Source organism: Drosophila novamexicana, unplaced genomic scaffold (assembly GCF_003285875.2).
Source record: "Drosophila novamexicana strain 15010-1031.04,08,12 unplaced genomic scaffold, DnovRS2.1 tig00000485-arrow-pilon, whole genome shotgun sequence".
In the NCBI taxonomy this organism is placed as follows: Eukaryota; Metazoa; Arthropoda; class Insecta; order Diptera; family Drosophilidae; genus Drosophila; species Drosophila novamexicana.
Genome location: NW_020824808.1, coordinates 870,271 through 1,011,814, shown reverse-complemented (window position 1 = coordinate 1,011,814; position 141,544 = coordinate 870,271). Strand labels below are relative to the sequence as shown.

Here is a 141,544-nt window from a genome sequence, read left to right as displayed (position 1 = left end):
GTAGATTTAAGAACAGTATTATCTTAACTTGATATAATTCATAAAAAAAGTGAAACCCGTAAAAGATAATTTATTTTATAGACAGAATTTGGAGAAGTACGTGATTTCCTCTTCCAAATGCCCAATTTTCCCAAAGGCAAGTAAATAGACATGGCTATAAATATGGATTATAAATTTGATATGTATGTGAAAGCAGAAAGTGAAAGTGTGCGAGAGAGAAAGCGCATAAGAGCTGAAATTTCATTTGTCCTTTGTGGCTACATGTACAGAGCGAGAGCGAGAGAGACCGGGTGAGTGTGAGAGAGGGAGAGAGGGAAAGAGAGAGAGCGCATTAGCAGGGACAAACACCAGAACAAGGATTGCGAGGCGCACGCACTTTTCGGCTCACTTGTTTCGGGGGTATTTTTTACGCATATGCGAGGTATATATGTACATAAATACTTGGACACACACACATACATACATGCATAAAGTGTCATAAAAATACAGGGTAGCATAGTAGGGCACCTTAACGTGTTTTCGTACATATTAGCCCAGGTAAATATATTTTCCAGTTCTGAACTCCGCCCACACAAGTGTGGCAAATACCACGAACATGGCTCGGAGCTCAGGTAAGCCGCCAAAAAAGTCAACGAGGGTATGTGGAAACTGTGCACATTGAAAGGAAAATGACGAGGAAAATGTTGGCTAAAAGACAGTCCAAAATAAAGGTAGGCACATAGGAAGTCAAGGACAGCTTCCAGTTAAAATAATAGAAAGAATTTTCAATATGGAAATTGATTAAATAAGATGTTGAGATGTTATATATATAAATATAAACAAGCTTTTAAATTGATTTAGAGTGTTTTTTTGTGGAAATAATTTTTTAAATTAATTAATTAAATATTAAGATTCATTTCAGATTTTTTTCCATATAACAGCTGCTCCAATTTCTTGTCTTTTCAATATTAATTTCATTTTGTTATCCAGATCTTAGATAATCCATTTCAGTTCACGAACGATTGAATTATAAATAAATACTCTGTACGAATCGCAATGGGGTATAATGGGATTGCAAATGTATGTAGGACGCAAAATGAGATTTGTTCGACTCCGTAAGGCATATATATATTTCTTTCCGATGCTCGATAAAACACCCTATTTCCAAGCAATCTATAATGAGCGATATCGAAATACTATTTTTTGTGTCAATCTCTAAACTTTTAAGAGCTAGAGTCAGCAAATTTGGCTTGTATATATAAAACTTTCATTTTATCAGGGTATCACGTAGTCGGGAACTCCCGAGTAGAGCCTCTGATATATATATTCCCGCAAGATACATTATAATTTTTCCGCATATCTCCGGCATTTCAAAATGTCTTATACCATGCCATCCCATAAAGCCTGAAATCTAAAGCCTCGATTCGATAGGTTTACAGAGTATTTATTATTCGGCGCAATAGAGAGAATCATATAGAAAGTTCGGGCTAGCTTTCGATTTGTCCAAGTCATTGATGGAATATTAAATAAATGTATGTGAAAATATTTCTCCATTATTTTTACTGAAGCCAGAGTCTAGACTGAACTCCATGAACGTTGTAATGAAACAAAAACTTGGAAGAATACCTTTCGGTATTCCTTTCTAAGTAAACCTTTGATATCCATAATATGTATTGGAATTAAAGTTTATTATTACTACTATTTAATTTGTTGCTTCTTTTTATACACTTGCAGAGGATATTATAATTTTGTTGTGAAATATGTAAACATCTCCGACGCCATAAAGTATATATATTCTTGATCAGTATCAACAGCATAGTCTATATAGCCATGTCCGTCTGTCTGTTTCTATGCGAACTGATCTCTCAGTTTTAAAGCTATCGTCGTACATACATATGTCGGAACCACTATATCATATATGTATGTAGCTGTCATAGGAACGATCGGTTGAAAAGTAGGTTCCTATATGAAAAACTCTTTTGTTTATCAAGATATCTTGAACAATATCAGCATATTTTAGTTTTATAACAATCCTCATATATATGCAAAATCCTAACAACATCGGACTACTATATCATATACATAGCTGCCATAGGAACGATCGGTCTAAAATAAAGTTGTATGAAAAACATTTGGCTTTTTAGGATATCTTAACTATATTCGGCATAACCAATTTAAACTGTGCTTCTTTGATACAAGCAAGGCACTACGAGCATTATGAAAAGGTTGGGTCTGTAAGGGTATTATATCTTCGGCGAGAGATCCAAGATCTTTAAAAACTAACCTTAAATATGCCTTATATAAAACATATTCAAAGAGAAACAATGCATAGATACACAGAGGATAAATGTTATCAATTTTAAGCTATTCAAAACTAAGTTTCATCTAGAAAATTAAAGCTTTTTTCCTTTCTTTTAGCTTCAAACAAGTTTTTCTTACTCCTTACTGTTACGTAACGGGCAACTGTTTGTGTGCTAAGCTGTTATAACTGTTATACAGCCTATGTAAATACATATACATACATACATATATATTTTGTCAATGATGCTCAGCCATTACAGTGGAAACAAGTGAAGCAAATGGATGTTGGTGGGTTACACACGCACACAAATACACACATACATATGCATGCATACACACACATTTGTGTAAATATTTAAAAACTGAATTTACACTAACACGCTGACCTTCAACATTATTTTGGCGGCGGCGGTAGACAGATGTAGGCAAAAAAGTGGCAAACGCCGAAAAGGAAGTGTGGCAAAAGCCAAAAAATGCATATGTACAAGGCACGAATACATAGAAACATGTGCATTATGCATGTACATGCACATACACACAGACACATGCACATGCATAATCATGTGCCTGTGCATTTGTGCGTGTGTGCGATTTTATAACATGAAATTGAAATTTGCCGCATGAAAACGAAATTTGCTGCAAAATGAACGAAACGTTTGGTTTGATGGGGGCAGCGACAGCGCTGCAACTGCGACGGCAACTGCTTCTGCTGCTGCTGCTGCTGTCGCAGTTGGGTTTGAGGCCTGCGCGCGCATTACTAATGTTAGGACTTAGCCAGCCGCATGCAACACAATTCCAACTCCAACACAGCGCGCAGACGTTGACGTTGGCAGCGCCGTTGCTGCTGTCAGTTGTTTTCAAGTGCAAGTCCAAGGGCAACTTCGTGCAATTGCAGCGGGAATGGAATGCGACGGCGGACTCTGCGTTGGCGTCGCTGCTTTCCAGAACCTGCTGTCTGCGCTCCAGACCTTGAAAGCGACTTCGTGTTGCGTTCGTTTAACGTTGTGCTTGTATGTACTCTCACTACCAGCAGCGTGCTCGCTCGCACTCGCACTCGCACACACACACACACACATACGCATACACACACTTGCATACTTGCACTCTCTATTGCCTTTTGCATTCGTGTTGGTTTTTGAACATTTTCTGTTTTATCGCCATTTCTATGGCTCTTTTTCGCAATTCCAAGGACTGCACGAACTGCTGGCGGCGGCTGCGACAACGTAGGCGAGGGGGGTCGAGGTGCGCGACGCATAATGCTGGTTTTTTTTGCGAGTGGGCAGCGTCGTAGAACAGGCTGCCTCTGCCTCTGCCTGCTGCTGCTGCGACGGATGGTTCTTCTTCTTACTTGCGCTTCGCTCTCCTGTCCACTTTTTGACATTTCGCCCACTTTTTCCTGTTCTTCCGGTTTTTGTTTTGTCTGCTTTCCTGTTTTCGACCCATAATCCTGTCCCATGCCGTCGCCGTCGCCGCTGACGTCGCCAGCGCTGCCTGCTTATGTAATGCCAAAAACGTGTTCTCATCTCCGGGCTTTATCACAACGTTTCTATGTACGAATCGAAATTTCATCAATTTTATCACTTGCTTTAGAAGTGGGATTTTTTTAGCAATTGTATATGATGAATGAAAGAATTAAAAGCATAATATTGCATGTCTGTATATGATATACATACATACATTCATACATATATATTTCTGAATTAAGAAAAGATTTTTTTAAAGGAATTAAGCTGCCAATTTCTTTAAAAATGATATTTTAGAAAATATTCTACAATAAGAATATTTTAACCTTATTTAAATATGATTAATTTTTTTGTAATAAGGATTTATTTAACAAATGTAAGAAAATTGTAATTGTTATAATAAGTATATATAGAAAATATACCACAGTAAATATTTATATATATATATGTATATCTATATTTCTTGTCATTCTAAAAAGAATTAAGCTGACAATTTCTTGACAAATTTTTTTACTCAGAGCTTTTTTATTTTTCCTTAAGTTTTTCAACAAATTAAAGAAAATTGTTATTATAGTTATATATAAGAAATATTCAACAATAAATATTTAAAATTTGTATAAGAAAATTATGAGAAAATTATAAGCATATACTTATTGTAAATATTGCAAATATTGCACAAAAACTTTTTCTCTATACTTCTAAAAAGGTATATAGTATATTTTTGTTGTTATTAAAAGTAAAAGGTTTTCTAAAAATAATAAAAAAGACAATTACTACTAAAAAAAATTATGTTATTTAAATTAGAGAACTTTTTTTACTTAAAGTTTCTCAAAAATATTGGAAAATTGTAAGCATTGATATATAGAAAACTTTCTTAATTTTGTTGTGATAAATAGTTGAAAATTTTTCTAAAAATGAAATAATTATAATTTGTGTAAATTATTTTATTTAATGATTCGCAATTTTTTACTTAAATTTAAAGAATTCTGATTGCCAAAATCTTTTTATATCGACTTTGAAATCATTAAATTTCTATACTTTTTTAAAATTAGGGTGATTTTTTAAATTTTTTAGGTAGAACTAATTGGAAATGTCTAAAATTTAGAAAAATGTTTGAGTGTATGTGCATATCGTTAAGTTCTGCCAGATTTGTGTCTGGAATTTTGCATATTCAAAGTTCTCGAGAGTTCCGCCAGAGCTATTGCTCATGGATTGGAGCTGGATTCCCGCCCGATACAATTGTTTGGCCATTATCTATGCCAATGCTTGCCGCTTGGCCCAAACTCCGGCTGAGTAAAAAGCGTTGCCAACAAAACACGTGGTAGGAAAATGTTGCCCAAAAGCCGTGGGCCATAAATAAACCTCAATCGCAAGCGGTCGCAGTCCGGGGGCAACACCCATCCGCTCCCAAACACGACGCAGACACTGGCAGATCCCAAAAGCCGAAACGAGCCCGGGCCCAAGCCTTAGTCAAGCCAATGTGCCGCGCGCACATAAAACATGCTTGCAACATAAGGGCAGGCAGCATAGCGCCTGCTGCCGCCCCCTCTGGCGGCCCCTTCCACGCCCACGGCGCTCTCGCGGCGCAGACGCAGTTGCACGTTCTGTGTCTGTGTGGCAGCCACCACCGAAAGCGACTGACACAACTCCGCCTCGACCATGCCTTCTGCTCCTCCCGCCCAGACATACGCAATACGCGTGTCGCTCTCTCGGCCAAGCGGCAGCTTGCGGGGAGTTTGCCACATGCAACAGCAGCAACAGCAACTTTCCACGTTCTTGATCGTGAATTTTCTATGCTACTGGGCCTTGAAACCTGGGCAAAAAAAATATACAAAATTGTTGTGCACAGCAGCAGCGTGTATGGGGGTGGGGCTGGGGGCTCTGCATGCTCTTGGAGCGCGAGCGCGGGGGGTTTCCTCTGAAGTTGGAGTTTGGCGCAGCAGTTGCCGCATTACGTCAGTGCCACAAAACTGGCAAGTAAAAGGGAAACTCGTCTCCATCAATGCGGAGTTTTAATGTCACTTTGCACAACTACAGATGCAGCTACACGGACACAGCTACAGATACACGGGCACAGATACAGATACAGATACATAGATATAGATACTTGAGCGTATGTATATATACATATTTTGCTGTCGTTTTTCTTAGGCAGTTCTTTTTGCCTATGCCTCTTGTTATTTTCCGTCGCTTTGTATTTCTTGCAAACCTTCCCCCGCGGCAAGCCTCCGCCACAAACACCTCCCCTCCCTCACTCTGTGCAGTTGTTTGGCTTCGACGAGGAGTTTGGCCAAGACTTTGACTCTGGCTTGGCCGAGGTCGCGTTTGTGTCTGTGTGTGTATCCGTGTGTGTGTGTGTGTGTGTGTGTGTGTGTGTGTGTGTGTGTGTGTGTGTGTGGTACAAGGTGTTTCATGTTGTTAATGGCCCTATGCGGTTTCGCTGCCCGCCCTTTTTCCTGCGCATTTTCCATGCCCATCTGCAAGCAGGTTTTCTTTCATTTTGCCTTGTTTTGCATTTTCAGCAGCTTTGCCAATTTGCGTTTCATTTTCCTGGGCCACAAAAAGGGAAAACGAAATTATGGCCAAGCTGTTTTGTTCTGTTTGTTTTTACTGCAGCTACCCAATAGATTCGGCTGTCAGATTTTTGTTGTTTTATGCGCTTTGTGGTCGCCTTAGTGAGTCATCACTGTGGTCAGAGTTGGCCGTTTTGATTGGCCAATAGACATGAAATTGCTTTCCCTGTGGTCGCGCTCTAAGACAGCTTAATCTAGTTACGGGCGAGGGATTTGTCAGAGACTATAACAAAAAATCAATACCATCTATAGTAGGAGGAGGAGGAGGATGATTGGGAGAGCGGCGGAGGCTGCGGATAGATCATTATAGTGCGGATATTGGAGTATAGAAAAGCATTCAAAATGTTATTTGAGAAATCCAAGATTGTAGGGAAATATGAAATTATGATTCAGGCATTGCTTAAAATTAAAACTTTCGGATATCCTGTTTTCAGTGGAAAAAGCGGTCCACTGGGTTTAAGATCTTGAAGTGGGTTTTACAAAATTACTTTTAATTTCAAGGTATATCCATAGTAAAATTAAACATATAATTAATTATTTAATAATTTAAGTATTTAAACACAAAGTCAACAGGTTGTAGAAATCAAATTTTCATACTCTGTTCAGAAGAGCAAACGAGTGGATTGGTTTAGTATTACACGACGGATATATCCGTCTTACCCTAATGAATCATAAGATAATAATTTTTCGATATATGCATATTTTCTTTTTATATCCTTGAAATCCGATCTTTATATTAATATTTATTAGTTGCACAATGATCCTCTTATACATAAGTTCAAAATCTTATTAAGATTTGATCAATCTCATAATTTTTAATATTCTCACATATCTGCAAACCAGTAAGGCAAGGGTATTAAATTTTCGGCGTGCCAAAGATATCCTTAGTTTCTCGTTGTTCATTAACTCGGTTTGTTTTATTATGTGCTGGAATCTATCGCTGCCTTCTGATCTTTACCAACCGAAAGATTAGGAATACCGAGTATAGTAGAGATATAGAGGGATACTTTCGTAAATACGTACTCCAGAGGTATAACACACCTCTCAGGTTGAAAGTCGCTGCCTTTGGACAACAGTTTAGAGACTCTATTCATAATTAAGTAGTATCCTTTGCTCCGCTTATCAACTGTTACTGGACTATTGGACTGGATACTGCGCATTCGGGATATATTGATGTATAAATATATCTAGTGGAATATTGTACAAAATCCAAATACAATCTTACCTTTGAGGAGAGAGTACAAAAATATTCACCTTACCTATAATGCATTCTATATAATGCCATCAAGTTATCTGTCGATTCGGATTATTCATGTGCAAACTCAAGGAATTATCTGCACCATTTTATATAACTTGAAATCAGACAAACCCAATCGAATTGATAGAAGAGTTTAAAGTATTCCTAGAATAAATAGCAAATGTTTTTCTTGTGAATAGGCATTTAGTGTATGTATGATATATATGTGGGATTGTGAGTGGACCAAGTCAGGCATTGGCTTTAAGCTTTTACGGCACATTGAAGGCATCTCCTATGCACCAGGTATATACATAGATATATAGAATAACTTTGCAAAAACACGGTTTTAAGCTCGTTTTGTACACACGATTTTATCTAATCTGCTTTGTGCCACGTTCAGTCGCTTGACTGCTTTTCCTTTGTTTTTCTGCATTTCCTTTTTTTCCTTTTTTTTTGCGGCATACGAAAAGGAAAGTGCAAACACACATACGTTCATTTACTTGTGCTTGTATTGGCCAACCCCATGGAGGAATACACAAGCAAACTTTTTGTGGGCTCCACCCATCCGGAGGCAGCCAACACGCCCACATTGTGGCTCTCGCACTTTTGGCCAATTTTCATTTCAATTGAAAGTTCTCCATGGCTATGATTATATAAATATGCATATAAATAAATTATATACATATATATATATATAAGCTATATGGTATACGGCTGGCGTCACAGCGGCTTAACAGATTAATTGCACGACTCTTAACCGCAATTTCCAACTCCCTGGCTCTCTCCTCACCTTTCCTCACGCCCCCCTGTCACTCTCTCTCTCTCTCTCTGCTTGAGCTTGGCTGATTTATATTTGCGCTGCTCCCAATTTGTGTTTGCAATTCCTGAACTCCCTATTGGCATGCAAACAAATTTTTACTCATTGTCATGCAGCTTGTTCTTTCATATACCCTGTAACCATTGAATATGACTGGGGTATATGGATTCTGGCTAAATTTATGGCCAGTTAATATCGACATTCAGCATAAATGTTTATATGAAATTTTTAGGGAGAGAGAGAGGTAGAGAGATCTGAGAGCCTGTACATTATGGAATGTATATTCTTCTATGAAACGTCTGCCCAAGATGTTTGTGCGCCGAATAGAAGTGTTATTTTATTGTATTTATCAAATTATTGTTCTTATATTCCCCAATTTTCCTGAGATTGCCAAATATTGAGTTTGAAGTTTATTTAGAAACAACTATAATTGGATTTCTTTCTCGATATGCCGCCTAATAACCAACCCATAAAAGCTGAAGAAGAGGCGAGCAGCCTTTATTTTTGGTATACACACATAATTAAATACCAACTTCAAGTACTGAAAATATCAGTACAATTGCAGAGCTCTTTTCTGAACTAAATGTATCCTAAATGTGTATCCTAAATTCGTATGTGTATGCCCAAATAGTATAAGTGAATACAAGTTTATGCAGGGTATCTTTTAGGCTATGCACTTACTTCAGCTGCACTTTGGGTATTTCTTTTTCGGCTGCTTGCCACACGGAACACAACAACATGCAACATTGCAATTGTTTGTCAACCATGGACCGTTACATCCGCTGGAATTGGATTAATGCTGACTGGCTGACTGGTTGGCTAACCATTTGCCCAGCAGCGCCCACCCCTACCCCACTGTCCCGAAGACGAGGCTGTTTAAAATTTTGCATGTCCATTTTGAACCCCTGTTGCATGTGCCGCTGCACAAATGCAATTAGACCATGACCGCAGCGACTGCTGGTCACTGTAACTAGGTGCCACTGTAAAAGTGAAACCTGTTCGATTCAGCTTTCCCACAGGATTTAGTTGAACCCCTTTTTCATTATTTGCTTTTTTTTGGCTTGCCAGCCAATTAGATTAATTTCGCTTAATTGTAAGACTGTGGATTCTTTTTAACAATAGCACATGGCGGTTCTTACGCAATGACATGTCTCCATACAAAAAGATACAACAACAACAGCAACAACAACCAGAAGAACATGCATAAATCAACACATCCGCTCAACAATTCCAGGAACCGCCCAGTAGCAACAACAACAACAACAAAGCGCTGTCTATTTTTTTGAATAGTCAAGTCGAAACCAAAATTGTTATTCATTAAAAATATATATAGAGAAAAAAAAGCTGTTGTCGTTGGGGCTCGCTGAGTGGCCCCCAGCCAATGGGAGCGCGTTCTACGATTTGAATCTTTGCATTGACAGGCGCTGTATCTATGTGTGTGCGTGTGTGTGTGCCCGTGTGTGTGTGTGTGTGTGTGTGGATCATCGCTCAATATGCGTAACTACGCATTTGGCATTCATATTGGAGAGTTCGAGCAACAAAATAAACCGAAACGAATTTTGGGCATAAATCATTCACATGCTAAATGGCACATGAGTCGCTCAGCAAGCTGCATCCAATTTGCTAACATCAGAACGAAGTTTGTATACCCTTTAAGCAGTTAATTGTTTGGTTTTTAGAGATTTTCGCAAATCAGCTTTTACAAATCACAACCAAGCTCAATAGGTGGTAGGTGAAACAGAGGAAAAATATCCGGATGTTAAAAAATGAAAATTAACTTATTTACATTTTAATTTAATTTAATTTTCATTTATATTCTTGAAAAAATTATAATATTTTAAATATTTCTCGTAGCTTAAATCAGATAAATCTATCGCTCGCCTAAGCTAATGTACTCACACTGTGAGAGTATAAGTGTGCTTTGAAACAACAATGAAAGGCCACAATCCAAATCAAAATCCGCTGAAGAAAGCGTCGCAAGCTTTTTGTAAACAATTGGCTTAGGGAACCGAGCATGAGAAAATTCTTTTATTGCAGCCCTCTGGCCCCGTCCACCTCTATCAGCTGCCTATTAAAAACTAGGCGAACCGCCGGACAAACATTGTGGTAAATTAACAAATTAAAATTGACCGCTTTAAGAGCCTCGCCTCCGACTGTGACTCAGTTCGGGCTCAGGCCGTTTCCTCGGTCACTTCACATTACGCATATCGGAAATCTTATGAGCTGAGCCTATTTTGTGGGCATTTTATGTGAATTTATTAATTTTTTATAGTCGTAGATTTTGTGTAGCTTAACGCAATCAAAGTGCCGCCTCCATGAAGGCATTCACAAAATAAATTTGTGCGTAGCGGGTTCTGTTTTTTGCGTGTCCCAAAAATGTGACCTTTTTTCGGCGGGACTGTGTGTTGTGTTCTTTTGTTTCTTAAGCTTAACTTAACTATTGAAAAAAAACTACCTATAAAATATTATGTAATAATGTCCAAATATGTGTGTTGAATCTTCTGCTAAATCTGCTTCAAAGAAATATCATCTCATGGGCGGCCAATCGTTAATTGCAACTTATTGTTTTTCAGTCCAATTGATCTTTCCAAGGGATTGCAAAAATGCTTAAAATTTTAAGTTCACTTCACTTTCTTTCATTGCTTCTCCAGCTGCAGTGTAAATAAGGTAAATTAATTTTTTGACATCGCCTTACTATGCGATTCTCATGCATTCAAGTAAGCTAGAAATCTAATAGATCGTACCGTATACACTTAAGAATCCTCAATTTGTTTTTCATTAAAATTTTTAAGACTATACGGCTATTCAATGAATTTCCCTGTAAATCATATGCGTTAACTATTCCCCAGAAAAATCGTTTGGCAATGCGACCTCCTAAAATGCTGCTACAAATTTGTTTATAGCATTACAACAAAACAAAAAAGCAAGTTGAATGGCCCATAATCTGCAGCTGAATGGCCAAAGTAGAGGCAAACAATGCGAACGAGCAACTTCATTAGCACGAATCCGCTTATCAGCAGAGAACAGGCCTACACACGGGCGGCGGGTACATTGGCATTAGCCTGGCCAACAAAAGCCGACTGCAATGCAATGCAACAGCAATTTATCTTGACGTGGCCCAGTTGACAAATTGTGCGTTCGGGCAGCATCGTTGGGCCGGGCACCTGGCTGGCAAATCAGTCAGTTGTGGCCTAGCCCCATCCGGCTTTTTAGCTAATAACAAGACGACATTTGGACGGACGGACGGACGTCCATTTCATTAGCCATTAAGGTGTTTCAGCTTTTTCATGGTCAAACGTGCAGCCAAAGCGCAGAGCATTGGCCAAAGCAGAGCATAAGAAATGGCAATTTCAACGTTGCCAATTGAGTTGCTTGCCACATCAACAACAATCGACTGCCACACCCACTAAACCAAACCAGCCCCCCATCCCACACCCCACACCATCTTTACTAGGCACTAGGCTCGTCGCCTTGGACTTGGCAGTCGTCTAGGTTTCAATGCCCCCGCGCCGTCAAAGTTTGTATATGCAAATGCCACACAGCTGCAGCAGACTGAAACAACACCAACACACACGCTCGCCTGCATGTGTCAGTGTATGTGTTTGCGTGTGTGTGTGTGCGGATTCTAAAGTTAACCGCATGACGAATCACTTCGCATAAATTGAAACGCTACGTTGCATGCGCTGCGTCTGCTCAAGAGGCCAAGCGTTTGCCACTCTACCACATAGGTGTAGGTCGAGGGGGTGCAAGGGGGGTCACTGAGGTGCCGGCAGCCCGGCTCCTTCAGCCAAATGTGCGTTGCCAACGCCTCATAATTCTTCAAATGCGTGTGTGGGGTTTGCTCGGCTGCTGGCCGCATGGGGGCGCGCTGCGTTGAAAGCCTTTGAAGGCAGTCGCCGTCGACGTCGCCGTTGCAGTCGCAGTCGCAGCTCGTTAAATCGTGCAGCGGGCCCCACAGTCCACCCAATCTGCATTTCTGTGCCGTTCCTGCTAATTACGCATACACGCGCAAATTTGTCGGCTACGATGTGCGCGTTCATGCGGACACTTATCGTGATTTTTCTGTGGAAGTTACGAAATATCGAACAAAATGTACTTTTTACAAAAAACGTCAAGTATAATATATCTGATCTGCAGTTAATGGTGGTAAGGTTGTCTGAATGGGCCAGGTATAAGAGATGATGCTGGTTCGAATCTCAGGGAACTAGGGAACTAATTTGTGTAATATAAAAAATTGTATTCATACTAGAATGGAATTTAATATAAAAAATTGTATTCATACTAGAATGAAATTAAACCATTAAGAAAAAAAACAATATTAGCAGCTTTTACTTATATATACACATGCAATTTTTATGCCACGATAATTTATGAAAAAAAAAATGTTCTGACTATTTGTCATTTGTCAAAATACTTCGCGGAAATATAATTAATAATTTCAATTAAATTAATAAATTTAAGCGCTTGGTCTTCAGATAAAAACTTCCAATAAAAAATTTGTAATTCTGTTAGTTATATTTCTTAATACAACAATTAATAATTAACAAATCATTTTTGAGTATTTTATGTTAAATTTAGTTAAATAAGGGATAATATTAGTAAGTATTTGAAAACTGAAAAAAGTTTAAAAAATAACAAAATAAATTTATTGCAAAGCTACATAGTATTAAGTTCAAAATAAGTTATTTGTAAATAGAAAACAATTGAAAAAAATAGTTAAAAATAGAGAACGTGGAAATAAATTTTAGATTTTTAGCAATTAGAAATTGAACAAATTCAGATCTGGGCAATATCTTGAAATTCTGTAACGCATGAACCTATTCGACTGGGCACATATGCATATATATAAATATATATATATACGTGTATCTGTATTCATCGCCTCTTGCTGCGCCTATTTGTGTGCATGTATGTGGCTGCATGTACTTTAAGTACACGTTTGTATATTGTACATACTTTATATGTAATAACTTATGTCGTTTGCGGTTTATCTTTATTTTTATTCATTTTTACCTTCACGACATTTGTCATCAAGTGAAGTGCACTTGAAATGCGCTTTGCTGCAGTTGCAGTTGCAGCTGCAGTTGGCAAAGCTGCCAGCTTAATGCTGTTGATTATTTGCAGAACGTTTGCTGCCATTAACGAACAGAGCAGATAACTTGGCCAAGAACAGGGCTATATGGCAGTCAATGCACGCATCGGCTATAAAATGGGCTTACAACAAGGCACGGCTAACTCTCGGCTGGAGTCGGTAGGAGTAGTACATAAATCCATAGTTTAATTGGATTAAAGTATGCCTGGCTGGGCTGGTTTCCAAAGCGAAACGAGTTATCCAGAAGATGTGCCGCCCGGCTCGTTATTGTTGTCACAGAGGCCAGACAATGGGAATAGGAATGGGAATGGGGCAGAGGCTGCGGCTGCGGCCTCGGCTGCGACTCCGGCCCAATTGATATGTAAGACAAGCCCATCAATTGCGCAGGCTGTGCAGCCACTGGGCTGACGACAACTTTATTATCTAATTTCTGAGACATGTCAATACAGATTAAGGTCACACGTATCAGCGAGCAGTCCAAAGCCGACAATGAAGATTACAAAAACTGGCTGAGCCGCCCGAGCTAGGCACCAAATTCGGGGCTGGGCACGACTTCGCCCACGTTTCATGAATGCCGCCTATTTCAGTTCTACACGAATGTAAATCATATGTAGCCACCAGCTAACTCGTGGGACACAGCCAGCTCCAAGTGCTTAGCTTTGAGTCGAAGTCGAGCCTTTGTCAGTAATTGCAGCTTTTATACTTTTATGGAGGGTATTATAAATTTGTCATGAAATATGCAACACATAGAAGGAAACGTCATCAGCAACAGTTGAGTTGATATAGGAGGAGCAAGGAGCAAAATATCGAAAAAGTATATTGTGTAACAATCAGTTTTTGTACGAAATATGTTTTAGGTTTAAAGATCTTCTTACACCCTGATTTCATTGTACTTAAAATTTCGTACACTTACATACTTCACATTCAGCGATTCAATTATCAAGTGTCCGCTGTCAACATAAGATAGGATGCTGGATCGAATCTCAGGAACATGTTTGGATACCAGAGCTATTTCAGTATGCTTGTATTTTCTTTAAAGTAGGAAATGCTTGCTGTGCCAATACTTATGCAGACACACACATGTATGTTTTTTCTTATGGGAAAAACCTACAAGCCACATGCTTCACATACATTACATTTTTAACATTCCTCAAGATAAATTCCTCAGACATGTTCATAGCCTATTGCACAATCTCTATGGCGAGCTTCAGTTTTATATTAGGGAATCCCATCAATAGCGGATAACTATATACTAAGGAAAAAGAAAAATCTTAGCTTTTCTTTGAATAACGCATATTTGTCTTATGCTTGTCAAAGGGTATTTAAGTTTCGGCATTTCGAAATTAGTGTTCTTTTTTTTTGGTTTTTAATGAACCCTTGAACTTGACACGGCAACAAGGCCCAACTGATGTTGCACGCTCTTAGCTGTCTGGCATAAACAATAATAAATGTCCGCCAATGTCAGCCGACTGGCCAAAGGCCATGACCAAAAGAAATACTGTTGGCACCCATTGGACAAGGGACTTGGGTTAGCTGCAGTCGCTTTGGCCACAATGTCATCAATGGCGAACTGCTGACTCCTGACTCCTTGCACTGAACTGCACACTTCAAATTTATGCTCCTCAACTTGTTTCGGGCACGGACAAAGAGACAAAGGCTTTTGGCGGAAGACAGGCAAACGTTTCTTCTTTTTCAAATTATGGCTAAAATGAAGTGAAGACCAAGGCGCTGCCGAAAAAAATTAAAAGAACTCTCCATTTTGCTGTTAATGTGCAACGCTTTCCCATAGAATAGCCGAGGCAGCGCCGTTTTTGAGGGAGTTTTTTTCAAGGCCAGGCCAAGTGCAACATCTAGTGCTGCAGGTCTCACGGCGCAGACGAAATGCTTCTTATTTTTATACTTTAATGCCCCGGCGTATCTGTCGACACCAAGCAGCAGCAGCAGCAGCCGCAGCAGCAGCAACAACAACCAAAGCCACGGCCACATTCAAGTTGCAGCTTCGTGCACGACGTGTAAATATTGTTTCAGGCTTTGCTGGCTACGGCTGCGGATTGGAGAAGGGGTGATGGTGGGGCGGTTGCCGGAGCGTTGGGTCCGCCACAGAAAACGAAAACGTTGTTGAGGCGCATTTAGCACTAACAATGTTTGTTCTGGCTAGCAACAGCCCAGCAACAGCTCCAGCCAACACCAGTCAACGATGCAGGCAACGGGCAAACATGACTGCACAATACGCTGTTCGCAGTGCATGAACTCAGCTATTGATGCTGTCAAAAAATGTATATAATTTATGGGCAAAGGGAAGGCTCCTTCCGCTTGCACAGATATTTTTTTTAACCACTCGGCCTTGGGCACTCTAAAACTGTAACTTAACGGCGCTGGCTTTCAAACTGTGTAATGTCGAGTATATATTGGAGAATATTATCCAAGCGTCTAGTTTTTATAGTCGACGAAAATGGCATGAGGATAGGTGTAAAGACAAAAGGACGGACAATTCACCTGTCAGATCATATATATGATGGATATATGGAGTAAGATATTGATATGATATAGTATCAATATTCTCGTTTGCACTTACTGAACAGATGACGGCTATATATACCCCTTATATATGATTTATGTATGGAAAAGCGATTGATATGATAAAGCATCAATATACTCGTTTGCCCTTGCTGAACAGCGTATTCAAACAGCTCGTTCTGCTGTTTACTTTTGCACGCCGCTTTTATGTTGATCCCGCGGACCGGGACAGGCGCTGCCCGCCGGCAGCCCCCTTGCCCATCATTGTCAGTTCCAAGGTTTTGTTGAGGGTCGGGGATGCCATCATCTCCCCCCTCCACCCCGACGCCACGTTGCCGGCATGCCAATTGCACATTTCAATGTCACTGAGGATCGCAAAACAGTTTTTTGCAGCGATTGACGGGGGCTGGCTCCAAGTGTTGAATGCTTCATGGCATAATGTGTTAATTGTGGCGGCCTGGACAGATGTTTCCTACTAACTAACTGGGCATTTGCCAGGGCATTGAAAGAGTCCAAAACGAAACAAAAAATTGTACAAAAAATATGCTTATTAAATGTGATAATAATAAATCATCTTTATGGCAATTGAAAAGCGCGTTAAATGCGCCGCCTGCTCGGACTGCTGTTTCTTCTTCTTCTTCTACATTTTTATTGTAATAAATTCTAAAACTAATTTCCGTAACTTCAAAGGGTTGCCAGGCAGCCAGCCACCCTCGGGTCCAAACAAATTAGTCTACTTTTGTTGTACGATTTTTTGTTTTGTTTTTTTATTTATTTATTTTTTTTTTTGCTATTTTTCGTGGCATTTTAAATTGAATTTTAATTTTGTGCCTGGGCTCCGGTTCGCGCAGCTAATTTAAATTGAGACACATGCAGGCGCCAATAATTAAAAGCGCCCCTTTATCCTTTATCCTTTATCCTTTTTTTTTCTGTTTTTTTTTTCCTTCTTGGCTGCAACTGTTGGCAACGCGCCCTTTGGCCATGATGCAGTACATTTTCCACATGAAATAACCACAAAAAGTCAAGTTTTTCTCCTCTTTTTTTGTTGTATTGAAAATGGGTTAAATTTAATTGCTTTTGTCATTTTGATTTGCATTTTTGTGCTGTAAGCAATTTGTTCCGCGATTGGGGCACAAAACGTTCCCCAGGGCGTCGTACATCACGCCGCATGTGCATTCAGTTCGCTTTCGTTGGGCTTCTTTCTTGTTATACCCTTGTAGAGGGTATTATAGTTTCGCCATGAAATGTGTAACGCATAGAATGAATATTCTCCGATTTCAGAAAGTATATATATTCTTGATGAGCAGCAACAACCGTCTTCATAACACCATGTCCTTCTATCTGTTTCTATGTAAACTTGTCTTTTAATTTTCTAATTGTCTTCAAATCTTGTATAGGTCCGTCTTTCTATTGCAGGCAGTGTATATGTCGGAACCGGATGGATCCGATAACTTTATCATATAGCTGCCATAGAAACGAGCGGTCGAAAAGTGGTTTCTTTTATGGAAAAATGTTTGTTTTTCAAGATATCTTTACCGAACTCGGCACTTCCTAGTTTTACTATACTCTTCCACTTAGGTACAATATTTGATCAAACTCAGCATTTAAGAGCTTCACTATTCTCACACATCTGCAATCCCGTTTGATGGATGTCTGCAAGCGTATTAAATCTTCGGCGTGCCAAAAATATCAAAAGTTTCTCGTGTTTATACTTAGATACCCGCTTACAAGGTAAAAAGAGTATATTGGCTTTTGTGTAATGTACAGCTTGCTGTTTGTAGGAAGAAACTTAAACCTTAGAATATCAATGAAATATCACAACACATAAATTGCTAAAAATTAGAGCCACGCCTCCTAATGGGCTAACTATTTGTATCTCTCACACTCTTAAATCTAGAGCCATAATAATTTGCAGCTAAGCCTCTGACGACCTTCTCTGGTAGTGGACTCTCTTCTCCCCTACCTCCCTCACAGCTCTTGAAACCTTTTGAAACCAGAGCGAGATATGTAATGCAGACTAGCATATAGCTTGTTGCCTGAGGTCATGACAAATCACCAAAAATTGATTTCACTTATTAAGTTTAAAGTTGTGTGCGAGTATTACGCAGTCGATTATACCCGTTGGCTGAGCTGTTTCTTTTTTTTTTCTTTCTATTCTTATCAAAAAAGTAATTTATCAAAATATAAAAAAATGAATATATTTTCTGTATTTTACCAGTGCACTTTTCTTTTGTCGCGTAATTAGAAAAGTCAACCAGAAGAGTCGGGAGTGTCGTCGCAAAGGGTTAAAAGGTCGACGCTGTCAGCATGGCATGGTCATAATTTTGGATTTATATTAATATGCCTGATTTATGGAACTTGAGAATATGAGGTCCGTTTCTGTTGCCGACTGAGGCTCAATTAGCATAAGGAATTTTCCCTTTTATGGTCATGTGTTCATATGCATGATTCTGCTGCTGCCTAAACAAATACATCTTTTCATTCGGCCAAACTGTGTTTTGTTTATTTGCTTAAAGTTACGCCATTAAATATGTGTATTTTCTTTTTTGTCGAAATCATTTTGTAATTTATAGCGCTTGCCAAATGAACCGCAACTGCTGGCAGCAGAAATAACATGACATTTGGTTATGTACAAGAAGAATCGGAAATTGGACTCCATCTCGACGCCCTCAACCCCATGGGCCTGGCATGTTGTTGAAATAAAAAACACATGCGCTGTTTGCTTAGAATATATATTGGAGCCACATCACACAACATTGTCGAGGGTGTCGGTCTTGGGATTGGGGCTTGATAAGCACAAGTGTGTCTCTTGTATAAATCATGATACTGCAACTAGTTCCAGTAAAAGCAATTGAAATATGTATATATATATCACAAGATCATGATATCTTACATATATCAAATGTACGATAATTTATTATTGAATTTTAATTTTCAATAAGTTCGACAAGCTTTTCCATTTATTTTTAAACTATGGAGCGGGAATGTGAATCAATTTATGTTGACACGCTTCGTTGAGAAGTCTATATACATCGATTCTAATCTATAAGTCCATATTCTTAATCGTAATATACGTTTAAATTATTGATTTTATTCTAATCGATTATTTAATCGATATACGCATGTGCGTAGTCGACGGTTTGATAACTAATCTATATAAATAAATTAAAATCGACAAATCAACATTTTTAAACGTTCTTTACGTTCAATTAATTTATTTTGTTGCAATCGATTAAATTATCTATATACGAATGTGCTTAGTTAAATGAATCTATATGCTTAGCTTGGATCAATTAATATGCTTAGTCGACATGCTTAGTAAATAAGACTATTTAAATCGATTTTAGCCAGTTAATCGTTCGTAATTTGAAAATTCTATTATATTAATAATTGAATTTACCGATCGATATTTTCAAGAAATTTGTTTTACAAAAGTCTATAAAAATCGAGAACTTCAATAGTATTTACACAATAGATTCTGTCCTGTTTGCGGCGTAAGCTAAGCGAGATACTTCAGTGATGAAATTGACGAATCCCCAGCGCCTGAGGATTGTAACTCATATCTGCGTCTGTTTATCTGAGACACTGTCGACGAGCGTGCCGACTATTTTTAAAGACTCCAAAGTAGATGGTGCTGTGGCTGCTGCTGCTGCTGGCCGGAGTCCAGTGCTGACGAGGGAAACGTGATCGCTGAACGATTGTGTGCGCACGATTTGCGATTAATCAAGCGAGTGCTGCGATACATCCTTGCTGGGCAATCAGTTTTTAATCTGCGTGTTTTGGCTCGTTCCCCTCACCGCATGCCACCGCGTGGTACTGTGCAATAAAGCTGCAATACCAGGTGAGATGATTGGACGTGGGCCCAGTGCAAATAATTAAATGGCCATTGTGTGCGCTGATAAAAAGCAGAAGTATCTAGCAGATACATGCGATACGCTAAACATATGGTTGGCACAAGAAACCTCCTGCCTTACTTTAATTTCAGCTCCTTGTGCTGACACACATAGATACAAATGAGTCTAACTACCCACTGACACCGACTGGGCACTGGGGCGCACAACGCCCGCTCTCCACCTCTTGACGTGCCGAGATACAATTGTATCTCAACATTTGCAATTCTCCTGCTGCAGCGTACGCCTCAGCGCCCTTTTATGGTGCTCTCGCTGTTTGCGTTTGCGCAGCAGCGCCGATCGTTGTGCAATCAGTGGAGCATTAAGTGCGACGATGAGCCGGGGCCAGGGCCCTGGGCCCGGGTCTGGACCCGTGTCTGTGTCTGTGTCTGCGTCTGTTGCAGGGACTGGGCCCATGTTCATGTACATAAGTTGTTCCATTTTAATGCTGCGGCACGTAACGATGGCACGTTGTATATAGCTTATGTATATATATGTGTGTATATATATGCTACACACACACACACACACACACAAACTCAGAGGCGCATTTGTATGTGGAATCTGCAACTTGGCGCTGCTCGAGGCACTAAATAAAAGCGAAACTTGTTTGCAATTTTGCCTCTCGTTTTGTGTGTGCTGTTTTTTTTATTGTTTTTGGGGCCTTGAATGGGATCCTGTATGTCAAACTTGAACTTGTGTGTGTGCGTGTGAGTGTGTGTGTGTGTGTGCGGTATTTCTGCATTTCATGCTTCAAATTATCAACATTTGCAGTGGAAAGAGTGAAATACAAAAATAATGCCTGCGCCACGCCAGTTGAAATACTTAAGTATCTGCGGTTGGCTCTGCGTCGCAGAGAGTGTGTGCATGTGTATGTATGTGTGTGTGTGTGTTTGGTGATGATATCATTGGCATTGCCTTATATAGCATGTACGGGCTGACTGCGCAGCTAGTCAGTCAGCCAGTCAGTCGCACAGACAATTGGACAGACGCAGTCTGTTATTTCTTATTTTTTGCTGCCACTTTACTCTTTCTTTTAATTTATATATATGTATGTATATATTTTTTAAATATATATTTTTTTTTGCAGCATTATCTCTTTATCAGTTGACAGCGGGACCTTCATAGGGGCTGCCAAGCAGCCCCATTAAGTGGCTGCTTGTCCCACGCCCGTTTGTCCCGGTTTCCCATGCTCGAATCTCGTGTAGCCTGTAAATGGAGCAAATCAACGCGCAACTTGTTTCACTTATATTTCACTTATGAACTTGAAATTTTGGTAACCCGTTTTGCAGACTGGCTGCAGCGTATGAAACCAAAAACAGTTGCAACTGCGCACAACTGGGCACAGGCTGACTTCTTGTTGCATTTGTTGTTGTTGTTCTTGTTGGGCAAAAGGACACACACAAAGAGCAAAGGAGCTGCCAGGAAAATTATAATAATCAGCAGTCAGTGTTGTCTCTTTTTTGTTTTCTTTTTTTTTATTAAGGTTGGCGGCAGGCTCTGTTGCACATGCGAAACAGGTTGCAGATACATAAACACAAATATATATATATGCATAGCACCATTTGCACACACTTTAAGTTTATTTTTATTTTGTTGTTCATTTTTATGACAACGAAAATTTGACAGGCAAAAAAAAAAAATAATAAAAAACAGCCGAATTATAATAATTATCGAAACTCTTGCTTATGACAGGCAACATCAGTGGCATGTGCTGCATTCGTGTGTTGTCTCATATATGTACATATGTTTGCATTCCAATTCAAGTTCAACTTCAAGGGCAAATTTATAATATAAAAGGGTAAACTTTATTTAATTTGAGCCAGACTGACCAGAGGGTCAGCTGGTGCAGAGGCTCTAGTATGCCTTGTCGGAGCTAAATATGGAGTGTATAAAATATTACTTATTTTATAAACAAAATAATATACTGTATGCCATACACATTGAAAAACTTAGCGAATACTTGTAGTACTGTTAGAATTTCTTTCTAGATATATATTTTTAAATATTTAGCTAGAACAAAATTTTTTTTTTTTTATAAAGATGCACATATATAGACGATAAAAATTTAATTACCTACATTAAGAGTTGTATTCAGAGTCGGATCTTAACTAATTTTATGATTGGCAAAGAAGATCATTTCCCAAAAAAAAAATAATAACAATTAACCAAGAATGAGTTTCCAACAAATTTCACGCACGAACAATTTACCAAACAAAGGGAGCTTCTTTATACAATAAAAAAACAAAAAAAAAGGCCTAACTAATAAGTGTTTATGTGATTTAAGTTAAGAACTCTTGAGAACAGGCTATGAATTCATACATTTTAAATAGCTGTAATATATTGACATGTCATTTTCCAGTACTACATTTTTAGAACTCTGAGAAAACGCTGTATTTTTTATTTTGGTATTTTTTTGGTCGTATTTATTTGGATGTACAATGTAAATGGATTTTATTTTCCATTTATTCTGTGTCATGCTCTATCATCATTAAAACGTCCAAATCGCTTCCTTTGTAGCAACATTTTTCGGCAACAATTTGCTTATCTTGATTTTACATCAACAGCCGCAACAACAACAAGTTGACAGGCGGCTTGGTATGAAAATCACTTGAGCGTATTTCCTTTGCGCCCTGCGCTCCCCCCTTGTGTTCGGGTGTTTAATGTTTGGCTCTGTGCGGCTTTTCAGTTGTTTCTTTGCCCACACCCAACATTTTCACACTCACTTCATTTAATTTAATTTGTGCATATTTTTTCGGTTGTTCCAAAAAAAAAACTAAATAAAATAAAAGAGAAAAACCCGAAAAACTGATATGCGCCTAATGATGGCGACCCCTTCCTTGACACCTATTGTCGCGGTTGGCTCCCTGGTCCTTGGCGTGTGTATGTGTGTGTGTGTGTGACCAGGCATTAATTAATTTTAATGAAGCTGTTGTTGTTGTTGTGCGTGTTAAGTGTGGCTGCATACAGCAAGTTTTATTACGGGCCCGTTTTAAACTGACAGTTGACAGCTGAAATTTTGTGACGATTAATACTGCAGTTTCTCAGCGATGTGAATAGACGATTCGCGCCACAATTTGACAGACTCGGTTCGAGTCCAAGTGCTGGTCAAGTGCCCAAGTTCCAGGCAGTTGGACAAGTCGTGGTCTCTCGATAAGATAAGGCAACCTTTGACTTCTTTTTGAGCGCACGGGTGGGTGATGGAGGGGAGTTGCATTGAAGTGAGACGTAATCAATAAAAACCGGTTTTTAGTTCAACATGCGAAAAGCCGTCGTATTTCTTATGTATTCTCATTGCTTAAATTTCATTATAGGGATTTTCGCTGCTCGCTTTTATTTTTATTTATTTCCATTTTGTACATAAGGCAAGTGGTTTGGCAACCCTTTTGGCACACAAACACACTCGCAATTGCCCCTCAAACACAGTTACACATACGTGCACACTATTTATTGCATGCAACTTTTTGCTGCACTGCAATCACGTTGCTGTTGCATGATGCATGCTGCCATAAGGGTTAGTCAATTTATTAAAAAATATTTTTTTTAAATAACTTTTAGGCGTAGAAAAAAATGTTTATCAAGACTGATCGAGCCTTTCCCATTTTTTATATGAACAAATTTAAATCAAATGAAATGATTCCAAGTCCATCCGTTTTTTAGGTATCTATTAATGAAGTTTTAACAAATAAAAAAGATGTACTATAATATAAATTTTCACAAGATTGTAATCCAGTGACACATAAAGTATTTACATGTTTTGATATATATATTTTTTTGGAAAAACTTGAAAGTCATAAACATGATGATATAGATTCCAGGTCATGTCCAAAACTATATTTATCAGGAAAATCCGGTTAGGTTTGGCCAAGCTATGACAGATCAAAGATATAGAAGTCACATTTTTTTGGGGATTTAGAAAAGTTCAAAATTAAGGTAATTTTTAGTAGGGTTCTTAAAACAAAATTAGTTAATAAGAATGCCCTTTTTTTAATTATTATGATTTAAACCTTAAATGGTTGATTCTAAAATTTAAAAATATATATTAATAATCTCAAAAAAAATGGACAGTTTTAAAATAAAGAATTTAAAATTTTAGATGCAGAAAACATTTAAACGTAGAAACCATAAACGACTGCCAAAAACTGAAACAATAAATATATATACTATATATATTATTGCTTTCGCAAATAACTCAAATTTCTTTGATTAAATAAAATTGAAAATTTGTTTATGCAGAAAGCTAGACTCAAAATACTTACAGAATGAAAATAGGTTTAGTTTTTACACGGTTCGGCATTTTTTATGTTTAATAAAATAATTTTTTTCGGTAACTGAGTCACCCTAATAATTTTCCAACTCTATATTTAGCTGATCCCGCACACAGATGCAAATGGCAAGTAGATACGTATATGTACATACACGCATGCATACACACACACATATATAAATATGTAGTGATGTACATAGATATAACATCAATATTTATGCAATTCTCGATGTTCTCTTTGTCTCTACTTTTTCGCATTTATTTCTGAATTGGTTCTGCTGTTCTGTATAATGTTATTGTTTATTCCGCTTTGACTGCATTCTGTTGTCTGTTGTTGTTCTTCTTTTTTTTGCCTTGTTGTCCGCTGTCCGATTGTCTGCTGCTCCTTAGACCTTGACCACTAACATAGAAACGTCTGCTAACCGGTTTCCAACACTGTTTGCCACTTTTTATTTTGTCTGCCCTCCTGTGCGTTTGCTAGGCGAATAGTTGACCGACTCAATCTCGAAATGTACTTAATTTGTTCATTTAATAACACCCACAAAACGGGTTTCTCGTACTCGTAAAGTTAATGCCATATTAACAGGTCTACGGCTGTCAAGCCGACCAATAAATGGGCCTTAATCACGCCGACGCATGAACTTGTTGCTGCCCCAATGTCACACTTAATTATTTTATTTTTTCTGTAATGATCTATTATTTGAAATGCGTATGTATAAAAAACTCGTCATAATTTCTTGGTCACACGCACTGTCAAGTCGTGCCTAGTAGCTGCGTTGGGTTGTGCATTTTAATTGTTATCAAATTATATATATGTAAATAGTCCATAAATATCAGACTCTGACTTGTGTGAGGGCGTGCACACAAAAGGGTTTGCTTGGGCTGCCGAAATTAATTAACAAAATGTTTGTTAAAATTGTACATAATTATAGTTTTGTGACGTGCACGACTTTTGGAACATCGTGCATTTGGTGGACGTAAATGCCCATTTTTCCTGTTGCCAAAACAAATGAAATTTGCCGCTCAATAAAGCGATTTAATAACAGCAACAGCCACCGACAAAAGGCAGTCGCACACTTATGCACAAAAGTATGTGTATTCATGCAGCGTGTATGTATGTCTTCCGCTTGTCGTCTTTAGTCTCTATAGACGACTCACCCCTTCAAATGACCCAATTTCCGAAGCAGGAGCATCCGAAAGCACCGACAGCTGAGCAACTGTCAAAAGCAAAGCCCTGCAAACTGCTTCGTAGTAATAAAATTATTAAAAAAAAGACATGTGTATAGCGAAGATCGGGCAAAGATCATGGCGCTGCTTTTAATACTCTTGCAAACGGCATAACTAATTTATCGTCTGCCTAGAAGTAGCTATCTTCAAACTTATAAAGTTTATATACACCCGATAATAAAGACAAGCTAAGTGTGTTCTCTAAAGTTGTACCGAATATGATCATATATAATTCTTACATAGCGTTTTCTTTCTTAACCACTTTTAACTATATTAGGAAGAATTTGTTTTTATCGAATGCGTTCCCCAAATATTGAGAAAAATTGGCATAATGTTTGCCTCTTACAATATCCTATATGCAGCTGCCAGTCTAAAATTATATTCTCTACAAAATGAACTACTATGTCATATATGCAGCTGCTTTAATAAAAGGTCCTGCTCTACATATATGTATACACTATATACTGTATATTCTGCTGTTATACTGTATATACTAAGTTTGATCAAATCAAAAACCAATTCGATTAATATCTTATATATCTTAGAAAATGTGTTTAAAACTGTTTTTTCAGACCATATTCGGTATTAATTGGATGCTTGCCATACTGGGGCTAACCGTCAGCATACTTAGCACGAAGCTTAAGTGAATATTTTATAACTCTGGCATTAAAACTTCGACATTTTTGCTTGGTAGTGTAGTTATGTGTCGGCTTGGTTTTACCTTTAGGATGCTTATATGGTGCTGGCGCTGGCGATGCTGGTGGTGCTGGTGGTTTTCGGGTAATTTGATCCCCTAATGTTGCAGGGAATCACGTGTTTCAATTTTGATTCACGTATCATTTGACCCCTTTCCATGCTACAAGTAGATCAAGCAACAACAACAACACGAACTGGCAACAACATCTGGAACTCGAACGTATATTTATTGACCTTGTTTACAGTTCTTAGATTTCAAAACAACAGGCACAACATGCTTTTCACTAATTGATGTTAAAGTTGCTGATAAACTCGCTTAATTCAAATTAAAAACTGATTGAATATGTACATATATCCGTAAATATAGATTTATTAAAAGTGCATTTATAGATTGGTGAGGGCATTCTGTAATGGTTCGAATTAGTAAAATTTCGATTGAAATTCGAGTCAAACCTACGGCCAGATCTCCCAAAGCAGCATTCAATTTCTTTACATATGGAGCAGCTGCCTGGGCAGCAGATGCGATAGTCTTGGCGCTGACACCCTAAAAATTAGCAAGAAATTAGAAAAGTATAATATGAAGAAGCAAAAGGTACTCTTGTCGAGAGTGCCCGACTAGGGGATACCCTGAATCTTCTTGGTGGCGGTAGCTATAAAATGAAAGATACTTGACCTGTATATTCTATTTTGGGAAGCAAAAAAACATCATTTTAATATCGATTCTTTTTGATTGCGTAAAAACCGGAAAAGTTATCGATTATCGGAAGAAGAAGGAGCTAAGGTCGACTAAGGTCTGTAGCTCTAGTAGGCTCTGAGATTAGCGGACGGACGAACGGACAAACAGACGAGCATTGCTTGATCGACTCGGCTATTAATTCTAACCAAGAATATAAATACTTAGCATACATTTACATACATTTGCACAAAACCATTAAATCCTTTTTATCAATATTTAATGGGTTCAGGATAGAATAACATGCTTTTAGTTGAAAACAAGGCAAATACTTACGCCCATCTCACCAATAACTGTAGCACCAGAGGACTTTGGAATAGTTAAAAATGTATTTCAAATGTTATTTTAAGATAAAGGTTTAGTTTAATTCAAGTTACTTACTGAAACACTGCGAGACTTGGGCGCTGCCTGAATTTCCACGCTGAGCCTGGTAATGGTGTTCTATTGATTGAGAAAGGTTTAGTGGACCTCTTGTAAGTCTTAACTATTTGCGACTTACTGCCAAATGCCCGAGAGTATCGCCCATATCACCCATAAGACTGCCAATAAGATTTTTCGGCTGTGGCTGAACATAATCTCTCTGAACTCTGAAACTGGCCAGGGCATTCTAGCAAAAATTGTTATTAGAATAAAGAAATAAAAGTTACTTTCGGGCAAACATAAAAAAATTTTTCAATGAGTTGTAACCGATTCATCCTCTATAGGAATAATCCATAAGATTAGTATTCTTATCCGGTGCTCAAAAAGACTTTACTCATACGTGACCCAAATAGTAATTCTCTTAATTATTGGGTTTAATGAAGCTGTCTTAAAAAAAATAAAAATAGATATATATTAAGACTCTCCTTTTAAGTGATGCTGCCTATGGCTGCTATATGATATAGTAGCTCGATCTGTTCGATTCCGAAATCAAGATAGCTTTAAGCTGAGAGACTGGCTTGCATATAAAAAACAAAGAAAAGGACTCAACTCTTGATCAGTTAAGAGAAATATATAGTTTACGGTATTGGAAATATCTTTCTCTATGTATCCCTCTGCAAGGGGCCTATACTTACGGCTAGATCACCCAAGCCATTAGCCATATCACTTAGCAGGTTTTGAGTAGCGGCCTCCGCATACTCTGCATCTGGCTGGGCAGCATCTAGCTGATTCTCCAGATGATGGATTGTTTTCTCGCCGGCGACTGACACCTGGGAGACGTCGCTCATGAGGTCACCAAAGGTCATGGTGCCAGCTTGGACTTGTTGAGCCACCAAAAGGCTGGCCAAGAGTGCAACAATTATGACTTGCATTCTGATTGTTGGTTTTCACTTGTTTACTATTTGACTTTTAGCGCGAACCACTTTATTTATATAGCAACAGGCAATGGATCTTATCTATATGAAGCCAAAATCAAAGACGCAGTAAAAATTACTGTAACTCCCCTGGTTACGCTCAAGTGGCCAATAACTCATGTCGGAATCGGCGGTATGCACTGATTGATGTCCAAAATTGTTATCAGACGGCGCTAAATTGCATTTGGTCTATGGTTTTTGTTTTCAATATTGAATAATAATTTAATATTTTTATGTAACTAGAACTTCGCAGGCAGGTGCATTCGACTGCGCAATACTCTGTTAATCGTGTAAAAACAGCTCAGGACAACTGGAGAAGAGTCTTTGTTATGGCATAAGGGGCTCTAAAATTATAATCCCGTCAGGTCATATTGGGAGTGACTCTATCTTTAGGTAAGGCCTTCAGTTAATTAGTTCATATATTTAGTGTCTCTTAATCAACAACTGTGGAAGATATAGACTTTGGACTGGAGGATATAGAAGATATACCCCTAATATTTTACCCGCAACATTTATACACTAGTCTACATATTGATCAGTATATGTATTTAAAGTCCCAAGTCTTAATAGAAGGACAGAAAGACAAACCTTGCACAAAATGAATATAATCTTTTTTAACGTGTGAACAGAGTATAGGAACCAATCGGGCTTTCTTTTGTTTCCAGTAATTTCGCGTGCCCGAAATTCTAATCGACCCACAAAATGAACATTGTCCCTATTACAAATCGGTTGCATTTGGTGCCCAGTTAAATAATAAAAAATTAATCAATTAAGTGCTCGCAATAATAGTTTTATTTTCAATTATGAGGATACGCGTTAATATGTGTGTAGTACAGTGTTTACAATTGATATAGAAGTCCACTAAAATAAGTGGGCAATTCCATTGACCACACTGTTGGCAACATTTAGAGCGCCATCAGCCACGCCCTCAGCCACATGTGTGGCATCGCCTACAATGCTAACAGCAGCACCCGCGGCATCTGAGGCGATGTTGGTAACAGCGTTGGCAGCATCGGAAGCAACATTATTTCCTACATTGGAAGCTGAATTTGCTCCATTATTAGCGGTATTGGAAGCATCGGATGCTACGTTATGAGCTGCACTGGCAGCATCAGATGCTACGTTATGAGCAGCATTGGTAGCAGAGCTTGCCACGCTGTTGGCAGCATTGGAAGCCGCACTTGCCACATTGTGAGCAGCATTGGAAGCGGAGCTTGCAACGTTGTTAGCTGCACTGGAAGCAGAATTTGCAACGCTGTTAGCAGCATTGGATGCAGAACTTGCAACGTTATGAGCAGCATTGGAAGCAGAATTGGCAACGTTTTGAGCTGCACCGGTAGCATCGGATGCTACGTTATGTGCTGCACTGGAAGCATCAGATGCCACGTTATGAGCAGCATTAGTAGCAGAGCTTGCCACGCTGTTAGCAGCATTGGAAGCGGCACTTGCCACGTTGTCAGCACCATTGGAAGCAGAGCTTGCAACGCTATTAGCTGCACTGGAAGCAGAATTTGCCACGTTGTTAGCAGCATTGGATGCAGAACTTGCCACGTTATGTGCTGCACTGGAAGCATCAGATGCCACGTTATGAGCAGCATTGGTAGCAGAGTTTGCCACGCTGTTAGCGGCATTGGAAGCAGAATTGGCAACGCTCTGAGCCGCACTGGAAGCATCGGATGCTACATCGTGTGCAGCATTAGAAGCTGAACTTGCAATCTTAGAGGCCGAATTCGCCACGCTGTGAGCCACATTGGAAGCATCAGAGGTTACATTATGCGCCAGATTGGAGGCATCAGAGGCTACATTATGTGCCACATTGGATGCATCGGAACCAATTGTGCCACCTACATTGCCAACTGAGTTGCCGAGATTGTTGGCGGACTGGCCAACATCATTGCCAAACTGCGAGGCTGCCTGGCCCAATGCGTTTCCGAAATTGGAGGCGTCTTGTCCAACCGCAGTGCTGTTCAGATTGCTTGCAGCTTGGCCCACATCATTGCCGAACTGTGAGGCCGCCTGGCCCACGGCATTGCCAAAGTTTGAGGCTTCCTGTCCAATCTGATTGCCAAAATTGCCCTAGAAATGAGATCACATGGCACTTTACACTCCGTTTAGTTAGTATATATGGCATACGTCACATACAAAGGCTTGGCCGAGTTCGCCCAGCACAGACCTGGCGCTCACATCCTGCAGACCCAACAGAGCCAGCGCCAGCGTAAGGGCTACGATAAATTTCATTCCAAGACTGTCAGTATGATTTTTATAATTTTTTGTACACAATTTATAATTGCAATTAATGATATTTGCGAGTTGCCAGTCACATTTATAGGCAACTGAAACTCGATAAATTGCGATATGCTTATCGCTTAACACTGTCTGCCAACTTATCTACGAAATTTTTGTATACCACCATATTTAAATGTTGCCTGGTGTTTATCTAGAGCAAGACGTATGGTCGACCCATTGAATAAAAATTTTCTAATCATAATTTGCTTGCATGTTCCCATTAATTACCAAAAATGTCATATAATCAAATATATATATATTTATGGTTATTTGAAAGATGTACATAATATAAAAAATTCCCCATTAGCCGTGTATTAACCAAGAAATGCAAATAGTCGGGGAAAATTTTTATCGAGCTTACCTTAAAATAGACTAAGTAGAATATATATGTATATACTGGTATTTTGTGTGTCATCAATTTTGGGACATATTTGGATTCATAGACTCTTTGATGACGATTGTTATTGTAAAAATGAATATCTCATAAACGGAATAGAATACTGGAGGTTGACTAAAAAATACCCAATACGCAGTAGCGAGCATATCAACTTTGGCGTCTACTTTAACAACTAAGAGTAGCAGCACTATTAACTGTATGTTACAGATTGTGGCTTAGCTTTTGATTAACTCTATTATGTCAAATGGCACCTATTTTTTATTAAACTTCAAATCGAGTGCCAAGTGACAGTTTCTGCTTACATATGTTTGCCAAATTCTTAAATTGTCTGAGGCATGATGAATGAACAATCCATTTCTGAATCAAATTAAAGTTAATGTTTGTTTCCTGCACATTGATCACTCGAAAATAGGGGTATTGTATTCGTAATATGTATGCAAGACACCATGTTTGGAGTGGTTTTATACTATGCTAAATGTCATAATATAAGACAATATGTTGGGGTTGGCTATAGTATTGGTTATAGTATTCAAGTGCAGTCAAGGGGGTTTTAACTAGCCTATCCTCAAGCTTTTGTTTCAGTTTATGTTTATAGATATACATTTAATCCTTATGAATGAAATTATACTTTCATACAGTTACCCCATAGATATAAGTATCCAAAAAACTGTGTCTTTTATGATCATATTGAAAACAGAAAAAAATTATGATCATATTATTATAAAGCTCTTAAGTCTCAAATATTTATAAAGAAAATATACATATTCTATGTTCTTAAGCAATATTTTAAGTTATATTGACCTGAATCATAGACGCAAGTCAAAGGCAAATAAACACAAACTGACTTTAATATGCGCGCTGGGCAAAGTCCGCTTCAAGTGCATGGCACATATTATTTATTTGGCAGACTTATTTAGATAATTTTTTTGATTTATCTATATATATATTTTTTATATTTTATTTTCATTATGTTTATGCAATATCCGGCAGTAGCTCGAAGTGTTTTGTCTTTAACTTAAGTTCAGTTTACATACGGATTCGATCATTTATTATGCCAGCCATATCGCGATTTATACCAATATCAATTTCCATATAAATACGAGTGAACATTTTCGAGTTTCCATCAGTCGATAAAGTCGCATAAAGTAAAAGTATCATGAAGTTCCTAGTGCTCCTGTTCTTAGTGGTGGCCATGGCCGGCCAACAAGTGTCCGCCGCCGGCTCCGTTGTCTCAGCTATTGACAATGATGCCAATAGCATTGCCCAGGCCGCTGCCAGTGCGGGTGAGAGTATTCTCTCGGACGGTGCCACCTTTGGCAAGGACGTGGCCAGTGTGGGTGAGGGCATTTTCTCGGACGGTGCCACCTTTGGCAAGAACGTGGCCAAATCCGCGTCCAAATTGGGCAAGGGCATTCTCTCGGACGGTGCTACCTTTGGCAAGGACGTGGCCGGCGCTGCTGTCAAGGCTGCCGATTCTTCTGCCGCTCAGAGTATTCTCTCGGACGGTGCCACCTTTGGAAAAAATGTGGCCAGTGCAGCTGTCCAAGCCGCCGATAATATTGCCAACTTGTTCTAAAGTACTAAAGTAGTGCTGTCTAAAGGACAAGAACGAGTTCAGGAAACTTCTTAAAGTTTTTAAATAAAACAAAATTATTTTGCATAATTCATTAAATTTTATTTTATATTCCTCCATAAATGATGCATTTTATTTTTAAATATTTTTAATTGCATTTTAAATTTCTTATTTTTTTTTAATATTCTTGTTATTTGATACTTAATTAGTTTTTGCTTGTGTGATAATTAATTTATTTTATTTTTAGCACTTAGTGCTTAAATATTTTCGCCCTTAAGTGGAAAATGCTTGTAAGGATTTCCATTTCTTCTGGCCAAATGTTTTGGCTGCTGCCGCTCCTTTGGCTTGTGATGGTTTTGAATGTCGAGGTTTATGAAGTATTGGGGATTCTTTCGTTTCTTGATATGGTTAACATAGTGCTTGGCGTTGGGCTGAGGCTTTGAGTAGGCTATGCGCATGATAACATTGTCGGCTGGTTGAATCTTAAATGCATTCTTTGGGCGGTTGTTGGTCACAAAATTCTCAAAGTTGGTCTGTATACAAATTGAAATAAAATAATATTTCCGAAAATATTTTTGCTTATATTAATACTATTTTTGCCTTACAAATTTGTTTCGCATATTTTCCTCCATTGACTTTGGGGCATGTGCTTCTGTTAAGTCTTTAAGCCCCATTAATAGAACCAAATAAATAGCTTGAAGCATTGTTTGGCTATTGAGAAGTTGCTTTTTACAATTTTCTAAAATGTTTTCTATTTTCGTCTAACCAGAAAATCCATTTCTTTCGGTTAATATTAATTGGTTTCGCTTTAATTATGGTTAATTTATTATTATATCGATTTGTTTTTTTATTTCAATAGTTTATGAGTTTCCACTGTGAATGTTTCTTGGATGCGATGCATACCTCACCCTACTTTACTTTAGTTAAGTTATGTTGTTTCTTTTTCATCATTTTACTGCTTTTTTGGAGCTTTCACATTATTGAATTGAAACTTGTACTTCTTGTTTTTATTTTTCCGTGTGAAATCAAAGTACATGGAATAGGTCTGTCCATTAGCTACATGTATCTCCCGGTTGTTATCGTTGGCCTCTTTGCTTACAGCTGCACCAAAATTTGACTGAAATACAAAAATTGTATCATTTAAAAATGACAAAGTGCTGGGCGGAGCGTACAAATTCTTTTAATATTAGCTCGCTTTCCGCCACGCTGATGTTATGCCGCGGGCTTTCCAAATCTCTTGCCATATGCTCCATTACGAACTCTAGGCGACCCATCTTATAAGCCTGAGCTGCTGGCTGATCGATAAGAATGAGATATATTACCAATATAATTTGAACCGATTTTGCAGATGACATTTTCTCAGCTGGCAGATCGCAAGCTGTCTGGGTCCAAAAAAGTCTTGATGTGAAATGTTAGTTTAACGCTTTTCACGGACCATTTGCAACGCTTGCGTCAACTTCAAACTCAATTTGAGGCACAGAAATGTGTCAAATGTGTTGAATGTGAATGAGCGTGGTGGGTATGACTGTGTGGCAAAGTCAAGACGAGAGGCCCTAACCCCCGTGGTGACCGGGTTATGGACCGTTTAAGTCGCAAACGTTGTGCATTTATTGTGATTTTTATGCAGCTCGCCAGCGTTTTAATAGATTTTTGCATAAAACGCTTCCCAGGGTTACCGTTACTCACTTGCCTAATGTAAACAAGTTATAAAACGCTCGTAAATCGCGACAAAAAAATGTACGAAACTATAACGTCATAAAAATGCTATAAAATATGCTACCGTCTAAAGAAAGGGCAACCTTTTTTTAATGCCATTTGCGAATTTGCGAAATGCACAAATCGTAAAACAACAACAAAAACAACGGGGTGTGCGGCCAGAACTTGTCGAACCCAAAGGGCGTAGAGCTGTTGAAGGTGTAAGCGTTTGCATCTGTATCTTAGCCTAACATGGCCCCTGCCCTGACCCCTGCCCCTGTGCCCTGTGCCCTGCTCATTATCTCAAAATCAAAATGCGTTTGTCAATGAATTAGAATAGCACTGATGTTGATGTTGTGTCGTAAAACGTTTTGGCATTATTATTGTTTGGGCTTATAGTTTTTTTTTTACCAAGATATTCTCAGGATTGCTTAACTAACTGTGCTTATCGTGAAGATACTAGCTTTAGATAGAATGGACATAGTAGTAAATAATTTGGTCCTTACCTTAACAGTAATACAATATTACAACAACAACAACAACAATTACAACAACCTTTAACCTTAAATATTTAATAAGCTGGCTTGAGGTCCGGGGCTTAATTTACTAAAGCCAAAAACGAAAACAATTTTGTTTTAATATATTTCTTATCCGATTTATTTAATTGATTAAGGTATCAATGCTTTTATTTTTTAATTAAATCATAAGTATTAATATTATATTTTAATTTTTTATTTGTTTATATTATTATTTTAATATTTAATTGCCGCTGCTAGCGTATTATGTACAAACGTATTGTCGGTATTAACAAAATCAAATGCCATATGCTACTACTTTTCAATGTTGTCTACTACTTTTTTCACATGTACTTCAGCAACACTCGTGAAAATCATCCCCAAAACTAGACCAGTATTTTTATACTGTACGACGGTACTGTGCTGTGCCTTCAAGTAGCACATTTGACATTTGGTGGAACAAGGCAGCGTGGCCGAGCGGTCTAAGGCGCTGGTTTTAGGCACCAGTCCGAAAGGGCGTGGGTTCGAATCCCACCGCTGTCAAGAGGCTTTTTTTTAAATTTGCATACTTTTTTCATGCACAAATATTTGTTTCTAATATTTATATGTATATTATATGTTAATTGGAATCAACTTTATATGAACACTCGTGTGTTTAAAGTTATAATAAATCACACATTGTTCACAACGAATTTAAAAAAATTTTCGTTTTAAATTTAAATTTCTAGATTCTATTGGAAATTATAATCTATATAAAAAAATATTTACGTTCAACATAACAAAATACAAATTGGCTAGCTTTAGGAATTATTTAAATGTAGGTAAGCGTACGTAAGGGTTAATATAATACCGCGATAATAATATAAGCAATTATAAATAGATTAGGGTTTTATACTACTTAGAACATTCTATTAGCGAAAAAAAGGTCGTGTAAAAGTTGTATGTCTGAAATTGGGGAGGCGTCATATGGCAGCGTGGCCGAGCGGTCTAAGGCGCTGGTTTTAGGCACCAGTCCGAAAGGGCGTGGGTTCGAATCCCACCGCTGTCAGGTTGAGATTTCTTTTCCTTTTTTTCTTGGTGGTGGCAAGCACTACGATTATTGCGCGCTTAATTAGGTCTTCCCCTGCACATTTTCCGGCACAGCCGTTTATCTGGCGTTGACATTTCCCGCGTGCGCTTACTTAACTCTATTTTAACCCTTTCTGCCGTAACATGTTGATCTTGTTAGTAACCCGCCGTGGTCGGTCCAATTTGAAAACGAAATAAAAGGGAAAACGACAGGAAATTAAAGGGTTTTGCGGTTCCATGCAACTGTCCTCGCTGCGGGGCGAATAAATGAATCAAATGTTAAGCAATACAACTTATCTTATGTTTTATTGCTTTGTTTCTAAGCTAATTGGCAGCGCGGACGGCGCTGATTTTCTTTAGACCCATATCTTACAGTTTGAGTTGTAAGCCCTCAAAACTTATTTCGGTTTGCTTGAGAAAGAACATTTAAGTCCAATTTTAAGAAGAAAAAAAAACGTTTCCCTTTCTTTAATCGCAGAGTTCTTAGGAATTACATCCAAAGTTACACTTGCATTTGCTAAGATAGCTCTACGTAATTGGCTAACGATGTTTTCCAAATAATTTCGAAGTCGGCTAAACAGCAATGAAGCCTAAAATTTTTATTGACATATATATAGCTTTATTAGTCACTAACATTTTCTACTCACCTCCAAGTGCAATTTTATTTATAGTCGTCGAGACCTCGTATATGAGTCAAACTTTGATATAGTTGCATTTCAGACTAAAATATGATTAAGAAATATTAGAACGTCAATCCGGATTGGAATGATGATCCGGATGACTGTAACATGTTTGATTTAATCAATGTATTAATGAAATCTGGAAAAGTTATTTTATATATCTCTATACATAAAACTGTTTGTCCTGATCGACTGACTGATTAGTGATCAACGCGTAGCCCAAACCGTAAGAGCTAGGAAGCTGAAATTTTCACTGTAGTTACCTTATGGGATGAAGATGCACGTTAAGACGGCGTTTTGAGAAATTCCACCCGCAAGTGTGAAAAAATCGCAAAAAGTTTTGTATTAAACTTTTTGTTTACCATCCGATTGTCTGCAAAAACATTTTCAAAGATCGTTGTCATAATTCATCGGTTGGGTATTTCGCACATTTTGGAAAATCCATCCCTCCTTGGTGGAAATGGAAGTCAAAGATTTGATGGGTGACGTTTCGCGCTGAAATTCATATCCCAGGATCTATATGAAAAATCATTAGATACATGTTCACAATTTTCGCAAAATCAAAGCTCCCTCGGTGGAAAGTGCGATTCAAAGATTTTTATGATGAAGTTATAAGTTTTGTCCGATAAGCTTCAAACTTAGTTTCTAAGATCTACATATGAACTTAATGAGTACGTACGATTGGGGAAATTCCACCCGCAACCGTGGTACAGTGGCGGAAAGTTTGTATGAAAGTTTGCATGTTTACCGTTCGATCAGCGTCAAAATAATTTTTAAAGCTTTTTGAGAAAATTTATTTTATTCGTGCTACGGAAAGACTGGAAATATTATATATAATGCAATGTTTGAAAAATACCATTTTTTTATAGCAAAATACTTTAGGAATTATATTAGGCCGGCTTGTCTTAAAAAATGCACAAAATAATAACATATTTCAATTGATTCGACAAGTTACTTTGCTTTTAGCCACAAAAGAAAAGGAATTCCCCTAAAATAATGGCTGGCCTGCCACACGAATTTTATATTTATTTTGTTTATTATTAACTTATTTATTATTTTAGATCATTTTATAGTTCCTAAACTTGAGACTTTTAATCTTCTTTTATTGTAACCTTTTATATATTGTAAACATTATATTCATGATTAAATGAATAACTAGTGAATTAAACAAAGCTATGAAGTCAAGAAATTCGGTAAATTTCATTTATTTAAATATGTAAATGAAAAATTTCCTTTTTACACGGGTTTTTCATATTATGTGTATGTATATGTACATTTGTGATTTATGATATGGGAATAATATATGGGGACGGTATGTATTTATTTGCATGTTAAGATGAGCTTAAGCGTGCTTGATTTTTGTTATTCGTATTTCCCTGCAATTGCCTTTGGATGTTGACTCAGTTGATAGGTTGTAATGGAATTTTTTTCCGTGCCATGTCAAATACGCATTAGGAACTTGTTACAAGCTCGAGATGTGTTAGGATATTCCACCTGTTAAAAAAACGTAAGCAGCCGTGTGAATCCCCATTGCAAAAAGTCAAATCGAAGCCCTGATTACAGATAACTTTTAACATTTGAACTTTTCGTAGCTTAAATTGTATTCGCATGACAAAAATGGCAAATCTGTAAAAAATGATTTGTTTGAGAACTTCCTAAATTGCAACCAGATGAGTAAACGAAACGGGGCAATTTAGAATCAATTGACCGGAAATTTGTCAGTCATAATTATGACGTCGCTTGCGGATTTCATTGACACGAGCTGCGCTCTCATCAGGTTCATTGTACTCGCTGTCAAATTGAAAGATATTTTTCCCCGAGCATAGACGCATTTTGGTATTTTCGGTGTCACCCAGTGACATGTATTTGCATGCGTATTATGTGTGGTATATATGTATTTTTCTTCAGCAAATTTTGTTGATATTTCCAGGGCCAATTAACTAATAGTAAAGCGTTTTGACCACAAGTCCAGCGCACTTTGGCCAACAAACGCGGCTCATTTGATTCCAGCTGCTGATTAAGCCGTAAACGATGCTCCGCATGTTTTCGATTTTCTGAACACCGGTTCTCAGACTCAGCCTCAGACTCGGACAGTTACTCGGCTTGTTCTTGTTTTAACTCTCAGCTAACCCGATCGCTTCGAACTGCGGCTATAAAAGCTTTGCCTTGCCAGCCAGCAGCGCACAGTTTAATTTCGTATGCTAAACGCGTCTAGTTCCGGCAGCTAATATATAAAATACAGATATATATTATAGTCAAATTTTAATAATTTTATCTAGTGCGTAAACTATTTAATGAAAAAATGAATTTTATTTTCTTATTGCTGTGCATTTTGGCTGTGGAATATACAAACGCGCGTTGTAAGTGAGAAATTCAAGCCAAAAATTCCCTGGCACTAATTAAAAAGTGTTTTGTTAAAGAAAAAACCCCAAGAATTGGGCGCATTTTTAAAATGCCGAATAAAATATTAATTAAAAACTAATAAACAAAAAACCAGCACGTGCCAAGTTCAATGCAACTTTCACTAATTAATCGTTCCGCGTTGCTGTGAATATTAAGGATTAATCATAACGATTAAGAAAATAAAAAAAATATCTGTAAAGAATCACTCGCCAAATATTCAATACTCTTGTACACAAATGGCTGACGTTTTTTTTACACAAATTGATGCAATAAGTGAAGCTCGAAATTCATCAGTTTGATAAAGACATCTTAAAAAAAATTCAACAAGGTTTTCCTATAGAGCTATGTGATATAGTTATCCAAAGTTCTTAAGATTTTGTGCATATCTCAGAAACATTGTGACACAAGCTCAAAAGTTTCTTAACAAGAACTTAAATTTTGGGACATCGATTACAGATATATGAGATACTAGTACGATGTTGAGAAGCTTTGGTTGAAGATATATTATATACTAGTTCGTTGTCAATAAGATTTGGCTCATGTGTAAAAAGCATGGTAAAACTGATAAATGTCAAAATATTTGGCAAAAAAAAGATTTTCATGCATTGATAAATATTGACCTATTGTTCCTATGTCAGCTTAATAATATAGTGATCCGAATACGGCAATTCTCATAGTTTATGAGATCATTTCCATCTGTGCGTCACACAATTCATGAGCAAATAACAATAACCACTGCTAGGGTATGCACAAATTGTAGGGCAAACGCTGGAATGTCGCTGGCTTGGTGGCCTGACCGCGTGTGTTCTGGCCGGTACTTCCCCCAAAACCAGATTTCTGATTGTCGCTCTTTTCCCTTTGCAGATGCGCGTTGCATTAATCCCAACCAGCGTGCCGGCCTGTGTGTGCAGATAAATGAGTGCCAGACATTGTATTCGGTGCTGCAGCAAGCGAACCTGTCGCCGACAGAGAAGCAGTTCATCAAGGCCTCCAGTTGTGGTGTGGGCCAAGACAATCGTCCTTTTGTCTGCTGCACCCGGGACACGGGCTATACGCGCAGTCGTCGTGTGACTCCCAACTTTGGGGATTATGCGGACTTCAGTGACCTCAGCGAGGGCTACGATTTTGACTGGAATCGTGCACCCAATACGCCGAGCACTGTGCTCTTTCCCAGCGCAGATCGCCGACCCTGGAGCTTTGGCTTTGATGAGCAGACAGCAGACAGCAGCCGGCTGCAGGGTCAGGGCCAGCCCCAACAGGTAGACGGTGCCAGCCCGCTGCCACAGCCGCCCACCTGCGGCGGCGTGACCATAGACAATAAAATATATGGCGGCGAGGATGCTGACCTAAACGAATTCCCCTGGATGGTGCTGCTGGAGTACAGACGCCTGGCCGGCACCGGACTCTCGACTAGTTGTGCAGGCACGCTTATCAACCAGCGCTATGTTCTAACAGCTGCCCATTGCCTGGTCGGGCGCATTGTGCGCGAAATTGGACCACTGTGAGTAGAGCAGCCCAGAGAACTGGTTCACTAATTCCTAGTAGTAGTATAACGAAAGTCCGGACGCTTAATCACGCTAACAATTTCACGCATTTCTGCGAATTGAGCAACGCTTTCCAGCAACTAATTATGGGCGAGGAGTCCCCGCAGCTCAGCTAAACACCTTGTATATGTATTTTTTTTTTACTTTGCGAGTGGGTCTCCTATTGTTGTTTTTGCTTGACTTTGCGTTTGTTATTGTATTTTTTTTCTAACTTAAAGAATATTAATTAAGTTGGCCAAACCAGATTCAAAGCGTTTAGCTGCTGCTTGTTAACGTGATTCATTCAATGTTGCGCCGGGTGGGCTGCCTGTTTGGGTTGGGGGTCTGGGGTTCTGGGGCATGGGACGGGTTCAAAGTGGATAACAATTCGTTGTGCTCTTAATTTACTCGACCGGTTGCTTTTTGGGTGTTTAGCGGCTGGCACGTTCGCACTTTTAAAATTCAATTAGCTATATCTGATTTCCTGCTAAGCAAGCGCCCCATGCTTTAACTCAATTTTCATATTGTTTTATTATTATATTTGTTTAGTGCCTCCGCGCGTTTGGGCGAACACGATACGCGCAGTGCAGTGGACTGTCCCGCCGGCGGCGGGGGACCCTGTGCGCAGGCAGCGCAGCGCTTGGGCATTGAGGAGATGCGCGTACACGAGCTCTACAAGGAGAAGACGCCCAATCAGGCACATGACATAGGCCTGGTCCGTCTGGAGCGCAATGTGCGCTACTCGAACAGTATTCAGCCCGTCTGTCTGCCCTCGGTGGTGGCGCCAGAAGCAAAACGTGCTGGACAACAGTATACGGTGGTCGGCTTTGGCCGTACACTGCAGACCGCGCGCAGTCCCGTCAAACAGAAGCTATCGGTGGGCTTCGTGGAGCCGGCGCAGTGCAAGCGCAAGTTCGCCGAGCGCAAGATCAGCATAATGCCGACTCAGATGTGTGCGGGCGGCAAATATGCGCAGGATAGCTGCGACGGTGACTCCGGCGGACCGCTGATGCGTTTCCGCGACAATGCCTGGGTGCTGGAGGGGATTGTGTCCTTTGGCTACAAGTGCGGCCTCAAGGACTGGCCTGGTGTTTACACAAGCGTCGCCGCCTACGACATTTGGATAAAGCAGAATGTGAGAGCCTAAGCGCAGCTCTTTAGCCTAGCTTTAAACTGAAGCTCGAATTGTGATCTTGCCTACATACTCGTTTATATGAATATCAATAACATATTAATTTAACAACTAGACATAGGTGTTAGCCAATAAATATATAAATAATATATGTATTTTAGAGACAATGCACACAAAGTGAATGAACTGCCTTTTGAAAAACCTTTGGATTTTCCAAAACAATCGCCAGCCATTGACATTGCCACCGCGCTTTAATTGGCCACCGCATAAACATAAGCCACAAGAAAACTTCCGGTAACAACTGGCCACGACAACAGCAGCCGCTGCCTGTCCCACCTGGTCTGTAGGTCTGTTGTTCTTGGACTTTGGCCAAAGCTTTGCGGTTGCGTCTCGTTTCCATGCTAAATATTGCCTATGAATATGTCGCTTGGTAGTTAAATCATGACAGTTGTCACTTTATTTCATCACACACATATTGCAATTCTTTCCATTGTTGTAATACGAGTAATCTTATCCTATCTGTAGTCTGTAATTCAAGCAAGACAACTCCTGTTAACTTAGATTTCACAGCTTGACAGTTTACTCCAGGCGAGGATGCCGCATTCCAATCTCAGGCTAGTTATTATTGGAGCGATTTCTCAAAAGGGAGTCTTAGGAGTAGTCTAGGGCAATTACATAGTAGGGTTAATCGGTTATTCTACTCAAAAATTAATAGAAATAAAAATGATAGCTTTTTAGGTTTTTGTTATAAATGTTTATATCCTGCACAAAACTTAATTATAATCGAAAATAATTACTTTTTATATCTTATTATAATGAATTTGTTTAATAGTAATTATAATGAACAATAATAATAATACCTAATACCTAAATTAATAATAATTATTATTATTATAATCATAATTTATAATATTAATATTTTTATTATAATGGTAATCATATCTTTTAAGCTTGAAAGAAAATAACTTTTGATATGCAAACTATAAACATAATTTTTCATACGATTTTTAAAACTCAAATTCATCAAACAACCTCTTGATGGTCAAAACTGAATTCATTATGAAATATTATTTTTATTATATTTTATAAAATTGATTAAACAAAGAATAATTTATCGCATAAAAGACGACAATCAATAAAAAAACCTTGACACTTACTCAGATAGAGTTTTCACACGCGCCGTATCTCATCGGCAGCAGGGACACTTTAATTATCAGCTTAAGTCAAATGTGTTGGATTTTCCGATCCAATCTTTGCACTCGTAATCTATGATACAAGCTGAAATTGAATTAATTGATTAAAGTAAACCATCATAACATCCGTACCCTAAGGTTTGAGCACGGATACCGCTTATGAGTCATTGTCTGTGAGACCGAGGTGTGTGAGATTTTATATTACAAATTTAAATTTAATTTCTTCTAAATTTTTTATTTGCATTACTATTTATTTACTTTTAAATTGATTCAATTTTTTCTTCTATGGATAGCTGCACTCTTTTAATTCTCATCGATATTTTCGATAGACATATCAAACGCTCAAACCGTTCGCTACGCTTTTGTTCGAATAGGACTTACATGAGCTAGAGGAATCGATATTTATAGGTTCTTTTTATACCCTGAACCCATTAAAAATGGGTACAAGGGTATATTGTATTTTTGCGAAAGCCAAATGTATGTAACAGGCAGAAGGAAGCATCTCCGACCCCATAAAGTATATATATTCTTGATCAGCATCAATAGCCAAGTCGATCTAGCCAGACGTTCTAGTCGGGAGCTCCCGACTAGGGGATACCCTGAACCCTCTCATTCCAACATCAAATATATATATATATATATATATTCTATTTTAGAAGCTATATGTCAAGTTTGGTGTCTCTAGCTCTTATTATTTACCAAAATTGCCCAATAAACAGGAAGTCGATATCGATTTTTATCGATTGCTTGGAAACGGACTAAGTTATCGATTATCGGAAGCAAAGTCGATCTGCGCGGGAACTTGGAGCATCTACATCTAAAATTTCAAGTCTCTAGCTCTTATAGGTTCTGAGATCCTTTGCTCATACATATGGACGGACGGACAGACAGACGGACATGGCTAGATCGACTCGGCTATTGATGCTGATCAAGAATATATGTACTTTATGGGGTCGGAGAAGCTTCCTTCCTGTTACATACATTTGGATTTTGCACAAATACAATATACCCTTATTCCTATTTGTAATGGGTTCAGGGTATAAAAAAGCTCCTCCTAAAAGTAGGCAATGCAAAGGCACAGTTCAAGCCACGAATGAAAGTGAAACCAGAAAAAAACACGTACTGGCTGCACAGCTGAGAGCTGATTGCATAACCGGACCCGGGTACCAGTTAGCGAGCGGGCAGCAGCAAAAACAAAAACAACAACGCCTGACCGTTGCCCCCGTTTCGTTGACGGCGATTGCAGTTTTGGGCTCGTTTTGGTGTCACAAGCTGCGGGGGCGGTGACGGCGGTCTTAAACAGTTGCTGCTGTCGTTTATTTATTTATATTTTATTTGATTTTATTTTTTGGCACTCCGAGCTTCGGCTCTTCCGAGTCGTGGTTGAGGTTTCGGTTTCGGTTGCGGCTGTGGCTGCGACTGCGGCTGAAGCCGTTGCGCGCAGCATTCAAATTCGATTTTAATACACGGCCGAGCGTTCACGCGAGCGGATTCACTTTTGTGTGCGTTTTCATTCAGCCGCTCGACAAACGACATACGACATACGCGACATTCGTGACATTCGCTACATTTGCTCTTTGCCAGTGCACGCGTTGGCGATTGCGTATACGCCGCGTTGCCCCATTGGCCCCGCTTTTTGTTGTCACACATTGTTTGCAGCTTGAGGCCTGTTCGCAATCTATTGGAAATCGCATTGTTTGACTTGAATTCAGCCGATCGCTGATGTCCCCGTACCCAAAGAACGGCGCATTGTGGGCTGCCAGCGCCCTTGCCCTGCTCGTCGGCGCAGCCAATGCTCAGCCAGAGCTGGCGCGCCAGGCCTGCGATATACCCAACGAGACAAAGCGTGGCGTCTGCGTGCCGGTGAGCCAATGCGCCGCATATTTGCAGGTGCGCAATGTGACCAACTTAAGTTCGGAGCGCGTCAACTTTCTGAAGAAGGTGCAGTGCGAGGTGGAGACAACATCAACGGCAACGGAAACTGAAAACGCAACGTTAGCAGCAAATGCTGCTGCTACTGAAGCTGTAGATGACGATTCGAATGAGTCCTCGTACAAACCGCTTGTCTGCTGTCCGGCAAATGGCCAGGATTATCTCTACCCGGTCATACAGTTCTCCAAGTTCGAGTATCGTCGCTTTCTGGATGTCACCGCGCGCTTCAAGCGGAAGAAGCTTAAGCGACGCATCCAGACCGTCGAGCCCAGCACGGGATTTAATCTGTTGAACGAGTGCGGCAAACAGGTCACAAATCGCATCTATGGCGGCGAAATTGCTGAATTGGACGAATATCCCTGGCTGGCATTGCTGGTCTATCATTCGAGTAAGTAATGAGCTCTATTTGCATTTATGTGGCATATTGAGTGGAGCCTCACAATAAAAACTGAAGACATTTCTTCACTTGTTTTTCAACTTCAAAGCAAATCTCGGAGACATTGTTCTTTGAACCTTTAAGGATTCTTATTACTTATTTAAAATAGCAGTTCTTATACTATATACATAGTATACTTAAAAGGAAACATGCTGTCTTGAAGTGACATTATTAAGACTTTAAGAAACAAGTAGGATAGATTGTGTTTTAATAATAATCAAATCCAGAACTAATCCTAAAACCAGAAAATTAAAAATCGTATATAAATTAAAAATAGGTCTACAACTATTTATATACACCAAGAAATCCTTTTAATCCTTTTAAAATATTTTTAAGCCACTATAATATTAATTAATTTAAAAATAACATATTCATTTTGTTAATATTTTCAAGACTTCAGCAAGTTTTAAATATTTGACCAACATTTGTATAATCTATATATCTATGAATATATCCGTTTTTAGTTTATATATATAGGTATAATTTTTGTGGAGTTTATAAATAGAACGAAGCTCAACCGAGGCCATGTTATTTTAGATATTTAAAGATTATTTCGGAAGTTTAAAAATAGTAATAAAGAAATTTTTTTTACCCACAGATGACTACGGTTGCAGCGGCGCTCTGATCGACGATCGTCACATTCTGACTGCCGCCCACTGTGTCCAAGGCGAGGGCGTGCGCGAGCGACGCGGCTTGTAAGTCTGTTGAGCCTGTTTCATATTGCTTCTATTAAATTGGTTAATTTCTACTTCTAGAAAGCACGTGCGTCTGGGTGAGTTTAATGTCAAGACAGAGCCGGACTGCATTGAGGAGCCCAACTATTTGAGCTGCGCTGACGCGGCACTAGATATTGCATACGAGCACATACACGTGCATCCGGAATACAAGGAGTACTCCAGTCACAAGTATAACGATATAGCCATAATTCGTTTGAAGCATCCGGTTAGTTTCACGCACTTCATCATGCCCATATGCCTGCCCAATCAAAGCGCCCAGACGCCGCTCATTGAGGGCCAAATGTTCTCCGTTTCCGGCTGGGGACGCACCGATCTCTGTAAGTGTGGCCTGGCATCAAATGGAACTACCTGATTTACTGTTTTTTATGTTTTCTTTCAGTCAACAAGTACTTTATCAACACGCACAGTCCCATTAAACTGAAGCTACGCATACCCTATGTGTCCAGCGAGAACTGCAGCAAGATGCTGGATCTGTACGGTGTGCGTCTTGGCCCCAAGCAGCTGTGCGCCGGCGGCGAGAAGGCTAAGGATACGTGTGCCGGCGACAGCGGTGGTCCGCTCATGTTCTTCGATCGCCAGCATTCCCGCTGGGTGGCCTACGGCATTGTTAGCTACGGATTTACGCAATGTGGTGCCGGGCCTGGAGTTTATACGTCTGTCTTGAGCTATATTAGCTGGATCGAGAGCATTATCAAGCCTACGGCTTGAGAGAGAGAGAGAAAGATATGTGGAGCGTTGACGTCATTTTTGGTTTTGGAGACATTTCAGATACCCAATAACAGTTGGCGCCTAGTTAAAGGGGCTGGGCGCCGGGGCGTGCAATCCACGGAACTGTCTCTAAATATTTGTACATATTTTGCTAATTATCTAACAGTAAATTACTGTGTGTGTGCGTGTATGTGTGAGTGTGTAGGTGTATGCCTGTCTGAAATAACAAAAGTCTGAAAAACATGTTTCTATTTAAATAAGCTATTAAAATATTTACACACACTAGCGCGTTTCCAATTAATCAAATGCCAGAAAAGTTTCAAGACCTTAACTGGCCTTGGCTCAGCTCCAGCTGCAGCTCGAGCTTGATTTGTGGCTGCCTCAAAGATGACTCATCGCGCGGAGCTTCGCTGCCAAAACATTAAATATTAAAAAAATAAACAAATTACAACATAGAAGAGTTTATTTTCTTACCCGTTGGTTACTCGCACTTAGTAAGCAACGCGTGCCCTTGAGCCAGCGAGGTGGGTCTATTGGGAAGAGGCGAAACGTTAAGAAAATGGCCAACAGACAGCTGGACAGACAGCTGGATGGGCAGCTGGACAGCCAGCTAGACAGTTATACAGACAGCCAGTCAGCTGTTTCACTTTTTACATCCCTGCTGGAGCTGGTTTAACTTGATATTGCAGTTTTCGTATACCCAACCATAGCATGCTATCATTTTTTAGTGAAATATGTAACGCATATAATCAGGCATATCCCAGTCTATAACGGACACTCCTACAAGGCGGACATAACTCTTGGACAGACATTAAGAATCAGGACATCAGGAATCACATTGGAAATCAGGTCATATCAATTACCATTGTCACCTGTATTAGCGGATTTTTTATTTTAGCGGACAAGCATTACCCGTAACAAACATTACATTCACTGCATATATATTCTTGATCAGTGTGAGCAGTCCAGTCGATATATTCGTGTCTGTCTGTCTAAAGGAGAGATTGTTCTTTTTGCTGTATATAAACTTATGTCCAAGTTGAGTCATTATATCATATAGCATGACAGCATTATCCTTTCAAATTTATTTCTTGTATAAATAAAAATTGGAACAAGAAAAATAGGAAAATTCGCTTTAAAAAGAAAATTAAAAATATTATAAGGTATTCGAACTTCGTCATCCTATAGTACAAGCTTCTTCTCGCATGTTTTGTTTTATATCGATTTTTTTTTTGTTGATCGTCTATTGATGTCGTCATTGATTGCCACACTTTGCTTTCACTCGTCATTCGTGTGCACTCCAGACCTGGCTCAACGTTGGCTCAACGCTGGCTCTGCTGCGGCCAATTTTGAGCGTGAACAGTGATGCAATGCAGACCAAATGAAGAAGAGTCGTGCTCGGGCGCGGGCCAGGCCAAAAGATAAGCTAAAGCCAACTGCCCAAATTCAAATCGATGCCATTCATCAGGCCCAGCCGAGTTGGCCAAAAATAGCCACAGACAGAGCAAGGCATTTGTATGCACAGTTGGGTTAGCCGCTGTGATTCGAACTGTGCCACTGACCAAAATTGGTATCTGGCCAACTCTGAATGCTGACGATCATCATGTTGTTGTTGTTGTTATTGGTGTTGTTGTTGTTGCTGCTGCTGATGATGATGATGAAGTGTGCGTCAGCGTAGTGAAAGTGAACTTGACTCTTTGACGGGTTGCTGCTGTGCCTGCTACTGCTGCCGTTAATGTTAATGTTGTTGTTGATGTTAATGTTAATGTTAATGCTGTACATGCTTAAGTTTGTGTGTAGGTGTGTCTGATATGTCGCATTAATATTCATGATGATGTTTATCAGGCAGAAGAAGACAGCGCGACACTCTTGCTTTATTTGTTGTTGTTGTTGCTGCTGCTGCTACTGCTATCGCTGTTTGCGCTGCTCATTACGAAGCTTTGCGGATTTTTGGTTAACCTTGAACTACATAGATATGTATATAGATGTAAACATAAATAAATATTATATGAATGCAAATAAATTGGCAAACATTTTTGACATTGAAAACTATCAATGAAGTTGAAATGAAAAATTAACACCTTTTAAATTATTGACAGATGTATATTAATATTATCATTTTCTATATAAAACAGTTTGGTTAACATGGACGGAAAGAGTTGATCCAATTTGGGTTCTTAATTCGATTGATTTTAAACCTTTTTTCAAATATCTCTGTAAAATTTAACTTAAGATTAAGCTTTCCACGGGCGGGACCTGGATGAAAAAAGTTATATCTAACATTTTACGCATAAAACATGCCAGGGGCAAGACTGGGGAGTACATATGTTTCTGTGTATGAATGTACGTATGTCTATGTGTATGTATGTGTGTATGTATGTGTGTATGTATGTATGTATGTATGTATGTATGTATGTATGTAATTAATTATGTATGTATGCATGCATGTATGTATGTATGTATGTATGCATGCATGTATGTATGTATGTATGTTTGTTTGAGAAAAAAATAATAGCACCACTACCACGAGCAATTTTTAAATAGTTGCCACACCCACATTTTTAACAGTAAGGAAACTGGAAGCACATTTCTTAAAATCCCCAAAAAAAATATAGACAGAAATTTGAAGAACGCTAACACTGTTTTTGTTTATGGGGAATACTAAACAATATAAAAAAAATCAAATTTAAAAAAAAAAAAACGGAACAGTAATAGAGTTTTTTTTTCATTAAAAAATAAATACAACACATTTATTTTTGTGGTGCTACTTTTTTTTCACAGCTGTATGTCTGTATGCATTAACGTATATATGTATCTATGTATGTATGTATGAATGTATGTGAATGCATAGTTGTATGTATATATGTGTGAATGGGTTTATGCACGTGGCTATGTATGTATGTAATTATTGATGTATGTATTATGTAGTAAGTATGTAGTTAAAGGAACAGTTAAAAAAATTCGATGACTTCTAGTAAGTTTCATGGGCTTTATTCAAGAGGAGGGGACGACGGCTTTAATATAAGAGGAAGCGGCTTAATTTAAGGAGGGGGAGGCGGCTTAAATATTGGAGGAGACGGCAAATTAAGTATGAAGGTAACGGCGACTTAAGCAAAGGACGAGGCAGCGGCGACTTAAACAATGGAGAAGACGGCAGCTTCAATTAAGGAAGAAGCGGACTCAAATATGGAGGAGGCAGTGACAATGGCTTTGACGGAGGCTACTGAAAAACTAGTACGTATTGAAAGCGAAACAATGTCTTATTGTATTTAAAAGTAGCTACGATTAAAATCGTATTTATGCATTTTAGTTTCTATGTATTTGTATTTAAATATATGCGTATGTGAGCTGGCTGAAACTGAGCGCAAATCGCATTTATAAATATTGCTCTACTCTCGCGATTGTAACTAATGCATGTAAGCTTTAGCAGGCAAGCTGCGGTCTTTGAACTAATAAATATTATATTTCTCTATTATCGGAATCATGTGTCTACAAATTGGTGACTAAAGCGTTTTTGATGGCGATACGAAAATATATAGAAAGAAAATTGAGAGATAAAAATATATAGACTGATTTGTGATTCGATGAAACATATGGATATAAAGATAATTAACTAAAAGTTATTAAATGAGTGACATTTTAGGCCATCTGCCGCTTTGAGTACCACACAACAATTTAGAAGCCAGCGCTTACCGCAAAAACTGGAAAATGAGGAGAAACTGAAAAAATGTATGCATTAAGGGCAAGCAACTGATTCGCTTATAGTACAATAGAGGGAAAAGTACAGATGCCACGCCCACGCAGTTGCCAATAAAGCCAATTTGTATTTATGCACGACAAAAGGTCGTCTAATCAATTTATAAGTCTGAGCCACCCCCCATTTGATAATTGAGTTACCTAACGTTTTTGCCGCTGCGGCTTTTGTGTAAAAAGTTTGTTTGGACAAAATTGGAAAATTAAAAGGTAGACTCCATAAAATTAGCCATATGGCATGAGCCAGCTCTACAGGTGCAGAACCGTTGACTGTAAACGCTTCGAGCTGGCTTTATTATATGTTTCGTACTTTTTATGTCCTTGGCAATTGGTTTTCTATTTATTTGCAGCTGAGCACCCAAATGCATAACGATAAAAGTTTATCGATTTGTTAATGTCGCGCTGCTCATATCAATAAATGCGACAGACGTTGACATGCCATTAAATGTCACAGGACGGGACAATACAGGACATTCGGTACACAGGATACAGCCATCAAATGCTTTGCATGACAAGCAAATGCACACCAGGGGCAACAGGGGTAAGAGCAAGGGTAACTCACACAGCATTTGGGCGAAATTGTTGTGGAAATTCAATGAAATTAGAATGTGAAAAAAGGAAATATAGCGAAATGTGTGCGGCAGATCGGTTTCATTAGTTAATGGATTCTCAATCGAATTACAGAAAAAATAAAAACAGAATTAGTGCCAAGTGGGCGGGCAAAAAGGCATGCGACGGCAACTCGGACAGAGAATATGAGTTCTTATCGGAGTAAAGGCGTTTTGCCTCTCATGAACCGAACGGAAAGCATAAAAAATAGCACACATAATAAAACCGATGCTTCAATACACTTGCTTCATAAGTGAAAGCGACTAAAGAGGTTTTTAAATTGGTAAAAATTTAAGAGTCCGGGGCTTGGAACTTTTTAGATCAGGTTTTTTTTTTAAAAAACATTAGCATCTATTTATTTTATCCTACTCTGGGATACGGGCCTGTCTTCAATATTTATTCGAAAATATGTTCAATTTCTGAGCCCCAGAACTCAGACTCTAGCTTGCTACAAAATAAAAACATATTTTAAAACAAATTAACTCTCAAGTCTTTTGGCAGGCGCTATTCAATAGATAATCCAACTTGCGTCAGCGGATATAGGGTATAATCAGTGTATACACTGCAAAGACACTTGATTATCTACTCTGCGGCTCAAATAACTGTCGATTCTGAAGTCAACAATAACAAATGAACATTCTCCATGTAACACTTGAACTTAGTGCACGCATAAGCTGACGGATCGCCATAAAATATATAGGAAAAATAAGGCCCAATGTGGCGCGTTTGCTTGATATTTGCTCTATTGAGTGGATATTTCCTGCTCATTGCGAGCAACCAGCGGAACTCTGTAGAGGTGTGTAGTTGCAGTCGTTGACAGTCACTTGCAACTACTTTCCATAATTCTTGTTTCCACAGAATGTAAGTGGACCTACCCAGACACTGTCTCAAGAAGGACCCGCCGCGATTATGTTTGGCAATCCGCGTCCCACTTACTTTGGTCGGCACGGATGGCGACAGATTCATGGCCAGGACAAAAAGTACAAAGGCGCGCGCAGCAGGCAAAGGAAGCATAGGAATGACCCAACTAGAGCGACTACGAAGAGGTCTTTCAAGCAAAAATTATTTTATAAAGTGAATGTGCATTAAACGTGGCGCCCCAAAAGTATGCAATAAAATGAAATAACAGAAGTGTATTATTCAACTCTAACTGTGATATGCTGAATACCCTACTAAACTTACAGTATGAATTATGAATTATATTGTATAGTATACATTGACAATATAGATCACTAGAGGGTACTGCCCGGCCACCAAGTACACGCCCGTGGTTATCTTAAATCTAAAGTGCATTAAATGAAGAACCAAATATTGGAATCAACAGTTTTCACTAATGTTAGTCTTGTGGCTAGAATCTTAAAGCCAAACAATCAACTTTCGTTCATTGAACCTGCATTTTTAATCTAATTTTCTTATCTATTTGTGAAAAAACTTATGTAATTAATTCTCACAAAGATCTTTAGTCTTAGTCTGTGCGTTGATCACCAATTAGCCAGTCAGTCATTTAGGACAAACAGTTTTATATATAAGCAATTTTATCCTAGTTCCTTCTCAAAATCGGATCTAGTTGTTTTAACCTATTGATGTCTAAGTTTTTATTTAATGTGTAAGCCCGAAGATACACGTTCAGTTCGAACAGCGTCTTTCTTAACTGGTGCATTCATTATAAGATTGCTTAAACTATTTTCGGGCACTGGGCTGCAAACTTAAAGCAAAATTGTCGTTGCTTTCGGGTTTGATTAGGGTCTGTTTAAAATTGGCTTGCAGTCTTGTTCCTTATATTACAGGAAGAGACTTATTGAGTCTTCTGAACAAGAAAGGTTCATGTTCGCGCTTTAGAATTTTTAAAATATCTTAGTCTTAGCTGATAGATAAAATAGAAGCTTATAAATTGGCTGGTCTTAAAGTTAATCACTATACAATCAACATGTAGTGATAACATATCTTTATGTATTCAAGTTGTTTGCTTAAACGAGTTTGTTGTTTCAATTGAAATCCTACCCAGAAGGGCATACAATCCTCTGCAGGCTCAACTGTACGCTGTGACGTATATCCCAGTGGCACGTGGCGCTAACGCAAAATCAACAAAATCCGTAAATATAAACAGCAATAGACATTAGATTTTTAATCAACATGAGCATAATGGAAAAACGGAAAAACCTTCAACGATAATAATCACACAACACATGCGACACGTGATGCAAAATTATGACTTTCATATTGTGCGAAAATTGTGTCGGCAAATTTGCATATTGCCAGCGATTCGCCTGTATACCCCCCTCCCCCTCCCCAATGAATCGAGTTGTTCAATATTTATTAAAAATTAGCAACAAGCTGTTGAAATGAGTGGAAAACCATTTGCGGGTGGTGCAAAAGTGTGAGAGTCTGCTGATGCGAATCGCACCGTCGACTTCGCTTCCTTCCGTTTATCTCATTTGCGAGAGGAGGGTTGGCAGCGGGGCAAACGTGAAAAAAAACGTGTGCAAATTATGAATTTTCCCTTATAATTGTGCAGACTGTACACTGAGGCTATGTATATTTATTTTATTGAAATTAAATTGCTGACAACTTGCGCAAAATGTGCTGGAAGTAATGCACTGAACTTGCCACGACCTCACCTTACAGAGAAGGTGAAAGGTCTGCTCTGCTTTTTAAGGCAGTGGGTCAAAGCCGCAGGGCAGAGTCCACTCAGTCCACACAATAAAAAGAATATTTAATTTCAATTTGGTGGCCCACAAAGAACACAAATTTGCATACGAAAAACTAATTATAAACATTTTGTAACATTTTCTTGAAAATGAATGCATTCTTTTTTTTCTACTACTAATTGAAATTTTGAACTGCTGTGCAAATAAAAGGTGGATGGGCGTTAGGCAGGGGGTGTAGCTAAACAAACAGCGACATATGTATGTGGAAGTGTGGCTGGGGGGGTTAGCTAGGGTGGGGCAAGGCAACGGGGTGCTTGTTAGCTGTACAACCAGATGACAAATTCGTGTCATTTAAGCAACGCACAAATAAATAAATAAGCAGGGAGGCGCTCCATATGTGTGTTTGCGTGCGTGCGTGTGTGTGTGCGTGAGTGTGTGACGCAACACTTGTGTCTTTTGGCAATTTGCCCAAAAACTCAAGTGCCACTCGCTGTGGCAAGACAGCTTCAATTTGCAGCTGCATCAAGTTAGGCAACATTTTTTGCACATTAGCAAAGCGACACTTGAAGTTGAAAGTGCTGCTGATAATGCGACAAAACTACCGAAGAGCCAAGAGCACTTGAAGCTGTCAGCGAGTTACTTGCCACACACACACGTACATGTACACACACAGACACACCTACTTGCCACAGTCAGCGGACTGTTTGCCAAAAATATTTTCAAAGTCAAATACAATTTGATAGCAGCAGCAGACAATGCCAAAGCCTCGCCCTGGGCGCGCCCAACTACGAGCAACGAGATTGAGATTTTCTGGAATATGGCAAAAAAGGGACCACATGTGGCCAGCTCCATTTGTTGCCACTGCCGCCCTTTGTGTGGCTGTGCGGCTGTGTGGCACACAGCGACCCGCCTAACTATTATGCAAATAACATTAATTGTTTTGCCAAACAAAAGGTCGAAATCGCAGCGGAAATTGGAAATGTGAACTGTTCTCGTACCCAAAAATACCAAACACACACACACACCCAATTCTGACCAAGTGATACAATTTTGAGCTGCTAACCCTAAATCTATAGAACTATAAACGCCAAACGCCACATGTAGTCCCAAGAGGTAAAATGATGCTGGAAAAGCGATTCATTTAAATTTGATATGGCATGCTTAAAATCGAAATTGTGGCAGTCATATATATACTCAGATAAAAGGTACAGTCCCAACATCAACAACAACAACGACAACAACAATAATAACAACCCCATAAAGTATTTGACGGTCCATTCGCGGGTAGTTAAAAGACAGAAACACCACCACCACCACCGCGCACATTTTTTGGGTTACGAGGTGAAAATCCTGCAAGCTCAGCAAGAGCTCTCAGACACTTTAAGATGCTACACTCAACAAAAAAAATGTATATTATATAATATGCTTGAGAATGGACATAATCTGGCTTCGAATGCCAGAAAACTTCGGGCTTGAATTCCATGTGACCTCAACCTTTTGAGGACGATATATAATAAAATATGTTATTGGGAAATTTAAAACTGCATATATATTAAAATTTTAAACAATTTTATATTTTTTTTATATTTATTTTGCTTTTATTCTATTATTATTTTAATTTTAATTTAATTTTTTTTTTTATTTTATTTTTAATATTATTAAATTTTTAATTTTCCAATTCTGCTTCTTATTAATTATTTTTTTTTTTTTTGTATAACTTTACTTGTCTCCCTTTATAATTTAAGCATTATTTTTTCTTTCCTTGTATTTTATTTTAGTTTTCAAGTTATTTATATTTTATTTTATTTAATGTGTATTTTATTTTAATTGTACCTTATTTTTATTTTATTTTAATTTTTAATTAATTTTTGTTTCACATTAGTGTGTTCTATGACCCTTTTTTTGTTCAGTGTAATATATGGTATTGAGCTTGGGTATTCATATGCTAAGCATATGCCTTGACAGAGGCAGTTGCCATTTTTTAATCGCTCACAGCCAAATGCCAACCTACTTGATGCGCGTTCGGTTTTTCCCATTTTCCTTTTCTTTTGACTTGTGCTGCTTTGGGCTTTTCAGGTTTTTCCGCTACCGCTGCTGCTGCTGCTACTGCTGGCTTTTGTGTTACAGTCCAACGATTTGCATATGAATGAGCGTAATAAGGCGTCGCAAGGAAATTAAAAGTAAGCAGGAGCAGCAGAGGAATCCTTGTGGCACATGTGTGCTGCAGAGCACAAAGAAGTGCCTGGGAGTGCCCGGAATTACACGGCAGTGCCCGAAAGTTCCAGTTCGCTGCTGGTTTAATATATAATGAAACATTCCTCGAGTGCGGAATTAATAGCTATGATTTGTCTTTTGTTGTCTTGGAGTAGGCCTTAAATTGCATTCAATTGTTTAATTGAGCGGAAGCAGGCGGAGCGCAATGCATCTTTGAGAAAGTTGTGGAAATATTGTACCTCAGGTGCTGTACTAACTACATATATATGTATATTAAGGCAAATACCAGTTCCGTTTCAGCTGATGAGCTGCAATTATCGTGTGTATTACCTAAACTAGGAAAATCCCCTCGGCCGGAAGTGACTTTAATAGAAATTACGACGCATTAGCACAGAAAATGCGTGCAGTTTTTGCCGAATTTCCCCCAGTGAAATTTAATCAACTTGGTTTTTCCGGCCAACTACGCGTAAAGTCTTTTCTTCCTTTTTTTTATTATGCTAAACGCACAAATGAGCTGCCCTCTGATGAGGATGAGGCGGTTCGTTGCTGACCAGGGTTCATCTGACCAGAGATCGAAGGGGAGTTCCACACGAACTTCATTGATTAACGATTGGACAAAGGCAAAGGAAAAGTTCCCTTGGGAGCTGGACACGCACATATCACACACACACACACACACGCGCGCACAACATAATCAAAAAATTAAAATCTCTTTATGTTTTTATGCGCGCTGATTGAATGGTTCCATTGTTGTTATTGCTCGGACAGTTTGATGTGCCATTGATGGACTCAGCGAGTGGACATGGACATGACTGACTGAACTAATCGGGCGCCAGAAGAGCCACCCTCTCTGGCGGTCAGCGGCAGTCGAGCGTAATGGATACATGTGATATATGCTCGCCAGAACATTGTAATATTATACTTTTTGTTTCTTTTTTCTTTTTTGTATGGAAAGCGGGAAAAGCGTCGATTAACAGAAATTGTTGAAATGGCTGTACGACTGGGGGCGGAGCAGCGGGTTTTTTGGCTGGGCTCAAAACCGCAACACACGTTGCGCCTTGTGTGGCTTCTGCTCATGTGTGGTATATTTCGGGGCACATTTAATTAAGTCACGTTGTGGCTTTAATCTCTAATCTAGTTATTAGCTACGTTTCACGTTTAGCTTTTTGTCTGGCTTTGATGCAGCTTTTAGCGCTAATTGCAAGGAGTTTTGTGACACAGCCTTTGTTCAGGTTGCGACTGCCTTTGAAGTGGCTGCCACAATGCTGCAGGTGTGAACTCCAAATGATTGTCGCACTGTGGACCCGTGACAGCTGCTATTCCGGCCAGGGTTTCGCTTATACAACTGTCTCGTAAATAGCGTTAAAGTAGCACTTGAAAAAATAGAATCCAATAAGCCGCCTCAGGCCAGCAACCAGGACGCCTCAACGATCCGGATGATGACGATGATGACTAAGCGCTGTCTGTGTCCAGTGTTTGCCTTTCAACCCCCAAAGAGTGCTCCTAGCGCCCCTTGCTGTCCCCTTTTATTGCAATTTGCGAACATTTTCGGGTGAAAGCGAAAGCGCAGCTACAATATTTGATTACCAAATGCGAAGCAATCTAAGCCAAGAACGGACCACGCCCATGGCTAAGAACGGGGGGCCCAAATGGGGCGGCACAGTCAGCCTGGCAGAGCTCATTATGAGCGACAAGTGAAAGTGAGTGTGTGTGCGAGTGTATGTGCGAGTGTGTGTGCGAGTGTGTGTGTGGGGTAGAAGCACTCACGAGTCAATAATGATAAACATAAAGTTAACAGATTGCGGGTGGGCAACGTCTGAAACTTGCTGACGTCTGATGCTCAGTGCATTAATTGCCAAAATTAAATTTATTTCGTTCATTAATACACGGATATACCATGCAAAATGTCAAAGTAATCAAGCACATCCTGCGCGCACGCGTCTCCCCAATTGCCACTTCGTGGATAGCATGGTGGAGGGGGGAGGAAAGGAACGAAAGTATGAGGGCGTCCCGCGGCTGGCAGTTGTTTCATTTGAATGACAGCCGACACATGACATTTCCAACATGTCATGCTTGCTTATTAAACGCATAAATATTACTGAATATGCCGGCTGGTTGGCTGTTTGGCTACCATATAAAGCTGGCCAAATCGTACGCTGGACCACGCCCCTGCTCTTAAAGCAATACACTCAACCCCTCACAGCAGGTAAACGCTCATAAAATTCCAATCAATGCGCAACAAAGGCGCACTCTGCTAGAGAATGTTGCAACTATGGCTCGTATGGGTCAGAGGCATATCCTGCCTCGGCTGGCACAATTTAAGCCGGACAATGGCCGCAAATCAACGCTAAATTTGTGCCATATTTTCTACGGTTTCTTGCCAGAATAAACGTTGACGCTGCCCGCAATGTGTCCTTAATCAATTAACTTAACGCCCATAACTGGGCGAACGGTTCCGCCCACTTACACAGATACGGATGCTGTAGCAACTGCTGCTGCCTTATGTGGCCCTCAGCCACAGCATTTTACTTGACCACTTCAATATGCCAAACAAATCAAACGCACCCGCACAACGCGCAATTGTTGACTCACCCCGCCCCACCCTGTGCCTCCTGCCCCACTGGACAAGCAGAGCAAACAAAAGTCGACAAAAGTCCGAGCAAATATTGAAAAGTGAAAAGTTTATATGCTGCCAATATGTGACTGCTGTGTGGTTGCACCAATGATTTATGCCACAAATTTTTATAATTTATTGTTACGAGTCACAAAAAAAGAAGGGAGAATTAATGGTGAGTGAGTGACTAGTAGATACCCTGTACACAGGTCAGAAATGCCTTGAAGCAGCCCAAATCTCTAAATACTATCTAGCAAAATTTTAATCAAAATCTACATACCTTATCTCCAAAAACTAGTATATGAAATTAATTTTTATTGATTTCGGGGAAATGGTATTTGTAATGAACTTGTTCTGTGAATAGTATACGAAATTTTGAGCATATACCACACAAGGAGAATCTGGCTTAAATTAAATCCGAGATCGACAAGGCTAACTTTAAAGAAAGTGTTAAAAAATCATTTTTCAAATATTTCTGCTCTGGTGTCTCCTTTTGCTCTTTGAGATAAATATCCAGACAGAGGGCCACATCTAAGCCGAATAAGCTGATTTTCAAGAAAGTATACACTTATAAATGTCAGAAGTCCTGTTCCCACTGAGTCCTCCATATAACATACCCTATTCTAAGCTCTTTATGAGCACAGGACATAGAAAAAGAAAACTGTTTAAGGGGTCAGTAAAAATGCTCAAGTGGTTTTTGTGCCGGTTATGCTTTTGATGGATTTTCTTTATGTTTTCCTTTTTGTGCAAATTGCATTGATTGAGAGTTGTAATTTGTGGAAACCCTTCAAGTGTCGTCGCTTGTTTGATTTGTGCTCCCACAATTAGATGAAAAATGTGAAAAATCTGTTGACTTTTCGCCCACTCTGCTTGTCCCTGGGTTGGCTTCATTAGCTCATGTGTTTTATGTGTGCGCATTTATTTGAATTCATTGCCCAATACGCTGATTAATCTGTGTCCAAGGCATTAACTATAATACTTCCACCGATTCTCATCTTTGGACAGAACTTACTTACAAGTTGCTAGTGGGCCCCCGGGGGCCAGTCTCAAGTCTAAAAGCCGTTTTGTGGTTACATGAGCCGGCAGACTCTCCTCCGGCTGCTGCTGGTACTTTGTGGTTAGACCCAGTTTCGCACTCATATGTAATCCCTTCGCTGACCCAAGCTGCCCCGGGCTGACCCAAAAATAAAATCAAATAATAAGAAGCGGCAGCACTCACTAGTTGCCCTGGGCGCGCTTCTTGACGTTATGTAATCCAATGCGCCACGTTTATTACGGATTGCACCCTTCCGTGGCGCTGACAACGGTTCAATTTTGGACTTGACTGATGGCAACAGTTGGCATGATTGACTCGCCAACTGGCCCAACTCATGATTCATCGCCCTGGCAACGAAATATTGCGCCAAATTAGGCGCATAACTCAAAGTAATTAGACGGCGTTTGATTTGACTGAGGCTCTGCATTTGCTACGGCCAACTTAAAATTCCAATCGCGCGCTTAGCCAAACCCAAGCCCCCGGCTCGTGACCCGCCCTCAGAATGGTCACGCAAAGCGACCATTTCCATTTCCATAATGGGCCATCAGTAGGGCGCACTTGACACTTCATAATAATGAAATTATGACTGCTTATGACCATCAAAAAATATCAAATGGCAATGGCAACCCTTTTTTTGGCTTCTTATTATTTTTCTTTTCATTTTCTGTTATTTTTACTGGCCAAATCCCAGCCAGCAATTGTTACAACTACTTTGATGGTCTGTCCGAGTGGCTGCAAATGACATGCACGCAGCTGCTTCGAGACTTGGATCACATTTTTGGCTGGGGTCATACGTTGGCCATTAGTCTGGGCGGGAATTTATTTTTTCTTTTTCCGACAACAAGGAATCCATTTCCGATATTGGGTGATAAAATTTTATGAACGTAATTTGCAGCGATTTGTTGGCTCGTCTGCGAAGGGGTTTTTCTCTCTGTGTATCTGCGTGTGCCATTGCGAAATTGTTATTGACAACATGACGGGGGAGTCGTAAATACATATATTTATTTAGATACTCATCTACTTTACATAGTTGGCTCCTTTCATCTTGGCTTAAATTATTAAGTGCATTTGCTTAACGACACTAAAACGAGTTGAAAACCCAAAACTGGCCACCGACTGGTGGATACAAAGCGAAATGTCGAAATAAAAATTACTTAAAAGAGATTCTGGTGAAAAGTCAGTCCCAGCTGTTGGTTCTTTTTCTTGATATGAGTAGATGAAGGCAGGCAAATAATATCATATGACATATCATATAAAGAATTCATCTAAGGCTAAAATAGAATACGGTTCGTGTTGCGGTGTTACTTTTTTTGTTTCCAACAAATTTTTTAAGAATGTGTTCTGCTTTTTTTTAGTAAAGAATAGATTTTGTTGTAAGCTTTGATAACTGTTATCATTATAATAGCTATCTGATTTCCATATATGTGTGAAATATCTTTACATATAAAATAGTTTTTACTGACAGATGATAAACCCAATTCAAGCCGTAAGTCTCACAATTTTTATACAATAACTACGTTTTTAACTTTGTAAAAAATCAAAGGATACATATTTCACAGACTTCAAGAAAATTCAACACGTTGACTGAAAATGGGGTTGCTAAGCTCAGTAATATTTATTTTCAGCCGAAAAATGCTTAGAAAAGTAACAACAAGTAAGAGGTTCTAGTCGGGAGCTCCCGACTAGGGGATACCCTGAACCCTCTTCTTCCAACATCAAATGCATATATATATTCTATTTTAGAAGCTATATGTCAAGTTTGGTGACTCTAGCTCTTATTATTTACCAAAATTGCCCAAAAACAGGATATCGATATCGATTTTTATCGATTGCTTGGAAACGGAGCAAGTTATCGATTATCGAAAACAAACTCGATCTGCGCGGGAACTAGGAGCATCTACATCTAAAAATTTCAAGTCTCTAGCTCTTATAGGTTCTGAGATCCTTGCGTTCATACATTCGGACGGACGGACAAACAGTCGGACATGGCTAGATCGACTCAGCTATTTATGCTGATCAAGAACTTTATAGGGTCGGAGTTGCTTCCTTCTGCCTTTTACATACATTTGGCTTTCGCACAAATACAATATACCCTTATACCCACTTTTAATGGGTTCAGGGCATAAAAAACCAAACTTCGTGAAAATCGGATGAGATTTGGCCGAGATATGGGGTGGTCATTTTTGACCCATGTCTATATACGAATCTTGGGGTAAGATTTGGACATGAATTTCGACTAAAAAATCGGTGTCGAGATTTGAATGCCAGATTAATCTAGAGGGAAAACCATGAAGAAAAAGTCAAACTTCGTGGAAATCGGATAAGATTTGACCGAGTTATGGGGGTGGTAATTTTTGACCCATGTCTATATACGAATCTTGGGGTAAGATTTGGACATGAATTTCGACTAAAAAATCGGTGTCGAGATTTGAATGCCAGATTAATCTAGAGGGAAAACCATGAAGAAAAAGTCAAACTTCGTGGAAATCGGATAAGATTTGACCGAGTTATGGGGGTGGTAATTTTTGACCCATGTCTATATACGAATCTTGGGGTAAGATTTGGACATGAATTTCGACTGAAAAATCGGTGTTCAGATTTGAATGCCAGATTAATCTAGAGGGAAAACCATGAAGAAAAAACCAAACTTCGTGGAAATCGGATGAGATTTGGCCGAGATATGGGGGTGGTAAATTTTGACCCATGTCTATATACGAATCTTGGGGTAAGATTTGGACATGAATTTCGACTAAAAAATCGGTGTCGAGATTTGAATGCCAGATTAATCTAGAGGGAAAACCATGAAGAAAAAGTCAAACTTCGTGGAAATCGGATAAGATTTGACCGAGTTATGGGGGTGGTAATTTTTGACCCATGTCTATATACGAATCTTGGGGTAAGATTTGGACATGAATTTCGACTAAAAAATCGGTGTCGAGATTTGAATGCCAGATTAATCTAGAGGGAAAGCCATGAAGAAAAAGTCAAACTTCGTGGAAATCGGATAAGATTTGACCGAGTTATGGGGGTGGTAATTTTTGACCCATGTCTATATACGAATCTTGGGGTAAGATTTGGACATGAATTTCGACCAAAAAATCGGTGTTCAGATTTGAATGCCAGATTAATCTAGAGGGAAAACCATGAAGAAAAAACCAAACTTCGTGGAAATCGGATGAGATTTGGCCGAGATATGGGGGTGGTAAATTTTGACCCATGTCTATATACGAATCTTGGGGTAAGATTTGGACATGAATTTCGACTAAAAAATCGGTGTCGAGATTTGAATGCCAGATTAATCTAGAGGGAAAACCATGAAGAAAAAACCAAACTTCGTGGAAATCGGATGAGATTTGACCGAGTTATGGGGGTGGTCATTTTTGACCCATGTCTATATACGAATCTTGGGGTAAGATTTGGACATGAATTTCGACTAAAAAATCGGTGTCGAGATTTGAATGCCAGATTAATCTAGAGGGAAATCCATGAAGAAAAAGCCAAACTTCGTGGAAATCGGATAAGATTTGGCCGAGATATGGGGGTGGTAAATTTTGACCCATTTCTATATACGAATCTTGGGGTAAGATTTGGACATGAATTTCGACTAAAAAATCGGTGTCGAGATTTGAATGCCAGATTAATCTAGAGGGAAAACCATGAAGAAAAAACCAAACTTCGTGGAAATCGGATGAGATTTGACCGAGTTATGGGGGTGGTCATTTTTGACCCATGTCTATATACGAATCTTGGGGTAAGATTTGGACATGAATTTCGACTAAAAAATCGGTGTCGAGATTTGAATGCCAGATTAATCTAGAGGGAAAACCATGATGAAAAAACCAAACTTCGTGGAAATCGGATGAGATTTGACCGAGTTATGGGGGTGGTCATTTTTGACCCATGTCTATATACGAATCTTGGGGTAAGATTTGGACATGAATTTCGACTAAAAAATCGGTGTCGAGATTTGAATGCCAGATTAATCTAGAGGGAAATCCATGAAGAAAAAGCCAAACTTCGTGGAAATCGGATGAGATTTGGCCGAGATATGGGGGTGGTAAATTTTGACCCATTTCTATATACGAATCTTGGGGTAAGATTTGGACATGAATTTCGACTAAAAAATCGGTGTCGAGATTTGAATGCCAGATTAATCTAGAGGGAAAACCATGAAGAAAAAGTCAAACTTCGTGGAAATCGGATAAGATTTGACCGAGTTATGGGGGTGGTAATTTTTGACCCATGTCTATATACGAATCTTGGGGTAAGATTTGGACATGAATTTCGACTAAAAAATCGGTGTCGAGATTTGAATGCCAGATTAATCTAGAGGGAAAACCATGAAGAAAAAACCAAACTTCGTGGAAATCTGATGAGATTTGGCCGAGATATGGGGGTGGTAAATTTTGACCCATGTCTATATACGAATCTTGGGGTAAGATTTGGACATGAATTTCGACTGAAAAATCGGTGTTCAGATTTGAATGCCAGATTAATCTAGAGGGAAAACCATGAAAAAAAAACCAAACTTCGTGGAAATCGGATGAGATTTGGCCGAGAAATGGGGGTGGTAAATTTTGACCCATGTCTATATACGAATCTTGGGGTAAGATTTGGACATGAATTTCGACTAAAAAATCGGTGTCGAGATTTGAATCCCAGATTAATCTAGAGGGAAAACCATGAAGAAAAAACCAAACTTCGTGGAAATCGGATGAGATTTGACCGAGTTATGGGGGTGGTCATTTTTGACAATCGGATGAGATTTGGCCTAGATATGGGGGTGGTAAATTTTGACCCATTTCTATATACGAATCTTGGGGTAAGATTTGGACATGAATTTCGACTAAAAAATCGGTGTCGAGATTTGAATGCCAGATTAATCTAGAGGGAAAACCATGAAGAAAAAGTCAAACTTCGTGGAAATCGGATAAGATTTGACCGAGTTATGGGGGTGGTAATTTTTGACCCATGTCTATATACGAATCTTGGGGTAAGATTTGGACATGAATTTCGACTAAAAAATCGGTGTCGAGATTTGAATGCCAGATTAATCTAGAGGGAAAACCATGAAGAAAAAACCAAACTTCGTGGAAATCTGATGAGATTTGGCCGAGATATGGGGGTGGTAAATTTTGACCCATGTCTATATACGAATCTTGGGGTAAGATTTGGACATGAATTTCGACTGAAAAATCGGTGTTCAGATTTGAATGCCAGATTAATCTAGAGGGAAAACCATGAAGAAAAAACCAAACTTCGTGGAAATCGGATGAGATTTGGCCGAGATATGGGGGTGGTAAATTTTGACCCATGTCTATATACGAATCTTGGGGTAAGATTTGGACATGAATTTCGACTAAAAAATCGGTGTCGAGATTTGAATCCCAGATTAATCTAGAGGGAAAACCATGAAGAAAAAACCAAACTTCGTGGAAATCGGATGATATTTGACCGAGTTATGGGGGTGGTCATTTTTGACCCATGTCTATATACGAATCTTGGGGTAAGATTTGGACATGAATTTCGACTAAAAAATCGGTGTCGAGATTTGAATGCCAGATTAATCTAGAGGGAAAACCATGATGAAAAAACCAAACTTCGTGAAAATCGGATAAGATTTTACCGAGTTATGGGGGTGGTCATTTTTGACCCATGTCTATATACGAATCTTGGGGTAAGATTTGGACATGAATTTCGACCAAAAAATCGGTGTCGAGATTTGAATGCCAGATTAATCTAGAGGGAAATCCATGAAGAAAAAGCCAAACTTCGTGGAAATCGGATGAGATTTGGCCGAGATATGGGGGTGGTAAATTTTGATACATTTCTATATACGAATCTTGGGGTAAGATTTGGACATGAATTTCGACTAAAAAATCGGTGTCGAGATTTGAATGCCAGATTAATCTAGAGGGAAAACCATGATGAAAAAACCAAACTTCGTGGAAATCGGATAAGATTTTACCGAGTTATGGGGGTGGTCATTTTTGACCCATGTCTATATACGAATCTTGGGGTAAGATTTGGACATGAATTTCGACCAAAAAATCGGTGTCGAGATTTGAATGCCAGATTAATCTAGAGGGAAATCCATGAAGAAAAAGCCAAACTTCGTGGAAATCGGATGAGATTTGGCCGAGATATGGGGGTGGTAAATTTTGATACATTTCTATATACGAATCTTGGGGTAAGATTTGGACATGAATTTCGACTGAAAAATCGGTGTTCAGACTTGAATGCCCGATTAATCTAGAGTGAAAACCATGAAGAAAAAGCCAAACTTCGTGGAAATCGGATAAGATTTGACCGAGTTATGGGGGTGGTCATTTTTGACCCATGTCTATATACGAATCTTGGGGTAAGATTTGGACATGAATTTCGACTAAAAAATCGGTGTCGAGATTTGAATGCCAGATTAATCTAGAGGGAAAACCATGAAGAAAAAACCAAACTTCGTGGAAATCGGATGAGATTTGGCCGAGATATGGGGGTGGTAAATTTTGATACATTTCTATATACGAATCTTGGGGTAAGATTTGGACATGAATTTCGACTAAAAAATCGGTGTCGAGATTTGAATGCCAGATTAATCTAGAGGGAAAACCATGATGAAAAAACCAAACTTCGTGGAAATCGGATAAGATTTTACCGAGTTATGGGGGTGGTCATTTTTGACCCATGTCTATATACGAATCTTGGGGTAAGATTTGGACATGAATTTCGACCAAAAAATCGGTGTCGAGATTTGAATGCCAGATTAATCTAGAGGGAAATCCATGAAGAAAAAGCCAAACTTCGTGGAAATCGGATGAGATTTGGCCGAGATATGGGGGTGGTAAATTTTGATACATTTCTATATACGAATCTTGGGGTAAGATTTGGACATGAATTTCGACTGAAAAATCGGTGTTCAGACTTGAATGCCCGATTAATCTAGAGTGAAAACCATGAAGAAAAAGCCAAACTTCGTGGAAATCGGATAAGATTTGACCGAGTTATGGGGGTGGTCATTTTTGACCCATGTCTATATACGAATCTTGGGGTAAGATTTGGACATGAATTTCGACTAAAAAATCGGTGTCGAGATTTGAATGCCAGATTAATCTAGAGGGAAAACCATGAAGAAAAAACCAAACTTCGTGGAAATCGGATGAGATTTGGCCGAGATATGGGGGTGGTAAATTTTGACCCATGTCTATATACGAATCTTGGGGTAAGATTTGGACATGAATTTCGACTAAAAAATCGGTGTCGAGATTTGAATGCCAGATTAATCTAGAGGGAAAACCATGATGAAAAAACCAAACTTTGTGGAAATCGGATGAGATTTGACCGAGTTATGGGGGTGGTCATTTTTGACCCATGTCTATATACGAATCTTGGGGTAAGATTTGGACATGAATTTCGACTGAAAAATCGGTGTTCAGACTTGAATGCCCGATTAATCTAGAGTGAAAACCATGAAGAAAAAGCCAAACTTCGTGGAAATCGGATAAGATTTGACCGAGTTATGGGGGTGGTCATTTTTGACCCATGTCTATGTACGAATCTTGGGGTAAGATTTGGACATGAATTTCGACTAAAAAATCGGTGTCGAGATTTGAATGCCAGATTAATCTAGAGGGAAAACCATGAAGAAAAAACCAAACTTCGTGGAAATCGGATGAGATTTGACCGAGTTATGGGGGTGGTCATTTTTGACCCATGTCTATATACGAATCTTGGGGTAAGATTTGGACATGAATTTCGACTAAAAAATCGGTGTCGAGATTTGAATGCCAGATTAATCTAGAGGGAAAACCATGAAGAAAAAACCAAACTTCGTGGAAATCGGATGAGATTTGGCCGAGATATGGGGGTGGTAAATTTTGACCCATGTCTATATACGAATCTTGGGGTAAGATTTGGACATGAATTTCGACTAAAAAATCGGTGTCGAGATTTGAATGCCAGATTAATCTAGAGGGAAAACCATGATGAAAAAACCAAACTTTGTGGAAATCGGATGAGATTTGACCGAGTTATGGGGGTGGTCATTTTTGACCCATGTCTATATACGAATCTTGGGGTAAGATTTGGACATGAATTTCGACTGAAAAATCGGTGTTCAGACTTGAATGCCCGATTAATCTAGAGTGAAAACCATGAAGAAAAAGCCAAACTTCGTGGAAATCGGATAAGATTTGACCGAGTTATGGGGGTGGTCATTTTTGACCCATGTCTATGTACGAATCTTGGGGTAAGATTTGGACATGAATTTCGACTAAAAAATCGGTGTCGAGATTTGAATGCCAGATTAATCTAGAGGGAAAACCATGAAGAAAAAACCAAACTTCGTGGAAATCGGATGAGATTTGACCGAGTTATGGGGGTGGTCATTTTTGACCCATGTCTATATACGAATCTTGGGGTAAGATTTGGACATGAATTTCGACTAAAAAATCGGTGTCGAGATTTGAATGCCAGATTAATCTAGAGGGAAAACCATGATGAAAAACCAAACTTCGTGGAAATCGGATGAGATTTGACCGAGTTATGGGGGTGGTCATTTTTGACCCATGTCTATATACGAATCTTGGGGTAAGATTTGGACATGAATTTCGACTAAAAAATCGGTGTCGAGATTTGAATGCCAGATTAATCTAGAATGAAAACCATGATGAAAAAACCAAACTTCGTGGAAATCGGATGAGATTTGACCGAGTTATGGGGGTGGTCATTTTTGACCCATGTCTATATACGAATCTTGGGGTAAGATTTGGACATGAATTTCGACTAAAAAATCGGTGTCGAGATTTGAATGCCAGATTAATCTAGAGGGAAATCCATGAAGAAAAAGCCAAACTTCGTGGAAATGGGATGAGATTTGGCCGAGATATGGGGGTGGTAAATTTTGACCCATTTCTATATACGAATCTTGGGGTAAGATTTGGACATGAATTTCGACTGAAAAATCGGTGTTCAGACTTGAATGCCAGATTAATCTAGAGGGAAAACCATGAAGAAAATGCCAAACTTCGTGGAAATCGGATAAGATTTGACCGAGTTATGGGGGTGGTCATTTTTGACCCATGTCTATATACGAATCTTGGGGTAAGATTTGGACATGAATTTCGACTAAAAAATCGGTGTCGAGATTTGAATGCCAGATTAATCTAGAAGGAAAACCATGAAGAAAAAGCCAAACTTCGTGGAAATCGGATGAAATTTGACCGAGCTATGGGGGTGGTCATTTTTGACCCATGTCTATATACGAATCTTGGGGTAAGATTTTGACATGAATTTCGACTTAAAAATCGGTGTTCAGATTTGAATGCCAGATTAATCTAGATGGAAACCATGAAGAAAAAGCCAAACTTCGTGGAAATCGGATGAGATTTGACCGAGTTATGGGGGTGGTCATTTTTGACCCATGTCTATATACGAATCTTGGGGTAAGATTTGGACATGAATTTCGACTGAAAAATCGGTGTTCAGATTTGAATGCCAGATTAATCTAGATGGAAAACCATAAAGAAAAAGTCAAACTTCGTGAAAATCGGATAAGATTTGGCCGAGATATGGGGGTGGTCATTTTTGACACATGTCTATATACAAATCTTGGGGTAAGATTTGGACATGAATTTCGACTAAAAAATCGGTGTCGAGATTTGAATGCCAGATTAATCTAGAGGGAAAACCATGAAGAAAAAACCAAACTTCGTGGAAATCGGATGAGATTTGACCGAGTTATGGGGGTGGTCATTTTTGACCCATGTCTATATACGAATCTTGGGGTAAGATTTGGACATGAATTTCGACCAAAAAATCGGTGTCGAGATTTGAATGCCAGATTAATCTAGAAGGAAAACCATGAAGAAAAAGCCAAACTTCGTGGAAATCGGATGAAATTTGACCGAGTTATGGGGGTGGTCATTTTTGACCCATGTCTATATACGAATCTTGGGGTAAGATTTGGACATGAATTTCGACTAAAAAATCGGTGTCGAGATTTGAATGCCAGATTAATCTAGAGGGAAAACCATGATGAAAAAACCAAACTTCGTGGAAATCGGATGAGATTTGACCGAGTTATGGGGGTGGTCATTTTTGACCCATGTCTATATACGAATCTTGGGGTAAGATTTGGACATGAATTTCGACCAAAAAATCGGTGTCGAGATTTGAATGCCAGATTAATCTAGAGGGAAATCCATGAAGAAAAAGCCAAACTTCGTGGAAATCGGATGAGATTTGGCCGAGATATGGGGGTGGTAAATTTTGACCCATTTCTATATACGAATCTTGGGGTAAGATTTGGACATGAATTTCGACTGAAAAATCGGTGTTCAGACTTGAATGCCCGATTAATCTAGAGGGAAAACCATGAAGAAAAAGCCAAACTTCGTGGAAATCGGATAAGATTTGACCGAGTTATGGGGGTGGTCATTTTTGACCCATGTGTATATACGAATCTTGGGGTAAGATTTGGACATGAATTTCGACTAAAAAATCGGTGTCGAGATTTGAATGCCAGATTAATCTAGAATGAAAACCATGATGAAAAAGCCAAACTTCGTGGAAATCGGATAGGATTTGACCGAGTTATGGGGGTGGTCATTTTTGACCCATGTCTATATACGAATCTTGGGGTAAGATTTGGACATGAATTTCGACTAAAAAATCGGTGTCGAGATTTGAATGCCAGATTAATCTAGAAGGAAAACCATGAAGAAAAAGCCAAACTTCGTGGAAATCGGATGAAATTTGACCGAGCTATGGGGGTGGTCATTTTTGACCCATGTCTATATACGAATCTTGGGGTAAGATTTGGACATGAATTTCGACTTAAAAATCGGTGTTCAGATTTGAATGCCAGATTAATCTAGATGGAAACCATGAAGAAAAAGCCAAACTTCGTGGAAATCGGATGAGATTTGACCGAGTTATGGGGGTGGTCATTTTTGACCCATGTCTATATACGAATCTTGGGGTAAGATTTGGACATGAATTTCGACTGAAAAATCGGTGTTCAGACTTGAATGCCAGATTAATCTAGATGGAAAACCATGAAGAAAAAGTCAAACTTCGTGAAAATCGGATAAGATTTGGCCGAGATATGGGGGTGGTCATTTTTGACACATGTCTATATACGAATCTTGGGGTAAGATTTGGACATGAATTTCGACTAAAAAATCGGTGTCGAGATTTGAATGCCAGATTAATCTAGAGGGAAAACCATGAAGAAAAAGCCAAACTTCGTGGAAATCGGATAAGATTTGACCGAGCTATGGGGGTGGTCATTTTTGACCCATGCCTATATACGAATCTTGGGGTAAGATTTGGACATGAATTTCGACTTAAAAATCGGTGTTCAGATTTGAATGCCAGATTAATCTATAGGGAAAACCATGAAGAAAAAGCCAAACTTCGTGGAAATCGGATAAGATTTGACCGAGTTATGGGGGTGGTAATTTTTGACCCATGTCTATATACGAATCTTGGGGTAAGATTTGGACATGAATTTCGACTAAAAAATCGGTGTCGAGATTTGAATGCCAGATTAATCTAGAAGGAAAGCCATGAAGAAAAAGCCAAACTTCGTGGAAATCGGATGAAATTTGACCGAGCTATGGGGGTGGTCATTTTTGACCCATGTCTATATACGAATCTTGGGGTAAGATTTGGACATGAATTTCGACTTAAAAATCGGTGTCGAGATTTGAATGCCAGATTAATCTAGAGGGAAAACCATGAAGAAAAAGTCAAACTTCGTGGAAATCGGATAAGATTTGACCGAGTTATGGGGGTGGTAATTTTTGACCCATGTCTATATACGAATCTTGGGGTAAGATTTGGACATGAATTTCGACTAAAAAATCGGTGTCGAGATTTGAATGCCAGATTAATCTAGAGGGAAAACCATGAAGAAAAAGTCAAACTTTGAATGCCAGATTAATCTAGAGGGAAAACCATGAAGAAAAAGTCAAACTTCGTGGAAATCGGATAAGATTTGACCGAGTTATGGGGGTGGTAATTTTTGACCCATGTCTATATACGAATCTTGGGGTAAGATTTGGACATGAATTTCGACTAAAAAATCGGTGTCGAGATTTGAATGCCAGATTAATCTATAGGGAAAACCATGAAGAAAAAACCAAACTTCGTGGAAATCGGATGAGATTTGGCCGAGATATGGGGGTGGTAAATTTTGGCCCATGTCTATATACGAATCTTGGGGTAAGATTTGGACATGAATTTCGACTGAAAAATCGGTGTTCAGATTTGAATGCCAGATTAATCTAGAGGGAAAACCATGAAGAAAAAACCAAACTTCGTGGAAATCGGATGAGATTTGACCGAGTTATGGGGGTGGTCATTTTTGACCCATGTCTATATACGAATCTTGGGGTAAGATTTGGACATGAATTTCGACTAAAAAATCGGTGTCGAGATTTGAATGCCAGATTAATCTAGAGGGAAAACCATGAAGAAAAAACCAAACTTCGTGGAAATCGGATGAGATTTGACCGAGTTATGGGGGTGGTCATTTTTGACCCATGTCTATATACGAATCTTGGGGTAAGATTTGGACATGAATTTCGACTAAAAAATCGGTGTCGAGATTTGAATGCCAGATTAATCTAGAGGGAAATCCATGAAGAAAAAGCCAAACTTCGTGGAAATCGAATGAGATTTGGCCGAGATATGGGGGTGGTAAATTTTGACCCATTTCTATATACGAATCTTGGGGTAAGATTTGGACATGAATTTCGACTGAAAAATCGGTGTTCAGACTTGAATGCCAGATTAATCTAGAGGGAAAACCATGAAGAAAAAGCCAAACTTCGTGGAAATCGGATAAGATTTGACCGAGTTATGGGGGTGGTCATTTTTGACCCATGTCTATATACGAATCTTGGGGTAAGATTTGGACATGAATTTCGACTAAAAAATCGGTGTCGAGATTTGAATGCCAGATTAATCTAGAAGGAAAACCATGAAGAAAAAGCCAAACTTCGTGGAAATCGGATGAAATTTGACCGAGCTATGGGGGTGGTCATTTTTGACCCATGTCTATATACGAATCTTGGGGTAAGATTTGGACATGAATTTCGACTTAAAAATCGGTGTTCAGATTTGAATGCCAGATTAATTAAGATGGAAAACCATGAAGAAAAAGCCAAACTTCGTGGAAATCGGATAAGATTTGACCGAGTTATGGGGGTGGTCATTTTTGACCCATGTCTATATACGAATCTTGGGGTAAGATTTGGACATGAATTTCGACTTAAAAATCGGTGTTCAGATTTGAATGCCAGATTAATCTAGATGGAAAACCATGAAGAAAAAGCCAAACTTCGTGGAAATCGGATAAGATTTGACCGAGTTATGGGGGTGGTAATTTTTGACCCATGTCTATATACGAATCTTGGGGTAAGATTTGGACATGAATTTCAACTAAAAAATCGGTGTTCAGATTTGAATGCCAGATTAATCTAGAGGGAAAACCATGAAGAAAAAGTCAAAGTTCGTGAAAATCGGATGAGATTTGGCCGAGATATGGGGGTGGTAAATTTTGACCCATGTCTATATACGAATCTTGGGGTAAGATTTGGACATGAATTTCGACTAAAAAATCGGTGTTCAGATTTGAATGCCAGATTAATCTAGATGGAAAACCATGAAGAAAAATCCAAACTTCGTGGAAATCGGATAAGATTTGACCGAGTTATGGGGGTGGTCATTTTTGACCCATGTCTATATACGAATCTTGGGGTAAGATTTGGACATGAATTTCGACTAAAAAATCGGTGTCGAGATTTGAATGCCAGATAATCTAGAGGGAAATCCATGAAGAAAACGCCAAACTTCGTGGAAATCGGATGAGATTTGGCCGAGATATGGGGGTGGTAAATTTTGACCCATGTCTATATACGAATCTTGGGGTAAGATTTGGACATGAATTTCGACTTAAAAATCGGTGTTCAGATTTGAATGCCAGATTAATCTAGAGGGAAAACCATGAAGAAAAAACCAAACTTCGTGGAAATCGGATGAGATTTGACCGAGTTATGGGGGTGGTCATTTTTGACCCATTTCTATATACGAATTTTGGGGTAAGATTTGGACATGAATTTCGACTAAAAAATCGGTGTCGAGATTTGAATGCCAGATTAATCTAGAGGGAAAACCATGAAGAAAAAACCAAACTTCGTGGAAATCGGATGAGATTTGGCCGAGATATGGGGGTGGTAAATTTTGACCCATGTCTATATACGAATCTTGGGGTAAGATTTGGACATGAATTTCAACTAAAAAATCGGTGTTCAGATTTGAATGCCAGATTAATCTAGAGGGAAAACCATGAAGAAAAAGTCAAAGTTCGTGAAAATCGGATGAGATTTGGCCGAGATATGGGGGTGGTAAATTTTGACCCATGTCTATATACGAATCTTGGGGTAAGATTTGGACATGAATTTCGACTAAAAAATCGGTGTCGAGATTTGAATGCCAGATTAATCTAGAGGGAAATCCATGAAGAAAACGCCAAACTTCGTGGAAATCGGATGAGATTTGGCCGAGATATGGGGGTGGTACATTTTGACCCATGTCTATATACGAATCTTGGGGTAAGATTTGTACATGAATTTTGACTAAAAAATCGGTGTCGAGATTTGAATGCCAGATTAATCTAGAGGGAAATCCATGAAGAAAACGCCAAACTTCGTGGAAATCGGATGAGATTTGGCCGAGATATGGGGGTGGTAAATTTTGACCCATGTCTATATACGAATCTTGGGGTAAGATTTGGACATGAATTTTGACTAAAAAATCGGTGTTTACGACCGTTCGTTCCAATGGCATCTATATGATATATAAGTCCAATGTTGATAGGATTTTTCGTATATATGAGACGCATAGTAGAATAGTATTTATACCGATAGTATCGGTATTTATACCGATTTTGGTAAAAATATCATAATAAACAGAAAGTTTTCATATATAACTTTTCGACCGATCGTTCCTATGATCCCATGATATAGTGGTCCGATCCAGCCGATTCCGACATATATCTTATAACGATAGCTCTGAGAGCCGAGTTCACACAGGCGAACATTGATATATCGACTCAGCTGTTAATACTGATAAAGAATATATATACTTTATTTGGTCGGTGAAGTCTCCTTCTATGCGTTACACATTTCGAAGCTAAGGATACCCTCTGCAAGGATACAACAATAGAGTTTATTAATAAAGAACTATTAGATAAGATATAAGAGTATTATACATGAAATATCTCAGACAATATGATTTCAAAGTTATATTAAGAATGGGTTATTAGATAAGGAATTGGATATTGGAGTATCTCTGGCAATGTGATATTTATATCAATGCTATACTAATAATGGATTGTTCCATTCTAATTTAGATAGATACGATAAGTATGAGAGACGTTAGATTAGATCTTAGGGTATATCTGGCAACACGATTTTATTAAAATTATAAATATACGAATAATAAATTATTATATTAGATATTGAATTATCTCAATACAGAAATAATTGGTTATTTCACTCTAAATTAGATACATAATTACCACAATTAAATAATTTTAAGTACTGAGCTATAAATTATTGTATGCGTTTTTAAATAACTATTTATTAAAATGATAATCTCAATATTTCAAGCACTTACAGTTCTACAAGTACAGTTTGTATCTTTCAGATAAGCACTGAGAGATACTCTGTCACACACTCAGTTTTAAGTACCATTTGTGACGCCCACTTGCATAAATTTGTGTATGATAAATGACGTCACCTTTAGTTTACGATCTATTCTGTGGCCGAAATTAGCATAGAAAGCGCATAAAATCATAAACAGGCCACATAAATAAGCACATTAAAAAATCGGAGAAGAGCATTAAAATAGTGAAAATGTGCAAATTAGGCGCGCCCGCTGCGACGAGGCGCATTTTATGGCCTCGATTTTAGAGTGGAAACTGTGCCAAGATAAATGCCACGCCCCCTGCCCAAGGCGCCAGCCGCCCGCCAACGTCTGTGTCCTGATTTATGGGCGCATATTTGTGATAAATGTGTTGGATTTTAAGGATTTTGCACAAATTACAATGTCTATACAGAGCTTTGACTGAGTGCGTAGTGTGTGTCCTGGTTGTCCTTTATTACCGTGTTTGTCTTCTAGCGCATATGCGCATAATTTTGAGGCAGAAAAAATCAAAGTAAAAATTTTCTAATTTGATTTATTGGCCGACTTAACGCACAGAACGTGCCCAGGTTTGGTTTACGCGAATGTTGTTGTATTCTTTTTTTGCGAACTGAAATTGATTTACTTTGATTTTGCATTTTAAATTGAGGGTTGCTGAAATTGGGCTGACTTGGGACGGTATTAGCCGGGGTTACCTAGGCTGGGCCTATGTGAGGGTTGCGGCGGTGGTTATCGATGTCGATGTCGATGTCAATTGGTGACGTCTTTTGGCGCTTTTGTTTCGCTGTCGCTGCCAATTTATTTTCGATATTTTGTCAGGCACTAAGCAGCCATAATTCCCATTGCATTATGTGCGGCCTGAGAGGACAAACACTCGACCCGACCGACGCGACACACAACACACAACACACACGCGGCCTGCACGCAATTTTAAATGGATTTATTGATACGCTTGGCTGCCGCAACAACAAGCTGAGCAGGGGTAGTGGTAGGGGTAGGGGGGCAGGGTTACATGTTTGCAAACATTGGCAGCAACAAATGCCCGGCTATATTTCAATTGTCACCGAATGAACCCATCAAGCCAAGCATTGTCAGCCACTGATCCTGGCACTGGTCCTGCCTCCTGGTGCTGGCTTCTGGTCGCTTCATGGGAAAACGAGCGCTGAGTTTATTATGCGCATCATTTGCGAATTTTGATTTTAATGATTTAAGCGCCCGGCCAGAGTTGCCAAATTGAATTTTGATTAGTTAGCAACATTTCGCGCACGCGTCGCTACCTTTTCCCGTTGTTCCAGGACCGAGGGTCTGTGTCCTTAAGCATTTTGATTGATTTCAATTATTTGTCAGCGCCCTGTGCTTGTCAGAGTAAAATATAAAAAAAAACTGTGGCAGCGACTGTGGTTGCAGATGCATCTGCATTGCACAATTTCACTCTACTTTCCCCAAATGAAGAGGACTTTTTATTTCAAGCAGGCAATGTAAATTAAATATGCAAAGTTTTTTTTGTTATCACTTAAAATGTCGTTTAGAATATTTGAAGCCTAATTTATTTTTAAATTCATCAAAATAGAAACCTTTGTGGTCTTTATTCCTGTATTTAGGAATTTTGATTTTTATAAGTTAAACTCAATTAAAAAAATAAACTTGAAAAACTATATTATGGTTGTAAGCAATCCATCATAAATTTGGCAGACATATGACATAACGCAATCGACCCGGTTGGAGAAGTAGCTGATATAGGAAATATCTAATGTATATGGATCCATTATTAAGATCTTTCATTTAAAAGTTTTTATTTAGTCTTTAGTCTTTATATTATATGAAAAAAAATGTTCGGGTTTTCAAATCTATTTTAGACAGTGAATAAACAAAATGCGTTGCTCACTCTTAGCTCCATTCATTATCTTATTAGTTTTTAAAGAACCGATGTTGAATGTAAGTAAAATTTGTGTTCACAAATGCTTTCTACCTAAAAAGCTCTCTTTAGGTTGCAGTTCATGTGAAATGGACAAATGCCGTATGCGGGTCTGACAATCAGACATTTTTGCTGCAGACGTGCCGTTTGAAAGCTGTTCAGAGAAACAAAACCCTTTTGATATTTACAGGTACTTTCCTACACACAGTCTATGATTTAAGATGCCGTGTTATGTTGATTAAAAAGGCGAATGACATCACATAACAATTCTAAAAATATTTACTTCAATAAAAAATAAGATGCAGTTAACAAATTTATTTTCGATTTATGTCTAAAACTAATAAAAGCCCATAAACTTTATTCTCACTGAAGTTCCTTTAAATTTATGAACTTATATACACATATGAACTGTTGAACCCTCTTTTAATATGCATAACTCATAAATGACCGGCCACTCACAAAACTTAATGGACCTCAACCACTCGCAACAACAATTTCGGTCTCGAGTGCATACACACACTCATAAAGGAACACCCAAAAGAACAACAACAATAAATAATAAATAATATTTCACATAAATAATTGTTTCCCTTCCCGAATTCCTAACCCAAATAAAAAAAAAAGAAAAGGCCATACAATTGTGGATGTTGCGACGAAAAATATGTTAACTAATCACCGTAGGAAAGGAGTTTTATGGGTTTTCATTTCCGCATATAATCGACTTATGCCACAAGCCAAGAAAAGCGGCCAACGCCGCCGCCGCTGCGTCATCCTCGAAGCAGTCAACGGGAAAAACCAAAACCGGAAATGTGGAACGTTAAGCGTTGAGCCAGAGATGCGACACTGGAGGTGATAAATGTCAATCGGCAAAAATGTTGTTTGCGAAAAGTGCCGTAGAAAAATGTCATTTCCTTTATGAAGCTCGGATATGAGCTGCGAGTGGGTGTGGCCGTGGTCTCGCCCATGCTCTAAAAACAATTCATATGTGCATTGAGTTGGCCAACACAATAACTTGTGTTCAACACTAACACAAATCAACTGAAAGTTGTTGGCAATAAAAACTACAGGGGTTGCGGGTGAGATCAGCAAAAGAAGTTACTCCGTGAATATATGGTTATTGGGTCCAGCGCGACTGATAAGTCGGGCCGCAGCAATTACAGCAGCTTAATGACTTGTATTACCCGCCCGAGAGCCTGGCCCTGCCCAGTGGCAACAGTTGCCCGGGCCACTGGACAGGCGGCACAAAGGCGCGGCCAAGGCAACGGGTGTCATTCACAGCTTAACGCCGCATATTCTGGCCGCATTTGAATATCCAACGTCACCTCCTGTCGCTGGCTCCTGAGCACAGCTCCTGTTTCTGTAATTAGATGCCAGGCGCAACGCATGCCAAATCCAAGATAATAACGCCGCGGTGGTCCCGTCTTTGAGTGGCACTCGTCAGTGGCCTGTGAAAAAATGAAACGCGGCAGGACGCTGGCTCAAACACTTTATCAATTGACACACACACACACACACCATGACAACAATGCCACTCAAACTCCATCCACAGCTAATTGTAAATTCAAACAGTTTTTTTTTACTATTCCTTTTTATGCCCTGTACTTTATTAAAAATGCGTAAGACAGGGTATAATCAACTTGTGCATATGAATGTAACAGGCAACAGGCATAGAGTATATATATTTCATGTGTTACTTCGAATTTGGAATTTAGATTCTTGGGTATTATACTTAAACAAGTTTTCGATAGAAATTAAATTTCAATTCTGGGTTTTTTTTGCATAGCTCAGGGATTATAGAAGCTGGAGACACCAAATGTGGTGTGAATCTTTTCTTATGGCATACACGATTCTAGAGCATTTCATTTTTGAATTACTTTTAAAAGTATTTTCAAAATTATATGCCTTGATTTTTATTATAAAATATCATATCAGAAAATAAACAAAAAATATGTTCAAAATGATTTCTTCACACCGGGTATCTCCAAGTCGGGCAGGTTCAACTTCAGCGCGTTAACTTGTGTTTTTTTTTCAGTCTCTTGTATTTCTTTTATTGTATTGAAATTTGACTAACGCGCGTCCAGAGAAATTTATTGCGTTTCCTTGATAATGACATAATATTTTACGCTTCGACAGAGACACACAGGCACAGAGCGGGGTGGAGAACGCGCCAGAGCCGAGTGGGCAGCAAGTGGAGCACTGGGAACTTCACTTGAGCATCGACAGTTTTTATTTAAATTTCAATTGTGTGCTCACGGCGTGTGTGTGTGTGTATGTGTGTGTGCGTGTGCTACACATTTCCATTAATTTTAAGTGGTGCGCTCACAGTTTCCGCCATGGAATTGGTAGCTGGGATTGCGTTTGCCTTTGCGGTCGGGTGTAGGGGGGTTGGACGGCACCTTGGGACCGCTTCGCGTCCATTGTTGGCAGCTGTATCTGTGTCCTTTGCATTATGCTATTGTTATTGACTTTTGCGCGCCGCTCAATCATAATCACAATCATAATCAATTGTTCGCTCCGCGCTTACCTGCGCCGGTTCTTATCAGCGAAGCGGCACGTCATTTGCATAATGCAAACATTGCTGTGCCATGTGGCAGACAGTGTGGCACAGACATATATACACGCAGCTAAGGCGCTTGCTGCAAATCAAAAGATTTGCCGGCTTAAACAAATTGGCAACATATTTGCTTTGGGCTTTCAAGTGGGCCACGTGAGCTGAAAGCCCAAGATCTTCAAAGGTAAGGGCCAATGGGCAAACATTTTGCAAAAAAGGGGCAAATAAATGCTGAAAATTGTGACCTTAATTTGCAAAAGTAAATAAAAATCAGGAGAGCACGGCCAATTGCGGCAAGCCGAACATTAAATACCCTTCGCTTAAAAGTGCTAGACATAAAAATATCTGTAAAAATCGAAAAGCCTTATATGATTTAGTGCTTCGATCCAGGTGTCTGCAACAGAAAGAGTGACAGACGAACGGACGAAGTGAGGATTATGATTATATTGATTTGGTGCGGATACTGATCAAGAATATATACGTATATATATTTCTAAATATTTGATTAACTGGAGAAGTCGAGCTAATCAAGATTCTAAAAATGGAAAGGTCGCCAAAATCAACATTATTCACACATGGAGTCGGCAACGTTTGATTTTTGCACATTTCGTACCAAAATTAATATGCTCTCTGCAAGGGTATTAAAAGATAAAGACACAAAAGAAGAAAGCGGTAAAGCTGCACGCAAATAGGACTTTAAAATCTAATTTCGCATTTTGCCAGCAAACCGCCAAAGCGTGCAAATAGAGAACTTGGTGGTTGGATAAGATGGAACCCTTTTGTAAAAATTTACATGCCAGCAAGGCACACACACACGTACACACACACACACACACACACACACACACACACTCGCATGCATATTATTTGCAAATTAGCCGCTTGGTGGACGGAGGGAGAACTTGACATGCGAAATGGAACCAATAAACCGTGAAGCACACGCAGGCGGCCGCCAAACACCAGGCAGCAGGCACCATTCACCAGTTGCCAGTTACCAGTCGCCCGGCCTGGGCAATCAGTGGGCTCAATCCCTTTGGAGTGGGGACGGGGTCCAAGCACTGGTTGTCATTTTGTCAAACGCATTTGAGTATGAGCGCCCGCGGTGGTATGATGCGTGCGTCGCCTTTCTCTGTATTTCGCTCTGTTGTTTGCTTTAAAGTTTGCAGATATGTATTTTTCCTATATACTTTTTGCAGCCACTGTTTGTTGTGTTGGCAACCGCTGGATGTTTCATTAAAGGGTTCGAGAGGGGGCTGTATTTGCTTTGCGAAAGTCGCAAAGTTTGCCCATGCAGGAGCCTGGTGGCCACCACATTAGTCCTGTTTGTCATGTGGAACATGATTTGAGGCATTTCTGCTTCAATTGCTTTGAAAAGGCGGCTGCAAAAATGGATATGATGAAAGAAAAGCGTACGCCATTTGCATGCTCTATTCCAATATATTCGCATGTACAGAAGCCCATGCGAAGGCAATATTAATGGATGCGCATCTTCTGCATATTGTAGGTTATGTTCAGCTGTGCTTTGTGCGCAACTGTACGCAGGGAAAGAAAGAGAGAGAGAGAGCGAGAGAGAGACAGTTGGCGTTGTTACCTGAAGATAAGTGAGTAAACTATAAGAATGCGAATTAAATTATCTATGATAAATGAAAGAAAATTTAATTTATTTTTGCTAAAAATTTACTTGAAAGTATTTCAAGTAGAAAATTGTTGAAAGTAGAAAACTCTTTTGGTTGAGCTTGAGAGATTGTCAGATTTTGAAGAAAATTCAATATAAAATTCACTTCTACGACTTTTTTACCTTGAACCCATTAAAAATGGGTATAAGGGTATATTGTATTTGTGCAAAATCCAAATGTATGTAACAGGCAGAAGGAAGCATCTCCGACCCCATAAAGTATATATATTCTTGATCAGCATCAATAGCCGAGTCGATCTAGCGATGTCCGTCTGTCCGTCCGTATGTATGTATGAACGCAAGGATCTCAGAACCTATAAGAGCTAGAGACTTGAAATTAGATGTAGCTGCTCCTAGTGCCTGCGCAGAGCGAGTTTGTTTCCGATAATCGATAACTTACCATTTTTAAAAATTCCATCTAAAGTACGAAAAGCGGCAAATTGAATACATATTCCACACACGAACTTTGTGGGCTCAAACTTATTGACAAACTCATGTTGTTTTTTTTTTCTTGATTAGCAGACAATTCCCAAAATGACCAGCAAAATAATGGTGCCGCATAACAAGCTTGGATATGATTGAATAAGGGGGGCGGGGAAGGGTAGGGTACAGTCTGCACATTAGAAATGTAGAAAATTACGAAACTAACGAGCAGAAAATACGTTTTGAAGTTTGCTGCATCATCATCAGCATCAGGACAATTGATGAACGATGCGCCGAGCTGGACACCCGAATTGGGGTGGACAGTGGGCACGTTTAACCCTTGCATGTTAGCCAATTAACATGGCAACTGACGCAAAAGGACGCGCACTTGACCAGGCGACCACCAGTGGTCGGCGCCAGGTCCTGTTTTTGCTATAATTGAAAGTCATTGAGTGTGAATAACTGGGCATTTGCTTGTACATTTGTCACATGCGCGCGCGCGCGCGTTAAACTTCAAACAGGTTAGGCAGCTGGCGGCATTTTCGGACTGCCCAGAGTTGCTACAGTCGTGGTGTCAAAATTTATAAATGGCTGGTCACTCGGTGACTGGTCAAGTTCATGTTATGCGTCAATTGTTGCGCCTCAGTGGGCAAAGTTCACTTGCCAATGCACACAAGTGCGACAGTTGTTGTGTGTGTTATTATGTAAACTTACAAAATTGGGGTCACAGTGTCCACAATTTTAAAATTATTAAAAAAAGTTCCTTTTTTTTGTGGTAGATCCAGCCGGAAGGCTTTGTGTTGAGCGAGGGTGTCCGCTGCTCCAAACTCATATCGAGATACAGATCTCTGCCTAGAATCGAGTGTCATTCGCCATTCGCAGTTTAACGCAGCGACCATGGCCTAAATCTGGCCCAGGGTGTCTCCAGATAGGACGCTGTTCGAGTTGCAGGCTGCTTGTGAAGAGGTCAGAGTTTAGGCGTCTGTACAGCAGTCGCAACTTCAGGTGCACAGTGGAGCTGATATACCAAGCCAAGCTGCTTTGCCTTGTCGGCACGATTGCCTGCTGGGGCACAGTTTGACATGCGCTGCTTTTATTTACATTAACATATGCAAAACTGTGTACGCCCCAATGTGTCACAACCTTATCATTATCATCTTTATCTAACCTAATCACTGGAGTGAAATTGAAACAGCTTAACCCTTATAAACAAGACTCAACTGTCTGGGGTGGCTCATCCGGCAGGCTTTCATAAATCACGCCGAGAAAAAATAATGTAAAAAGATTCTTATAAAATATTACGAAATATGAAAGCGTGGAAAACTGCTGAAAAATCGCGTGACGAGCGCATGTCAAAGCGCAAGGGGCCGGGCCAGGGCAAAAGGGGTAAGGTAATGTCGGCTTAGAGTCAAACCGCACGGTCTGTGCGGGGCAGGGGCAGAGCGGCAGCTCGGGATGTGCGAATGCGGATTGAGCGGCGACTTACAAGCGTCTGACATCAATCAAAACGCACAAAGCGACGCGATGATGCGATTTGCACTAACGATGCAAGGCCCTAGCCCCTGCTCCCGCTCCCGCTGCCAGTCCTGCGCCCACTCCCAGTTCCAGGCCACATGTGTGACAAGAAGTCATTTGAAATTGGTTGAAATTTTAAAGTAGTTTGCGAGGGATTCGCGAACGCGTGTCAAGCTGGCAGCTCCTTTGGGATTTGCCAGCCCTTTGAATAATGATGATGCTGTCGCCGTCGTCAGACGGGTTTTTCGCTTTCGTTTTTGGGAAAATTTGCATGTGAAAATAAATCGCAAGTGCCGAATGCGCCATGTAATTTACACGTTTGACAAAGTATCAATGATATCGACGGGGACGACGTCATCGCCCGTGACACAAATCGTCGCAAATCGTTATTTACAATACACACAAGACGCACCCGGTTATGCCGCTGAGCCCTCTGCCCCCTGCTCCTGCTCGTGCCACTGCCCCGTGTGCATTTTCACGCCGCAACCAAGTTGCGAGCTGTTGGGCGGGCGGGGCATCTCTTTGGCGGCGGCAGTGTCACAAATATCCCGCGGCGCTTTCGCTACACATTCGAACAACAATGTGTGAAAGTTTTTTTCTGTACTCGTAAAAAATGAAGCGCCGCATGTGTCAGACACAGGCCTCAGCAACAATCCGACCCCGCCCGCCACTCCTTTGGCCTCTGCGCCTTTTTAGTAGTTTTTAATGTTGTTTTGGTCCCCGAGGCTTTTGGCACTCGGCTCCAGTCATCCCCCCCTGTTAGCCCCCACCACAAAAGGTCGCCTGGGGCGTTTTGTACTTTTCTACAAAATTAATTTTAACCACAGCCACCGAAATTGCAACAGTTCGATGATTAATGATTTGTTTTGGCCGGCACGCGATCGAGTCACAACTGTTCGTCTTCTTCCTTCAACGAAATCGAAATGACGAAATGTGATATGGCCCACATAGGGGCCTTTCTTTTTCCAGTTTAGTTGTTTTTTTATTGCCTGGAATTATTCATTTCTTTGTAAGCGTAATTCATTAATAATTTTTATGGCTGTTTCCCCCTAATCACAGCGTGGAGTGTAAGTCAAAATGTGTGTGTGTAATGATAAATGCATAAGATTAAGAAATATGAAAGCTCTGCTCGAGTGTAATCGACAGGAGATAGCTTGCATCAACTGCAACTCTTACATTTACAATTAATATTAATTTATATTATATTATTTATATTAAATGCAAGCTGACTGCTGTCATATTTTTAGAATTTTTGGGAAATACTATATAATAAGTCTTAAAACTTTGCAGAGGTCTTTCTTGTCGGAACCGGATCGGAACAACATATTATATAACTGCCAAAGGAACGATTCGCCGACAGGAGTTTCTAGTATGGTGATCTTTTTTTATACGCTTGCTGAGAGGACTTCAAATTTGTCTCGAAATGTGAAACGCAGGGAAAAAAGGAAGCGTAAATAGAAAAGGAAGATAGCCCTTCTTTTTCGTTTTTATTAAAATAACTTGACCAAACTCGGAATTTTTGAGTTACACTATGATCTTTATAAATATGCTACAGGGAAACGCCTACAAGACTGAAATACACAACTTTTATAAATCTTTTTTAAATAAATGCTTGAACAAGTATTGAACCCCCTTTGAATTTAATCAAGAAAATATTGTCCTAGCTAGGACAGTTTTCTAGAAAATTACTTTTTCAAATAAATGTGTAAGGCTCTCTGAATATACATTCAGCACTCATTCGATTTGAAGCCTTTGCGACATCAAATTTCTATGTTATTTGCAGTGCTCGCTATTTGCCATTTTTCAAGCTGTCAGCAACAGACACGCCACACGCCACATGCCACATGCCACATCCTTGCTAGCCTCTCGCCACCTTCGCTTAAGCACTTGGCGCCACATCAGGACACGCCCGGGCTGCAGCAACAGCAGCAGCAGCAACAATAAAAAGACAAACATATTGACAGCTCAATGCTGTTACCGTAATGTTTAAATACAAATTTGCATTCATTTAACTGAAGCTGGCGTCACCCACAGCCAAGGGACTTGCCCCAGCCCGACCTTCATCTTTACCACGTCACCAACCCGCTGCCTTGAAACTGGCGCCAATCAGTGGCACGTCAAAAGTATCGCGCAGACATATTAGACATATGTTGCACACACACACACAACGTTGCAAAATTTATAAAAATTGCAAATGAAGAGCAACAACAACAACAAATTGGGCTCGACTACAAAATACCCTATATCCCTCAATTCAAATATTTTCGTTTTTTAACAGCACCCTTTGAATTCTTCAAATTATAAATCATACTCTGATATAATTGCAAGAATTGGTTTGCAGTAGCAGACAGATGATATGATGAATATATATATATTAAGTACAAGACTTCTGCTTTAAACGGATTTTTTCGATCTAAAGAGAGTACCTTTCCTAATCTTAAAATCGATTATTCTCGATATCTGGGAGACTATGTGTTAGGCATAGAGCTTTTGTAATTTCCGAGATCGCTTAAGAAAATATTTGTTTTATTTATGTGAAGTCTCCAGCTCTTATAGGTTCTGAGATTGACATGTTTAAAGATTCGGACAGACGGACGGACGGACAGATGTATGCTTTATGGCATTGAATATGCCTACTTCTGCCTGTTACATACATTCGCAGAAAGCCATGATACCTCTTCTTAACCATTTGCAATGGCTACAGAGTATAACAAAAGCTACAGTGGCAAGTGAAAGTGTCCTGACGATATGGGCGTTGTCGCTCGGAAAAGTGGAAATGCCAACAGCATCATCAGCATTTGCCACGCCTATGCAACCCCATAGCCCCGTAAAGTTAATGATGTTTTTCCACGATATGCATAGTTGTTGCTATGGGCGTTGTTGTTTTTGTTGTTGTTGTTGTAGCCAAGCCGTGAAAAGCGCGAAAACTCTCAGTTTGTAGACTGGGAACTGCAGCACATGTGCGCACTCCGAATGTCGCCTGACTTTACACATCCGTTTGCAATTTTTAAGCCTTAGCAAAAATGGTTTTCTTCCAACGCTTTGTGACGCGTAAATTAACATTGCTTTGCTTTTTGGCCGCATCCACGAAGGGGGCCTTTTCTTACAGCTCGTTATGCTAATATCCTGTTGCCAAAAAGAGTTTTGATTAATGATGCCTCAAATTGATGATAAGAAATAGAAAGACGTGACAGCTGTAGCAGCTAAAAATTATTTTTTAGAAATTTTTCAAAAATAAGCCAAAAATAATAATAATGCGCGCATCTCTTGATTATTATATGAAAAGGTGTACAAGAAAAACTCTCCACTTACAACCAGACGAAGGTCCTGTCCGTGTTCGTTTCGGCTTCATATTACGCCACTTTACTCTTTCAATATTTAATCAGCGCTGAGAGGCAGCTCAGGCCCAACCATAATCAAACAACGGACTAGGCAACGTAGGCGGGTGCCCTTAATCAAAAAATCAAACAATTGACATTCAATATGGTCTAATTTTTTACGCTGCCATTAAACAAATTATTGGCAGAGGGCTTCAATAAGTGGGAGTGGGCGAGTAGGAAGAGAGGGACTGCTTCCCCACAAAACAAACGCAAAATGACAGGCAGCTCGACGTAGTCCGATATACTCCAGGGACTTGAAAACATATCAATAAACCAAATAACAAACAACGCAGTGCATTGTTAGCTTGGCGGGCTGAGTGACTGGTAATTGAAATTTTAGAATCAAACACGCCACAACAAAAACAAGAACGTGCAACAAAATGTTGCACAACTGTACCGGAAAGAAGCTAGTACATTTGCGCCTGCATTTGACGCTCATCAGCCGCAGGCTCGGGGAAAAATGGAAAATAATTGCCGCAAATTTGATGTAAAATAAGTCAGAAATGAAAGCAAAAGGCCGCACACATTTCTAATACAATTTCCGCATAATTAAGTGCACTCAAAGGACACTCAGCACTCGGGACAATGCAACGCGCTGAGGATTTATGTGTGGCACTCAAGTGCCGCACCAAAATTAATTCAAATGCGCTGGGAAAAATGTACAGACAATAACTGGGCCAAAGTTGAGCTAATCCTCTGGCATTTTCTTCTTTTTTCCTGCTTCCTCTAATATTATGCGCCTTGTCGCACCTCGGACTGGCTTTGATTCGGCGCTAATCGCTGAAGTGTCAACGTCACAGGAGACTGGCAAACAGCCGGAACTGGTCGATTGGCCGGCCAAGCAGGCTGTTTGCTTCATTTCCGCGTTTAATCACCCCCCACGGCAGGCAGATGCCTTTGTTCAGCTCATTTTGACACCAGTTCGGGCAGGGCCCATCGCCAGAAATCAGACCAGGAACACTCCTGCAAAACTAATTTCCCGTTAATGAGGGTGCCTGTCCTGTCGGTCTGGTCCGTTTGGTCCTTGATTCTCTCTTTTTACTCTGATTAAGACTTTTCCCACTCACACATGCGTCCTCATTAATAATTGTTGGCATTTTTTTCGTCACCGCTGCCACGGATCGAGATTAATTTGTGCCTGGCCAGAAACTGACGTGTGCGCCTGTCAGAAGTAAAAACCTTCGGCCACATTTTCTTTTATCTTCATAATCGAGGCAACTGGCAACTGGGAACTGGCAATTGGGAACTGTGCCACGGAGCGTTAAATTGTTATTAATTGAATTGAGAGTCAAAAGTGTGTGTTATAAGTTTTAATTGGATTGCCAGCTTATCTATATGGAGATTAATATAGAATTTCTATTGACAAAAAAATTCAGAATCAAATACTAATACAAAATATTGTTTGGCAGTAAAGTGGATGACAAATTGCAATATGTTAGCTACAAAGTTTTAACTATTTCGCCTATTTCACAGCCATTCGCTTGGTAGAGTTCAGAGGGTACTAAAAATTCCAGTATAACAAAACACATTGAATAAGGATATTATGCCTTTATACAGACGCATAGGCAGACGGACAAACCGACTTAGCTTTTACATAAATGTTCGCAAATACATTACACCCTTTACAGGGTATTAAAACATATTCGCATTTAAAGCTTGAAGTCTCGCATAGCCTCCAAAGATATTAAGGGACATGTGGTAAATATTTGTCAGCCAGGCACTCACGAGTGTATTCATCCTCAGCTATTCATAAGCGCAAATATTCATATGTGCGTTATCACCCTCACGCGATCTGAGCTGATCTGGAAAAAAGGCTTGTCATTGCGAGGCATTCGCGTGGAAATCGACAGTATTTCAATAATTTTTTTTATTAGACAACAGCTATGAGCAAAATACGCAGTTCAATGCCTAAACACAATGCTTGGCTGGATAGTTGTTGTAGTTGTTGTTGCTTTGTATCTCACAGATACATTTGCTGCAGGCAAAACAATTTCATTTGTGCTTGAAATGCACCCAAAAGAGCTCGCAAAATAGTGCGCGGTGTTTATTAAATTGTTGCGCCGTGGCCTGAAAAAGGGTGAGAGGTCAGAAAACAGGGACAACTGGGGCGACAGGGCGACAGGGGCGTACACTGTCAGGACCCCAGACTGGTGCTGAGCGGCGCCGGGGCCAAAGGGTCCACCTTTTATTAATTTGGACAATGTAATGCGCCATCGTCAAGCTGGCCATAAATCTGGGCAAAACGAGCAGGCGACATGTGAGTCCTTCAGCCGAGTTTCGTGCAGAACAAAAGCCATTGAATTGCGTATGAAATGTAATGCCCAAGCTCAGGGTAGAAAATCTCATCGCATTTCTCATGGCACGCTGCACATTCATTCAGCCAGTCCCAAAAAATAAAAATGAATAAAAAGAAAAGACAAAAATATTTCATAAATTGAATTGTATTTTCGTATTGTACCATATAGCCAAAAAAAAAACAACAAAATAAATGCCAAAAAATGAATAACAATCTATATGAAATAGTGCATAGAATGAATTTTTCTATGGGATATATAACGCATTTAGAATGTAGTCTCTAGACGAACGAGCTTAACTAACATATACCCTGTATCGTAGGGATAAGCTTTTAAAAATTTCTTCAGAGGAAACCTCGAAGAGAGATTTATAACGCATTTAGAATAAAGTTTATGGTTTTAGATAAACATGCTTTAGTGGGTTAGGAAATCATAAAACTAATCTTTTAAAATATATCTTTTTAGATATCTTTAGCTAGAATTGATATTTATCGATATGTGCAAATCAGAGCAGATCGAAGTAACATTCAGATTGGGAAGTTGTATATACCCTTGAAGCTCTAGTTTATTTGCATGCTTTATCAATATCAAAGCCAATACACCCCTTTAGCAAAGAAATTAATAAAAGCTGTGATAGATGATGATTGGGCGCAAAGACCAGAGCAGATTGCGGCTGTATTGTTAAAGGCTTAAAGCTAGGCTCCAAAAAACTATGCACCAAAAATTATAAAATTATTCTCTACTCAACGGCTTATCGTTTCTTAAATATGATAAATTATAAGGCAAAGTTGGGTCTAAGCAAATTAAATTGTTACGCTCAATTGCGGCGAGTGCTGTGTGGCATTAAAATTTGGCAAAGATTTTCGCAGACGGCGTTCGTAAACTTGTGGCACGACCTTAGCGTGTGCGGCTGACAATTGCCACGCCCTTTGCCCAACGCCCATCGCCAACAGCCCGGCGGCAAAAACATTTTAAAATCGCTGGCGAAGAGCGAATTGAATTTAAATTTGCTGATTATGCGGCCCAACGCCACTTGGCCGTGTGCTCAAGTAGTGCGAATAATGGTTATATTAAGCCATAAAAGAAATTAAGTCAAACATTATTTTTAGCTCAGCTACACTGTGCTGCATGTTTTGGGCATGTGGGCAAGCACAACAAGCACCACCTTTTGAACTCGAGTTCGGGCAAATATTATTGATACATCGTCAGCTTCTCAATGGATTGTAAACGATTGCTGAAGAGCCAGCCTTGGAGGCAGCCCTGCGGGATGCCTCATATATATACATATATATATATGGACTATATATGCGTCCTGTCTATCTGCGACGCATATTACAATATTTCGACATATTTTCAAGTGTTGTTGCTGTTGTTGTTTGATGCGGCCCCATGCGCGGCTTACAGATGATTTTCTGGGATTTACGACGCCAGCTTTCAGGCAAATAATAAAAAAGAGAATTTTACAATCCGCGCTGCGGGCGGGCGTCAGGAAGTTGTTAAATTACTTATAGATGGCGATGTGTCTGGCGTTTTTTTTGTAATTTAAAAATGATTATTACATAAGCCGCCCGAGTGGGCAGGGGGAAATCAATGCATAAATTAGAATTTCGCCGGCTCTTTATTGTTATTCAAATGATTTGACAGTGGCGCTCTAATCAGGGCATTTGAGGCGCTCAAATGATAATGATTGACTGGCACTTGCAACGCCGGAGCTGTCAATAATTCAGAGCATGTGCCGCGAGTTTTATAACCGCCAACGGCAGCGACATTGTAAAAGGACGAGCCAGCCCAGCCTGTCGATTTCCCAGGCGAGTTGCCCTAATCCTCCGGCATTGCCATTGTAATTAGGCCGCATTCGTTGCCCGCGCGTATTCGTATTCAAATTCAATTCATTTGCTCACTTTTGCAGCTCAAGTGCAGGCAGGTAATCATTCAAGCATATCCCAATGCCAACCCACCCCTACCCCCTCGCAATCTACGCACTTTAATGGCAACTATGTATGCACTTTTACAGGGCACGCTGATAATTTAATGTAAACTTTGCGGTCACGTGTCGACATGCTCCCAAATGTAAGTAAATCAAAGCAAATTACACACACATACACACACATGCGCACACATGTGTGTGCTTGCCAAAGGCTAACCTCCATCCGGGTTCCCTCGTCAACCCAAACCCAGAGGTTCACAAGTGTTTTGACATTTTAACGCGTTTTATGCTCAAAATGACCAGCAACAGCGGCTGCGGGAATCCGGGCACATGCAAGGGACCAGGGTCTATTGCCAAGGGAGCTCTTACACTTGTGCAATTGGTGGAAGTTTTGATCTAACTGTGAGAACTATTCGGTTCTCGAATATCAACCCTGTGAAGTAAACAGAAACGTGAACAACTGTACCTAGTTACATATATGCAAATGTGTTGATCTTGACAATGTTTATATAAGTTGGTAATCATACAGATAGTATGGAATGTAGAGCACATGCATAAGTATGTTTATTGATTTTGTACCCTGAACCCATTGAAAATGGTTCAAATGAGTATAAGGTTTTTGTGCAAATGTATAAGGGCTACAATAGCCGAGTGACGTCCTAGTGCCCCCGCAGTACAAGTCCGATAATCGATAGCTTTCTCCGTTTTCGAACAATCGATAAGAATCGATATCTAAATGCTGTTTACCGATCAATATATTTATATATTACATGCTGAAAAAGGTTTGTAATCTGAATTCCACTATGTTCAACCATCAGCTGCAATATTTGGATGAAAAACAGCCGAACCTAGCCCTGAACAACTTTTTTTTTATACTCTTCGAGGGCAATGTCACGTATTTTAGGTTTTAGACGACGATATATATTATATATATATTTATAGATATTTAATAAATTACCTTTTCAATATTAAGCAGAAAAAACGTAATTTCAATAGTTTCCATGGATTTTTATTGGCTTAAATTTGAATAACACAATTTCTAAGAGACTACAAATAAATAAATAAATATGTTTAAGCAGCTGTAGAAAGTGCATCCCTCTTCAGCCTCTTGCTGTAGCGGCAACATTTGCGGCCCTTTCAGCTATGTCGACAACCTGAATTGTGGCATCCCGAACATTTTGGCCAATGCGCTCCTGAAAAAGGTAAATTTATAGATATATGTGACTATTTTGATTTCTCTCAAGGTTAAAAACACAATCGGTGTGCTGTTTGGCTTACAATTCTCTTGCCTAGCCTTTTCCAAAAGTCGGCCTTAGCTTGTCCCATGCAAATAGCCAAAAGCAGCACAACGAAGATAAAGATCTTGTAGAAATTCATGTTCGACTTGGTAACAAAACTGGCTATGTTGCTGGAGCAATCGAAACCAAAAGACTGATGACCCACTGGACCGGCAGTTGATGCTTTTATATCCATCATCAACAAACGGGATTCTGTTTAAAGGGGAACTTTTGTGTGGCAGAAATTTCATGAAACAAATTTTGATATAAATCATTAGGTGTGATTCATGGGGAAGCCAATGTTTTATTTAAAACGTGTCAAGCAATGTGAAACAAGATGTTTGTGATAAGTTATTAATGTTCGTAGAACATACAAAAGTATAAATGTAACATTTTTCTGCACCTATGAATCACTAGCGAAATAAAATATATGTAGATAGTTAATTCGAATAGTCTTATATATTTAAAAATTATAAAATAAGTACTCCCAACAAGTTCTTTGAACTTTCACAAGATTCATAAGATAAAGAAACTGTATTTAAAAGTTTCTTTTCAGTTTCTAAACAACCAAACGGGCTCATCGGGTAGTAACAAAAAGTTATTGTTAATAATTATTATCCAATTAACCAAGAACTCATTAAAAAAACGAACAAATATATTTATTAGCAACATATTTTGATGTATATCATTATTATTATTATTATTAGCAACATATTTTGATTAATAAGTATATAAAAAACCTTTCAAAAATTACTCAAAAAATTGTTTATAAGTAAAGATTTGGTTCATCAGCTTGGTTTTTGACATCCATTAAACTGGGATTATAATAAAAATTGCATATTCATATTCTTCCCGATTTATAAAATTTAAAAAAAGCATCAGTAGCTTTTATTATAAATTTAGGAGTAAAACATCTCCTAGTAATGTAATTTCGTAAACAATTGCAATTATTAGTAAATGTTTCTAAAAAGTTTTTCAAAAAAAAAATTATTGTTTTCATACTTAGCTTGAAGCACTTAGCTTGAAATGCCCAAAATGGAATGGGAATGGCCTACTTCATAATAAGAAAAAGCTTCCTCCCAAGTTTGCAAAGATATAACTATATATTTCGACCAACCATATTTCGAACTATATTCTCATTTCATTAAAGTAAAATGATAAAACGTATGCTGTTCTTTTTTCCAAAAATAATTTTATTTTAAAACACTACGACTCAATAAATATACATACATTTTTAAATAAATAAACAGATATTGCAAATAATCTTAACCCCTGGCCGTGGCGGCAACATTCGCAGCCTGTTGGGCAATACCCAATCCCTGGATGGTGGCATCCCGAGTATGCTGGCCAACGCGTTCCTGTAAGAAAACATAGTTAATAAGTATTTGTTTATACTAAACAATATGATAAATAGACTTACAATTTTCTTGCCAATCTTCTTCAACCAACCAGCCTCGGATTGACCCAAGCTAATGGCCAGGATGAGCGCAACGAAGATGAAGACCTTGTAGAAGTTCATTTTGAGTTCTGGTATTGAATATTCCTTGGAAACTAGGAGCTGGGCTTTGAGCTGTTGCTGTGGCTGCAGATGCTGAGCGACTGATGACTGATACGACCAGTCAGTGCCTCTTTTATAGCTCATATAGCTTCCCTATGCTGATAAGCCTCGCAGTGCAAAAACTCAACAATTTATGGATGCACGAGGGGATTTTGTTCGGCGAAAAAGTACACGGATCAAAAGGTGAGGGCAGTGAAGTATTCCGTAAAAAATATAATCTATCAATCATTTATGCATTAATGACGGATATAAAGTATGTTTCTGTATATACACAGACTACATAATTTCGTGCATCTAGCTCTTACTTTATGAAGTCAAAAGAGATTCCTTCTGTTTCTCACATACATTAGCACAATCATATTATACCCTTTCCTATCCAATTTCAATGGGTGCAGGGCAATCCCTATCCAGATTTCAAACATCGCCCCATAAAACATTGTCATATAAGATGCAAAGTCAAAATGTTGGGTATTTCCGCAATCTTTTAATAAGCCCCACAGATAATGTTGTCATATGAAATGGATTTGTCGGGAAACCACCAAAAATGCTTGTCATGAAACAGCTAAAAAATTGGGTGAAATACAAAATTTTTTACTACAAATCAATTTATGAATGAAATTTTACGTGGGTTTTTCTGCATTCCGATTTCCGACTACAACTGTATTCAAAATGTGTGAATATGCCACTGACCCGATCGGGTTGATAATATGACAATGACGGATCGGTTTAGCAAGCAAACACGTAATAAAGAACCAGGTGTTGTTGCTATTGTTGTTGTTAATGTTGATGTTTCTGTTGTCATCGCACGTTATCAGCGTTCCTTTCCAGTTATCAGCATGTTGCGTCGATTTCTCTACTCTGCTCTGGAGGTACATGCTGTGAATCCCAGTCGATTGATTTGAGGGCAGATTCTTTTTGGCTATTCTGGAGTCAAGAGGAATTTTGCTAAACGATGCCTGCGATTATTATCAATGGTTCATAACTTTTAATAATTATCATAAAACCTATAAAAAAGGAAGAGAAAGTTATGCTAAATATGTGTAATTGCATGTATAAGACATAAATTTATAAATAAATAAATATAATGCCAATAAGGAATATAAACATATAATTAATCTCGAAATTCTTAACTGGGGCTTAAATGCAGTGCAAGAATCGTACTAATGCTTGGCGTTCTCTAACGTAGCTAGTTGTGGGATGAATTTGTATTTCAAAATTCTGCATTAACCTCTGTAAAACCAACATCAAGCAATCTTTCAATTGAAATTAATTCTACAGTGCCTGCTTAAATTAAAATGATAACTCATAAAACGGGCTAACATTAAGTAATCCAGGATAGAAAAAACACATAACTTTGAGACTGGCTATAAAAAGGCTATATTTTTTTAAGCGATATTTGCATTAACGCTACTGACTTTAGAATAAATAAATTTAGTAGTTCACAAAAATAGATTTTATTTTAAATAATTTGGTGTGCTATTTTTGAGGAATTAATTTCGTAGCTACAAAAATCCCAAAAATTGTGAATGCCATGAAACCCCCAATATAATAAAAATGTATATGGTTTTTGTTAAATATATTTGAAATTATATTTTTTACTTTAAAACACTACAACAAAATAAATAATTTTTTAGTAAATAAACATGATTTGTCCATAATCTTAGCCCCTGGCCGTGGCGGCCACATTCGCAGCCTGTTGGGCAATACCCAATCCCTGGATGGTGGCATCCCGAGTGTGCTGGCCAACGCGTTCCTGTAAGGGTAAATCTGTTATAAGTATTTGTTTATACTAAACAATATGATAAATAGACTTACAATTTTCTTGCCAATCTTCTTCAACCAACCAGCCTCGGATTGACCCAAGCTGATGGCCAGGATGAGCGCAACGAAGATGAAGACCTTGTAGAAGTTCATTTTGAGTTCTGGTATTGAATATTCCTTGGAACTGTTGCTGTGGGTGCAGATGCTGAGCGACTGATGACTGATACGACCAGTCAGTGCCTCTTTTATAGTTCATATAGCTCCCCGATGCTGATAAGCCTCGCAGTGCAAAAACTCAACAATTGATGGATGCACGAGGGGATTTTGTTCGGCGAAAAAGTACACGGATTAAATGCAAGTAAGGTGAGAGTGGTAAAGTACGCCATGCACAATATAAATTATGAATCATTTACAAAACTTTGTGGCTATGTTTTTATAATTGTGTAATCCTATAAATACTGTCGATTCTGAGTGGAACCCAAGAGATATTTTTGCAAGAAAAAGAACAAGTAATGTGCTCAGGTTGGGAGTGCCTGACTAAGATATACCGTGCAGTCAGCACCTAGCTGCCGTTTCCAACATTCAAAAATTAAAATAAAATCCACCTACATGGCTAATTTTTTTGAGATATGGTAAGCAACCTCATAGAAGATTGAAGAGTATACATACATATATATTTAATGTAGTCTAAAAAGCTTTCTTTTGCCTGTTACATTCGCCTAGACCCATTATTTATATAGCCTTTCATATCCAATGCGAATGGGTGTAGACCATAACAATCCACTATAAGCCTTACCCAGAGAATATACATCGCGCGACAAAGCTTTGCCATATAAGATGCAATGCCAAAATGTTGGGTATTTCCGCACTCTCTCAATTGGGCCCACAGATAGGATTGTCATATGAAGTGGATTTGTCGGGTAACCACTAAACATGTTTGTCATAAATAAAAAATTCGGTGAAATACAAATGTTTCTTACTACAAATCAATTTATGAATGAAATTTCACGTGGGTTTTTCTGCTTTCCGATTTCCGACTACAACTGTATTCAAAATGTGTGCCACTGACCGATCGGGCTGATAATCTGAACATTTCAATGTCGGATCAGTTTAGTGAGCAAACACGTAAAAACAAACAGGTGTTGTTGCTTTTGTTGTTGTTAATGTTGTTGTTGTTGTTGTTGTTTCTGTTGTCATCGCACGTTATCAGCGTTTCTTCCCAGTTATCAGCATATTGCGTCGATTGGTCTACTCTGCTCTGGAGGTGCAAGCTGTGAATCCCAGTGGATTGATTTGCGGGCAGACTCTTCAGTTGCCGCAGCGTTTAAAACTGGGGTCAAGAGGGATTTTGCCAATTTAGCTGATGCCTGCGTTTATTATTAATAATGTGTTCATAAAAAAGTTAAGTAATTATCATAAACGTTTTCTTCTATCATACACAAATAATATCAAACATGCGTAATTATATATATTTTTATTAGATAACTGATAAAACGAGCTAACAGAATAGAAAAGAAAAGCATATAAAGTATTTAACATTTAGCTTAAGAAAATTCAGACTTCAAATAATTCTGATACCACTCGGCTACGATTTAAGCATAAAATATGTGAATTTTTTCAGACCTTAACTATTATTTAGGAAAGGAAAATATTATGAACACTTTTATTAGCTTTGATCCATTAGCATAGTTCTAATGCCGGTTCTTAGAAGTAAGCAATGGCATTAGTGAGAAAGAATATGCCATTTAATACCTTGTTTGCCAGAGTCTAAAATTCAATTATTATTTATAATTATTTATTATTTACGGTATCAAAAAATAACCCTGACTTACTACTTGGCAATAAGAATTAAACATATTTTAGTAATAAAACATTTAATTAAGAACGTGCGAAAAATAAATAAGTAATTAATCAATAAGTAAGCTACAGTAAAACTATAAGGCTGGCAAAAAATTATTTTTTAATTTGAATATTTGTTTTAATTTAAAACAAATACATATTATAAGTATGTATTAAAAAATATACTATAATATGTCATAATGTTGCATTTTCCTAAGTATATACACATATCAAAAGCTATTTTTAGGCATTCTTTTCGAGCTGCATCAGAAATAAAATAATAATTATATATATAATTATGGTGCCATGAAACCCGGAAAAATGAAACCAAGAAATTTAAATGTTAAAATTATATTTTATACTTTAAACACTACAACAAAAATAAATACATTTTTAATAAATAAACAGAAATGGTGCATAATCTCAGCCCCTGGCCGTGGCGGCCACATTCGCAGCCTGTTGGGCAATACCCAATCCCTGGATGGTGGCATCCCGAGTGTGCTGGCCAATGCGTTCCTGTAAAGGTAAATCTATTATAAGTAATTGCTTATACTAAAGATGTAATTGAAAGACTTACAATTTTCTTGCCAATCTTCTTCAACCAACCAGCCTCGGATTGACCCAAGCTGATGGCCAGGATGAGCGCAACGAAGATGAAGACCTTGTAGAAGTTCATTTTGAGTTGTGGTATTGAATATTCCTTGGAAACTAGGAGAATTTCAAATATTGCCTTGATTGCTGATGCTGAGCGACTGATGACTGATACGACCATTAAGTGCCTCTTTTATAGCTCATATAGCTCCCCGTTACTGATAAACCTCGCAGCGCAAAGACAAAGCATATCGTTGGGGCTCGGGGATTTTGTTTGTGAACAGACAATTTGTGCTTCCCGCTAGCAGGGCTTGCAGAATAAACGCAAAAAATAGGCAGGTTATCGGAATCTCGTTTACACAAGCTTGCATTTGCGAGAGTACATTTTCAGACAGAGTTAAGTTGAGAAATGGATATGAGACAATATGATATGATGTACAAACTTATCCTAACTTAACTCTGACTTTAGCCAGAGGCTATAGCAGACGTAGGAGCCACATTAGCTGCCGGTTGCGCCGGACTCAGAGTCTGGCTAGTAGCACAAAAAAATCAAATATATTTTAAAATTTTCAAATAATGGCTTTTCTTGCCAATCTTCTTCAACCAACCAGCCTTGCATTAGCCCGAGCTGATGGCCAGGATGAGGGCCACAAAACTGATTGTCTTGTTGAAATCGGAAATGAATAGGCTAAAAGTGTAGCTAGCACAGATGTGTGCAGATGTTGGCATTTTTATACTAAGCCAAGCCAATCTGAATTTAACAAATAACTATTGATTAAAATTTTAAACGATTAAAACTCGTTTCATTTGCCCAGCTTGAAATTGTTTGCAGTCATAATATTTGGTCTGAGCAAATTGCAATCTAGTGCGGATCGAGAAGACAACTGTACCCGTGACCAAAGCCGACAATTAATGGGCGTGGCAGCTGGTACACTATCAACCACCAAAATAAAGAAACATGCAACAAAAAGCGACTTGTAGCAAAGACAACAAATGAATTAAATCAACGTAGGCAACGCCGAGCACAAGGCTAGCAGGAGCAGGATGTGCCCATTGTCAGGATATGCCACTAATTTCCTTAACAAGTGAAAACGCTTTACGCTTCTGGGTCTTGACTTTAGCCAAGCGCCACAACAGTTGCCAAGTGTTGCCCCGCCAACGCAGCCCTGCCCCCAACCACCTACACCCTGCCGCTGCATCCCTCTGCCAAAAAGTATCTGCTGCTGCTCTACTTTCCGGTTCTGCGGCGGCCTTTTGCTAAAATGTAAATAAAATCGCTTGAATTAACCGCTGAGTGACAGGCGCAGCCTGCCAGGCACTACAGGCAGCTCATAACAGCCCCAAACACCCAGACCCCGACCATCTAGCTGCGACTCCGACTCAGCCACAGACTCAGACAGACTGGCATACTGGGGTATATTCCTGTAAAAGACTTTGAGCGTCCAGAGAAGCGTAACTAAGACAATAAATGCAACTGGTTTTTTGTTGCTGTCATCTATTTGCATTTGAGGGGAGGGTATTCAAATGCCAACATCTTTTGAAAACCAGTTAATATCATAAGAGTACAGCATAATACATTCAAATGTAAAATATGTAAACATTTTGCTGTTATAAATGTTCGCTTTGTAATTATAATAAATTAATAATAGTGTATAAACCATATATAAACTCTGCTGGGGTAAACAACGAATCATTTGCAAGCTCATCAAAGGCAATAAAAATAAAATAAATGCAATTTATTGAGGAATATTAACACAGCAGGCTGCAGGCAGGCAATCTATAATTATAGACTATATTATAGATTTTAATGCTGTGCAAATGTTGACCCAAAGAGTTGAGTGTCTAACTAAAAGACAACGCTCGAAACAGCGCACAATGCGAGTTAATTAAGATCATAAAGCTACGCGGATTGGCACAGTAAAAACTGCAGTATAGATAGTTATGGAAGATGGATATATACACATGAGAACTAAGTTCTTTATAAGTTTATCTGTTACACTTAAGGGCCTCTTGTGCTGGTCTCACAAGCGGAGGGAGAACTTCAGGGTCAATTTATTATATGACAGTCTCTCGATATGGACACCCAAGCGACATGTGTACAAACATGCATACAATTATACTTCCCGCGAGCTTTATTGTCTTTAACCTTTTATGTATTGTATAGATTTACTTAGCTGGTATCTGAATATCGCGGGGAACTTTTCTTTGAGTCTCTCCGCAAATCGATCCACTGGGATTCACAGCATGCACCTCCAGAGCAGAGTAGACCAATCGAGCAATCGCAACAAGCTGATAACTGAGAAGAAACGCTGATAACGCGCTATGGCAACAGAGACAAACAACAACAACAATAATAATAGCAATAATACCTGCTTGTTTTTTGCGTGTTTGCTCACTAAACTGATCCGACATTGAAATGTTCATATTATCAGCCCGATCGGGTCAGTGGCATATTCACACATTTTGAATACAGTTGTAGTCGGAAATCGGAAAGCAGAAAAACCCACGTGAAATTTCATTCATAAATTGATTTGTAGTAAAAAACATTTGTATTTCACCCAATTTTTTAGCTGTCTCCGTTTCAGGGCAAGCATTTTTGGTGCTTACCCGAGAAATCCACTTCATATGACAATCCTATCTGTGGGGCCAATTGAGAGAGTGCGGAAATACCCAACATTTTGGCATTGCATCTTATATGGCAAAGCTTTGTTGCGCGGATTAGAATTTTTATACTCTGAATCCAGCTTGGGTTTTCTGACCATATTTCGAAGTTTAATAGAACTAGATACGTGAAATTTTTGAGTCTTGTTAACTGCAGCTCGGATATCTTACAGCCGAGTATCTTATAGAAAGGAAAGCCCGGCTAAAGTAACTTTTTCTTTCAATATAATCTTTTGAATAATTATTCAGAATTGATGGACTTAATAGAATTTATTACATATACTATAATATCAGTCGTTTATGTTTAAATGGATCATATAAATATTTTTACGGCATATCTTGCCACTCTCAGCATACTTGCTTTTGATTCGTGTACTTTTTCGCCGAACAAAATCCCCTCGTGCATCCATCAATTGTTGAGTTTATGCACTGCGAGGCTTATCAGCATCGGGGAGCTATATGAGCTATAAAAGAGGCACTGACTGGTCGTATCAGTCATCAGTCGCTCAGCATCTGCAGCCACAGCAATATCTGAAATTCTCCTAGTTTCCAAGGAATACTCAATACCAGAACTCAAAATGAACTTCTACAAGGTCTTCATCTTCGTTGCGCTCATCCTGGCCATCAGCTTGGGTCAATCCGAGGCTGGTTGGTTGAAGAAGATTGGCAAGAAAATTGTAAGTCTTTCAATAACATCTTTAGTATAAGCAATTACTTATAATAGATTTACCTTTACAGGAACGCATTGGCCAGCACACTCGGGATGCCACCATCCAGGGATTGGGTATTGCCCAACAGGCTGCGAATGTGGCCGCCACGGCCAGGGGCTAACTAATTGAAACATGCGGTTTTATTTATTTATTTTTAAAAATTAAATGTATTTTATGATTAGACAACAAAAACTAATATACTTAATGTAGTCTAATATATATTTGTGTTAAAGTTATTGCATAGCATTTTGAATTTGCAAACAATTACTAAAGTTTTTGTCAGGTGCAACCGACTACGCAATACCCTATTGTCCATCGAAAGAAGTCTTCTTGATAATTGGCTTCTTAAGTCCTAAATTCAAAGCAAGACTTTAAAACTGTGACTTTAATAAATATCGCATCAGTAGTCTACTTGTAAATTAATTTTTAAGACTGCAATCGGATTGTTTATCTTTTTTACTATGTGATTCTCATAGCATGGGAAACCTTTGAAACCCCCTTCTTAACTTTCTTGAATCCAATCCCAGTCTGTTGCTTCGCTTTTTCATAGAAGGCAGTGAAGTGCCTCTTAATCAAATCGACTTCTTTAGAACCCATGCTGATGTCCAGGATGAGAAAAGCCACGAGGAGCACCATGCACAATTTCATGTTAGTTCTGGTTGAGAATGTTCCTTAGAATCCGGGTTCTTGGACTTGAGTTAATGAATTTGCTGCAGATCATAATAAAAGCTTATAATTTTTCCTCTTTAAAATGCATATAAATCTGTCATTACCTGGCTGGATAGTTAATATCCCCCTTTTTCCCATATTTACTATCCAAACATCTCACGGAAACTAAACAGCGTAGATTATCTGTGGACTTTTATGTAGCCCCAAATTGTATACAAAATTCAAGACAGTTTGGTAAATTGAATGGGACGACAATTGCTAGAAAACAGTGAAGGCATTCAGTTTTTATTAACATTCAATTTGCAACTGTTTTCTCCGCGGGCAACAAGAAAAAAGGAAAAAAAATTATACACAGGTGATTAATTTAAAATCAAACATAAATCAATTTTTCAAATATTTACTATTAATGTAATATAAACATTTAGTTGCATTGATATTTTTTAATAATCCTCATTTTTAGTTCAGATTTATTATAATTATTTTGTATAAGAATATATATAATTTAAATTTTGAATTTGTCACATTCAGCTGCGCGTTAGCGCCATCTAGCGGCACGCGCACAACACGAGCAGTTGCCGCCAACTTCACGTCAAAAGCAACCCTGCTTGCCGCTGACGTTTTGCACAGTTCAATGTCACATCGTTGACTTCCTTTCCTGTCAAAATAGTCGACAAAGGTTGGTGTACATTTTCCGTAAACGCTTTGAAAAAGCTGAAAAACCGGTGCAACATGCAACGCAAAGCCAAAAATAAATGGCAAACAGAGTTAACAAAATGCTGCCAATTATTGTGGTACAAATTGCCAAGTGAAAACCATTGAAACGAAGTCGATGCTCAGTGATTACAAAAAAGGTTAAAGACGACTGAGTTGAAAGAGAATTTGGCTTGGCGGCGTTGTTGTGTATTGTTTTTCTTGCAGCTCTGCCACATTTTTTGAACGTGCTCTCAATCATTTGCAGATGGCTATCGGCTCAAAAATTATCAAGCCCGGCGGTGCGGACCCCGATGAGTTCGAGAAGTCGATTGCCCAGGCGCTCGTTGAGCTAGAGGCCAACAGCGACCTGAAGCCCTACCTGCGCGATTTGCACATAACCCGTGCACGCGAGATTGAGTTTGGCAGCAAGAAGGTAAGTCTTGGCGTTATAGTTTTGGCCTTTAGTAGTTCCCAGTTCTAATCCATGTCTTTGTGTGCGCAGGCCGTCATCATCTACGTGCCCATTCCACAGCAGAAGGTGTTCCAGAAAATCCAGATCATCTTGGTGCGCGAGCTGGAGAAGAAGTTCTCAGGCAAGCACGTTGTGGTCATTGGCGAACGCAAGATTCTGCCCAAGCCAACGCGCAAGGCGCGCAACCCGTTGAAACAGAAGCGCCCACGCTCGCGCACCCTGACGGCTGTGTACGATGCCATTCTGGAGGATCTGGTCTTTCCCGCCGAGATCGTTGGCAAGCGTGTCCGCGTCAAGCTCGACGGCTCTCAGCTGGTGAAAGTGCACTTGGACAAGAACCAGCAGACCACCATCGAACACAAAGTGAGTGCCGCCAGCTGCTGCTGCCACATAGGATTAGGATAGCATCTCATTTAAGTTGTGCGCTGTCCCCGTGTTATTTGCGGCACGTTCACAAAGCGCCGTGATTGTCAAAGGGGACGCATAGCAATTTGCCAATAACTCGTTATTGTGCGCCATTTACGCATCCTTGCGGGCCCACATCTCCATATATTGGCTATATTTTTGTTAACGCTACCGTTCTTGTGTTATTCACTGAATTTGTAATCTCGGTCAGCGATTGTCAAACAGAACGCAAAGCGAACTCCAGGCCAGTTTACTCCACATTGCAGAGCCTTTGAATGCCTCGGCTTCTACATAACTACCCACTCGCCACATTCATTCTTAAGTTAGTTAAGATCCCTCCAAAACTGTATTGCCGATAATACCCAACGTTCTTGTGTTATTCGCTGAATTTGTATTCTCGTTCAGCGATTGTCAAACAGAACGCATATTGAACCCCAGAACAGTTTACTCCACGTTGTAGAGCCTATCAATTCCAAGGCTCCTACATAACTACCCACTGTTCACATGCACGTTAAATCCAAGCCCGTTCTTGTGTTATTCCCTGAATTTATCTCTCTAATCAGAGGATGTCAAACAGAACGCAAAGTGAATAGCAAGCCCGCTTACTCCACGTTGTAGAGCCTATCGTAACCAAGGCTTCTACTTAACTATACGCCGGCCACATGCATACCAATCCCAGTTTAAAACTCCCGCCTATTTGCCTCCCGAGCGCCGTTCTGTGCCTGGTGCCTCGGGACTTCCTACATCGGCGGCAAATAAATCAGACTTGTTCAGCCCACTTTTGCTGCATCAGTTCATGCTGCAGCAAAAGGTTGAAACGTTTGACAAATATTTTCTATTTTATTATATATATTTTACTCTAGAGAATATTGCTAGTAATTTCTGTCCTTCTTTTTGTGCTGCTCAGGTTGATACCTTCACATCGGTCTACAAGAAGCTTACCGGTCGCGATGTTACCTTCGAATTCCCAGACAACTACCTGAATGTCTAGAGGTGTTCCACTGGCAATGTCGTCGTCGTCGCGCTGGTTCAGTTCAACAAGAAATTCTGTCGTACAGAAGATGCGTTTTGTTTTTAACATGAGCTGAAAGAACGCAACGTCAACTAAATAAAACAGTAAACATTTTTAAAAATTTAATTCAATTGTTTAAATTGAACGCATTTGATGAATATGTATAAGATGCTTACTTTCTAAAACATCAATTGTAATTTAATCCCGTAGAGCAACAAGTCATTATAAGGATAGCTTTTAACACGAGCCTAAATTCACGCTGTCATCTGCTTTGATGTGCGTGGACTTCTCCTGTTGATTAAGAGCAACCATAAAAGGACTTCGCTTTGCTCCCACTCTGGCTACGCTTCTCACTCCGACGCCGTGTGTGAAACATCCTTTTGTGCAGCGCCCGCCCATTTCCCTAGGCGACAAGTTCCATGTGGGGGCTGTGAGCGTGCGTTTAATTAAAAAGTGTGCTACGCATATTTATTGGATTCACTTTGTAACTTTTTCGTGAGGCAACCCCCTCCCCCCACAAGCACACACACGCACTCCTAGTTCTTGAACAAGCAATTGTGGTAGCGATGCATGAAATCCTTGCCACACATGTGCGAAAAGGGGTTAATCCTGCGGCTGGCGGGTTTACTTTTCCGCGCGACTCGGCTCATTTACATGCGCCGTTTGTAATTACAGGACATGTGGGAATCGGTAATAAATATTTAGAATAATCATCTGAGTAGTGGGTAGGAGGCGGGGCACGGCTAGAGGCTGGGTGAGACTCGGTGGTGGCTTGTTACACGAAAGAGGATTAATGATTTATACAACGGGAATCAAACAAATCAAATGAATATAGAAGGTGGCTTAATTGATGACTACACGAGTTCGCATTGGTTTTTCCGGCAAAATTGAATTAATACACATAATATTCTTCAAAATTGTACGATTCGAAAACGTTTATTTAACGTGTATTTATCGGAATTATAGGTATTTCGATTTGATTGAGTCAGTTTTGAAAGTATAATAAATAAAGTTGGAATTCGATTCATATACCTTCTAAGATTCGTATGGGTCAGCACTCGATATATATTTTTAAAAAATCAAATTCGATTTTGTTTAAATTTGTTAGGGCTTTGATTATTTTTATCCTCATTTATTCCAAAAACTTTCATAAGTCGAAAAACACGTAGTTTCATTGACTTTTTAGCCGACTTAAGAATATTTGAAATTAATAAAAAAAATTGTAATATCTCAGATAGAAAAAAGGTCAGCTCTTTATTCAAAATACCTATTTGCTCTCGCACGGATAAATTTTGGCAAATCTTAATTTGGTAAAACGTTCCAAAATCGAGTCAAATTTAAATATCAATCTATGCTACAGACTGTTAGTTCAAAAAGATGGTTAGAATAACTGCCCGCTATAGTCATGACATTTTGTATATACCAGGTATATATACACATATACACCGCATAGATTTACACATACTACCCGTTTTTCCCCGGGTCCATATTCTTTTTCAAACCTTAGACATTACGTGTTCCCTTATCTCGAATGGTTGGTAAACAAAAGTGCTATGTAACCATTTTCCAATTATATTTTTACACTCTCTGTTTAATTTTGCAAAATCCTTACACTTTAATTATATCTGATAACTACAGATATAAATTTAATCGGCCAGTGCAAAATATTTTGAATATAATTTGGTTTGAAACTGCACTATGTTGTTTCTGAGAAACGCACCTCAATTGAAATTCACCGCATTGTGTGTGTCTTAACTTATCCATGCAGCATGGGCATCAACCATTGAAAGCCGGATAACTATTTAGACAAACCGACTGTGTGTTACTCTATTTTTCTGATGAGATATGCAAAATAGTTATATTTCCACAAAGTTAATTGAAAACTCTTAGTAAAATTTAAAAAAATAAGAACTATCTAACGATACAGTTTTGATCAATTTCATCGGATTTGGAGTTAGACCAGAACAGAACGAATTTGGCAGTTGATGAAACCGACTCGTATCAAACAAATAAAAAAATGAATTCTGCTGTAGTATCTACCATTAGGTTTGATTTTAATTTCTGAAATGTCTGTCTCTGGGTTACAAAATTTCGACCACAACAAACCGCGTTTGTTGCCATTTTCATATTTGGTTTGAGTCAACAACGAAATCACGCAATACAATAATTTCAAAATGAATTACAGCCAACGCCAGGAAAATTGTTCTGCGAAAGCAAATACATTGAAAACTCGCTTGGGTGGACGCTTGCAGTTCGTTCTGCTTATTCTTATATGAAAAAAGAAGTTTGTTGAAAAAGAGAAGTTAAGAAATATTGAAACAAATAGAAAAATAAAAATTTAGGAATTTTTACACAATTTTAGGTATATTCCAATATTTTATTTCAAAAAGAGAGGCCAATTTTCAATTTCTTAACGCTTTCTAACAAATTTGAATATTCGTAAAATATTTTTCAAGTAGATTTTGATCGTTCTCCACAAAAATTAGTCGGCTGTTCGTTCGGCGAGTCTTCACTGTACTACCAGGCGTATCAAGCCCAATGCACCGAGCTCCAGGACCAGGTCTCACCCTCGCAATTACACAGGTATCCAGGTCACAACAGGCGTGGACAGGCCATGTCCAGTGCTTGTTGTTGTTGTTGCTGTTGTAGCTCTGTGTTTTGATTGATGGTCTGGCAGACAGATAGGCGGGCAATCCCAGGTAAGGTGGCTGACACATTCGATTATTGTTGTACACAATTACAGTTGCACGATTGATATCGTGTGCATGCCCGCCAAATGGCGCCATTGTGTCAAATCTATTATTTATGTGGCCCTATTGCTAGCAATGCGGTTTATCATGAGCTTTATCATCGGGTCAGTTCAGCAGCTGGCCTTTAAATGAATAAGAGGATTCAAAGGATTGGCTAAGGCTCCAGTGACGCATGCGTCGTTGTTTATTAACTTTGCATTCATTACAATTCTATACGAATAGCCACACACACACACACACACAGTCACACGCACAACCCACCCACACAGCCACCCATTCACATACTGAGCTGCTTTGTGAATTTACAGCCACTTTGTATGTTAATTTTATTAGCGAAAACTATTTATGGCTCTCATCCAGCTCCAGTTGTCCTTCAGCTGTGTCCTGTCCCCCCGCTTGGGGCTGATGAATTATCGACTATGTTGGCCAGAAATTATGTCATCACATGTTGGCAGCGCTCGACCCATGACTCATCTCTGGTTGCAAACGTTAAGTGCTGCCCGACACACACATACATGCATACATATGCAAGTATGCATACATATAGTTACAAATCTTATCAGCTTATCAATGGATTCCCGAGTGATTGTCCCCCCCAATGACTTCTATAGCGTGTTTGCTCCATCGCACAGCTGTGTCAACAATACTTACTTTGGTTAGGGGCTGCTGCTGCTACCCAAAGGGTGCGCGGAGCGCGAAGGGGGGCATGCACGCCCATGAGTACTACACCAAAGGTACGTGCCTTTTGCGGCATATACGTATTTGCTTAGTAAAATAAAACAAGAGAGCTATACCCGACTAGCGGATACCCTGAAATCCTTGCCGTGCTTTCTTCTATACATACACCCAGAAACACGCTATGCATCTTTTTGTGCCCTTTTCTTACATAACTTCGGCTTTTATAGTCTAATTTTTATGATTATTTCTGGTCTAAAGGTTGGCATACAAAACTCTGTATATGCTATACGTCTAAAACTGTATATGTATAGGTATGACCCGGAGGTCAATTCTCAGAGAATTATTCTGAAAACTAGACTAAGTTGTCGATGATTAAATATGAATCTGATTTGCGCGGGCAACAAGAAGAATATAATGAATATGATCGAGTATAAATTGAAAAGCTAGAAAAAATGATACCAATATACTCGTTCGCACTTTGTGAACAGAATATGAAAGGGAATACGAAAAACATACCATCTGGTAACCGCAGAGAGAACCTACAGAGTTTTAACACTGTTTCGTTTGCTCGATAAGAGTAAAGACACAATCAATGATCGTATGTACACACATACACACACACACGCACACATGCGCACACATCACACACACACACACACACGCACACGCACACGCACATGCACATAGTCAAGCAGCAAATAGTTGCCGCTCAGTGTTTTCTATATTTATCAGCGCGTTGTCATTGCCTCATATTTCGCCGCGTTGGCCTACGCCCCCAACCCCCGGCCAGATCAAACCGGTCCACAGCGTTGCGGCAGCTTTTTAGATAAATTCACATCATCGTTTTGTTTTTGCTGTTTGTATTCACATTATGAATTTTAGGGTTAGAAAACACGGAAATATGGGCGGAGTAATTTGTGATCATACATATACATATGCATGTATGTATGTATGTATGCATTTGTGTGTATATGCTAGTTTTTGTATACATATGTAGCTAACTGTGAATTTCGTGTGGAATATTAGGGCAGAAATATGCGCAAATATTCGGCATGTACTCACAAATATTTGCCGCGGGGAGCTTATCAGCATTTAGAGAAATTTTATTTAATGCTCGCCAGCGATAAACGCCAACGCTTTGCTTCTGTTTCATTATTTGTTGTTGTTGTTGTTGCTGTTTTGTCGCACTCTTTCGATTTTAAGCGAAAGAACGAAATTTTAAAAACCAGCACAGACGATAAACACGCGCTACGCATGTGTTTCTAGTCTCCCCGCCTACCGTTATTCATGAACTCCACCTACAGGCATGAGAAACCAAAGGCCCAGACGCAAGAGAGTACTCAATACGAAGGCGATAATCAAACGGACCAGCCAACAAACAAATATGAAGAGGAGATCGAGAGATTGAGAGAGGGCGAGGCAGGGAGAGGGAGCCATAGGCTGGTTGGCATGGGAAAGCAACAAGCGTGCTTAGAGCCAAACAACAAACTGGGTTAACGTTCCGCAGACGAAGCCAACTGCGATGCGGTTGCCGCTATTAACGAGCTTTGAACGGCGCGGCGCGATGACGAAATGCCGGTCTTAGGGTACGGCTGTTGCTCACCCCTAAAACATGAGCGCTCGTCGCCAACGCCTACTCAATCAGCGCGAGAGAGAGCTAGAGAGAGCAAAAGAGAGCGAGCGAGAGGCATTGACTTTGAACTACAATTTGCTTAGCGTGCGCCAGCAAGCAAGTTTTTATTTCTTCTATTTTGTTTTTGTAATGTTTACGGAATGTGTGAGCACAACAGAGAATAGTAAACAGCAGTAGGAGAGTAAACTGGGTAGATAATAGCGTTAGAGACGACAACGACAACAACAACAACAACAACAACAACAATGGCAGCCCAACAGGCAACGAAATAAAAGTGAAATAATAATAAAATAATAAAAATTGAATGCGAGAAGCGGCAAACGATCCCCGCTGCCGCGCTGCCCCGCTCCACCATGCTCTATGCTCCAGTGCGACGTCAACGTCGCCGGCGCCGTCAGCTCTTGGATGTGGATGTAAATGTCGGCCAGTTGAGCATTGGCTGTTAGTCATTTGAGTTCGTTCGGTTGGTGAACAGCAGAACGCAATAGACGCGCTGCGATAACAAAAACTATAATTTACCATTAGTTCCAAATAAACTTAAGCACGAAATCTCCCATGCGATAAACCGCGTCGCCAGCAACAAAAGCCAAGTGCGTTCAGGCAAACTATTATTGCATATTAACAAAGTCATTTACAAGCCCATAAACCATATGCCATCTATACAAAACACAACAAAATAAAATAAACTCGCAATCATTTTTCATTTACATTTTAAGAGAAATGCAAAACGTTCGTTCGAACGTTGACGTCAGCGAATTTTTCAAAATTCGGCAATTTGTTCGACTGTGACATTCAGCAAAAGTTAGACAAAATATATGTACATATATATTCCATTATTGTCAACATTATAAGCAATTTTCTTGATTATTATAAAACATATATTCCACCTAACATATGCGCATGTTGTGTGCCAACAGGAAGCCGGCTGGAATGAAATTCCAATTCAATTATAACGGCAACGTTGCCAATGGGACTTGTTATTCAATTTGCCTGCTCTTTTGTTTTAACAGCCACCCACCCCCTCCCCTCCATTCCCCCACTCCTCACCACAAGTGCCTGAACTAACTATCTATGTTTGTTGTCCTTAATGTGCTTGAGCAACTAAGCCATTTCTTTTGTTTCGAGTGTAAAATGCACTGTGAGAAAAGCGCATATTTGTTGCTCAGCAGAAAATTGTTGTGTATAAAGATTACTTTTAAATGGAAACTAGATACCATCAAGAGAACCGGTCTTTCAGACGGTCTCTCAGACGTTCTTTCGTTGTTTACAACACAATTCCGAGTGCAAATCTTTGGCTAGATTATGGTATTTACCTCAAGTAAGGCCATTGTAGTGCGTGCTTTTTTCGAGTTAAAAGTTTATACTAATGTGAAAGCAATATATATTGATAAAAATATAAAAAAAACAGAGTATGTGTGGTATGGGGTTTCTAAATGAAATGTCATAAGAAATTCATAATAGACTTGTTAAAATTCTGTTCGTTTGTTCAGACAAAAAATTAATAAAAACACAGTAAATCAAAATTTATTCATAAGGTAGTAAAGCTTCGAAGGTATCCATTTAGGTTATTAACTCGCTTTCTGTTTTGATTAGAATATATATATTTCAACTTGTAAGTATATTATTGCAGATATTTAGCAAATTGCATAATTTGAGTTGCGATTCTCAATCTTAAACAATTTTATTTATTTACACTTTTTCTAAATTGATTTATTTTGCTGTCTCAGTGACAAGTTTTCTATGGCTTCTTGAGTTTGCTGTCAACAACAAATGAAACTATAAAGTTAATGAAAATAAATTGAATGCCAATTCAGTTTCACATACATCCACTAAGTGCCAGTTTATGCGTATACACTAAGCGAAATCAGCTGTCATTATCTCATTAGTTTGTGGGAACTTTAATTAGTTTAACTTTGTGTATCTCACGTGCAGTTAGCTGTGTTTTTATTACATTGGAGCAAATTGTAATTGGCACAGTAATTAAAATATTTAATACCCTTCTTCAGGGTATTATAATATTGAAATATGTTACGCTTCGAAGTAGATCAAGAAGACGTCTTTCTGTTTCTCTGCAAACCAGACTCTCAGCCATCCTCTGGAAAAGATCCGTCTTTCTGTTGCAGGCAGTTAAAATGTCGGAACAGCCCGGATCGGAGCACTATATCATATAACTCTCATAGGAGCCATCGGTTGAACAGTAGATATGGCAAGCATTCTGTTTGCCAAGACATTTTCATGAAATACAGCATTTGCGATATTCTCCATTCTCACATATCTGCAAAATGCAAATGCCTGCAAGGGTATTAAATGTTCGGCGGGACGATATATTCTACTTATTCGCAAAAGTCGATCGTTTCCACACACTTCAAATAAATGAAACGATTTTAGCAAAATCTAAAGTGATTCATTGCAAATTTATCTGCCGGCATAACATATATATTAAAATATAAAAATTATAAATATATTATGTATATATAAACATCTTCAAATAACTGGGAGCATATTTAAATTGTACAAAATTTGCATACATATTTTTGATAAAATTTAGCAATACTCCTAAATACTCTTACTTTTCAACGTAAAGCATTTTAATTTGACATTTATTTGGCGAAGCTTTAAATTGAAAACTAACTAAAAAGAAAGTCGCACCGAAAATTAAATACCCTTCTACGTACATTTGAGGAGAATTGTTTTTAAAGATTTTGATGTAGAATAGATTTTTCATTAATCGACCGATTCTTGCTTTATATTATATATAGTTTTTGTAGAAATTAATTTTCTACCAATTGCTCCTATTTTATGAGGAGGATAAGATATTTATAAAGTGCATAGTGAAACTAATAAATCCCGAGTTTGCTCAAAATATCTTCACAAACAAAAAGTTGTTCATACAAGAACGTTCCATGGCACTTCCATGGCACTTATTGCTCAGATCCGGTCGGTACCAACATATGTACGCCAACATACTTATTATTGACGAAACTTTACAATTGAGAGACTAGTTCGCATAGAAACAGACAGACGGACAGACGGACTTGAATATATACACTCGTATGTTGATGCTGATCCTAAATATACTATATACTTTATATATATACCTATATATATATATATACCTATATACTTTCTGATGTCGCAGATGTCCCTTTCTATGCGCTACTTATTTAATGTCAAAGCTCTCTCTCTCTCTCTCTCTCTCTCTCTACCAGGGTATATAAATTGTTAGCTAAGTAATACATTTTTAAAAATGTACTGTGTATATATTACTTTTTTAAATACTATAACTAGCGCAGATCTTAGTCATATACAACTAATTTATAGTACAAACGAGTAGTTTATAACAACTCCTCTTTAGAGGTAGTTTTTATGACATATATTCAAATTTGTTATAACATTTTTATAAATTAAATAATTTACAGTCTTTATATTTCTCCTGTTGATCTATGTTTTCGCTGCTTTCCTCTTGTTATCAGTCTGGTTTTCTGCTTAGGGTAATACTATCAATTATATGAATATTTTTAAATAATTTTGGAAGCCTTCCCTGTATAATTTTATTGCCCGAATGTTATAGCTGACACAAATCTTGGTCATATAAACTCAGTTTACAGGGTGTCTGCAAGTTGTTCGTTTGCCTAAAGCGAATTTTCGTTCGTCTTCTCTAATTTCAGGTTTACTTTTTACACTACTTCTAGTCATGTGAAATGAATTTACAGGGTATGCACTAGTTGTTCCGCTTACTTAAGCAAATTTGTGTGCGTTCTTTTTTGGGCTCTCGATAAGCGGCGCGGAAAATTTCCAATAAATTTGCTAATGGAAATTGGACAAAAGTGTCAGCTTGTGTGTACATATGGGGATTAAAATTCTATGTGCTCTTTGCTATTTCTTGTTGTTGTTGTTGTTGTTGTTGTTGTTGTTGTTTATTTTGGTTTTGTTTATAGTTCTTTGATAGGGACGTGCACGTCGTCAGGCAATTGGCAAGTCTTGTGCACTCGCTCAGAGACGAATGTCAATGGGGCTGCTGATGGTTTGGCGCTGGCCTCTTTAATTGTTTATTATTATTTATTATTGGTGTTGGCCAGCGTTGTGGCACAGCCGAAATAACAATGAATTTTGTATATCAAATATAATTTATGCATGCTCCCAGCTGGACTTTGGCCTCGTTTGGCATAGACGACTCGCGTGTGTTGGCCCAATAAAAATGTTGAACAACTTGGGCGACACGCTCCTTAAGCGTGCACTCCGCCTAGTTTCGAGCCAAGTTCCAATACCCTTTAAGCCACACGTTCACACACACACAGGCACACACACAGTTTCCACTTTATTTGATTGCCATTGAAAGCTCCAGTTCTTGGCTCTCTTTTGCCATCTTCCTTATTTTGTATGCCCTTGTTGCGGGTATTATAACTGTCTCATTAAATGTGTAACGCACAGCAGGCGACATCTGCGAACCCATAAAGTATATACATATATATTCTTGAGCAGCAACAAAAGGGAAGTCCTTCTGTCTCTTAGCTCAAAACCTTTTGCTTATTCAAATATCTTAATAGGTCTTAATAAGAACGCAACAATATATATATATAGATCTATCGGAAGATTCGTTTGAAAACTGAGTTAAATAATCTGTTCGAAGAAATTTTCATCAAACTGACCATTTACAAAGCTTCACTTAGCTCACATATCGTCAAAATCGTTAGGCAAATATCTGAAAGCGTATTAAATCTTCGGCTTTTTCTTGTCCGTCTCTTGCCTTATCAAATTAGCGTGCCTGGTATATGCTGTGGGTAAGCTTCTAATGTGCTACATTTTTATTTTAATTAAAAGGCAAATGCGAAACGGGGCGTGTCGCCCGCCATGGAGACGCCAATGGACACTCACTGCGTATGAGCAATGCCGGCAAATAATGTGTGCAAAGATGTATGGACACGATTAAGCTTTAAGTGGGCAGACGTGCGCCATATCTTATCTTATCAGCTACAGGACCGGAACCAATATTTTGTTGAAAAAAATCTAACAGGGTCAGAATTTATGACGCTTCGTCTACTTCTATTTTGGCCAAAGAAATGGCCCAATTCGATAAAGAACTGCGCACTTGCATAACTCAAGTTTGTAAATTAGTCATCTAACACCTGTTGGTGGTCTTCGGGCTGAGTCACCTCACAAATTGCTCAATGATAAGCGATGGCTTATCAATTGGCCAAAAACTCTGAATGAACTTCGCCTGATGTTGGGTCATTGCGTTGGAGGTGCGCACCTGTTGGGATTGCGACAGGTGTTCAGCGCCTATCGCAAGGGGCCATAAACGGCTTTTGCCATGATTAGAAATTGTCTGGCAATTTGTTTTGCTTCTTGGTAACTGATAAGCGTTTTAATAATTGCCAAAATAAAAATGTTCAGCTTGCAGTGACAATGCATTTTTCCAGCCCAAATAGCAGGCGTTTTCTTCTTTTTGCTTCTTTTCTGATAGAATTAAACGATTTATATTGTTACGAAAATAATACATAGACCGCATCTAAGTTTTTATTACACCCTGTATTTACTGGAAATTTTGTGTGGGTAATATTGGTAACACGCAGAAGGTCGCCTTATGTCTGCCTAAAAGACTCACTGTATGAAACAAAATCTCAAATAAGCAGAGAATTTGACTATATATCGCTTAAATCTGTATATATTTAATTGAAAACTAAATTGGTTTCAAGAATTCTCTATATAAAACGGAAAGCGAAAGGGATTAAAATATAATTATAAATATGCAACTCTGAAAATCGATTTTTAACGATATTTTGAAATTGATATCGACAAAAAAATGATAAGCTGGATTTGCGCATGACGGAGTTGAATATATATCCAAAATTTAAAGTATCTAGCTTTTGGAGTTTTCGAGTTCGATACAGCTGCTCTTCCCTATAAAGAATGTATCTACTCTACGCAACCAAAAAACATTATGCCCTCATTTATCGATACTTTGAAAAGGGAAGGCATAACGTCAAAAAATTGAAAAGCCCATTTTGCGTATAGCTTAGGAGACTATTTGTTTAAAATTTAAAGTCTCTAGTTCTCAAAGTTGCCCAGATCGACGCGTTCAAACAGGGCTAACTTGACTCAGCTCGTTGTTCTGATAAATATACATATATACTTTATTAGTTGTGCTGTTACATACATCATACCCCATTTTCCATAGTTACAGGGTATACAAACTTAAAGACCCACAGATTTCTTATATAATACTAAATTATTGTACATCATTTGCAGTTAATAAAACCTGCCTAATAATCCTCATAACTATAATCTAATATACTTGTATGCCTAGGTACATAGGCGGCACTGCAAATTTCCATAAGGATATATAAATCAATCAAATAATCGAACAGTGGCCACAAAAGTTATTAAAGCATAACTTGTTCATAGTACAAAAACACGTAGAACAGTCCTGCTTTTTTTTGCATTTTCTTAACTTCTTTTTTTTCTGTATACATATGCCCAACACAGGGTAGCCACTAGCGTGCAGTCTTAACCAAATCATTTTTATTGCTTGTCTCATTTATTTGTATAGAACGTTATGTCATAGCATTATGAAATGTTCGTTTTTAATCAACATGCCGACTCCAAAGATAGGAGAATCAAGAATTTTGCAGTTAAGAGTGTGCCAGGCTATCGCATACCCTGCATAAATGTATACCATACCATATTTGGGTGGACCAAATCTTACAGATGCCAAAGCAATGCAAAGATAGTATAGATTTGAGGCCAGAGAGAACAACAAGCTGTTATATGTATATATTATATATATATATATATATATATATATATATATATATATATATATATATTATATGTATATGTTTCGTATGCAGATGGCAAAAGCTATTTAATAAGATGGTAATATGGAAAGTTAAATATGAATATTGTTTAGTAATATTTAAAACATAATTCTACCTAAAATATTCCTACGAATTTTGAGTTCCGACTCGACTCGAGCTGTCGCAGCTTTTTACACTCATGATATTGTCGTTTTTAGAGGAATTGTTTTATTGTAACAAGCGGGCACTTCATAAAAAGATAAGCTAAAAACTGTGTGTGTGGGGGGTAGTTAGCCCGCTTTAGATAAGACAACAAACGGGAGAAATCGACAGGGCCCAGTTGAGAATACTGTTAATAAATAGTGTAAACTTGAGGTATCAACAACAGGCCAGATAAATGGCAATAGAAAATAGAAAACATGCTTGAATCTGAGTTATAAGCAGCAGCAGTAGGCAGTGAGCATGTGAGAGAGACAAGCAACAAAAAAATTTCACACCCAATCACATATTTCCCAATTCAAATCAATAGGCTATTAAATGATGGCCGCAGCAGAGTTCCATTAGCAAGTCTATGGCGAGTCAGTTACTGATCCATGTCGCTAACTCCACTTACAGACGACAGACCACCGAGAGGAACACTTGATACCAAACACGCGAACACAATGTGCCTATCCACGCCGACGCCCCCAAAGGCTGGCAGCGATTCCGTTGCCGGGCAGAGCAACGGCGGCTCCTGTCACCTGGCTGAGGTGTGCAGCAGGGCCAGCACTGGGGATAATCAGCTGAAAAACAGACGGGGTCAAGCCGCAGATGCTAAACAGACCAAAGACCCAGCCGACGAACTGGAGGATAATTTAGGCTTTAACGAGGAGAATGCCGTCTACAAGGAGAACGAGGCAAAGACCAAGCAGCTCGTCGCGGAACAACAGCAGAAGTCCGCCGACGAGGAGGTGGTCTATAATCCCCAGATCAGATGGCCCGATCTTGGCGCCCAAACGTTTTTGCACGTCGGCGCTCTCTATGGCCTCTACCTGCTCTGCTACGCCAAATTCTACACATTCCTGTGGGGTACGTATCGCATAATCCTATTGTATTTATATACGTATCGAGTGGGTAGCTGACCTGCGACAAACATATGTGAGCCATTGAATTGTTACCTGGATTCGGTTTAATTGCTTGGAACAATATGTTAATTGTATTTTAGTTTGTTTTTTTTTATTCAAAACATATTTAGCAACTTGCTCGGTTCTTATAGCCTTTAAATTATGGAATGCCACGTCTGAGCTTATAAATAAAACCTCCCTTTGTTCGAAAAGTAATTCTTATCGCTAGCCACGCACACTCTATCTGAATCCGAGCTATAACTATTTATAGCCCCAAGTTGCATTGCCAATCTTAACTCTTTTTATTTATGGCGCTAATATACTTGAAGCTAATAAGCTAAAAAAAATAGTGCTTTAACTGGAAAGGCTGACTACTTTGTTTTTCAACATTTTTTGGAAAATCAATTTCGTCAAAAGCGAAACTGGCCAGTTGTGTTAATAATAAAATACTAATAAAAAAGAACAGTAGAAATAACTGCAATACTTATCATGCACATTTCCAACATTCCAACATTTAGTAGAATATAATTAAAAACCATAGTTAAGATTCTTAAGCCTGAGAGAAAGACATTTTTTCTTTAGTATAAATGATTTTTTTTATATATTAAATTTTAATTAAATTAATATTTTGTTTATAATTATAATAATACTAATAATTATTAATTATTTTGAAATTTATTTAACTATTAGTTATTATTATTATAGTACATAAAATATTGAAAAAAATTAAAAAGTAAAAATCATTTAAGCTCGGGAAATACAACTGTCTTTGAAAGTTTAAGAATCTCAACTTAAATAAATAAAAATATTAATTATTCGTTAAATATATATAATAATAGTTGAGAATTAGGTAATAGGAAAGACTGATAATGATTTTTATTTTCAGCCATATTAGTTTATATTATTATTTTCGTTTTAATTAAAATAAAAATTATAAAATATTATATTTTTTAATTTTTTTTGTTTGAAGTCTAATGAATCTTAACATAAATAAAAATGTCAATCTGTGTAAGGGAACAATAATGATATTTATAGTTTATGAACAAATAGATTTCTGCTTGTTAACAAAAGTTTAATTTTCGGCTGTCTTTGCCCTTTTGATGATCTATATGATATATTAGTCCGAAGCTTGTATATGCCAATTATAAAGTTCTTCAGATAAAGTTCTACAGATAGCTTAAAAACCGAAAGATCGATAGTTCCTATGACAGCTGCATGATAACGTGGTCAGATAGGGCCGACATCAATATATGAACTACGTGCAAAAAATGTCGTTTAGATAGCATTTAAGCTGAAAGTCTAGAAACATGATATATGTATCGTATATCTTATCATATGGGGTAATTTATGGGATTAGAAATTTTTCTAAACTTGACAAAGCTTTACTTTTTTACATATAAAATAGATTCCATTGAAAGAGTGTTTTGGTTGAGATTTACTCTCGATACTTACATCAATTAGAGCAGCAAGTGATGCGCACTTTGACCAGGCGTAATTAAAGTTAACGAACGATTCAATTGGCATCTATGAGCTTGGAACAGTGATCGACGCGATTTCCATAGAGCAGAGCACATAGGTGGCACAGCAGCTGCTCTGACGCATGCCAATAGAAATAGCCAGCGCTATGCGAGTGGGATACTATATATAGCACGATGTCATTATATCATCGAATTGAGGGTAAATCAAGCGTGCCAGTGTCAGCAAATTCCCAACCATTTGCCAATGGACAATGCTCTTTAACTGATTTGCCATTAACCTGTATTGTTTTCCCTATCCAATTGCAGTTGTCGGTTGCATTTGGGTTTCCGGCATTGGGATTACGGCGGGCGCCCATCGTCTCTGGTCGCACAAGGCCTACACTGCGTCGCTGTTCCTGCGCATCCTGTTGGCCTTCATGTTCTCTATTGCAGGGCAGGTAAGTGAAAGTCATGGCAATAAGAAAGAAAAGTCAATGGTTCATATCTGTGAACCTGGTTGCCTATAGCTGTGAATCATGGTTTTGCTCCGTCTGAATTGTTACATTTTATTTTAAATAGATATTTTTTTTTAGACTTTTATGTAGTTTTATTTGTATATTTTTATAAATATATTGGAATTGGTTTATTCAACTTTTTCCAAACTTTGTTTGTATAGTTGAGTATTGTTTTTTACCAAACCTTTAAAACAAGAACATGGTTCTACTCTTTTTGTATATGCCCAAGCTTTGGCTGTTATTTGCTCCGCTCAAAGAAAAATATTAAAAAGAATAATGAATAAAAAATGGTTTAGTTCAGGCTAAGCTTTGGATCTCTTACGGGAATGCTAATCGTTGAAATAAAAATCGGAATCCGGGTCGAAAGTGGTTCGGCTCGAAACATAGGATAAATGGGCCTGCTTCAGATTAAGCTGGAACTAAATATAAGGTTCCATTCTTGAGGAAACATAAAAATTGTAATTCTGGGTTGTTAATGGTTCGGTGCGAGCCAAGGTTTTGAGGTTTTAGTTGCATTTGAGATACCCAAACTCTTACCGTGTGCTGTTTATTGTGCCTAATTCAAGGTTCTGTTCTTAAGGAAATATAGGATTTAAAATTCGGAACCAGTTTGCAGCTTTGGTGACCCCCAATAGGAAAAACAGACTAATCCTAGTGTTTCATTCTTGTAGCGCGACGCTTATACCTGGGCGCTTGATCATAGAATACATCACAAGTTTTCGGAAACGGATGCGGATCCACATAATGCCAAGCGCGGCTTCTTCTTTGCGCACGTCGGTTGGCTATTCCTAACGCCGCATCCGAAGGTGATTGAGAAGCGCAAGGTGATTGATATGTCCGACTTGGAGGCGGATGCGGTGGTCATGTTCCAGCGCAAATACTATATACCATTGTTTGCACTTTGCTCGATTGCGCTGCCCGTGTTGGTGCCCTGGTATTTCTGGCAGGAGGATCTCTGGATGTCCTTCTGGATTAACTTTAATATGCGCTTCACTTGGACCCTAAACGTGGCCTTCTTCGTCAATAGCGTGGCGCACATGTATGGCAACAAGCCCTACGACAAGTAAGTGTAAACTTCCAGCGTATATTCGAACTGGTTTCTATTAAGGATTATTACTTAATGTACACAGGAACATCACACCCGTGGAGGCGCCCATTGTCTCGTTTCTGGCCATGGGCGAGGGCTGGCACAACTATCATCATGTGTTTCCCTGGGACTATAAGACGGGCGAATTTGGCAACTACACCTTGAACGTGACCACGGCCTTTATTGATTTCTGCGCTCGCATCGGCATTGCCAGCGGTCGTGAGTAGCCAAATTTTGTACTCAAGTACAATTTCAAACTGATCATAAATACCCTTTATTTCCATTGCTCTGCAGGTAAATCCGTGTCCCCGGATATGGTTATACGACGAGCGGCCAAGTGTGGCGATGGCACCCGTTTCCTCAGCGATGAGTATGCACACAAGGATCAGGTCTGGGGCTTTGGGGACCGTGATCTGCCGCGCGAGGATCTGGCCGAGCTGGCCAAGATGCAGAATTGAGTGCTGTGTGTTGGATCGCAGTGCTGCTATAGTATTAGCAGTTAATCGCCTGTGTTTTTGTTAATCCTAAGTTTAAGATAAGCATCCGCTCCCACTCCCAAAATACCTAATATCCAGACACAACATGACCACCCGCCCTCCCCCCTACTTGCTCCCATGCCACATATGTACACTACTCGCCTATGTCGTTGCTTTTGTTACTTACCAAAAAAAAAAGAAAAAATGAAAAATGAAAGGGCATTAAACTGTTGCATAAACCAGTCTTGAGTGTTTCGCATACGATACGAACCCGCTATGAAGAACGCGCTCCGGACGCATATTTAGCCGCGCCTCATGCATATGCATGTGCTCGCCGGGGACCCCGTGCTTGGACCCCTGGCTTAAGCAAAGCCGCCGTCTTGGAGTCCGAGTTAGTAGCATTCCAGCTGGCGTCCGTGACAGTTGGCTGCTGCTGAGTTACCCACAGGCTATATAAAATGGGAGGACACGCAAAGACAGATGCAGTCAACAGCGGCAGCAAGGATGTTCCCACAGAGGCGGAGTTCAAGAAGCGGGACGCCAATTGGCCAGTGGTGCTCTTCTATATCCATGTGTATATACTGGGCACCTATGGCATTTATGTAACATTCACGAGCGCCTCATGGCCAACGATATTATTCAGTGAGTTCAATAAGTCAAGAGCTGTTGTTGCATGCGTAATTACAGTTTGACACCTGCCCGATTTGGACTTTTTCTTTGATTAGCGGCCCTGCTCACCCTGCTGGGCATGCTGGGCGTGACGGTGGGCGTGCATCGTTTGTGGGCACATCGCACATTTACTGCAACCGTACCGCTCCGTGTATTCCTCATGCTCTGCCAGACGCTGGCCGGTCAGGTGAGTCTAGTGGTCCCCTTCTACGAGACGTCACTGGCAAAAGCTTGCGGCAGAGCTTGCTCTGCGCACGCTTAGTCAAGACAGCAACCTAAGCACATAACACAACCCCAAACGGTTGTGTGGGAAAGTGGGAAACGAAACAAACAAGAAAACTAAATTGTTACGAGGTTTTTGAATTTGTTCAGAATATGTGTGAAGGAGGCATTCCAGAACACATAAAACATATATATTCTTGAGATATATCAATAGCCAAGCAGATATATCCTGATCCTGCTGCCTGTGCAACTCTCCTCGAAGCTATCGGGATTAAGCCTGGCAAAGCTGCTTCTCTTGCAGTCCGAATACTATATCATATAGTTGCCATGGAAACTGATCGCTCGAAAACCTATAGTCTCTGTTCGAATATTGATGCTGATCAAGAATATATACACTTTATGGGGTCCGAGATGCTTATATTATATGAATATAACCCCGATTAAAACACAATCGTAAAATATTTAACTTTTATCATACAATTTATATATTGTTTTTTTTTGCTTTAATCATATTTCAGAGCAAACGTGCCGAGCTCGTAATATTTGATTGACATCTTATTAAAAGCAAAGATCACATATATATCTATATAATTTATACTGTATATAATTTGCACAAAATTGTAGTTTTTAATTGGAGCCACACTTTTGCCTTTCAAAATATCCACGCAAAATTTGGTTGCTACAAGTTGAGGACAGGTTTTTTATGACAATTTCATTTTATTACATTTTAAGATATGCAACGACCTTCAAAGTATCTAAAAATAGTTCATTAAGCTTATAGATATTTGTTATTTAACTCCTTCTCAATGCATTGTCTTTTGTCTAGGGCACCATTTACAGCCGCGTGCAGGCGCATCGACTGCATCATGCCAAATTCCAGGAGGACGAGGATCCGTATTACAGCAAACAGAGCTTCATGTATGCCCAGCTCCACGGCAATTTGCTGAAGTACTCGCGGCAGCAGGAGCAGCTGCTGCTCAATGTGGATATGAGCGATATGGAAAACGATGGCATTGTCATGTTTCAGAAGCGGTAGGTCCTGCAGCTAACCATATGCCGGACGAGAAGTTTCCAAGCCCAACTGATATTTAACCCCCTCCGACAGCTACTATGTGTTGCTCTATATTGGGCTCAACGTGCTGCTGCCCGTGAACACGCCCTTCCAGTACTTTGGCGAAACGCTCAGCGTGTCCACGTTTGTGGGCTTCTGGCTGAGGAATCTCATTGTGCTGAATGTGGGCAATCTGGTGAACTCGGCGCACTTCATTTGGAGCATACACAAGGGTTTCAAGCCCACCGATTCCAATAGCATATTCTTCATCACGAAATCCTTCTGGCCACAGTTCCATTACCTGCTGCCACACGACTACCAGAGCGGCGAATTTGGCGACTATGCCAGTGGCACGGGCTCCACCATGATACGCATCTTTGCGGCCCTCGATATGGCCAAGAATTTGCGCACCATCTCCTCGGTGGCGGTGCGCAACGGCCTCACGTTGGCCGTCGAGACAAAGCGCCCCATTGTCGAGTGCATCGAGGAGCAGGTGAAACTGGAGCAAAATGCTTTGCCAGCCAATCATTATCTCAATCGGGAAAAGTTCATGTGAGTCGCAGGTAGTTGACAATAATAAAAAATAAAAAGCATTTTCAAACTGGCAATAATAATAAAAACGGTCATTGAAAGTGAAACACATTTAAAAGAAGTGTATTCTTCTCGGGTGTGCTCGGCTTGTAGATATTCTCATACATTCTAGCTTGCATCTATACACACACGCACGCGCAGCGGCTGTGCTTCTTCCTGAATGCATTCGGTGCTTATAGTCCGATCATTTATTGGACTTTAAAGTTGATGAGTAGTGTATAGACCATATCACGAGGCTTTAGCTTAAACATAATTTTTCTCAAGCTCTCTCTAGCTCTTGAATTTACGGAGATTGACGCGCCCAAAATAAATATACCCTTTCTTACCTATTTTCAATGGGCAGAGGGTATGTAAAATCGTATTTTGCCAACTTGAAAAAGATTGGCGACGATTATTAAAACAATAGAATATTCTGGATCTGTGTCAAGATATTCCTAAAAAAAACGTTTAAAATTGATTCTCATCAAAATGAAAATGAAAATTTAACGAGATTTCGCCAAGAAATCATTAACTTGCTCTGCGTTTGATTTAAGAGAATACTTATAGGTCAAAATATATAAGACGTGCAGAGGGACATGGCTAGATCGGCTCAGCTTGGAGAGCTGGATCAGGAACAGAAAATATACTGTATGGGACTGTGCTTCTTCATACCCATTTTAATTATATTCAATGGATCAAATAGATTTTCAAGGCTTGTCAAGCAAAGTTGCAGCTCGGATCTGGTTGCCCAATGCCCAGCTGCGATAACTATGCCCGAACCCTAAACCAACTGCAAGCCCAAAAGCCCAAAGACCGGCCCTAAAAGAGCTCACAAATCTTTATAATTAGGCTTTCGAATTTGTTTTACGAGTGCCAACGACATTTTCAACATCAACATTTGCTTTTCTGTCTGCCTTTTAACTTGGCCATCATCGAATGGCTTGAGGTTTTCCCAGCGGACGGGGCTTTATCTGGGGTGCGGATCGGTCGTCGTTTTGTTGCTGGCACTTTGAGCAAATTAAATGAGTCGCACTCAATAAATTATCACTAATACGCAATGTTTGCCCAGCGCTTGATTGATGCGTCAATATTTACGCACTTGGCCCGCACAGAAGCCTGGTTGAAATAGAGAAAAATTGAAATAAAGCTCCGCTTATGATGCGTCTAAAAGCTAAGTAGCACCAATAGGCCGCCTGGTATTCTAGTCGCACAGCTCCTGCTGGTTGCCAACTCAAATATTGACTCGTTCAACAGTTTTTGGGACCAGGTTTTGCGCTTGAGTTGCGCCCAATCAAGCTGGGCGGGTTTCAATCTGAGTTCTGCATTGCAAATTAAATGAAATTTAAATGTGCCTTTTTTTGCCCTATACCCAGTAAAGAGAGATGCAAAAGGGTATACTGTTTTCCCATAGAGTACGTCTATCCCTTACAGGGGCGATGGAAGCGACCTCGGAAACAACAAAGGCTAGAGACTTTTAATTTTAAATATATATTCCACTAAGCCATGTGCTAGACGAGCCTATAATTTTTTGGTCGATATCTCATACCATTTCGTAAATATCGATAAGCATCGATTTTCAGACTTGGTTTTTAAGAATATCTCGTGACCTTTAAGAGGTATTACTCATTCAGAATGTTAAGCGTGGTCTTATAAACTATAATATTATATTGATTGAGGTATTCAGGGCATTATGTAGTCGAGTACACCCGATTAACGCGTTTTTGTTCTCTTGTGGCGCGAACATGGTATTTGCATTTGTCTACAAACGTTTGAAGATCGCGTCAGACTTCCTTTTAATAGATAATGGTCATCAAATATCAGATAAATGCTCAGAAATAGCTCTATTTGCATAGAAGGCCAAGAAGATAAGTTTAAGAAATTATATGAGGTGTCGGCTAAGGGCTGATTAACCAGTTATAGAATACATATCTTAAGAAATCTACTCTCGTTAACAATAGGTATATACATATGTACACTCGGCACATTCTCATTCCTTTCGCTTTCCTTTTTATACAGAGAATGCTTGAACCCAATTTAGTTTTTTATTGAATATATACAGATTTAAGCGCTATATAGTTAAATTGTTTGCTTATTGTAGATTTTGGGTTTTATAGTGTGTTTGTGTGTGAGTGTGAGTGAGGCACTTGTACTAATTCCTAATGACTGTGAAGTGATTACTAATGAATTTGCCAGCTAAAAGCTGCGCCGGCGCAAAGTTTGCAGTTGTTTCCAATACCCTACTCGTGGGGTACTTTAGCTATGATATACAATGTGTGTTGGTCGAACAAATTCTTCTTCATAAAGCTGACTTTTCATTAAAGTGTTGACTAAAAATAAAAAATAGCTTCTAATGGCCCCATCAAGTGGAATATTAGATGTATATCACAAAGCTTTGATAGTTATCTGGCATTCATAGGGCTATAAAAATGTAAATAACATAAAAATTGAATAAAAAGAACTGTATTTAAATTTGAAGCTGCCTAATAAAGTCGAAAAGTATTGACTAAACTGAAAACTATAATAAAACGCGCCTTAAATGTCTAAAAAATAAATAATTAATATGTAAACTATTCTGTGTTTACAGATAGCTAGAGTATAAAAATATATAATTAATATCTAATAAGATACTACTTTATATTCTAAGTTGAAAGCCACGCTGTACCATTTGATAGATCTCTGCTTAAGATTAGTTTAAAATATATAAATATACACATATTTTCATTTTTCAAAATTTAAAGCGTATTTGATCTTCGGTGTTTCATCGACAGCTTTTCTTGATTGATTTGACTTTTTTTGTGGCAGTGGCAGGCTAAACACACACAAACACAAATAGATTTGTGTGTGTGTGTGCGTGTGTGTGGATAGCTTTTTGTTCATGCTCCGTTTGGGCATTAAGTTTGTTGCAAATTGCACTTGCGCTGTGCCTACTTTTGCGTTTTGTTATGTTAATTTGTTTTTGTGTTGGCTGTTATTTTTTATTTTCATAGAAATAGTCAACTGAGCGACAGTTGAAGGTTGCCCAGATACGCAATTTATTGTTGACGGCTTTAACTTGTGTAATGTTTAATATTTAATGTTTATTGTTGCTCTGTTTGCGCGGCCGCTGCCAGTGTGACCAGAGCTTGAGCAAGTAAATGCCCAAATCACAGGCACAAGGGAAATTTAAAAGTACCAATGTACAGCTAATAAAAGGACCAGTTAAGCATCGAATAAAAAAGTACCAGTTTTATGTGCATTTTGGCTATAACCCTGAACAAAAGCAGTCGCTGCTTTGGCCAAAAACAAATGACGCCTTTTCAGAAAATCCCAAGACAAACAAAAAAAAAAACCTTTAAAAGATAAATAAATGAACCTTAGCCAACTAATCGACGGCAAATTGTGTTTTCATACGACTCAAAGCCCCGGAATGAATGGCTTTTGATTGTGGCCAAATGCGGCTCAAAAGAAGGAAATCATTAGTTTTCAGATATATGACGCTTACTCGCATTGTTAGCGCTCAAAGTACGACCAGACTTTTGGTAACGATGCGTATATAGTCATCGGCTTTGTTCAGATTCGTGCAATTCTTCTGGGCCCAGAATATTTGATTGTTTTGAGCTCATAAAAAACGCTGACGCTGCGCAAAGTTGGCTCCGTGAAGCTGCGCAATAAATAATCAAAAAAAAAAAAAAAACACGCTACTGACTGAATATCTTGCGAGTGTTGGCCAAATTAATACATACGAGCACTCAGCAATATTGAAGCAAGCGCAATAATTTGTCAAATCCTCTCACAATTTGCATTTGCTGATAGATCGTAAAGTTGTCAAAGAAAAGTCTGTTTGATCTTGAATATAATTTGTTAGCCTCATTGCAGAAACTGTGCTGACATTGTTTTATTTTAAATATTATTAAGTCATTTTAAAAGAATCGAGTTTTATTAAATCTATGCTGAATTTGCTTGTGAGGCTTTATAGAAAATGCCCAAATGTGTTCTCAATTAGTTATAAATAGGTCTAAATTTAGGCCTATATAGAAGTCAGAAATATTAGATACTAGCAAATCGACAAGAAGAGAGTATTGATTCGAAATTCAGAGTTGGATATTATATAATTATTATGTCTTAGACTTGGGTGTAAAGTTAATAAAAGAAAGGAAAAAGTGGAGATCACATTTTATTATATAAAATGTTTTCAGAAGCGGACTTCGCACGTTAATCAATAGATTTAAATATTTACGATAAACATGCCTAAATTAAACAAATATTTATTTAGCTGGCGCGAGGTTTGTGGTTTCATTTATTGAATCAAAACTAAAAAACCATTTTGTTTTAATATATATTTTACTTAATATTATTTAAGCAAATAAAACAATAATTAAAATATATTTGAAACTAATTAAGTGCCATTAACGATAAACATAATTAAATGAATCCGAAAACAAATCTTTACGATAAACAAAAATAGTTAATAAATAGTTACATCAAAATCTTACGATCTCAATAATGTGTTAGTACAAACCATAGCTAAAATATATATTTTAATATTGACGAGTTTGTCGCAAGTTTAAAGAAGAAGAAGAAAAAAAATAAATAAATAAATAAAAAAGTGAAATTTTATATACGATAAACTTCTTTAAATTGAACATAAATACAATCAAGTAGTTACGATAAACATAGTTAAATAAAAAGAAAAACAGCATCTAAAATATATTAAAAATATTAACGAAAAACATAGTAAATTAAATATAAAAAAATTAAATTTTATTAAAGTAGTTACAATAAACAATTAAATGCACATAAATATTTATAATAAGTGTGCGCTTCAAACTCTCAACTGGTTTAAGAGCAGTCCATTGCTCATCTTTTCTGCCTGCCCTAATGATACCCTATGTTTTTCAAGCCCATACCCTCTTTATGTTGCACAGTGTAGCTTTGCTTTGTGGTCAAGTAGGGATGTTTTATTTCTTTTTGCTTTTGACAATTGAAATCTGATGTTCGGCTAACTTTGCTAATGTGTGAAGCTTACAACATAAACCTCAAAAACGACGGCAACAACAGCAACAACAACAACAACAACAACAACAACAACAACAACAACAACAACAACAACAACAACAACAACAACAACAACAACAATAGCAACAACAAAAACCACACGTAAAATGTCGCTTGTCTCGTAAGTGCACGGGAATCGCCGAAATAGTTAAGACCGTGCGAGCTGAATGTGTTTTCTTTACTTTTTACTTAATTTTTTTTTTAAGATCGCGCCGAGCTGCGGCGCTTCCTTTTAGTGCTCGCTTTTTATTTTAGTTTGCTGTTTTTGCTGGCTTTTAATTAATTTTTGGCTTTTGTCTTTGGCGTTACGTAAAGAGAAAGCAACGCAGTCTCTGCTGTTGCGGCTGCTGTTTTTGTTTCTTCGTTGTTGTTGTTGTTGTTGTTGTTGAACTTCATGATCATCGAACGGTTTTTGACTTTGGTCAACAAAAAGCCAAAGTGGAGAAGGCCACACGACAACAACAACAACAACAACAACAAACTGCGACTGCGGATCCAATTTTAAATACAACACAAACACATCCATACGATATGTGTGCTTGTGTGTGTGTGTGTGCATGTGTGTACATGCCACGTTTTTGGGATTTTATGGGAGGAGAGATTGATTGGGAAATTGTTTGTTTGTATGCAAATGCCGACAGGCTACCGACAGAATTAGTCGCTGGCCATTGTGAAATGCTTTTGCACTATATTTGATCAGGCGTTAGACGCTGGGTACAGTCGCCATTTTCTAAGCTATGCCAAATAGAAATCGGCTGGCGAATGATAAACCTGATATTTACATAATTTAAATTTTGTTTTTTAATTTTTTTATAGTTCGTTAAATATCGTTTGTGGCACAAAGAAATACAATGATAACACGTTGACATAGTTAGCTGTATGATTTAAATCTATTTCGCCAGTCAACAAGAGCCGCCTATTTGATGCGAAAATGCAAAAACATATTTGTTAGAGCGTCAATTTAGTTTGGATACATACGTGTATCTTAGATCGCGCCCAAACAATTGCTTAATGCTCAACAGGAAACAACTTGGCTGAGTAATCAGACGCGCTGCCAGCAGACTTCTTGTCGATTGTCTGCGAAGCTGTCATACAGCAGACGCAGACGCAGCTGGCAACAGAAAAAAGCAAAAACAAAAAACAATCAAAATTACCCGACCATGCGGCTGATGCTGTGCTTTGCGGCGTAGCCAAAGCCAAAGTTAAAGTCGAAGTCGAAGTCGAAGTCGAAGTCGAAGTCGAAGCCGAAGCTGCGGCTAAAGCTCGAGCCCTGTGCCGAAGTCAGAAACGAAGTTCGGCGCTGTTACAGGTGCATGTGTGTGTGTGTGTGTGTGTTTATGATGTGTGCTTGTATCGTGGCATAATCTTGGCCTTAAGTTTGCTGTTTTTGTCTTTGCTTTACCTTTTCTGAGTCCACAGTGCGCACCACAACAACAACAGCAACAATAACAACAGCAACAACAACAACATTCAGTCAGTCGGTCAATCAGTCAGTTTGGTGGTATGTCAGCCCAGCAGCAGCAGCGACGCCGACAGCAACGCCAACGCCAAAGCCAACGTCAAAGCCAACGCCGGCATAGGGTAGAAATTTTAAGTTTTGGCTGCGATCATTTGTCTACGGAACGGCGTCGTGTTAAGTTCGTTAGATAGTCAGAGCGCAAGGAAAACCCAAATCCAGCTTGAGTCCCAGCCCCAAAGAGAAACTGCGGTCTTACGCCAAAGGCCCACATATATCATACACATATACACAAAACAAAGAGAAGTTAAATAAAGGGCCGCGTTCAAGACGACGAGTGTTATAAGTGCGCGTTTAAAAGCGGCAAAAGCAAGAGGCCAAATAAAACCAAAAGCGAAAAAAACGACAAGCGACAAAACAACAAATTACCAAAAAAAAAAAAAAAAAAATAAACAACAACCAGGCGACAAAGCCAACAAAACGTACTTTCAACAGCAATTAAAAAAATTGTTTAGTGTGTAAATCTGTGAAGAAGAAAGTTTTGGATTTGGAGCGGCAATTACGAAACCTGGGTTTCCGCCAGCCCAAGCATTGTGCATGAAGTGAAAAGCCCGGCCGAAAAGCATAGCCGAGTCACAATCCTCCCCCTTCCACCCCCCCCCACAAAGCCATAGACAGCGCTACCAAATGGGCCACCTGTCCACATCGGAGCGTGTGTGCAGCACCACGCCAATGCCCAGCACAGGTGAGGGTAGTCCCCCGCTGATGACACGCCGCGCCAAGCTCAGCAGCGAGGTGCAGGCTCGTCGCGGTGAGGATTCATCGCCGGAGTCGGCGCCACGCCCCAAGCAGCAGCAGCAGCAGCAGCAGCAGCAACAACAGCCGATGTCGGTAGGAGCACCGCCGTCGCCCAGGAATATCCCAAAGCATCTGGTCAATCACATACCCAAGGATCAAATCAATATGGAGGAGTACACGCGCAATTTCAAGGGCGACAATATCCTGGGCTGGCAGTTCAAGGCGCCGCTCAAATGGGACAAAGTCATACAGATCTCCTTGCTGCACATTGTCGCCGTCATCTGTTTCATCACCTATCCGCTGAACGAGCTGCGCCTGAGCTCAACCCTCTGGTGTGAGTATAAGTCGGACGAGATGACCCATTATTGGGGCTTATATAAGCTGTTGGGCATACGGATTGGGAAATGTGTTGTGAGTTTTGAGAAAGGTGTCGAAAAGAGTCTGTCTGCCCACCTGCCAACAGGCAGTTACATCAACAATAAATACAAGCTGCGGTTTCTTCGATTCGGAAATTACTGATCATTATATATGTGTATATGTATATGTATATAAGCATTTTTGTGTGGTGTCATCTCATGCTTTGTTACCTTATGTACTTCACATTCGTATTCACATATTTCACATTCGCCCATCTTCCATTTCTGCTCTCCGGCTCCAACTCTACGCATAGCCTACCACTCTTTCACTCTTTCACTCTTCCACTCTTTCACTCTCTCTCTCTCTCTCTCTTCTGCCCACCTATGGCCATTATTTGCAATTTAGCCGCATGGGCTGAAGAGCGTGAAAAATGAATTGAGCACAAGCGCGTAGAAAACATTTTGAGCGCCTTGCGCCGATTGCTTGTGTGTAAGTGTGTGTGTGTGTTTGTGTGGGGACATCTTGAGTATTTCATAATTTTTTTGCTTACATTTACGGTTACACGTCGAACTCTCATTTATTGACATTAATTAATTGCTACTTAACATGCTTTTCCCTCAGCCAGCAAACGCTGCTACCACGCTAGCATCGCGCTGTCGCTGTCGCCGTCGCCGTCGCCGTCGCGCTGCTGGCGTTGATTTTGCTGTCGGCATTGTCTTCGTTGCCTTCGCCATATTGAAATTTCATATGACATCGGGCTTATAGGGTTTTGGTTTTGGTTTTGTTTTGCCATTTATTTGTTTTTGTACTGTACTCGTATTTTCATAAACTGCATTCGCTTGCAAATTCAGCTTAAAAATTAACTGACACAGTTGAACTGTGAAAATGAAAACGAAAACGAAACGAAAAGAAACCCGAAAAGCATTGAACATTCAGTTGACACATATTTATTTGGGGCTAATGAGAGAATCACCCAAAACCCATATATCTCAAGGCTGTTTGTAAGTAAACAGCATTAAATGCGACTAGAAAATTCTCGCATTCAGCCAAGGCAAACAAATCTACAATATCGAAATCGAAATCGAATTCGAGACGCATCTTCGCCATTTTGGCCACTCGAGCTCTCAGCTTCTCCATGTATGTAAGTCGCAGCCAGGGCCATGGCTCAATACACACGATTTATGAGCACCATAAGTTGTACTCCCCACATGCGATATTGAAAAAATAAAACAGAAAAAAAAAGAAAACCAAAATTAAACAGAAACCCAACGTTTGACATTGAGATCTCAGTACAGGCTGCGCAGCGTCGCCCCATCGTCAGTTTTCATGTATATGGGCGCATCATTGCAAATTCCAGGACGCATGCATCCATTGTAATTTAAAGCAGCAGCAAAAAAAAAAAGAAAAAAAAACTTAAATATGCGTGCATTGTAAATTTTAATATTTATTGCTCCGGCGGCCACTGGACTCGAACCGCGGACCACGGGGCAAAAGCAAGCACACGCACACGCACTTGTCTAGACCCTTTTAAGGGCGGTGTCCAGCTCGTAAATATTTTGGCAAATTACAGGCCGACGTGCAACGTTTATTCAATGATCCAGAGATGATTGTTTCGAAATTTAGCTCTTTTCATTTTTTATACGTTTTTCGCTCCGTTTTTTTTTTGTTTTTTGTCGTGTTTGACACGATCGTCGCAACTGTAATGATATTAATTAGTTTCTGGGGCGTTGATGTTATACAAAAGATGTTTCGCACCATGCGCACCATTATCCACGTTTCTACTAAATGCGGTGTTAATTAAAGTTTTGATAGAAAACTACAAAATTTGTATGGGTTATTATGAGTGATATCTTTTAGTTGGCAATCAAATAACTTAATATAATAATGCTAATAAAAATACAAGATATTTTTAATTGTATAACAAATATAGTACATAGTAATGCCCTAAAATTTGTTATGTACCTCAGTACCAAAAGAACGCCCGCTCAGCTAATGAAAAACCTAAGAAAAACCAGATGAAAAATGTATCTTTTAGCATCAGAAATACGATCGTAAAGTCTTCTGAATGCGTTTTTATCCGAATTGCATTTAAGATTTAAGATATATCATATTTGTATATATATATATATATCTTGCGTCCTTGATTGAAACGTTGAACCCGCGTACAGCAAGATCAAAGTTTCGGGAGGCCACATCGAACCATTTGACAATTTCACAACTGCGCAAAGGTCTTGGACCCCGATACTCTGGCTAAAGTTCATGTAGCCTAAGCATTTCATTTGACTTTCAAATTAAGCAAACAACATGTTTGTTTCTTACCGATTTCACATGCATGCATGTTTTTTTTTTTTGGCACTGCATTTTCAATGCTTTCATTTGGTTGTCAAAGAATTGGATTAGGCTACACCTTGATGACCCCGCATTGTCTAAGGCTTTGGCAGCATTCTATAATTTGATTAAATTGATTTAATTTCATTTAAATGCTTTTAATTTTTGTGGTCAAATGTTATGATCGTCGACAGCATGCGCTCAGATAGCCCGATAGATGATCTATACATAGAGTTCCAACATTTTTGGGGCTATTTTCGAAACAGGTTTTTTTTTTTTTGTTTGGCTTGTCGCAATCCAAGCAACATCAAGCAATAAACTTTTGAAGGTTAATCTTTCATTCAGTTGGACTCGACTGTGTGTAACACCTTTGTGGCAGCATGCCGGCAGAGGGACGATGGAGGGGGGGTGGCACGTTTGCTAGGGCTGAGCAAAGAAATCGTTAATTTTTCATTAGTACAAATTGTGAAACGAAATATCTATGAATATTGTTGACGACTTCGCCAGTGTCAGAGAAGTTGTATTATTTTCATTTCGCTGGCTTCTTCGACTAATGTAATTGTCATTGCCTGATTATATTTCTCTCTCTATTGTTTTAGTCATTGTCATTAGCCGTCGGTGCAGCGGAAAAGCACTGGCGACGCGTTAATTGTAGTAATAGCTTGTAGGCGTGCAGGCACATTTCTACGTGTATCTGTTAGATACAATTGGCATTCAAGCAGATTCATGCACTTGCATCCGGCATCGTTTGGTGACAATTCAATAATTTCTCTAGAATCATTAAACAATTAATCAATTATTGGCAAGCACATGCCGCATTTGTGGGCATCATGGGCTTCAAGGGTATGCAAATAGTGTGACTGCTGCAGGGTCACAGTTAGCGAGTCACAGTCTTGGGTCACGTGTTCTGTCGTGTCGTGCCGTAGCCTGCAATTACCTGACAAACCCGTAGATACAGCCACACGTCAAATTATCAAACTATTTGAAAAATGTTCCCATGCCTTGGCCTTGTGGTGGATGCCGTTCGCCGACTCAGCTTCCGTCTGGGCTTATTGTGCACCGATTTGGCCAACAAATTAACACCATAACACAAATGCCTCAATTTCCGTAAAATGTAATTTTGGTATTTTAAATTTTGTTTTTTTTTTTTATATATATATGTACACTTTTTTTTATATCTAATTAGCACGACGTTTGTTGGTTTTATTTTCAATTGAGACGGAGCTAGGGGTGTGTTTGTTAGGCGAGTCTAGTTTATTTAGTATCTCCCCGCCTATTCTTATTTTTATTTACTTATTTATACTGTTTTTAAATGTCTTGCAGCCTTCTTTATGGGCGGCGTGGCTGGCTTTGGCGTTACCGCGGGCGCCCATCGCTTCTGGACACATCGCAGCTACAAGGCCAACAAGATCTTGAGGAGTCTGCTGATGATCAGCTATTGTGTTGCTGGTCAGGTAAGTTAAGCACGTAGATAGTATAAATATAAGTGAGTACAGATATATGACGTTTAACCAAAAAACCAAACGCTAAGCAATCAAATACTTGGAAAAGCAAGATCATACTTTACAAATATTTTTAGTGCAATGGCAAGCTTTGAACGAATACAGAAATATTAAATTCAAGCAAAAAGTACAATGAACAAAAGCTTAAAAATAATATACTAGAAAATTTAAAATCGTTGATTTTGTTGGAGAGATATTTCTTCACAAATTTGAACTTGAAGAGTTTGAATCAATTTGATTTTGCTGAAATTTGTAGAAAACTGTTTTTACTAAGAATATTTTTTTTGTTTAATTTAATTTTATTAAAAGGCTTTTTTTCTAAATATTTAATTTTCTGAAATTTGACAAGTTTTTCTTAGAGGGGGCTTCTGCAAAAAAGATCTTAGTTATAAAATGTAAACGTTTTAGTCAGAAAAGAAAATATTGCATATATTCAAATTTAAAAAAAAACATACTTAATAATGTTATGAAAAGTTCCTATTTTATATTCCATTTAATAGAAAACTTTTTACAGAAAAGAAAAAATATAGATTAAGATAAAGTATACATACTCAAAATAGATATATATGTATATGTATAAATGTAATCTATCTGAAAGTATATTTGAGAAACATTTAAAAATGTTTTTTAAAATATGTAAAAATCATTTTTAATTTAATCTAAATTATATTGCTGTTTAAATGCTTCAGATAATCCTTTAGAAAAGCCGTTCTCCGGCCAAGATTCTTCAACCTTTTCAGCTGCGTGACCTTATGACGTCACAGCACTGTGTTATGCAATATGATTTGGGCATTTTAGTCGACACATTTAATTTATGTTTCGCTAATGTTGTTTCCCACCTGCGGTTAACGTTTTGTTGTTGTTGTTGTTTATGTGCTTTTTGTTTTGCTTCTTTGTTTTGCCGTGTGGCGAATTGTAAAGTAAATTTGTCGTAATGTAATTAACATTAATTGCGTCATTAAGTACAACAGCTTAATGCCTTTTTGTCACCGCGCGACTTGTGCCGAAACTGTAAATTGACAAAAGGCGGCGACAACAACAACAACAACAATAGCAACAACAACAACAACTGCCACACAAAAGATAGACAAAAAATGTATCTGACAGATACATTTGTCATATTTAATGGCCGTGCCTTTAGGCGGCCCAGACTATACGAACTGTCAGTAGTTCAAGCGTAACTAAAAACTCGAATTGGTTTTCGTATTCGTTGCAGAACACCATGTACGATTGGGTGCGGGATCATCGGGTGCATCACAAGTACTCGGAGACGGACGCCGATCCGCATAATGCCAATCGCGGCTTCTTCTTCTCGCACGTCGGCTGGCTGATGATGCTGAAGCATCCGGATGTCCTCCGCCGTGGCAGGCAAATCGATATGAGCGACATTGTTTCCGATCCCGTTCTCCAATTCCATCAGAAGTACTTTGTGCTGCTGAAGACGCTGCTCTGCTTTGTGCTGCCCACTTTGGTGCCGGTCTATTGCTGGAACGAGACCTGGTATCATGCCTTTGTGCATCAGTGCATATTCCGCTATGTGTTCAGCCTGAACTTCACCTGGTCCGTGAACAGTGCAGCTCATCTGTGGGGCTCACGCCCATACGACAAGTAAGTAGCTGTGCAAATTCGTTAATTGAATGATTGTCAGCATTCCATCGTTTGCTTCTGCTTCTCTTTTTGGCACAGGCGCATTATGCCCAGCGAGAACATCTATGTCTCCATCATGGCCATGGGCGAGGGCTGGCACAACTATCACCATGTCTTCCCCTGGGACTACAAAGCAGCCGAGCTGGGCGACTATAAGGTGAACATGACCACCATGTTGTTGGACACATTTCAAAGGATTGGCTGGGCCTGGGACATGAAGCAGCCCTCCAAGGAGCTGGTGCGTCGCACTCTGGAGAAATACGGCGATGGCACACACGCATCACAGGTGGGCGTGGGTGCGGCAACTATTGCTCCCGGTAGCACCCAGATGATTGGCCATCTGCACTATTCTGAGGTTCCGGATCCCGACCTGGAGTACGATGCCGAGTCGAGCAGCACCGAGAGCGCCAAGCTCGATGAGAACGAGAACGAGAACGAGCGGCAGAAGAAGGCCACAAAAAAGTTGGCAGTTTAATGGTTAACTGCAGCTAGAACCGATTGTGAATTACTAGTGTTTGCCGGTTTACTTAAGAGTGGGGCTCTTAAATGTACAACAACAGAAATGAGAAAAACAAAACAAACAAAAAAAAACAACAACAACAACAACATCATGAAATGTTCTAATAATCTTAACACTTAACTCATATTGAATGCGAGGTCTTGTCATACCAGGAGCAGGCCACGACTGGCTGTTTCTATATATATATATACATATATATATATATGTGCATATATGTATGTATATATACACACACGATATATGTATCTAAGCATCCGCAACTTGTGCGTCTTGGGCGTGGGGCGGGTGATGGGTAATAATCGTTTTTCTTTTAAATTAATTAATATTCTTATTAATTTTATTGTTATTCCTATTCGTATCACCCTTACAGATCCCATATTCGATATCCATATATACACCATATATTCATTTGCGTAGGTTTAGGTATTCTCTAGCATATTAGCTTGGTACGTCATAGTTTAAGCTAAACATTTACAAAATAATGTTTGTAATTCAAGAAATTACAAACAACAAAAAAAAATGTAAAATAAATCATTTACAAAATACATGCGATTCCGTCTTATTTCTTGCTCAATCCGAACTACTTCTGAAGTTAACAATAAAAATAAATAAAGAAACAACTTCAAACAGATCGAAGTCACGCACTGGATTATTGGCCTGATGACTCTAAAACTGTAAATGCAAAACAGGAAATTTCAAACTGTGATTTTTGGAAACGGAACTCTTTATTTGCAAGTTACCTACAGGAACTTGTCTGTAACCTGTCTATTAAAAAAGGAGCCATACTCTTAGAATAAAACCAATTTCGATTTTCCTTGCTCGCCTTCTGATGGGCGTGTCCAAACTTTTAAGGATCTTTATCTGACAAAAATATAGAGGCGAGCTTATAGTCCGGACGGAAGCGAAAGGCTTTCAATAAATAAAACCAAAAGGCTCTTTAGACTTTTAGTTTTCTAAAAATAAATGAAATCGGGAAATAGTAAAAAAAAAGTAATAATTCACATTATATGGAATTATGGATCTATCATTCCAAAAGCCGGTACCTGAGCTCTGGGAAAATTGTACTTCACTCTATTAATGAACTTATTGCTAGATTTTTCCAGTATTCCAGCATAGTTCCATAGTTTGGGCTGATAACCAGTTAGTACCAATACAATATATACAATAATATATACAATAATAACATACATAATATGTGCAAAAACATACATAAGACATGTCTTGAAAAAACAGAACAGAGGATCATTATTTGAACGATACTTCCGGGCATTATAGTTATAAGATATAATACCTCGTTGTTAAATGCCAAGTTCTATAGATGCATGTATATATATATATATACCTTATATACCTTACATAAAGAAATTATGGGTTCGCAAAGGTGTCTTTCTACATTCTGTGACAAATTTGTAATTCTCTCACCTCTTTACATGGTCAAAAGGTGAAGTACATTTTAAGTGGCAAACAATATGTGAAAGGAAAAGTAAAATGCATTTGAAAAGAATATTCCGAATCAGAATGTTGTACAACGTGTGAGATTCTAAATGGCTGCACTTGAATTATTTGTCATGACGTTGATTAGCTATCCATTAGATATTTATGAATTAGATGCGCTCCAACAGAGCTTTGTTTTTCTCCTAATTATTTTTGAAGAACTTGTCATTCAGAGCTTTGTTGAACAGCCAACGGGTCTCATCATAGTCTGCAGTTTGTCGTAGCTTAAAACTGGGCCTTTGGAAATTCCCGTCCATAAACTGAGCTAAAGATATGCATCAGATGCCTACGTGTCGACTTTATGTACACATATATTTATATATATATATATACCTATATATAAATATGTATGTGTGTGCATTGCTTAACTGTTAGATCTCACTTGGTCCACAACTGGAGCAACACCCACTGACCCCTGGGTTCAGTCCCACGCGCTTGAGATGCGGCACAGCTTAATTTCCGTTGACAGCTGCTCGCTTGACGCCCAGACTAAAATGACAAAATGCAAATGCGAGATGCGTCAGAGAAGAAAACAATAATAACAAAACTACCTTTTGTTAAATGTATCTTCAATGCAGCCGCCAAACTACGCCCAGGGTAATTGCCAACTGGTTTCGTTAGGCTTTGGCCTACGTGACCAAGGCCGTATCTGGCCAAAGTCCACGTCCAAGTCCAAGTCAAACCAAGCCAAAGTCTAGCCAAAGGGAGCCTCGTCTCCGCAGTACAGTCAGCGCATGAATTAAAATCCAGGAGTCGCTAGTTAATTGCGCACAAATCGATTAGCCCGTCGAGCTCAATGCGCCAACGAGTTGGCCTACGTGCCAGTTGGCTGGTAGGCCAGGCCTAGAACCTTGAAAAGTGGTTCTGTGCCTGGCTCACGTTCGCCTAGGGGAATTCCTGATGCAGCACTTTGGCAGTGCAGCAGGCGGGCGATCCATCAGTCAGCCACATGTCTCATTAAATTTTATTGAAATTGAATTATTTAACAATGTATGGACCGAGATCCATGGTCTGGCCTTCATTGACTCTTGGCCATTGCGCATAAAAAAGGTCAACTACTTCAGCTTATACCAATATGGGCCGAAAAATCGTTCGCGTCAAGTCTGTCATTGGTGCGTAAAGCTCTCGGGCCTTGTTAGTTGCAGTTGCCTGAGCTTCATGAGCCGAATTTGTCTTAATTAGTGACAAGCCAACAAACACAGTTGCGATCAGATGAGCCCAAAGATATCGTCAAGCAAATAAAATTGAACCTGGTATATTTTCAAAGATCCAATAATAGATCAAAGACTTTACTAAAGATGATCCTTACTCGAAGCTAGAATACTTTTAAACATCAAATAAATCCAAAGACGAGCCAATGACCTTATTGAAAATCATCTTAGCTTAAAGCTGTTCATGTTATTAAAAAAAAATTATTTAATTAAAAGATCAAAAAAAGTTCAAATAGTTGATAACAAGATCAAATGAAGATAATTTATTTGATCAAGGGATCAAGTAAAGATCAACACTTCATTAAAAGATCAAAAAGGAAACAAATAAATCAGCGCAAGGATCTAGCCAAAGACTCGAGTGTTGAATATCCTTACTTAAAATTTGAATACTTTTAAAGCTTTAATATTTAATTAATGAGATCAAAACGCCAAATAAGCCCAAAGATATGAGAGATAATGTGCTAATTCGTAGCTGGTCTACTATTAAGATCAAATAATTTATAACAAGATCAAATAATGATCAATAGAACAAAGGATCAAATAAGCCCAAAGATCTAGCTAAGAAGTTGGCCAAAAATTAACCTAACTTGATTCTGGTTTATTTTATATATATAAGATATATAAAGGACAAACACACTTTGATCAAAAGCTCAAAACAAGATCAAATATTTGCTAACCAGATCAAATGAAGATCAATTATTGATTTGATCGCAGAATCAAATAACTCCAAAGCTTTAGCTAAAGAATTTGCTGAAAATTATGCTTACTTAAAGCAGGTTTTAGGGGGTTCTTTTTAGCGCTTATCTGTTGCTAGGAAACAATCCAAACTCTCAGAATCTGTTAATTTATGTCCAGTTTTTTTGTGGCTTCATTTCTTATGCACATTGTATTAATCTGACCCGAGCGTGTGCCGCTTTCAGTCCAATCAAATTCCCTGCCCACATATAAAAAATTGTTGATTTTGTTTTTGTTTTTTTTTTCTTTGTTTTACAAATCTAATATGATACATTGTTTTGCATAGCTAATGCTGATTTTCAGGGCCACGCGATGCGCGCCTACTTTATATGGCCAAACGGGCAGCGTTCTTTAGGAAACACGCGCATTTACCTTGTTGGAGCTGTGTGGAGCGAAAACACTCAAATTTCAGCAAAAGTTGCCTAATAAAATGTGTTTGCAATTAAATTTGTTTAGCACAAAAGCCAAAACAAAGACTAACAAATGTATTTGTAGTTTCGAAAAACACGTTTAGGCCAAAGACAACAGATTGGTGTTTTAAGCCCTTAGAATTGGCAAGCAGACGCCTCATAAAACTTGGCCAAGATATGTGAATGACAGCAAAAGAGAACTTTGGATCTTTGGAGCTCAACTTCCAGTTCAGTTCCATAACTCATATACATGAAGTCAATCCATGATCCGAACAGAGCATCTAACGGCTTCGCACACTTCGCTCGATCAGTCAGAGTTCTAATTTTAGGCTCAACCCATTAACATATTATTTTAGTTGACATCGAGCTTGGCCTGTTGGTCAACAATAGCAAAGAGATTGTGTTTGTAAAAAAGCTTAGTCCAAGGCCCTTTCACAGTCCGCGTGGGCGGGCGCCATTAGTTGCTGTCACAGTCGCCAGTTGGGCTTAGTTAGCAACTAAATGAATAGTTTGCCGCTCTCGTCTTTCACCTTTAATTGAGCTAAACTGAAAAGTTGAACAGTAATTGTTGCTCAGAGTTAGCAATTATAACGCTAAACAGCAAATTCCCAGGCGACAACAATGGAGATTCATAATAACCTTCCCGCAGGTGCTTATTGTGATTAAAATCGTACAAAAGGGCACAAATAAATTTCGTATATACATATATATATAGATATTTTCTTTTTTT

The 141,544-nt window shown here is 38.9% G+C and overlaps 14 protein-coding genes, 1 long non-coding RNA gene and 6 other non-coding genes across 25 annotated transcripts; 13 read left to right on the top strand and 8 right to left on the bottom strand.

Annotated features, from left to right (window-relative positions):
* Positions 1–26,400: 26,400 nt before the first annotated feature.
* LOC115761409 lies at positions 26,401–28,104 on the bottom strand. The gene is made up of 6 exons (XM_030703169.1): positions 27,848–28,104; positions 27,292–27,399; positions 27,174–27,233; positions 27,069–27,101; positions 26,517–26,603; positions 26,401–26,464 (listed from the first exon to the last, which is right to left on the bottom strand). Exons 1-6 carry the CDS (start codon positions 28,082–28,084, stop codon positions 26,444–26,446), a joined length of 546 nt encoding a protein of 181 aa, XP_030559029.1. The 5' UTR covers positions 28,085–28,104; the 3' UTR covers positions 26,401–26,443.
* Positions 28,105–28,912: 808 nt separating this feature from the next.
* Positions 28,913–30,425, bottom strand: LOC115761350 (mucin-21). Its single transcript, XM_030703095.1, has 2 exons — positions 30,269–30,425; positions 28,913–30,202 (listed from the first exon to the last, which is right to left on the bottom strand). Exons 1-2 carry the CDS (start codon positions 30,362–30,364, stop codon positions 28,988–28,990), a joined length of 1,311 nt encoding a protein of 436 aa, XP_030558955.1. The 5' UTR covers positions 30,365–30,425; the 3' UTR covers positions 28,913–28,987.
* A 1,540-nt stretch (positions 30,426–31,965) lies between these two features.
* Positions 31,966–42,070, top strand: LOC115761472 (serine protease 7). The gene is made up of 4 exons (XM_030703238.1): positions 31,966–32,379; positions 38,613–38,700; positions 39,608–40,244; positions 40,816–42,070. Exons 1-4 carry the CDS (start codon positions 31,966–31,968, stop codon positions 41,411–41,413), a joined length of 1,737 nt encoding a protein of 578 aa, XP_030559098.1. The 3' UTR covers positions 41,414–42,070.
* On the bottom strand, positions 33,164–33,796 carry LOC115761603. Of its 2 annotated transcripts, none has more exons than XM_030703406.1 (2): positions 33,705–33,796; positions 33,164–33,499 (listed from the first exon to the last, which is right to left on the bottom strand). In XM_030703406.1, exons 1-2 carry the CDS (start codon positions 33,735–33,737, stop codon positions 33,335–33,337), a joined length of 198 nt encoding a protein of 65 aa, XP_030559266.1. In that variant the 5' UTR covers positions 33,738–33,796; the 3' UTR covers positions 33,164–33,334. The 2 variants fall into 2 exon arrangements, with proteins under 2 accessions (XP_030559266.1, XP_030559264.1); XM_030703404.1 differs by having other exon boundaries at positions 33,555–33,759.
* Trnal-uag lies at positions 35,056–35,135 on the top strand. The gene has a single exon. It is a non-coding gene; the product is annotated as a tRNA-Leu (tRNA).
* Positions 35,561–35,640, top strand: Trnal-uag. Its single transcript has one exon. It is a non-coding gene; the product is annotated as a tRNA-Leu (tRNA).
* A 1,984-nt stretch (positions 42,071–44,054) lies between the features above and the next one.
* LOC115761534 (phenoloxidase-activating factor 1) lies at positions 44,055–46,686 on the top strand. Its single transcript, XM_030703307.1, has 4 exons — positions 44,055–44,911; positions 45,558–45,654; positions 45,715–46,013; positions 46,076–46,686. The coding sequence occupies exons 1-4, from the start codon at positions 44,314–44,316 to the stop codon at positions 46,402–46,404; spliced, it is 1,323 nt and encodes a 440-aa protein (XP_030559167.1). The 5' UTR covers positions 44,055–44,313; the 3' UTR covers positions 46,405–46,686.
* Positions 46,538–79,073, bottom strand: LOC115761535. 2 transcript variants are annotated; one of them, XR_004017743.1, is made up of 4 exons: positions 78,874–79,073; positions 46,879–46,934; positions 46,682–46,814; positions 46,538–46,617 (listed from the first exon to the last, which is right to left on the bottom strand). It is a non-coding gene; the product is annotated as an uncharacterized LOC115761535 (long non-coding RNA). The 2 variants fall into 2 exon arrangements; XR_004017744.1 differs by having other exon boundaries at positions 46,587–46,621.
* Positions 79,074–91,766: 12,693 nt separating this feature from the next.
* On the bottom strand, positions 91,767–92,043 carry LOC115761644 (cecropin-C-like). The gene is made up of 2 exons (XM_030703478.1): positions 91,945–92,043; positions 91,767–91,859 (listed from the first exon to the last, which is right to left on the bottom strand). Exons 1-2 carry the CDS (start codon positions 92,041–92,043, stop codon positions 91,767–91,769), a joined length of 192 nt encoding a protein of 63 aa, XP_030559338.1.
* A 1,124-nt stretch (positions 92,044–93,167) lies between these two features.
* Positions 93,168–93,522, bottom strand: LOC115761443 (cecropin-2). Its single transcript, XM_030703209.1, has 2 exons — positions 93,364–93,522; positions 93,168–93,301 (listed from the first exon to the last, which is right to left on the bottom strand). Exons 1-2 carry the CDS (start codon positions 93,460–93,462, stop codon positions 93,209–93,211), a joined length of 192 nt encoding a protein of 63 aa, XP_030559069.1. The 5' UTR covers positions 93,463–93,522; the 3' UTR covers positions 93,168–93,208.
* A 1,602-nt stretch (positions 93,523–95,124) lies between these two features.
* On the bottom strand, positions 95,125–95,448 carry LOC115761430 (cecropin-2). Its single transcript, XM_030703196.1, has 2 exons — positions 95,317–95,448; positions 95,125–95,254 (listed from the first exon to the last, which is right to left on the bottom strand). Exons 1-2 carry the CDS (start codon positions 95,413–95,415, stop codon positions 95,162–95,164), a joined length of 192 nt encoding a protein of 63 aa, XP_030559056.1. The 5' UTR covers positions 95,416–95,448; the 3' UTR covers positions 95,125–95,161.
* A 2,076-nt stretch (positions 95,449–97,524) lies between these two features.
* LOC115761433 (cecropin-1/3) lies at positions 97,525–97,827 on the bottom strand. Its single transcript, XM_030703199.1, has 2 exons — positions 97,679–97,827; positions 97,525–97,617 (listed from the first exon to the last, which is right to left on the bottom strand). The coding sequence occupies exons 1-2, from the start codon at positions 97,775–97,777 to the stop codon at positions 97,525–97,527; spliced, it is 192 nt and encodes a 63-aa protein (XP_030559059.1). The 5' UTR covers positions 97,778–97,827.
* Positions 97,828–100,688: 2,861 nt separating this feature from the next.
* On the top strand, positions 100,689–101,242 carry LOC115761408 (cecropin-1/3). Its single transcript, XM_030703168.1, has 2 exons — positions 100,689–101,030; positions 101,092–101,242. Exons 1-2 carry the CDS (start codon positions 100,932–100,934, stop codon positions 101,182–101,184), a joined length of 192 nt encoding a protein of 63 aa, XP_030559028.1. The 5' UTR covers positions 100,689–100,931; the 3' UTR covers positions 101,185–101,242.
* Positions 101,243–102,690: 1,448 nt separating this feature from the next.
* On the top strand, positions 102,691–104,440 carry LOC115761467 (40S ribosomal protein S7). The gene is made up of 3 exons (XM_030703233.1): positions 102,691–102,858; positions 102,928–103,260; positions 104,210–104,440. The coding sequence occupies exons 1-3, from the start codon at positions 102,691–102,693 to the stop codon at positions 104,291–104,293; spliced, it is 585 nt and encodes a 194-aa protein (XP_030559093.1). The 3' UTR covers positions 104,294–104,440.
* On the top strand, positions 103,323–103,461 carry LOC115761818. The gene has a single exon (XR_004017778.1). It is a non-coding gene; the product is annotated as a small nucleolar RNA psi18S-1377 (small nucleolar RNA).
* Positions 103,474–103,616, top strand: LOC115761816. The gene has a single exon (XR_004017776.1). It is a non-coding gene; the product is annotated as a small nucleolar RNA psi18S-1377 (small nucleolar RNA).
* LOC115761815 lies at positions 103,668–103,810 on the top strand. The gene has a single exon (XR_004017775.1). It is a non-coding gene; the product is annotated as a small nucleolar RNA psi18S-1377 (small nucleolar RNA).
* LOC115761817 lies at positions 103,826–103,968 on the top strand. Its single transcript, XR_004017777.1, has one exon. It is a non-coding gene; the product is annotated as a small nucleolar RNA psi18S-1377 (small nucleolar RNA).
* Positions 104,441–109,832: 5,392 nt separating the features above from the next.
* Positions 109,833–121,004, top strand: LOC115761517 (acyl-CoA desaturase). 3 transcript variants are annotated; one of them, XM_030703287.1, is made up of 6 exons: positions 109,833–109,965; positions 116,788–117,240; positions 119,060–119,190; positions 119,919–120,310; positions 120,378–120,553; positions 120,629–121,004. In XM_030703287.1, the coding sequence occupies exons 2-6, from the start codon at positions 116,835–116,837 to the stop codon at positions 120,790–120,792; spliced, it is 1,269 nt and encodes a 422-aa protein (XP_030559147.1). In that variant the 5' UTR covers positions 109,833–109,965; positions 116,788–116,834; the 3' UTR covers positions 120,793–121,004. The 3 variants fall into 3 exon arrangements, with proteins under 3 accessions (XP_030559147.1, XP_030559148.1, XP_030559146.1); XM_030703288.1 differs by lacking the exon at positions 109,833–109,965 and adding an exon at positions 110,874–110,987; XM_030703286.1 differs by lacking the exon at positions 109,833–109,965 and having other exon boundaries at positions 116,642–117,240.
* A 204-nt stretch (positions 121,005–121,208) lies between these two features.
* Positions 121,209–123,372, top strand: LOC115761519 (acyl-CoA Delta(11) desaturase). The gene is made up of 4 exons (XM_030703289.1): positions 121,209–121,452; positions 121,536–121,666; positions 122,528–122,733; positions 122,807–123,372. The coding sequence occupies exons 1-4, from the start codon at positions 121,269–121,271 to the stop codon at positions 123,306–123,308; spliced, it is 1,023 nt and encodes a 340-aa protein (XP_030559149.1). The 5' UTR covers positions 121,209–121,268; the 3' UTR covers positions 123,309–123,372.
* Positions 123,373–129,973: 6,601 nt separating this feature from the next.
* LOC115761516 (acyl-CoA Delta(11) desaturase) lies at positions 129,974–137,080 on the top strand. Its single transcript, XM_030703285.1, has 4 exons — positions 129,974–130,944; positions 134,619–134,749; positions 136,014–136,405; positions 136,484–137,080. Exons 1-4 carry the CDS (start codon positions 130,500–130,502, stop codon positions 136,917–136,919), a joined length of 1,404 nt encoding a protein of 467 aa, XP_030559145.1. The 5' UTR covers positions 129,974–130,499; the 3' UTR covers positions 136,920–137,080.
* The last annotated feature ends 4,464 nt before the right edge of the window (positions 137,081–141,544 follow it).

Excerpts from the sequence above, each read along its gene's own strand:
- LOC115761409 (XM_030703169.1), bottom strand. The coding sequence starts at position 28,084 with ATGCAAGTCATAATTGTTGCACTCTTGGCCAGCCTTTTGGTGGCTCAA. Across the intron at positions 27,234-27,291 it reads ATACTCTCGGGCATTTGGCA|AACACCATTACCAGGCTCAG; the intron begins GTAAGTCGCAAA and ends CTCAATCAATAG. Across the intron at positions 26,604-27,068 it reads CAGTTATTGGTGAGATGGGC|GGTGTCAGCGCCAAGACTAT; the intron begins GTAAGTATTTGC and ends GCTAATTTTTAG.
- LOC115761350 (XM_030703095.1), bottom strand. The coding sequence starts at position 30,364 with ATGAAATTTATCGTAGCCCTTACGCTGGCGCTGGCTCTGTTGGGTCTG. Across the intron at positions 30,203-30,268 it reads GCGAACTCGGCCAAGCCTTT|GGCAATTTTGGCAATCAGAT; the intron begins GTATGTGACGTA and ends TCTCATTTCTAG.
- LOC115761472 (XM_030703238.1), top strand. The coding sequence starts at position 31,966 with ATGAAGTTCCTAGTGCTCCTGTTCTTAGTGGTGGCCATGGCCGGCCAA. Across the intron at positions 32,380-38,612 it reads CCGATAATATTGCCAACTTG|TATCTAGTGCGTAAACTATT; the intron begins TTCTAAAGTACT and ends TTTTAATAATTT. Across the intron at positions 40,245-40,815 it reads GTGCGCGAAATTGGACCACT|TGCCTCCGCGCGTTTGGGCG; the intron begins GTGAGTAGAGCA and ends ATATTTGTTTAG.
- LOC115761603 (XM_030703404.1), bottom strand. The coding sequence starts at position 33,737 with ATGTCATCTGCAAAATCGGTTCAAATTATATTGGTAATATATCTCATT. Across the intron at positions 33,500-33,554 it reads AGCTAATATTAAAAGAATTT|TCAAATTTTGGTGCAGCTGT; the intron begins GTACGCTCCGCC and ends TTTGTATTTCAG.
- LOC115761534 (XM_030703307.1), top strand. The coding sequence starts at position 44,314 with ATGTCCCCGTACCCAAAGAACGGCGCATTGTGGGCTGCCAGCGCCCTT. Across the intron at positions 45,655-45,714 it reads GTGCGCGAGCGACGCGGCTT|AAAGCACGTGCGTCTGGGTG; the intron begins GTAAGTCTGTTG and ends TTCTACTTCTAG. Across the intron at positions 46,014-46,075 it reads CTGGGGACGCACCGATCTCT|TCAACAAGTACTTTATCAAC; the intron begins GTAAGTGTGGCC and ends GTTTTCTTTCAG.
- LOC115761644 (XM_030703478.1), bottom strand. The coding sequence starts at position 92,043 with ATGAATTTCTACAAGATCTTTATCTTCGTTGTGCTGCTTTTGGCTATT. Across the intron at positions 91,860-91,944 it reads AAAGGCTAGGCAAGAGAATT|GAGCGCATTGGCCAAAATGT; the intron begins GTAAGCCAAACA and ends TACCTTTTTCAG.
- LOC115761443 (XM_030703209.1), bottom strand. The coding sequence starts at position 93,462 with ATGAACTTCTACAAGGTCTTCATCTTCGTTGCGCTCATCCTGGCCATT. Across the intron at positions 93,302-93,363 it reads AGAAGATTGGCAAGAAAATT|GAACGCGTTGGCCAGCATAC; the intron begins GTAAGTCTATTT and ends GTTTTCTTACAG.
- LOC115761430 (XM_030703196.1), bottom strand. The coding sequence starts at position 95,415 with ATGAACTTCTACAAGGTCTTCATCTTCGTTGCGCTCATCCTGGCCATC. Across the intron at positions 95,255-95,316 it reads AGAAGATTGGCAAGAAAATT|GAACGCGTTGGCCAGCACAC; the intron begins GTAAGTCTATTT and ends TTACCCTTACAG.
- LOC115761433 (XM_030703199.1), bottom strand. The coding sequence starts at position 97,777 with ATGAACTTCTACAAGGTCTTCATCTTCGTTGCGCTCATCCTGGCCATC. Across the intron at positions 97,618-97,678 it reads AGAAGATTGGCAAGAAAATT|GAACGCATTGGCCAGCACAC; the intron begins GTAAGTCTTTCA and ends TTACCTTTACAG.
- LOC115761408 (XM_030703168.1), top strand. The coding sequence starts at position 100,932 with ATGAACTTCTACAAGGTCTTCATCTTCGTTGCGCTCATCCTGGCCATC. Across the intron at positions 101,031-101,091 it reads AGAAGATTGGCAAGAAAATT|GAACGCATTGGCCAGCACAC; the intron begins GTAAGTCTTTCA and ends TTACCTTTACAG.
- LOC115761467 (XM_030703233.1), top strand. The coding sequence starts at position 102,691 with ATGGCTATCGGCTCAAAAATTATCAAGCCCGGCGGTGCGGACCCCGAT. Across the intron at positions 102,859-102,927 it reads TTGAGTTTGGCAGCAAGAAG|GCCGTCATCATCTACGTGCC; the intron begins GTAAGTCTTGGC and ends TTGTGTGCGCAG. Across the intron at positions 103,261-104,209 it reads AGACCACCATCGAACACAAA|GTTGATACCTTCACATCGGT; the intron begins GTGAGTGCCGCC and ends TGTGCTGCTCAG.
- LOC115761517 (XM_030703286.1), top strand. The coding sequence starts at position 116,766 with ATGTCGCTAACTCCACTTACAGACGACAGACCACCGAGAGGAACACTT. Across the intron at positions 117,241-119,059 it reads ATTCTACACATTCCTGTGGG|TTGTCGGTTGCATTTGGGTT; the intron begins GTACGTATCGCA and ends ATCCAATTGCAG. Across the intron at positions 119,191-119,918 it reads TGTTCTCTATTGCAGGGCAG|CGCGACGCTTATACCTGGGC; the intron begins GTAAGTGAAAGT and ends TCATTCTTGTAG.
- LOC115761519 (XM_030703289.1), top strand. The coding sequence starts at position 121,269 with ATGGGAGGACACGCAAAGACAGATGCAGTCAACAGCGGCAGCAAGGAT. Across the intron at positions 121,667-122,527 it reads GCCAGACGCTGGCCGGTCAG|GGCACCATTTACAGCCGCGT; the intron begins GTGAGTCTAGTG and ends TCTTTTGTCTAG. Across the intron at positions 122,734-122,806 it reads ATTGTCATGTTTCAGAAGCG|CTACTATGTGTTGCTCTATA; the intron begins GTAGGTCCTGCA and ends CCCCTCCGACAG.
- LOC115761516 (XM_030703285.1), top strand. The coding sequence starts at position 130,500 with ATGGGCCACCTGTCCACATCGGAGCGTGTGTGCAGCACCACGCCAATG. Across the intron at positions 130,945-134,618 it reads CCTGAGCTCAACCCTCTGGT|CCTTCTTTATGGGCGGCGTG; the intron begins GTGAGTATAAGT and ends AATGTCTTGCAG. Across the intron at positions 136,406-136,483 it reads GGCTCACGCCCATACGACAA|GCGCATTATGCCCAGCGAGA; the intron begins GTAAGTAGCTGT and ends TTTTTGGCACAG.